The following is a 141,630-nucleotide window of genomic DNA, read 5'->3' as shown; positions in this document are numbered from 1 at the left end:
ACCCTCCACAGTCCAGAATCAATCACCAAACCACCATAGAAATGAAGAGAGGGAATAGAGCTTTCCAACGACATCTTATACGTCAAAATCCGTCACCGGATGAAGAAGTTATGGCCGGAAGAAGGTGAAGAGGTCGGAGAGGATGACAGAATCGGGGAGAGAGAAGAGAGAGAGCTCGGTAAGTTTCCGAAAATGGAAACTTACCACAGTAACTCGGCTATTTATAGAAACTTACCATAAATAGTAACTTTAGTATTTTGGCCATAACTTTCGCATACGAACTCCGATTTTTACGTACCACATATGCACGGACTCGGTTTAACGTCCTCTACAACTTTCATGAAGAATATTTTCTCAAATTTTGACCCGAACAAAAAGCCAACTTTTAAGGCCACTAAAAGCACTAAAACGATAGTAAAAGTGAAAGTAAAGATCGTTCACCGTCCAAGTGACTAGTAAACCGGTGAATTCGGGTTCGGGACGTCACAACACCAATCAGTAAAGCATTAAGTGGCTTGGGGCTCAACATCAGTGGGGTTGTTTGGCTTAGTTTTAGCAGCAGTATTGTTTGGCCCAGTCTTAGCGGCAGTGATTTTGGTATTGCCAACAATGGTCCAGAGCCCTCATTTCGCAAGAAATAGAACGGTACTTTGCCGGAGATTCTGCTCTTCCATGTCCCACATGTGTCTTAGTTTATGGGATGTCAGTGACCCTAAATCAACCAAACAATAAAAGAATCAGTAAAAATTGCAGAGAAAAACAAGATAGAACACACCTAGTGAAGAGAGAGAAGAGAAAGAAAAGTCAAAGAGCTAAAAAAAATTTGGGTTTGCTGAGACATGAACAAAGAAGAAATAGAAAGAAGAGAGTTTGTTCTCATCATCATCAAGTTTGATCCCCTTTGATTCAGTCGAAGAAGAAGAAGACGAAGCAGCCTGAGTTTTGTTGTCTGTTGAGCTGGGAGAAGTCGGAAGATCCATAATTTTGATTGTGTATGAGATTTGTATAGGAGACTAGAGTATGCAAGATTTAGATCTGTACAAGATAGAAAAGAAGGTTCGTATATATTGAATTTTGTGTGTGGGTTTGCACAAAGGTTGAGCCTAATCGGAAGACTTGACTGGTCGGACCCGAATTGGGTGAAATCTAGGATAGAATAGAGCTAGGGTTAATTTTGGTATTTTGCCTTTCATGTAGGTCCTACAAGAGCTGAGTTGGCATGCCACCTCAAGAATTTAACTGCTCAAGTTGACGGAGACATGACAGAATGACCTATGAGATGATAAATGTTAGTACATGGGTGTTTTTGATGAAATTAGAAGTTCAGGTACTTAACTGATTTTTGACTCAAAGCACAGGGTAGTAACTAGTATTTAGCCCATAAAATAATATATAAAGAAACAACAATCCCTGCAGATGTTTAGTTCAGAAGATTACGAATAAAACCAAGCAATTCAATACTAGAAATAAACTAGATCACCACACTGGTTATCATATAATATTGTTTGCTCATCTCCAACTACCATAAAACAATATCGAAACCATTTCCAAAATAATATGTTCACATGTAACGTCCCGTACCTCAATTTACCAGTTTACTAGTCATTTGGATGGTAAACGACAACTATTTTAACTTTTACTTTCGTTTCCGTACTTTTAGTGGCCCTAAAAGTTGACTTTTTGTTCGGGTCAAAATTTGAGAAAATGTTCTTCATGAAAGTTGTAGAGGACGTTAAACCGAGCGCGTGCATATATGGTACGTAAAAATCGCAGTTCGTATGCAAAAGTTATAAGTGAAATATGAAAGTTACTGTTTATGGTGGATTGGTATAAATTTGAAAAGTTACTGTGGCCGGGTAACTTTTCTTTCTTTTCTCTCTCCTTCCCCCGTGCTCTCTCTGTCTCTCTTCTACAACTCTCTCTCTCTCTCTCTTCTGCAACTCTCTCTTCCTCTACCTCTAGGCCACCAAATGGCGAGCTGCGAGCGTCAATAGACTCGTCTCCTCCTCCTTAACACGCATGTAGGAGTTGTTTACGGCGGTTTGGCCGGAAATATGGAGATCGAAGCCAATATTTTTACTGTAGCAAATCGGTCAACGCCGATTTCCGGCCACCTCCAGTCATAAACCCAGGTCCATTAGAAGCGCCTTGAGCCACTCTTCCTGCTTGCCAAGTTTCATAACCCAGATCGAAGCATGGAGGAAGAAAGCATAATTGGAAAATTTCACTGTACTTCGGTGTGCTTAATTGGTCGGCCACTTCAAGGTATTTTCTGACTTTGTCACAGTTGAGAAAGTTATTGGAAATGTTGAGATGATGCTGTGGATGAAATTTGGTGGCCGGAGGAGGAGTTGGCCGCCTCATGAACAGTGTTGCCGCATGAATAGTGCGACGGCTGAGTAGTGCTGTGTATGAACAGTGATTAAAATTATGTTTTTATTTAGTTAGTTAAATCACATAAATATTGTAGAGCTTGTTTGTGAAGTTTGGTGATTTTTGGAGAAACTTGGAATTAATTATGAATTTCTGAAGTTTAGGGTTTCGATTATCGAATTACGAGAATCCGACCGTCGGATATCTCACGGTTCTGCCTTGGAACCTTTAAATTAACGAATTGGTATTAGTGGTATAATTTGGGCTAAATCCGAGGAGAATTGGGAGGTGAAATTATGAGGAATTGATTTTAGGAATTGTATTAAATTATTGAAGAATTATTCACGGAATATAATTGTGTACAGGACGACGTACCGAGCTATTGCTCGATGACGGAACACGAATGCGTGATCGTCGGAATAGTACTGTGAGTGGACTTTTGTTTTAAATAGCGATGCATGCATTTATTTTCTTAAATAATGCTCTAGTGATTATTCATATTACTTTTTGAGGAAATGAATTAATTTTCGGAAATTGATTTCGAATTATATCATGGATTTGCTTTCAATAATGAGTTTCAAAGGTTGGTTTTGATTTATAATATTATTTGATGAATTCCTTATTTCCGAGGTAAATTTTTGGAATTAAGCATATCCCTAATCACCGAGTTAAGCTCCTGGAAGATTTTTAAGATGAGTTTCAATGGAGTTGGATATTCTCAATTGTTTATTGACTTTTGATTTTGTCATCGGGAATGCCTAATTAAGGATTTTGGATTTGGTTGGCTTCTTGGAGATTTTGAGAGATTTTTGGAAATGGGATTTACCTATACTAATTTCCGGTTTTGGTTACGGATTTGAGAATATTTGGGCGTGTGGGACACGCCGTCGATTTATTCCTATTTCTCACTTATCCATTTTGAGATTGAGAGTAATCTTGGCGTGCGGGGTCACGTCGTTGAATACATGGTTTCTATCTCGTGAGAAATGTGGGGAAGCTACATGGATTTACTGGTTTTCGATGATTTTTCCTCACCATACGCGGGTTATGTGATTAGGTCTCCTCCTCACTGACTTTGTGTTGGTGAGTGGCAGTTGAGGTAGCTTGTTCTCCTCCTCACCTACTTTGTGTTGGTGAGTGGCAGTAGAGGTGATTTATTCTCCTCCTCACGTGGGTGGCAGTCGAGGTTATTTGGTCTCCTCCTCGCACAATCTATGTGTGAGTGGAAGTTGAGGTTATTAGTTCTCCTCCTCGCACAATCTATGTGTGAGTGGCAGTTGAGGGTAGGTAGAGCCTGGGAGGCTCCATTTCCCGTATGGTGATATCTCTTCCCCATATCCTATCATTTCTCGACTAGCGGGGCCTAGTCTGATTTCCGTGTAACCAGCGGGGCTGGTCTTATCCTGTTGAGTATCAGAGTTTCGATCTTTCCTCTCAGTTATTTGTGACTAGCGGGGCTAGTCGGTTTTTCTTGAGCGGAGCTTCTCGTGATTTGTTTTCTAAATCGTTGCATGCATCGAGAGTTTTTTAAGAAAATAAATGTGGGAAAATATAAAATCCATTTAGTTTAAAAATTGTTTATTTTTGTCCACTCACGCTAACGTATTTTATGTACTTTCCCCTGGGCCCTTCGGTTTCAAATGCCCAGTTTGCAGGCGAATTGGTTGAGGTCGGGCGTACACCGGTTGAGGCATAGTCAACAGCATGGCTTCCGCATCTTCCTTTGAATTAGGTTTTCCTCTTATACCTTTCTGTTAGAATTGCTCTGATTACCTATGGGATTTATGCTATTCGAGTTGAGATGTGTGTTTTGGGAATTGGAGACTGATGTTGATTTGGGGAGCAGGATGGCTCCAGGAGCATAAGGATGAATTGATTGAGAAGTGTAAATGTTTTGTACAGGTTTGGGTAGCCCATTTTAGGGGAAGTTCCACCAAATTTTGGTAGAATTTCTTCTAAGGTGGGCCCCGCAGGGTCACTTCGGATTTCAGGGTGAAATCCGGGGCGGGTCCTGTCATCACATCTCAAAAGCATCATCAAAATCGTACACACTTCAATCAAAGCTCAAGCGGACAAAACCATCTTTTCTTTCCAATTTCATTTATTTCCCTCAACATCACATCACACAACAAAAGTGAACAAAATGCCCAATTCCACCAAGATCGACACACACACACACAGATATATATATATATATATATATATATCACGTAAATATATATATATATACACACACCCACGTGGTCATTCACTCAAGGATGCCACTAATACCAACTATAGTTTTACAAACTACACCACTCAAAAAATCATTTTTATATCAAAATATTGTTTCAACTTACCCATGAACCGTTGACGATCAAGTTCATATATTTCAAAACAATTATTTATTTTGCTAAATACGATTTTACATGCTAACAATTAAATCCACTAAATTAAAACATAACTAATTTAACCACTGAAACACCGTGAGATTTACTCACCTCAAAATCTCGCTGTGTCTTCTCTTACAGACAAATGATGTGCTCATATTTTCCTATATTTCTATGCCTCTTAATCTTGATATTTTTGTTTAGTTCTCCTTATTTATGATTCATTTACATGTTTTAGTGTTTTTGTAGGTTTGTTCCATAGAAAGAAGAAAAGAAGCTAAAATAAGCTAACTAGGATTGAAAGACGCCCAGGTCCCAGAATCTGCCTGTACAGAACACCCAACTTCGCCGAATTACTGGGATTCTCGAGAGCACAATGTAGACTCTTAAGGAGCGGAGACGACTCATCCATCTTCCCCTTCCATTCTATCTATGTTTTTACTATGTTTTATTTAGTTATATTTTGCTAAACCTTTTTCTAGGGTTAAGATGATGCCCTATCATGATTGTTTATGTACTTTGATATTTTGTTGATGGATTGATAGTTTCCTTATGATGAATTATTAGTCACTATTTGAATTGATGCTTTATGTTTAAGTTCTTTGATTGATCACCTTAGGGCTTTGCATCTAGTAATTAGAAGATGAATTTGAGGCGTACCTGCAATATAATTCAAATTAGCTTATTGTGATTAAGAGTTGTGAATTACATTATTGTCATACCTGAAGTAATGGTTTGCATGATTCTCTTGTTTTCTACAACGTAATGAGCCCTATGTGTTAAATTTATGCCATACATGGATAAACTACATGTTAGTATATACGACCTCTGCCATTTCTGGAGAGAATCATACACTTAAGGAAAACTATGGTCTAAATGCCGTAACTGGACTTAGATACGGGAATTGTCATCAAAAGAAATAAAAGAATTTGTTAATTACATCGAAACATAAATAGGATTGTTAGTGGTTGATTCCGAAACCCTAAGTTTTATCATTATTTGTTTGTTTCTTTAATTCTCAAATTATTTGTTTATTGGAAAACCCAAAAATCAATATCTTCCTTTGCTTGATTGTTTATGTGATTTTGTGTTTGGATTAATTAGGTTAGGATTTAAATTGATTATCAATCCTCAGTTGGAACGACCTCGTACTTGCACACTATACTAACGACGATTAGTGCGCTTGCAAGTTTTAATTAAAATTTCACAACAACAAAATACGTACAAAACACACTCCGTCGAGCACCTAAGTAAAATAAAGTCTCAACTTAGTACACGATTAAAAACCAAAGTGGTTATGGTTCGAACTGAGCACTTGAACAAAAAACTGAAGATTTCATCAATCAAGACAAACTTCATCCGGAGACCTCCTAAGGTCTCGGAACACTTCTAGTATCAATTTATTAAAATTATACGACGATCTAACGGTTAGATCCTCACGGATCTCAAACTGAGAAAATCAAAACTACGTTAAACGTAGCATGCTTCAAATGGTCACAACGTGACCCCATAATATATCAACATGCTCGTATCGACGAGTAGGATACAACAACGAAAACAGAAACCCAAAAACTGGCCAAACGGGCCGCCATGTGCCGTCAGTAGTGGCTGCGCGTGGGCTTCACGCACTGTTGGAAACCCCCAAATTGGGCAATGAAACCTATGCCAGAATGTTTATAACAACAAGTTTAACAACATCTTCAACTAGCATAAAGTCAGAATCTAAGCCATTTGGCCGGAATTTACCTAAAAAGGAAAAGGGCCGATCCAAACCTTAGAATTTCAAATCTTCGATTCGACCTCCACACTTCAAATTGCTTCAAGACGCTTGGAGGGATTGATGTACGCCTCATAAGCTTCAAAATCCCTCAAGAATTGCAGCCGGAGGTGGCCGGAAAAGTGAGAAATCACGACCACTTCGCAACAGCTCCTCCACTGCCTTGCTAAACCTTTTACGGCTCAAATCGAGCCACCAAACCACCACAGAGTTGAAGAGGGGGGAAGAGAGCTTTCCAATGACACTGGTGCCGCCCAAATTCGCTGTTGGAAGGTGTAGTTATGGCCAGAAAACTGAAATCGGTCAGTTTTGGCGGCTGGGAAGGAAATCTTGTTCGGGTTTCCTGATTTGGAAAAATTAGGGTTTTCTGATTTTTTTTTCTATTTTTTTCTATTTATACAAAATTTTCAAAACTGGAAACTTCTTCCGTCAACGATAACTTTTTTATTTCGCATTCTTCACGTCCTCGAACTCGTATCGACGCGTTCTACAACTTTCGTAAAGGAAGTTTTAGGAGAAACTCAATGAATAAAAAATCAATCCTTTAACCCCTCGAAAATAAAACGTTTCGAGCAATTATTCTTTCGAAACACTTCCTCTCCACTATCGAAACACGAAATAGTACTAACACTATATTAATTCCCAGAAATTCTAAGAAATTTATAACAAATTTTTTGGGTATTACATTAGCTCTTATGTTTCTATTCTTAGCTGTTAGTTATAGTTTCAATCATCACAATCTTCTTGAATATTTGTTTGTTACTGTGCTCAATTGGTCATTTAATTTAGAATCAATTTGAATTTCAATCTTTGTTGGAACAACCTCGTGCTTGCACTAACTATACTACAATCAATTTGTGCGCTTGCGAGTAATCATTTTAAATCACAACTCTAGGTCTCCTAATCTGTATTTGATTAGGATACCTTGTATTCTAAGATATTGTACATGTAATCCTCTATATAAAGAGGACTTATTATCAATGAAAACATCTCAGTATTCTCTCAAATTTCCTTTTCCTTAAACAAAATGATAGTTTTTTTTTTAAATTTTTTTTTTTTTACAATTCCTCATAAAACTAGAAAAATTTTGAAAAAGAAATCTAATAACTTTCTTCAAAAAACTCATTTTTTTTTCAAATATGTATATGTAATATGATGAAAATAACCCTCTCTGTACAAACTTTTTAATGACACAATAAATGTCGTTAGGCGGGAATGAGTTATGTGAAAAACAGATATTAAAGTGAATGAGTTAAATGATATTTTTGAAAATTCAGTGAGTTAAGTGTCGAACGATTATATCTCAGTGACTATTGTTGATTTTCTCTGATTCTCTCTTTAGATGCACTTCTTCTTTGATATACATTTGTTCTGTTCAGGATTATAGTTGACTAAATATAATCTTAAATAGGGTCAAGTGCTTCTAAAACTCAATGAAGATAAATCTTGTTTTATTTTGCTAATTTTTTTATTCTAAATAATTTTTAAAGCTTCTTTTAGTCTACTAAAATCAATCCAAAAATAGTGTTTACAAGGCGAGATGCTTTTTGTTAGCATAGATTAATCTGCACTATCATTGTCTGAATAGAGTAGTCAATTCTTTTACAATATTTTTATCTATGAATCAGAGTCATACAATTGATATGAACTCTTTACTCTAAAAAAAAAATTCAAAAAGAAATGGAGCAAAATGTGGAAGTTTTTTATGCCAATTTTAAAGCCAATCTCAACTAGAAGTATGGGGAGTGTGGTTAACCAATGAAAGGGAGGACTGAACTCTCTAAAAAAGTAAAGATAAAATAAAAAATAAATAAATAGTAGAAATTCAAGAAAAATCCTGTTTTGATAAAAAATAAAGGAAAAAGAAAATGAAAATCCTCCTCTCAGACCAAAAGAAAAAAAAAAAAAAAAAAAAACCTCCTCTTCTCGTTACCTCAAAAAGCAACTCTCTAAAATTCTAATACAGCTAAAACACGAAGAGTCTCCAGTCTCAAGAAAATCAAATAAAAATCTTCCCTTTCTCTCTCCAAGAAATTTCCAAAACCCTAGGGCTTCACCGTCCGGTTGCCTGTAAGATCCACCCAGCCATGGCTGACGAGCCCTCAGTGGCACCAACGCAACCGCCTTCTCCTTCATCCTCCAATTCGCCCCTCGGAAACTCTGTGATCCCCATAGTGAACAAGCTCCAGGACATCTTCGCGCAGCTCGGTTCCCAATCCACCATCGAGCTCCCTCAGGTCGCCGTCGTCGGCAGCCAGAGTAGCGGCAAGTCCAGTGTGCTCGAGGCCCTTGTAGGCCGCGACTTCTTGCCCCGTGGCTCTGAAATCTGCACGCGCCGCCCTCTCGTGCTCCAGCTCTTACAGACTAAGCGCAACGCCGATGGCACCGATGAGGAGTACGGCGAGTTCCTTCACGTGCCTGGAAAGCGCTTCTACGATTTCTCAGATATTAGAAGGGAAATTCAGGTACTGTTTCCAATCCCGGAGTATCTTTCTGATTACTCACTCAGTGCAGAGTTTGATGCAATGTGATTTGAATTTGAATAATTTGGTTTCTGAGGAAGTATAGAGAAGGATGCATATTTTAATACTTAACACAAATTGAATATATGGAGGATTTGAACAGTATGAGCTTGATTTCTCTGAGCATATTATTCACTTGTGTTAGAACTGCCGCCACCACAGCCTAAGGTTTTGGATGGTTAAATGTAGTATCTGAATTCTGTTTGCGTATTCAATTCTGTTTTGGGATGTTTACTTCCTTTTGTCACTTCTGCTGCTTTCGTTGTGACTTCTGCTACTTTATACTTGGACATTTAGGGGAAAGATTTGCTAACAGAATTCCTCGTAAAATTTTGTAAAAATTGAACTCACTTTTCTCTAGACAACCAAATCCAGTGAAACTGGATTGGCATTTCTTGCTGTTTTTTTATTTATTTTTTTTAATCACATTTTCTCGTAGATAACAGACAAGTGTAAAGAAGTATAAATATCCAATAATAACTAAGCTACAAGTTATATATGTGTCAATGTACATGAGTCCATTATTCCCTTCTTAATGAATTCCTTATTGATGCAGGCTGAGACTGAGAGGGAAGCAGGTGGAAACAAAGGTGTCACAGACAAGCAGATTCGTTTGAAGATATTTTCTCCAAATGTTCTTGATATCACACTGGTAGATCTACCTGGAATTACAAAGGTTCCCGTTGGTGACCAGCCCTCTGATATTGAAGCACGGATTAGGACAATGATCATGTCTTACATCAAAATTCCAAGTTGTTTAATTCTAGCTGTCACAGCAGCAAATTCGGATTTAGCAAATTCAGATGCTCTTCAGATTGCAGGGAATGCTGATCCTGATGGTAAAATCTGCAACTTTGATACTGTTATTCCAGGTTGAATTGGTAATTTATATTTATGTGACTCACATTAGTGAATTTCTTATGACAGGTCTCCGAACAATAGGAGTAGTCACAAAGGTGCAAATTTTTCTAATATTGTATTTCTTTGATGGTTTTAATTTGCAAAATATTTTTTTTTCCTAATAAATTATTTGTTTATTTCAATGATCTCAGCTGGATATTATGGATAGAGGTACTGATGCTCGTAATCTTTTGCTCGGAAAAGTTATCCCTCTACGACTAGGCTACATAGGTGTTGTGAATCGTAGTCAAGAGGTAACCCATCTTAAACTCTATAAAAGGTGCTTCTTCCTCTGCTGTATGTCTGATGATGGTGATAAACTAAGTGATTCTTTACTAGAAACGAACATGCTTTTGGTTAGAAGTTGATCCTTATCTTGTGCTCTCCTCCTTTTTGTAACTTCTATAATCATGTCTGGTACTTATTTCTGTTTGGTCTTACCTTTTCTTACAAATATTATGTCAAGCAGCTGCTAATGGAAAACTGCTTTTCTTCCCTTTTCATTTTTTTTTTTTTGCCAAATAATATGCAGTCTATTTTTTAAGGCTGCTAATGGAAAACTATATATGCCTTTCTTTTTAACATTGTTTTACTTCTTTCACGTTATGGGTTCATGTTAGAGTAATTAGTTTGGCGAACACTTTTGTACGTGATTTGCTGTATTTCCTTATAGTAGTGGTTCTCATATTAGGATATATGTTTTCTACATTCTGATAAGGCCACTCAATTTTATCCTTGAAACAGGATATTATATTGAACCGGAGTATCAAAGATGCACTCGTAGCTGAGGAAAAGTTTTTCCGCAGCCGCCCGGTATGAGCATTTCCCGTGAATTAGTATACATATCTTAGCTTGGATTAAACAAATAATTTATCATAAATTTGTCTATGCTGTCATATAGGTATATAATGGTCTAGCTGATCGCTGCGGCATCCCTCAGTTGGCAAAGAAGTTGAATCAGGTACAATATCTGTGAACTGCATCCTAATGCAGTAAATGCTTATAAATATTTCTCTTGTAGTTGAACTGTTTTAGTACTGCTGTTACTATACATGTACTACACACACGTTTCGGGTGTGCTTAGATTGTTGGGATGACCTGGTATTCCCTTGCTATGATGATGTTTCTACTGCTCCACATAGCTGTGAAGTTGATCCTTCTAATTATTTGCAGATTCTAGTGCAACATATCAAGGCAGTACTCCCGGGGCTAAAATCACGCATAAGCTCCGCACTAGTTTCTGTTGCCAAGGAACATGCCAGTTATGGGGAAATCACAGAATCAAAGGTGTGCTTATTTAGTGTGAAAATTATCCCCGATTTATATGGTCAATGTTATTGGACAAACAATTTGCGTTTAGTATCTAGAGTTTGTCCCGTGGACAATCGATGATCACATGACTAAAATGAAGTCCATTGAAAAACACTAAATACAATACATGCATTTGTAGCTTGCTATATTTTGACGAGTTAGTATTTAGTTGTAAACAGGGATGTGCTCCTATAACTGTTGTGAGTAGCTTTTTCCTATTATGCCTCAACAAGAGTTAGAAGTTTCTTACACTCGCAAACAATAATCAATTACTAAAGATCTGATTGTCTTTTTTGTTATATGATGATTTCTTTATATTTGACTAGTGTATTTCTAAATTTTTGTCACCAATAGGCTGGTCAGGGAGCTCTTCTCCTTAACATTCTTTCAAAGTACTCAGAAGGTAAATTGGGCTTACCAGTTTTCTTTTCCTATTATATATTTTACCTGTATTCTGTGGCTTTGTGTATTTGCATAAGCTAAGTAATGTTATCATGGGTTTCTTCTTGAAAACAGCATTTTCTACAATGGTCGAGGGTAAAAATGAAGAAATGTCAACAACTGAGCTGTCTGGCGGAGCACGAATTCACTATATCTTCCAGAATATCTTTGTGAAAAGTTTAGAGGTTTGAACACTGATAACAACAGCTGTCTTCCTGGGAGTGATCTTACCTAATGTTATTTGTGTGACATTTTTTTGTTTCCTTTGTGATCCATAATGCAACAGTTTAGGGTGTACTTTTTTATACTACAATATAATTAGCAGTTGCTTGAAGAAGTCTTTAAGAATTGTTTGTTATGTCTTCATTTTCGCCGTTAGATTACAGTACACTATTATCTATTATCAATTATTTACCAAGAGATCTGTACTTTACCCTCTGCCATGATAGGCTACTAACCAATTCGACTTCTGGGAGAACTGCAGATTGCAGTGCTGCAATTTTTCTGTTCTTTACTCCATCAATAAAATGGATTTCTTTTTTGTGTGAAAACAAATGCATATTTTCCCCACACTGGTGTGTCTGTCTGCATGGATATATTCAATTTCATGCAGATGTCTTCATTTATTTATTTTTAATTTTTTTTTTGCTACTCTTTCCAGCAGTTTCATTGCACCTATATGCATGAAAAAATTAAAGGTTTAATCAATGGTTTACATGGTTCTGTATAAGTTCTTATTGATGAAAATAGCAACCTTTTTTTACTTGGGTACATATAGTTGAAGTTGCCTGTTCTTTAAATTTAGAGTGCAAGACGTTGATCTTGCTTGTAAGTCTGTCTTGTGTTTAAACCTAACTCAAAAAAGTAGCTAGAGAACTCATGTGGAGAAATAGTGAATGATTAGATGTAAAACTTAAATTACTGTTCTCCCCTAGATCCCCTACAGACTTTAATTATGTTATTTCTTTGTGAGATTCATTTGTAGGCTTTTATAGTCCCTGCGCATCGTTATATGACGTGTTGGTTTGGTCTGTACAGGAGGTGGATCCCTGTGAGGACCTAACAGATGATGACATTAGAACTGCCATTCAAAATGCGACGGGTCCTAAATCTGCGTTATTTGTACCAGAGGTAGATCTTAGTTGTACTCTTTTGTTTTATTCTTTCACTTTTAACAGACGGACTAAACTTTTTCACATAATCATGTGATTTCTTTTTTCCATTCAAGACGTTAGTCATGTTTTCTCTCTCTTGATAATATACCTGGCATTTGATCTTTCATGTACATAGGTGCCTTTTGAAAATCTGGTCAGGAGGCAAATAGCTCGTTTGTTAGATCCCAGCCTTCAATGTGCCAGGTTCATATATGATGAGCTGATGAAGGTAAGAAACATGTTGCTTTTATTATCTGTTTTGTCACTCTGCACATATTTTCAATTTAATATGACATCTGAATGAAATTTTTCTTTGTTCAGATTAGCCATCGCTGCCTCGTAAATGAATTGCAGCGATTCCCTGTTTTGAGAAAGCGGATGGATGAAGTTATAGGGAACTTCTTACGAGAAGGCCTTGAACCCTCTGAGACAATGATTGGACATATTATTGAGATGGAGGTATGAGGACGAAGATACTCTTGCACTATTTTTGCGTTATGCAATAAACATTAATAAAAAACAAATCTGCATTCCTTTCTACCAACCATGGAATCAGGATTCAGGAGCAATTTTCCAACTGCTCTTTCTCTCACATCTTTTTTCATTAAATGTGATTCACCATCATTATTAGAGTTGATGAAGTTACTCTTTATGAACCCCACTGAGTCTCTCTCTCTCTCTCTCTCTGTATGTTTTTCTGGGTTGTTTTTTTTTTTATCTTTATTTATTATCATCTATTGGTCTGTGCTATTTTGCATCTTTGTTTTTATTTTTTATTTTTTTTAGGTAAATCCAATGCATGCCCAGTAGGGGCAGTGGCCCCATCAAGTACTTGCATCTTTTTACATACCAAGTGGATCCCAACATAATTTTTTACCAAGGATTCTCCACTTAGCTCACTATTACAAAAGGTATCGATAAAAAATTAGTTAGAGACGAGATAATTTCAGCCCACTACCATGAAAGAATTGAATTAGAAAAATAATTGTAAACAAAAAATCACTTCTTTGCATAGTAATCAGAGTTTGAAATTCGTATTAAATATTTTTTGCTCCCTCCCACAAGATAACCCCAATTCCCATGCCATACTATTCTGGCGTTAGTTGGGAGTGGTGTTGGGCCAGCTTTGTCCCTATGTTTTTGTGTTGCGTCTGGCTTGCCTGCTTTATTAATGTCACTGAGCTCACTATTACAAAAGGTATCGATAAAAGACAAAAGATAATTTCAGCTCACTATCATGAAAGAATTGAATCAGAAAAATAATTGAACAAAAAATTAGAATTAGACTTCTTTGCATAGTAATCAGAGTTTGAAACTCGTATTAAATATTTATTGCTCCCCCCACAAGATAATCGTAATTCCCATGCCATACTGTTCTGGCGTTAGTTAGGAGTGGTTTTAGGCCAGCTTAGTCCCTATGTTATTGTGTTGTGTCTAGATTGCTTGCTTTATCAATGCCACTTGATGCTCCTCAAAAAAGAAAAAAGTGGAGAGATTAGCATGTACAGAGGATAGGTGTTTATGACTTGATTTTTGTAATAATTTTTTGTCTGGGTGCAAGTGGAAATTTAACCAAGCTCCTTGTTGCATGCTATTTCAGTAGTCTGTTTGCATACATATATTTTATGACTCATCAACTCCCTGCTTGTACTATAGTAAAACATCTGTTTTCGTCTCATATATTTGAATCTTATTCATTCTGCAGATGGACTACATAAACACTTCACATGCTAATTTTATTGGTGGAAGTAAGGCCGTTGAGAGTGCATTGCAACAGGTGAAGTCCTCTCGGATTCCTCTGCCTCTTGGCAGGCAAAAGGTATATAGGCATGCCACTGAATTATTGTGCAATCATATAGTCGTTTTAACATGATTTCATTTTATTCTTTTTATATCTTTTTCCTTTTTCAACTAGGATGGTGTAGACTCTGACAAGGCACCATCATCTGAAAGAAGTTTGAAGTCCAGAGCAATTCTTGGCAGACAAGTGAATGGGATTTTGCCTGACCAGGTATGCAAAAGTTGTCTCTTTGCAAGAGCAACTCCTGCACTTGTAATTTAATCTTGCAGTTACCACTAAAGGTTAAAGAACAAAAAGTAGAATGTTGCTACTGATATTAACCTAGTCCTTTTCATGCTAATGATTCTTTTATTTTATTTTATTAAATGACTGACAGGGTGTTCGTCCTGTAGTAGATAGTGAAAAAGTTCCACCTGCTGGTAATTTATTTTTCCAACTGAACATCATATTCTTTTGCAATCTTTACTAACATTTTCATACTACAGAATTCTGAGTCAACTATATCTATATGATAAGCACACACACATATCTGTGTCAGTGGCTGGAAATTCACCTGCTCAGTAACTTAGCAAGGAAATTACGCTCAACCCACCTTTGGATATAGATTCAATGGTGGAAAAGAAAACAACTCGAGCTTAAAAATAATTCTTTCCACTGTTGGATCTAGATCCAAAGGTTATTGAGCATAATATCCCTACTCATCCTGTATGTGTGCATGGTGCATGCATGTGTATTAGTGCATGATTGCATGTAGGAACTGACAAACTCATCTGAACCTTATATGTATTTTATTTTGTCACGTCTTGCAATGTGATTAGGAGGCCCAAGTGTATCAACTTGGGGAATTTCATCTATTTTTGGAGGGAGTGATAACCGTACGCCTGCTAAAGAGACCTTAATAAACAAGCCGTATAATGAACCTATCCACCACATGGAACAAGCCATCTCTATGATCCATTTAAGAGAGGTATTTTCTTGTTCAATATTTACTTGGGTTGTGTGCTTTTTTATCCAATATTATTGAAAGTATCTTATATTATTTCGTTAACATATGTATGTTTCTGTTTAGCCCCCAACTGTCCTGAAGCCCACAGAAAACCACTCAGAGCAGGAGACAATTGAAATTGCTGTCACAAAACTTCTGTTAAGATCATACTATGACATTGTTAGGAAGAATATAGAGGACTCTGTACCAAAAGCAATAATGCACTTCTTGGTAATATTGACTTCCCTGGACGCACCTGTTTATTTTCTGTTTATTTCACCCTCTTGTTTCTTTTTCTTTTCATATCCTATATTTCTAATTTGAATGATTTGATGTATATTCAATATGTATATTAAAAAAAAAAAAACTATTGTATTGCCTTTGAGGTAAGAGTGGTGTAATTAATTTATATTTAAGGAGCAGTTCAAATCTTGCTTAAGTTATGAAACTCATTCCTTCCCTTGCTATCTCTTAATTCTGAGGGCTTCCTCTTTATTCCTTTATACATTACAAATAATGTACTTCATCAATGTTGTACCCAGGATCTGTTTTGAGCCCTGAGAATAATTTTTTATTTTTTTTGAGCATCATTACCTTCCAAGTCTACCTTGCATGTTCTTCTATTTGTTTGTATATGAAAGTAATGGATACAGTACTTATTTGTTGTTGTTCTTTTGTATGTTTTTCTTATTAGTCTTTCTTTTACCTTGCAAGTTCTTCTATTTGTTTGTAAATGAAAGTAATGGATATAGTACTTGTTTGTTGTTGTTTTTTTGTATGTTTATTTTTTTAAGTCTTTCTTTTATGTAATGTTTTGTGTATATAGTACTGATTTACTGTTGTGCAATAAAAAAGTCTTGCTGTTATAATTGAACTAAGAATTTCTGTATGTTCTCTTTTACGTATTATAACTATTGTCTGTGATCGACATGCATTCAGGTCAATCATACTAAGCGTGAGCTGCACAATGTCTTCATTAAGAAGCTTTACAGGTGACAAAATAGCTGGATTGGCATTTGCAAATTTTGCATCCAGGATCTTTTGTTTATTGGTTTTCCTGTCATGATTGCTGATGTGCTTGCTATTTATGCTTGCAAACAGAGAAAACTTGTTTGAAGAGATGCTGCAGGAACCTGATGAAGTATCAATGAAGAGAAAGCGCACCCGGGAGACCCTTCGAGTTCTGCAACAGGCTTTCCGGGTAGGGTATTCATAAAATTTTTGAGGCTTTGGATTTTTAAAGATAAATGATGAAGTTCGTGTTATTACACAACTTTACCTAGATTTAGTGATATTAGTGGCTCCGCATGTATTTTTGTGCACACAATTGATGTCATAAACATAGGCCTGTTTCATATATGTTCAAGTTTCATGCCTTTGACAAATGGAGCTGAAACTTGTTCAGCTGGCAAGATATTTACATTTGAATTCTGAACTCTCATCAAACTTATTGGTTTGGTTACACCAAATGTGTAAATTGACACTAGGTTAATTGGGACTTGAATATAAGAATGGATGGTAACTGAATTTCCATTGGCTTTCAATTTGCACTATTTGCAATTACAGTACTTATTTTTCTTTTTTATTTGGTGCTAGACATTGGATGAGCTGCCTTTGGAAGCAGAAACAGTTGAGAAAGGTTTTACCATGGGTGCTGATACAACAGGGTTGCCAAAGATCCATGGATTGCATACATCATCGATGTACTCCACAGGCAGTCCGAATGACTCTTACTCTTCACCTAAGAACCCAAAGCCCAGAAAGTCATCTCACTCTGGAGAGCTCAACTCACCGTTTTATGCAAATGCAGATTCTAATGGAAGTGGGCGCATGTACATGCCTGGTCTATATCCAACTGTTGATCTATAAGCCGATAAAGTTGTGCTCCAAGTCTTTCAAAAAGTGTCGAAGCATTATATTCATTTTGATTGCTCTGTCCAACTGAGGGGATAGGAATTCACCTTCTGCAGCCCAGCTTTTTGCAAGTGATTTGTGCAAATAGGGTATCTGGCATTGCTTTTTCCCCTGCATATTTTTTTCATTGTCCTTATAAATAGCATAGGTTGATAAGTATTTCTTTTACGGGGCTCCGAGAACAATATCAAGGAGGAGATGGACCATCCTTCTCTTTACCCTCTTAATTTTTTGTCAGAATCAGGTGATTCTCAGATATGCATATATGTCTACTTTTAATTTGAGATTGTCCACAACCTGGGGTAATGAAAATGTGCAGGTTGCAACCATGTATCAAATGTAACCAGTATCGAGTGTACCGTAAATGTTAATTTGATGGATATGCATCTTTTTTCAAGTGATCAATGCATAATGAATATGGTTATCCTGGAATGATGCCCTCCACAAGTTGAAGGCATATACTGCCGGATGAACAAGCATTCTCTACGTATACGAAAAATTGAAATTTCATCTCAAAAGTTGTCATAGTGATTAACTTCAAAGCATATACTCTTAACAATAGACAAAAATGCAGATAAACCCTGAATACTATGCAGGTTGCTGAATTGGGGAAAAGGTAAACTGTCATGGGAATGCTAATTTTTACGAAGACTGTCCGTTTGTTTGATAATTTGATTTAGTTGACTAAGCAAATGATTTCCAAATGGTTTTTTGTTGAGACAATATTTGAAGCGCAATTTAAAAAATATATTTGTTTAGATTATAAAACTAGAATGTGTAGTGCATGTTAATGACGGTAGATGTATGAGTTCCTAAAGCAAGGATTAATGTTGGTGGGTAGCTTGAGCCCGAAGGCAATGATCTCTCATTGGGCAACGATTACTCCACCACCGTGAGAAATCAATCTTGATCAAGTCACAACCCTAGGCACCAAAGGCGTTGTTAATCATGTTTTTCATTTAGATCCAAAATCCTCAGCATTTGGAATTTTTTTTTTTCGTTTTACTTTAAGCCTAGTTTGTCATAGGACACCCACAACTCTGGAGGCCTCAATCCATTCAAGTTCTACACTGCAAATATACAACGCAAATTGATCTGCATATTCCTAGAGCTACATAATTAGCAAAGTTGAAATCTATAATAAAGAGTGTAGTGTCGATGAGTGTAATTTTTTTTCCTTTTTCTTTTTTCGACCTTCTTGCCTCAAACGGCTACATAAACACCACTCCCATTCTTATTTATTTATTTTTTAAGTAGGGCAAATACGACTGCCCTCAAGCCTTGTTCATTAATGAAACCACACAATTGGAAAGTACAATAAATATCAAGAGAATATTCCGAGATAATAACATGAGTCTCAATTAAATATATGTATTTTAAAATAGTGCTATGCTGGCTACTCCATTTGCTTTATAATTGTGGTGACACACTGGAAAGATATTGCTCGCGTGGAGCCATAATTTACTATTAATTATTAGCTTTCCAACTATGTTGCCACCAGAAAATCGATCAATTCGGTAGTACTTAGTTTCATCCTGCTACTTGGAGGTTGCGACCATTTGACAAAGTAAGGAACTCGCTGCCTAGCTAGAGCAGACAAGGCACATAAGATGCACAAACGGGAACAAAGCCCACCTAGTTCTATCAAATAATGACAACAATTTATTGATGGCATAAAGCCACTAACTACCAAAAAGTAAAAACTAACATAAACATGAAATGAAAGGAAAAGCATAAAATGCCAAATGATAGGGTCCAGTAGGCAGTAGCCCACTAACCTAGAAAAAGGCAATCATCCAAACACCATCACACCACCCAAGGTCCAACGTCTTTGGAACACAACCGTCACCCCACATCCAACGCACCACCATCGAAGGCCACTCCCTACCTATCTGAGTTTGCTCCCCCATCCCAGGCCTGACGTAAGATCCATAGCTACCAACCTCGCTCCGATCTAGATCTACATGCAAAACAAAAATGAGCCCCGCGACACCGTCGCTAGTACTCGATCCATCTCTTTCCAAACTTGGATCTGCCTCAAGATCCAACACCTGTGCACCACCTCCACCACAATCGGACCCCAGAGTCACAATATCACCCTGTGACCCTCCGCAAGAGTTGCTAAAATACGACAACCCAGACGGCACTCCACTCCGCCCTCCTCCTCTTCTGATCCAGACAGACCACGCCATTAATCTAAGTAGCTCTCCCATCAATCCAGAGCCACACCCTTGGCAAGAGTTGTGAGCAAACCTCCAGTCCTCATTGTCAAAGAAACCTAAGCCTAGATCGCTACCACGAACCCACCGAGCAAGCCGAATGACGGTGTACTAACAATGCTCCTCTCACGATCACGTTCCTAGGACGCGTCGTCGAACGAAGTGGAGAAACAAGAGGAAAACTTAGGTGCGAATAGAGAAAGCGTTTTTTTTTCTCTTTCTCCCATTCTTATTATGTATACTGTACTTGCATAAGCATTTTCCAAGCATAATTAGCTATAAATGGGCCACGCTCATACTACCACCAGCGGTACCAACAACCATCAACGGTATGACCTACGAAAACACAGCCAAACAAGCTATAACCGGAGCCCCGGCTCACCTCCAGATCACCACTGACGCGCCACCACGGGCCGCACCAAGATCACCTTGCTGAAGCATCAGAAGCTGGGAACTGAAGCATATCAGTCCCATATCAAAAACAAGAAAGAGGTCAACCTCTTCCCCACCTATAAAAGGTCCACTCCTTTCTCTTTATTAATTACGCATTTACTACTTAGCTACTGTTATTCTGTCAACATAAATGCATTGACTAACTTAGGCATCGGAGAAGAGAAGACCGCCAACCGCGGTCTCCCTCTGACGCCCTCTATATTTTATTTGATAGATAGCAGAAGCCATAAGAGCATTATAAGTAGCGGTCTGCCCACCGGACTAGCGTTAACTAAGATTTGGCCACCACTAAATCTTAGACATTAACATATACCAAATCGAATTCAATAAACACAAGCTTTAACACATACTCTGTCACGACCCGATTTTTAAACAACATTAAAAATCAATATAATCCCAGAATTATACATGAGTGAATGGTTCAGCAATCAATACAGAATACCTAGAAAACTTTGTTCTTTTAAACTAAGTACATACTGATGCCCTAAACCCACTCTGTCAATATAGACTCGCTTTGCAGAGTCAAATATTACATAAGTTTATGAATTAAATAGTCACAAGAAAATAATAAGTAAATGATCCTCAGAGCTTACTACAAGTGGAAGTCTTAACAACGATAAAGTCACAAAATTGGCTTCCTACCGTAAAGCTACAACTATTGGAACCCAGCTTCAGCCACCATTACCCTGACTTGCAGGATTAACCTCCACCGAGTTGTCACACAACAAACTTGGTAAGCTTATGAGAGTTGTATGAGTAAACTCAAATACAACAACCGAAACAACACACACCAATCACAAGAAAACCCACTCGTTCCAATTAAGGAAACAACTCACACAAATCACGGGAAAACCCACCTGTTCCAGTTAAGGAAACAACTCACGCAAATCTCGAGTAAAACCCACCCATTCCAGTTAAGGAAACAACTCATGCAGGCAACTCACACTTGATTTCTTTCAAAACTTCCCATCCTTTTCTCATAAGGAAACACATGTCACATCGTGAAAAAATCATATTAATTGAAACCCCGACAGTTAAATATGAAACTCCCGTCCATCATGGACAATAAAAGAAAGAATGTACTCAAGACTCTCTTTCAAAAACTCATACTCATGAGTCCCAAGTAACCTCACTGTTATCCCTATGATATACCTCGGCGGACTGACTAGAGCTCTAATTGATCGTAACTATACCCCGGCCAAGGACATGGTTTCGATAACCCACCCCCGGTCACATTCTTGACCCTCGATCACAATTTGTGATCCCCGTTCCTTGACCCTCAGGTCTTTGGATCCCCGGTATAAATACCAAAATATTTAAAAGAGTCGCATTGGACCCAAAATGTTACACAATCTCGATCACCAACTGTGACCTCCTGATACAAAGACCAAAACATTAATCAAGTCGCACTGGACCCAAAATGTTACCTGAATCTAAAATAAAAGATTCCCCGTCATTGATCCCTATCAATTACTCCTGGTACAACAACCCAACATTTAAATAAGTTGCCCAAGACCTAAAAATGTTTCACAAATCCCAACACTTTCAAAACAATAGAAATCAACACTTCCCAAAATGTATTGTTTCTTGAAAAGCCACACCCCAAAACAATATAATGAACCCATTCACAAATACTATTTATATCACAATAAAACCACCCACACACATATATTTCACGTAAATACACACACACACGTAGTCATTCACTCAGGAATGCCTACTAATACCAACTATAGTTTGCAATTAGATAAATAACTCCCAAAACGATAAGGTAACTTTGTTCGTAAATGGACATTGTGTGAGATTACTCACCTCTGAATCCCATTGCGTCTTCTATACATAATATAGTAACACAACTACAAAATATCCTTCCAAGAATACTTCGTCAAGTACCTAATCACATATGGTCACATCTCAGTACTCAAAACATAAAGTGATTAAAGTTCGAATCCCCCAATCGAACTAAAACCTGAAAGTAACGCCAATCAAGGCGGAACTTCATCCGAGACCACCCAAAGTCTACGGAATACGTCTACTATCGATATGAAAAAACTACACATCCATCAAAAGGATGGATCCTCACATATCGATAACCGAGACAATCGAACACGGTAAAAACCCTAACAAATTCATACGATCTCCAAAAATTACGTATTATATATCAAAATATTCTATCGACGAGTAGATGATATAAAACCAGAAACTGCCCATGACATGGCTGGAAACGCTGCCATGCACCGCCATATGCTGTGGCACACAGCCGTCGGGAAAACTTAAAACCACAACAATCCAACCGTCCAAAATGGATTTCATACTACGAGGATCAACTTGAATACCTGAGGTTTTGGCCAATTCGGCCTAGATTGGTCGGAATCAAACTCACAAGCTCAAATCCACTGTTCACCTCGAGTTGACTATGTTCAAATGCGAATCGCCCAAAACGAAGGAGGAAGCTCTCATGAGAAGAACAAGACCGGTTTGAAGCATTGTCGTAGTCGGAGTTGAGATTTTCGGTCAGGTCCGATCGTTCCTAGCTTCGCTGCCTTGATCCACTGTGCATGGTGTGAATCACTGCCAGAGACCACCGTAGAGAGGACTAGAATGAAGAGGCGAATCGATCTGTTCTAGCACAGTCATTGGAGATCGCCGGAGAACGAAACAGTGGCCGGGTTAAAAATTCAGGTACGAGTCGGTTTTACCGGAAAAGAGAGAGAAAATAAATTCTGGAAATTTCTCGAATTTTTCCCAAAAAGGAAGGTTTCAGATTTTGTGAAGTTATTTCCGGAATTTCCTTATTTATACCAAAATTTCCAAAGATGGAAATAACTTCCGCTGACCATAACTTTCTCAAATGAACTCCGATTTTCGCGTTCCACATATCCACGAATTCATATCGACACGCTCTATGACTTTCCTGAAGGAAGTTTTCAATAGGGTTGGGCATGGGCTGGGTCCGACTAAAATTTGACTGGGCCTGGCCCCGGCCCGTTTCTTATTGTTTGGGCCCAAAGCCCGTTTTGGCACCAATAGGGACTGGCCCGTTTCATTTCGGGCCGGGCTTCTGGGCTTTCTGGCCCAAATACATGTAATCTACATTTGCTGTCGACAATGAAACAACAACCTTCCCATCAGCCTCTCCACAACTCACAAGCATATTTGCAGTCACTAATCAGCCTCATTTTCTTAGCAGATAGTCAAAATGCAAAAACCAGTGAAATACAATTGCTCATTGCTCTCAAATTGTAATGAACTGAACAAAAACCCAAATCCCAGTTTAGCTACAAACCAAATAAGCACAAAAATGAAATCAAATTTATCAATAAACTGAGGAACCCATGAAGCTAAAACGAGGAACCCATCAATAAACTGAGGAACCTGAGAGCGGTAGACCTGAAGAATAATGGGCTCCTATTCTCTGGCTTCGAATTGACTATGATATGGCAGAAAGATCTGTGAGGGAGAAAGAAGGAGGCAGCCTCTCGCAGTCTTGGGCGGCTGGGCCTCTCGGCGTCTCAGCATCACGGCATCTTGAATCAAAGCCACCAGTTACAGATCTCAAATCTTGAATCAAAGCCATCAGAGGTCAATGTTGGAGATGGAGAGTGATGGCGCAGCGTAGACGAGGTCAATGGTGGAGGAAGGATATGGCGGAGGCGGAGGCGTTGGGTTCAGATCGGGTTTGGGAAGAAGGATTGAAGGAGGCCTCTCTACTCTCTAGGTTCCGATCGGGTTTGTGAAGAAATGGTTGAGATTGTTTAGGTTTAGTCGTTTAGGACTTTAGGTATTTGAGTGAGGAGTATAATTCAGTGTATTTGATCCTATGGTAGAGATTTTGAGCCTTATATTAGGACCAATAATACATGGACATTTGTCTATTTTAACTAAGACGGGCCCAAACGGGCTTTTCTAACTTTGAAAGTCAAGGCCCGGCCTGAACCGTTTTGGTGACGAAAAAAATAGGGCCCGGCCCGAACGGGTCGGGCTTTGACAGGCTGGTCCGAGTTTGCGGGTTTTCGGGCTTAAACGCCCAGCCCTAGTTTTCAGAGAAACTCAACGAATAAAAAGTCAACCTATTGACCCCTCGAAAATAAAACGTTTAGAGTAATTATTCGTCCGAAATACTTCCATCCTATCCTGGAACCACAAAATCGCCTAACAATCAACTTTATAATTTCAGGAAAATCATCAGAAAATAATAACGAAATTCTGGGGTATTACATACTCACTCCCCCTTTTTCTGGTAAGCATCAAATTCAAATCATATTTGGATTTCTTTTTCATTTTGGGGTTATTTTTCACTTTCTTGTTCAAATTGGTTTTATTATTATGCATGACTTTATCAGTCATTTTTAGATTTAACTTGAATTCATGTATATGAATGAACCAAAACTCTACATTAGACAAAATTAGAAAACCCTTCGTCCTCGGTTTCTTCTCTGCCGAGTTAAGAGTCGATGGCGATTTCTATAGCCTTTTATGGGGGATTTTGCTTAGGCTTTGGCCTAGATCGGAGGCATCTTGCCTCTGTTTTTACATTTTGTTATTTCCCCTTCTGTTTAGTATGAGTGTTTATTGGTTCCTCTTCTTTCTAGCCCTTTTTTTCCCAAATCTTTTCTCTTTTCTTTCTCAGATCAATTCGTCAATGTGCTCTGCCGTCTCTGGTTGTTCTAATCTTATGCCTTTTGCCATAGCTTGTATATTTTGTCCTTGGAGCACTGTTTTTAGTGAGGTTTTCCCACTAGTGCACATGAATCTGATTCCGGTGGTGCAACTGTTCATCGTTTTGGTGGTTGTCCCTTCGATCCCTTTAAGGATCTCATGTTCTTCTAGTGGCAGAAGATGATCTTTGATGTTGAGATGATTTGAGATTTGTGGTTCTTCTCTGTATTTCTGGACTAAAGTTGGTTAAGTGTTCTTTTCTTGGAACTGTCATCGGCGCCTCCTAAGGTCTCTCGAGCTCGTTGCATCGTGAAGCTTGGTGCTCCTCCTTCTGCGGCGGTGCAGAAGCTATTTTTTTGTTTTCATCCTTGCTGCTTTTTATTTAGGTGGTAATAAATTTGGGACTGCCTGGCCTTTGTTGTCATCTTTTGCTTCTATTTGTGTTTGGAAGCCCCAGTTGGGACTTTCTTGTCGTAATGTTTCTTGTTTAATATAAGTTCTTGTTCTATTGCTTAAAAAAAAAAAAACATTGAACTGTTGTAGAGAAACTGAAATTGAGAGGAAATCGCTGTGTCTTCTCAATGATAATAGGAGCCTCTTTATATAGAGGATTACAATGTATAGAATCTCAATCATACAAGGAAAGTAATCGTACATTGAATAGGAATCTAGATCATTCTAATTTAACCCTATTACCACTAGGTCAAGTAACCTAAAGTTTGGGCCAAACAAAAATTAGGGTTCACTTGAACACTCTCCCTTGTGTTGCTCAAACGCGGTGCTTCTCTCGTTGCCTCGTTAAAAACTTGTCGAGTAACAAAAACCTAGTGGGACAAAAATAACCTCGGTCGAAGGGGAAAAAGAGCACAACACATTCTTCACGTTTCGAGGTGAACATGTAGACATCTCCCCCTGATGTCTGCGTCTCCCCCTGATGACTATGATCATGGGAGTTCAGAAAATTTCCGCAAGCCAATTCTTGCCACATGTTTTTCGAACGTGGATTTGGGCAATGACTTAGTAAACAAGTCTGCCATATTATCCTCAGATCGAACCTAGTCCACTTTGGTATTTGAGGAGAGTCTGTTGTTGCTGATTATGCTTGGTGTTGTCGCTTTTGATGTAGCCTTGCTTCATTTGTTCAAAACGAACAGTATTATCCTAAATGCTCGTAGGCTCATCTTGTGGTAGACTTCAAACCACAATTATTTAAACATGTGTGATTATGGATCCAATCCATAAACATTCACGAGCCACTTCTTGAAGAGCAATAATCTCTGCATGGTTCGAAGACATAGCGACTATGGTCTCTTCTGAAGACCTCCAAGATATCACGGTCTTTTCCTATGGTTAACACTTAACCAGTTTGGGAGCGACCTTTGTGTGGGTCAGAGAGGTACCCAGCATCAGCAAAACCTTCCAAAACACTTATATCATTTTGGGATGGGGATAGAGAACGCAGGCCAGCGTTGGCGGCGTTTCTGGTGTGTGATGAGTCCGAATCCATCTTCTCTCTGTAGGGATAGAACAAGCCCATATCAATCGTACATCTCAAGTACTGAAAGATATCTTTTACACCAATCAAAATGGCGTCGCGTTGGCGCAGAGCTATACCTTAGCTAACAAGTTCACTGCAAACGAGATGTCTGGTCCTGTGCATTGAGCTAAGTACAATAATGCGCCTATTGTACTCAAGTAAGGCACTTCTGCCTCTAGCACATCTTCGTCATCATCCTTCAGACGAAGAGGATCATTTTCAGGATCGAGACTACGGACGATCATGGGGGTGCTTGAAGGTTTGACCTTGTCAAAATGCCTAAGCATCTATCGACACGATGCTCAAGTTCCAAACTGAGACATAATCGTGTTCTCCCATAATCCTTCATCTCATTTCTCTGTTTATTTCTAGCTTTTTCTTTCACATTAGTTTTTTTTTTTTTTTTTGTTGCTTCTCCCTTCTTAGATTATTTTTATTTCTTACTAACATGACATCTTCAATTCGCAGCTACCTTTATTATAGATTTTGTAAGAAGTTTTTGCTTACCTTTAATATAGAATCAATTATGGTGTTATAGGTAAGATTTGTCCTAGAATTTGATTAGACATTTTTATTTCACATTTACATGCCTTATTTAAAGGTAAGATTTCACAAGTTTAAAAAAAATCAAGTTTCTCTATATCTCTATATCTAAGGTTCTCTCATTATCTCACATTTTCTCTTTCATACATTTTATCTTTTAATTAGGTATAAGTTCTATATATCATATTTGTACCTTTTGATTAGATTGGGAATATATATATATATATTTTTTTTCCTGCTTCGTATGTCTAAGTAGATTAAATCTCTACGATACAACTTTAAATACCTATAATATAGATACAAATGAAGCAATAATGTTTGAATTTTTGTTCTAATGTTTTTCATCCTATAATGTAGGTATGTAAGTATTAGACCTACATCTTAGGTATATTGAGTTTATATGAATGCATGTAGTCTTCTTTGTCTAAAAATTATTTGTTGATGAATTGTAAATTTTTGAATTTGAATTTAAAATTGAGCTAAAATTGTGATCTAATTAGTGAATTTGAAATTATTTACCTTATTTGGTTCTAAGGGCAAATTAGACTATTAAAAAGGGCAAATGGACAGCAATTAACAAGAAAATATGCGCGGACTAGATCTAATTTTTATATAACAAAAAGGACTTGAATCGAATTAACTCTAAAAAAAAAAATCAAATGAATAATCTAACCTGAAAGCCTCTCTTTTTCAATTTCGTTCCCCTAAGGGACAGTTTTAAGGGATTGTGAGAAACAAATATATCTCAACCACATGTACTAAATTCAAAAGCTGAAATTATAACAACTTAAAACTGTGCATTTTTTTTTAAATGTCAGATTCATTTGTCTCTCATAGTCTTTTAAAAACTGTCCCTTAGATGAGCAGCCATTCTCTCTCTTAATTGCAATTTTCTCTTTATCTTTAACTACAATATATCTGAGTTTAAGAATTCCCTACCTCTAACAATCCCTTGTTAAACTACAAAAAATGACTAGCAGAGCTCTGCTAGGGTTGAGCGGCTGCTGCCTTTGTGTGAGGAGTTACAACACCTTCCCCCCTATTCAATGGAGATCTTTTACCTCATCTTCTGTGGTATCGGAGTCATGGAGTGGCGTTATTGTTGTCTCCTCTCTCATTTATAGAGCGTTGCAGTTTGCCGATTCGATCAGTGTAGGAAGTTATGGACTAACCATCCTCAGTGGTTGAGGTACATGATGGTGGGTCGTCGAGGCCACAGTGGTCGTGCCTCAAATTTGGTGAGTCTCTACTGCCTTTGTTGCGTTTGGCTGCACAGATTTGGAGTAGGTTGGATCAACAATGCAGATTTGATTGTTGTGGGATTGGCGTCGTGTTTTTCCGGCGAGGGACGGAGGCACAATGCTTGGGCCTTCTCCGGCGAGGGATGGCGACCCAAAGTTTGGGCTTTCTCTGGTGGAGAGGGGTACTGCTCCAGGATTTGTAGAGGGATCTGGCTTGAGTTTCTTCACAGCTGTTGGAAATCTCCTTCCGATTCGTTCTCTCTCAAGCAATGTCAGATTGGTGGTGCGAAGGATCGGACTGGTGGTGTGATTGTCTGGCTCAGTGGTGCGGCAGTTCGGCGTAGGAAAGGTTGACTCCAGATGCATGGGTGTCCACAGCTCTTCCAGATGGGTCTGCCTGAGAAAGCGCAAATGTTTGGATGCCCACAGCACTTCAACTTGGGCCAGGTCTTTGTTATGAATGCTTTGGCAGATTTTACTTTGGATTCAAACTAGATTTGGATCCAAATTTGGGACTCAGGTCGTACCTATATTTGAATCTTGGATATGAGGAAGTTGCTCATTTAGTGTTGGCATTGGTTCTGATTCTTAGGAGTTCGTCTACTAAAGTTTGAGTTTTTGACACTCTCAGTTACTTTTAAACTCTTGGTGAGCTAATCACCTGTCTTAGGTGGTCATATCAGTGGTTACGATTACTATTACATTTACATAGCTCTAGTGACATATGCAGTGGCGATGCCTTTCGGCATCAAGTCACATCTTGGTTACCTTTGATTTTAGATGTGCTTGTGTCTTGTGATGTTTTATTGCTTTTGCTCAATGCTATTGCATCGCCTCATGTACTCCTCAGTTCTATTTAATACAGCTTATCGTCTTTCCATTACAAAAAAGTAAAACATATTTAAACATAATATAAAAATAAAAGAAAAACTTAAAAAAAAAATTAAGAAAAAGGAAAAGAACAAACTTTGTAAACTCTTTTCTGTCATCAAAAAAAAAAAAAAAAAAAGGAAAAAGGGAAAGGAGCAGACTTACACCCCATAAACATGTGTTAAGAGACTAGTAATCATTTTGATAAAAATAAAATACATTTAAAAAAACCGATACTTTCTTCACTTCAAATAATTGGTTTTTTGAAACGGGATTTAGAACCCAACCTTTTTGGGATGCTCATCCCCACACCTAGACATATTATTAAAAGTACGAACAAAGTACACCAGGGAGGACATAATACCTAAGCCCTGTGATAAATTACATAGATCTCACTTCAACAACTTATCGGTGTAAACACACAGTGTGTGGTAACTGCTAATGGTTAAAAAAAAAAAAAGGGTAGAAAATATAATTACTAAATTTTATCTGTTCAATTCTAGATGGTTCCAATTTAGATGACTCAACCACAACGACGGCCAGGATCTGCTATGCAGTCAAACTATCAGACCAACCTACAAATACAAGCCGCACTTGATTTCAACCCATCACCATATAAAAGTACTAACGCTTCGAGAATTTTACGTACGGCTTCCAGACTCTTCCTCTAATTGTTCGTCTTCCCTCGTCTCTCTTCGCCGCTCCAAATCCTTAATTTTCTACCATGGCTCGCCGCAGCTCAGGAGGTCAGTCTCTTCATTCAGATCTCTCCTCCATTTTTTCTGTATATCAAACCTCCCTTCGGATTATTGTTTTGTATCTGGTTTCCGCCATCTTGGGATAATTTCTTGCGTCTTTGATTTACTGAGAACATGGGGAACTTTTCTCATACATAATTGTGCAGATTTTTTTTTCGTTTTTATCTGATTCGGGTTCGCGGTTTGAAATTCCAAGGGATTTGGAATTCTAGGGTTTGTGCATGTTTTATATTAAATTATCCCAGAAATATTTATTTTAGTTTTGAGAGTAGGGGATTGTGATTGATCGAATGAAAGGAAGAAAAAAAGGGGCTCTCTCTTCCATTATCCGACTCATCCCTTCTTGTGCTGAATCAATTGCTTTTCATTTCATTTATTGGTTCTAAATTGTTAATTTAGTAATTTAAATGCAGTTTTGATTTGTGCAAAGTGTGGATGCCTTCTGTTTTTTTTTTTCCCTCAATTGTTATAAGCTGAATTATGTGTTGATTTTAATACGATGTTCGATAAGTAATTGTGCTCCCTGTGAGGTTCGTAATGTTTAAACAAGATATTTGGTCCAGAGAGTTGGGGATGAAAACCTAGTTCTTTTGTTTTGTATAGCAGCTATAGCTTGTTTTGCTCAGAAATTGTGTGATCGGTTCCTGTTAAATGTAGCTTACGCAGCAGGCATGAATATGTGGTGGACATCTTCATGTCATGTCATATCAAGATGTCTTTATATTCTTATTTTTGGCTGGTGGATAGGCAATTTTCAATGTCTCCTAAAAGAAAGGCAAGGAAATAGTACTTTCATATCATCTAAACAGGCACTTGGTCCAATTGGTTAGGGATGTAAATCAGTATATAATGGTTTTGCTTTGTATATACTATATAGTTTGATTTGCCAAGAAAGTATACCTTGTTAAAAGTATGTGAGCATGACTGTGAGGTGGGTGTCATGCTACGTTTAAATGTATTCATAACTGGTGGATAGACAGCTTATATGTTCTTTTGACTCTCTTGTCCAGGTCGATCTGCTCGTCCAGCTCCTCGTCGTGCACCAGCCCCTGCACCAGGTATTTATACTGAAGACAGTTTACATTGTCATATGTTGCTTTTTACTACATTGGCCTGTTCATTAGTTTGTTTGTTTCTGCTGCAGTTCGCCAGGCTTCTGCTCCAGCTCCTGCTCAGAGTGGAAGCGGTGGGGGTATTGGATCAGTCATTGCTGAGGGTAATGAAAATGTTAATTTAGTTTTGGTGTAAGCTTTTTACAATAGAAGCTTGTTGGCTAACTTGGCTTATTCAAATGTTGTTGCAGGAATGGCTTTCGGCGGTGGAAGCGCCATTGCACACAGAGCTGTGGATGGTTTGTTTGGTCCTCGCACTATTCAACATGAAACTGTAGTCTCTGCTGCTCCAACACCTACTTCTAAGAGTATGGGTGGCTCTGATGCTTGCAGTGTTCACTCCAAGGCATTCCAAGATGTATGTCTACCACTATTTACTTCTACTTTTATTTTCCAGCATGCTTTATGCACAAAAAGATAAAATCCCTTCTCCTATTTTGTTTGGTAATGGGAATATCTATTTTTTGTTTGGTTTTGGAGCAACATAGTTCCTTTGTTAACTCTTCAGGCATGCTGCAAAGCACCATCTGGGATAGTATATCTTAAAGTAAAATGAAATGAGCGGTGGCTTGAGAAATAACTTTACGCGGCTTTTATTGCAGTGTGTCAACAACTTTGGAAGTGATATCAGCAAGTGCCAGTTCTACATGGATATGCTCTCTGAGTGCAAGAACAACTCTGGCATGCTGAGTGCCTAACTGCTGTCATGTTACCCCAATATGAGTACTTAGTAGATCATTTTTCTTAGGTGAATGCTTTCTTTTATATGGTGACGAATAATCTTTTCTGTGGCCATGAAGATTTTTTTTGTGGCAATGGATTTATGATAAATGGTTTTTTCTTATGGTACGAAACCTGCTGCATTATGTACGCCACTATAATATAGACCTAGGTTTGACTTTTATCTGGGTGCAATTGATGGCTCTCTCTCATTGCTTTCTTGCATTAAAATTGAAGAATTCTACGGGAATCAAAAGTTGAAAAAGTGAAAAACCATCCCCTAGGAATCGAAAATTCTTCTACCCACCTAGGTGGGTGGTCACCCAATGTGTTGTCAAGAGAAGAGATCTAGCTTCCTGAGGCGACTGTGCGATCTGAGCCATCAGATCAGTGGGTTGTTAACAAAGTAACTCACTGTCAGCGTTGTTAATTCAGGGAACGGGTAAATCAAACAAAAGAATTAGGGGAAATGATTATTTACCCAATTTTAGCTTAAAAAATTGCTCACTTACCTAAACACTCTAAAAGATTGCTCACTTACCCAAACACTCTAAGAGATTATTTCTCTAATACCCAATTAAGTATTTTTTTTAATTCTTTTTTATTTATTTTTGGGACAATTTTGCCCTCTCCTTCTTTGTCACTTAGTGAGAGAAGTCATCAGAGACCTTGTCGGACTCCAGTGACCAGTGGCCGGCCGGGGACTCCGGCGACGGGTGAGCGGAATCCGGCGATCGGTCACCGGAATCCCGAATCCGGTCGCCGGACTAGTTACCGGATTCTAGCGTCTGAATTTATTACCCCCTAATAATACCCAGTAACCATATTATTGCCTCCCAATACTCTTTTTATTGCCTCCTAATAATCATATTATTACCCCCCAATAATCTTTTTATTGCCTCCCAATAATCATATTATTGCCCCCAAGAATCATATTATTGCCCTCAAGTGAATTGCATAAACTCCCAAAACCAAAATGAATACACTACAAACACAATTGATCAATTTATATGTTCAATTGTACACGTAATTTTTTTTTTCCTTCCTCATTCTCGGAGCTCACAGTATACCCAAAAAAAAAAAAAAGTGCTCTAGCCTGGGCACCCACCGGAGTGTGAGGTTGGCTGGTTTCCTCTAGAAGTGCTTCCTCCAGTAGCAGCAAAGCCCCCATTTCCTCAACCCTAGCATCGCCGCCCCCGCCCACCCCACCACTTGCCGGAACGGCAACCCTAACGCCCCTCCTCCTCCTCAGCCGGACGACGACGACGAGCGTGCCAAGAAGCACAAGCTCATCCTCGGAATCAAACACCAACAACACAATTGCAAACCGACATTGTCGCCGTTCAATTCCGGCCCCTACGGCTCTGATTCCAATGCCAACGACGACGATCCAGACAAGATCAGATCCAATCATACGGTGATCATTGACCTCTGATTGATTGTTTTGATTTTTTGTTCTCTGTGTGAAAACCAGCACACTAGAGAGGGAGAGAGTCTGGGAGGAGAGAGAGTCTGATAGGAGAGAGAGAGAGAGAGAGAGAGAGAGAGAGAGAGAGAGAGAGAGAGAGAGAGAGAGAGAGAGAGAGAGAGAGAGAGAGAGAGAGAGAGAGAAACTGGAGGTGGAGATCGGCGAGAGAGAGAGATAGAGTCTGGGAGGAGAGAGAGTCTTAGAGATGAGTTTCAATTTAATTAATAGATTGGGCCAAAACTGTCAGTAGATGTTAGAGTGGGTAAATGAGATTAAAAAAACTCTTAGTGGAGTAAGTGGGCAATTTTTAAGTTGAAATTGGGTAAGTGGTCACTACCCCAAAAAATTAATCTATCTATGGTGAAATTGAAAGGCGATAGAAGCTAGGAAGGAACAAAGAGAGGTCCTGCAATCAAGGCTGTAATCCTCTTCTAGGGTCGCTTCGCCGGCCGCAAGGGCGTCACTGGAATCAAGAAATCGACGGTGAAGCTAGATCGTGTTTGATTTCAAATATGTGGGTTTAGGAATTAAATGGTCGATCGAATTTTATTGGTGAATAGATGGACAATTGTGTAGCAGAAGAATGTTGAAGAAGGGATTAAAGATTTTGAAATCCCAGGATCTGGAGTCTGGAAGGTTGAACATCAGACAAATTAAGCTAGTTTAAGTGGATAAACTAAAGACAATAATTATAAGTTACAGTGTCGGAGTCAATTCTGATTCATGAGCCGGAGATCTATCGGGTCGCGGTACTTTGGCGAACACACGACGCCGGATATAGAGTTTTGCTAAATTGGAAGGGAGACCCCATTGGCTTTGAATTTGATTTTGATTTGGATTATTTTAATTTTGCAATTTAATTTGGAAGACAATTTTTTTTTTTTTTTGGTGATGGAAAGATTTTTATTCAAACAAAAACTACATTACAAGGAAAAGACCCAAAAAAGGCCCAAAGGAAAAAAACCAACAGACAAAAACAAAATAGGCAAAACAGCCCTACAAGCTTCAACCATAGTGCAGATCCACCAGAAGAGAGATGACATAGTGACGACGCCGCCACCAGCCAACCCCAAAGGTGACACAGAAACGTCACTAGTTCGGCCGGTGTACACACTAGGGAAATCTTCACTAGGTTTGGCACTATCGTCTGGGACCCATCGGGACTCCTAGGTACTATGCCATGGGCCGGGTTAATGACCCACCATGGCGGGGCTCATATGGGATGTCACCCCGGGCACCCAAGACCCGGGGCGTGGCTAGCACAACCCATCTGATTGCACAACAGATTAGGCATCAAGAGAACAGCCTGCGTCCCACATCGAAGATAGGGGAAACTCCTTTCCCATGCTAGGGTATTAAAGCATCAGTACAACCACCTTTCATGGGTAATAACTCCTTTATCCACTATTTACTCAATCCACTTGTATATCAGTTTCTCACTCAGGCATCGGAGAGGCGTAAACCGTCAGGTACGATTTACCCCTCTAACGCTGTGTTCTTGGTTTAGGATTTAGGAGGTGGATCGGTACCCCAGGCGGTATAGCATTCTGTGTGAGGTACCCGGAGAAAGCCACCAGAAACATTGGCGTGCCAGATAGGGGCCTGAATCATGACCTAGCCGGAAGAGACGGCAGGTGAGGGTAGAAGTGTAGCCTGGGGCACTGATATTCTCTTCGGGTACTTCATCAGCGGGGACACCGAGTGTTGGAGGAGAAGTGCACGGTCTCGGATCCTTGGACCAGCAGAACATAGATGACCCGCCAGTCATCCAGGACCAAGTAGCCCCGGTATCAGAACTGGAGTCTATGCGAGCAGAGATCGCAGCCTTCCGGGAACAAGCCAGGATTGATCGGGAACAACAAAGAATCGATAGGGAAACAAATCTCCTTCTACAACAGAGATTGTAGGAGCTGGAAGATGAAAACACCGCGCTGGCCCGAGCACCGGACTGAAGGCACCAGCATAATGAGGCACTCACCCAAGCCCTAGCTAGGGCATCCCAGGTAGCAATAGATGTAAATGCTGCCCCAGTAACAGGAGGCACAGCAATAGATGTAAATGCTGCCCCAGTAACAGGAGGCACCGGCCTCGCTCCAACCCCGTCTAGGGGAAGCGGTCACCGGCTGATCCAGGTACCTGTAGACTTGTTCCCGGAAAGCATGAGACATTTACCACCACCACCATTACCACAGCTAGCTCAAAGTGACCCACCGGTAACTGATTCAAACATGGCGTTACTCTTACAAATGAGCAACTCCTTGCATGCCCTACAGGCAAGGGTAGAGGCAGTAGAGAATAGGGACACCTGGCGATCCCTGACCACTTACGAGGACCGTCCGGGTCCTTTTACCCAACAGGTTAGAGGCGCCATCCGAACAAACATATCAAAGCCACTGAAGATTGACTATAGTGGAATTGGGGACCCGTACTAGCACCTACAGGCTTTCCGCTCACAAACAAAAGCCAAAGGATACACGGATGAGGCGTGTTGTAATATGTTCCAGGAGACATTATCAGGGGAAGCTTTGAGTTGGTTCTACGAGCTGCCGGCCGGTTCTGTAGGGAACTTCAAGGAGCTCGCAGACAAGTTCGTAGCTCGATTCATCTTACGTACTGATGGGATGCATACCCCAAAGGGACTGCTAAAGATTCAATAGGGAGAGAATAAAACTTTGAAGTCTTTCGTTAACCGATGGCAGGCGGCTACCGCTAAGTGTCGGGACCTTAACAAGGAACTGGCTGAGCTGGCTTTCAGGAGGGGCCTAAGGCGTGGAGAATTTCTCTACGGGATTAACCATCACCCCCCGGCTAGCTACGACGAGCTGATGGCTATGACCATTAGGCACGCTCAAGCCGAATTCGAAAAGTACGGAGATAACGTCAGCCTAGAGCTAAGGGTCTCCACCCCTGCCCCGGTGGTCAGGGACGAACCACAAAAAAGGGAGTGGGCCCATAATCAGGAACGATCACCCTATAACTCAAGCAAGAGAAGCAAAGAGTCATCATCCAGGTCTAGCGGTTATGTGACCCCTCAACCTCGCCGGGAAGAAAGGGCACAACAGGCCATGTGAACACCACCACCACCCCCAGTATGGGGTATTTACTATCCTAAACGCTTCGTATGAAACTATCTGGAACAAGAACAAAGAGGAGATACCCGGACCACCACCAAGGAAGTTCCCGAAGAGTAAACTTACCCAGTAGGATACCGGAAGGTTCTATATGTACCATGAAGATGCTGGGCACAATACCAACCTCTGCGTGGCTCTAAAGAATACGATCGAATGGCTAATATAGAAAGGCAGGCTTCAGCGGTACCTACCCGCTAAAGAGATAGGAGTTATCGATGTATACGGCTAGATCTTCACAATCCATGGTGGAGGCCCGAAGGATTTACCTCCCCAGAGGAGGAAGCAAAATTTCAGATTCGGCCACCCAGAAGTGTTCAATTTCCACAAAGCCCTGCAACAAGACAGCGACACTGCGTGGAAATCCGTCACAATCCTGCAGGAGAAGGAAGCTGATCTAAAGATGCCCCATGATGATCCCTTCCTGATCACGCTCCAAATGGACCACTACATAATGTCCTGGGTACTCATAGATACCGGAGCCTCTGTTAGCGTATTAATGAAGGGCTCATTATCTTGTGATAGCTTGGCCCTTCCTCTGTTAGCGTATTATTTAGCGATGCCTGCAAAGCTTTGAACCGAGGAAGGGCCAAGCTATCACAAGATAATGAGCCCTTCATTAGCTTTTAAGGAGATATCGTCCAACCACTAGGATCAGATTACCTATTGACCACGATAGGGGAGAGTCCAAACTGTTCAACCATCAAAACAGAGTTCATTGTCGTCGACTGTGCCTCGTCCTATAATGCTATCTTGGGTCGACCGGCACTCTGGCGTTTGAAGACATTCATCGCAGGCCATATGCTAATGATGAAAGTGCCAACTCCAGTGGGAATTGCGACCAACGGGGTGATCAGGCTGTGGCAAGGCAATGCTATTCTTTGACAGTATCTCAAGGCAAGGGTAAGTCAGAAATGTTGCCTGTGGCCACCGACCCCCTCATAGATAGGTACGAAGATCCCAGAGATGACACCAACTCTGACGAAGAAAGGCCCAGGGCCGTGGAAGACATCGAAAAGGTGGTGCTATTCGAGCAGTTCCCGGACAAGATTGTCAAGATAGGTACCAAATTAGCTCCAGCTATTAGGGAAAACCTAATCTCGTTCCTCCGCTCTAACGCATCCGCTCTTGCCTGGTCATACGAGGACATGCTTGGTATACCAACTGATATAGCCATGCACAACCTTAGCATTGTTCCTTACTCGGCACCGGTAAGGCAAAAGCGAAGAGCCTTCACACATGATAAGTACCGGGCTATCCAGATTGAAGTAAAGAAGCTGATGGCCATCAACTTTGTCAGGGAAGTAACGTATCCCCGGTGGTTAGCAAACGTGGTCATGGTACCAAAGAAGTCACCGGGTTCATGGCGCATGTGTGTAGACTACACGAATCTCAACCGGGCATGCCCTAAGGATAGCTTCCCGCTCCCACGAATTGATCAACTAATCGACTCCACTGCTGGGTACCGGTTACTCAGTTTCATGGAGGCGTTCAGTGGGTACAACCAAATTCGAATGAACCAGGCAGACGAGGAACACACTGCCTTTACCACTGACAAAGGTCTTTATTGCTACCAGGTCATGCCGTTCGGATTGAAGAATGCAGGGGCCACTTATCAACGACTTGTCAACTCCATGTTTGAACAAGTCATCGGTACTATCATGGAGGTATACGTGGACGATATACTGGTAAAAAGCTTAACCTCAGAGGACCACATAACCAACTTATCAATTGTCTTTGCCATCATATTACGCAACGGTATGCAGCTTAACCCACAGAAGTGTATTTTCAGGGTTGAGGTAGGGAAGTTCCTCGGGTACATCATTAGCCACAGGGGAATTGAGGAGAACTCAGAGAAGGTGCAGGCTATATTAGACATGATATCCCCCAATTACCGGAACGATGTCCAGTCCTTGACAGGTAAGGTAGCCGCCCTGTCAAGGTTCATTTCAAGACTCATTGACAAATGCACTCCTTTCTTCAAATTACTGAAAACCCAACACGTCGAAGTAATAGCTTGGTCCACAGAGCACGAGGCTGCTTTTCTCAGCCTCAAGGCATACCTGGCAGTTGTACCTCTGCTGTACAAGCCCATACCCGGAGAGATGTTATACATATATTTAGCGGCATCTTCGACCGCTGTAAGCTCTGCTCTGATCAGGCCCAGTGTACTACACTTGAAAAGGTTACACTGGTGCTGAATCCAGGTACCTGGACATTGAAAAGATAGCATTGGCCCTCCTGATATCGGCTCAGAAGCTAAGACACTACTTTCAGGCACACTCAATTACTGTTTTCACTAACCACCCATTGAGCAGGTTTTGCAGAGGCCAGAGACATCGGGAAGATTAATTAAATGGGCCATCGAATTGGGGGAGTTCGACATCAAGTACCAACCCCGGACAACTATTAAGGGCCAAGCAGCGGCATATTTTATTTCTGAACTGATCCCTCCCTCATGATCCACCCCTAGGATCTGAACTGCCAGCCTCGGACCCACCCCAACCGAGCACTTGGCGATTGTATGTCGATGGCACATCCAACAAAAAGACAAGTGGCGCCGATATCTTACTAATCAGCTCGGACGATCAAGTCTACGAGTACGCCCTCAAGTTTGCCTTCAAGGCATCCAAAATGCAGCAGAATACGAGGCACTCATAGTAGGCCTACAGATCGCCCGGGAACTAGGCGTCCAGCACCTTAGTATCTTCATCGATTTTCAGTTAGTTGTGAACCAGGTCAGCGGTAACTTCGAGGCGAAAGAGCCCCACATGTCTTCTTACCAGGCCCTAGCCCGAGCACTGGTGCAAAGATTTACCTCTTACATTATCACCCAAATACCAAGGGCAGAGAATGACAAGGCAGACGCCCTTGCCAAGATTGTGGCAACTTCTCCAAATCCTACCTACGGAGCCACCAAGGTTGAAATACTAGAAAAGCCTAGCACTTCTAAAACAGTGTCAGAAATATTCACGGTGGACCACACCGCCTCCTGGATGGACCCAATTTTGAAGTACATGGTCGACGGTCTAGCCCCGGATGATAAGGTTGAAGCCAGGAGACTCCAGTTAAGGTCAGCTCGATACACTATCATGAATGGAAAGTTATACAGGAGAGGTCATTGCTTCCCTAACCTGAAGTGCATGACACCAGAGGACGGCCACAAAATAATGAAGGACATACACGCTGGTGTATGCGGTAACCATGCAGGGGCCCGGTCTCTTGCACACAAGACCTTGAGGGCAGGATACTTCTGGCCAACCATGTCAACCCTAGCCCAAACAATATTGAGTTCTTGCCACAAATGCTAAATGTATGCAAACATCCCAAGGGCACCGCCCATTTCTCTCTCCATACTTCTTGCACCTTGGCCATTATGCCAATGGAGCCTGGATCTGATCGGTAAGCTTCCCACAACATTGGGACAATTCAAATACGCCATTGTAGCCGTTGACTACCAAACAAAATGGGTAGAAGCAGAACCACTTGTCGCTATCACGACGGAGAAAGTGAAAAACTTCCTGTGGAAAAACATCTACTGCAGGTTCGGAGTCCCGGACACCATGGTCACCGACAATGGCACCCAGTTTGACAACGATGAGCTAAGGGCTTACACTGAGAACCTGGGTACTAGAATCCTCTATGCATCCCTAGCTCACCCCCAGACCAATGGTCAAGTCGAGGCTGTCAACAAGATAATTACGAAGATACTGAAGAAGAAACTCGATGAAGCCAAGGGTCTATGGGCTTCTAAGCTCCCGGAAGTGCTATGGGCTATCAGGACCACGACGACTGAGGCTACCGGAGAGACCCTTTCTGCATGGCTTTTGGGTCTGAGGCGGTCCTCCCCATTGAAACGCAAATCCAGAGTTCCAGGATCGAATACTTCGATGCGGGTACCAACGCTGAGGGCTTACAGCTCGATGCTGATTTGCTCGAAGAATGAAGGGATGTGGCACACATGCATAATTTGGCAAACAAGAGGAGAATAGCTCATTATTACGATGCCAAGGTAAAATCCCGAACATTGAAATTAGGGGACTGGGTCATGAAGCAGGTTTACCCAGAGCCCTGGGGACTGAATCCTTCATGGACAGGCCCCTACGAGATAGTCGAAGAGGTTGGTCCCACGACCTTCTACATTCGAGACATGGACGGGGTGGTATCACGGCACCCGTTGAATACACAACGCCTTCATTACTATTACAAGTAGCTCCCGGAGCATCTTGTCCTAGCTTTTGCTTTTTGACCACATCTATGGCAAGCTACCCATCGGGTACTCATACTGTATTAACCACCATGTGGTACTTGAATGGAAAAATGAATTATTCAGACCATTTCTTGCATTTTTTACCTGTCATTGGGCGATCCCGGAAAAATAGCTGTCGCCAAAATTACTCTATTCCAGTAATAAGTAACGTAAGCACAAACGCTTAAAACAAGGTATAAAATTCTAGAAATTGTAATTCCTTTCAAATTCCCATTCAAGTTGCAAAAATCACCATTCACAAAAATTAACCTGGACTACCAGGCAAAGGAATTAAAAATAAACCCTGGTTACCGGCTATTCAAGCCACCGGCACATCCCTGGGATGCAGCCTCCTGTTCTCTCTTCTTTTTTTTTTTCAAGAAGCTCCCGCCTGAACTTCGCGTCATCCATATACCCGGCCGCCACCCACTCTTTGTACTTCATGATAACAGCTTTGTCTTGGGCAGCGAGGAGCATGTCAAGAAGCTCTTGCGAGCCCTTGTACTCAGCAACAGCCTCTTGCCTCTCAACAAGAAGACGCTCCTCCAGGTTCTCTGCTCTCGCTTTCCAGGACGTAGCAGACTCGGCAGCTTCCTTCTCGGAGTCCCGGGCACTCTTCACCTCATCCCTCGCCTCGGACAGCTCACCTTCTAGCTCCATGATCCGCTGCTTCGCTGCCTCCAGCTCGGTCACCATCGGAGTTAAAGGACTCGATCTTCTTCTTCAAAGAGTCCCGCTCCTTCTCCAGCTTGGCCTTCTCCCCGTGGAGATACTTCACTTGCCCGGAGAGACTGCTGACCTCCTCCTTCAAGTGCGTATCTTCCTCGCTGGCATCAATCGCGTACACGTTGAAAAGTGCCAAAGCATTAGGATTTCCAAAGTTATTGGATTCTTGTGGAGACCATGTATTCCTTGACGGTGAAGCCCTCTTTTCTTCTTGTACCAAAATCTTCTTCTTCTTCTTCTTCATCTGCTCATTGTTGGGTTGGGTCTTCTTCTTCTACGGTTAGTTTCCCAATAAAGACCAAAAGCAGGGGCAGCAGAATCAGTTTGAGAATTGCGGCTTACGATTCTTCCAAGAACAACGATGGGCTCAACTCCGGTGATTCCAAACCTCCCAACGGCACTGTGGTACTCTCTTTCCATTATTGATTCATACTGTGTGCTTTATGGGTGATGGTGATATAGCTTAGCTAGTACTAAAACCATTATATGATGGGTTTCATTTCACTACTACTTAATCATGAATGCCAAGAACATCAAAATTTGAGCTTTGATAATGTGCAGTTGATCTATATTGTTGAATTCAACAGCCAAAGAGCAGGAGGGATATAGTATTGGAGTATGTAAAAAATGTGCAGCCTGAATTTATGGAGCTGTTTGTAAAGAGAGCACCCCTGCAGGTATTTATTTATTTATGTCTTTTTGGCAAGCAGCTGCGCGATTTTAATGTTGATGAGGAGGATAACTTACTTGCTGGTGCAAGGATTGAGAGTATCGTTTTTTTATTTCAAATCCATTACTCTTCTCATGTAGGTGGTTGATGCAATGCGCCAAACTGTGACAAACATGATTGGAACACTACCCCCACAATTTTTTACAGTCACAGTGTCCACAGTAAGGATATAACTTATACTTTTAGATGATGCAAATTTTAAGTTCATGTTTCTATAGTTGCTGAACATTCAGTGGGATGAATGGTTGACTTCTGTTTCAGGTTGCCTAAAATCTTGCACAACTTATGTACAGTATCATGATGACTGGATATATGTTTCAAAATGCACAGTACAGGTTGGAACTGCAGCAAAGTTTAGAGCCAGTTGCTCTTCCCGAAGGGCAAGAGAAAAAGGTTTTTTTTTTTTTTTCTGTTTCATTTCTTGTTATGAACTTCCTTTGGTCGCTGAGTAAACCTTTTGCTATATCATCATTTGCTGAAGAAAGAAGTTATGGTGGCACCACTTGACATTACCCCTCCATGAAAGAGTGCTTCAAGAAGGCTTTGTCTTACAGTGAAATCGTTATTGTATCAGTCTATGATAATGTATTCAATGATCAGACCCTTTGTTTTGCAACTGACATGGAAAATGTCTTTGCATTATATTGAATTTTTGTATAGACCTGATCCTAGAAGCATTGTCTCCTAAGTTATATGTTTGCCTTGTGGCATTCAAAGCTGTTCACTGTTAGGTAGTGATTCTCATCAAGGCTGCTGCTTTCTCATAAAACAATTTTGTTTTTATCATTTAGGTTTGTACACCCACTCATTCATCAGTGTATATACATATTTTATAATCATTCATATGGTTTATTTGTCATTTCTGTTTTACTTCTTGAGATGTTTCTATGTAGAATCTTTAAATGGTGCTAATTTGACCCTGTGACTTTTATAGGATGCACCAGAGTATGCACCTGGTACACAGAAGTCGAATGTGTCAGGGGAAGTTATTAGGTGGAATAATGTTTCTGGCCCTGAGAAAATAGATGCTAAGAAGTACATAGAGTTACTTGAAGCAGAGATTGAGGAATTGAATAATGAAGTTGGTTGGAAATCTGCAAATGGACAAAATGAATTGTTGGAGTATCTCAAGTCTCTCGAGCCCCAAAATTTAAAGGTAAACACCTTCCCTTTTGTTCATGTGAATTGCCTTTTATGTTGTCTAGATTTTAGGTTCATGGCTAGGCAATGATGCATCAGCTAGATCATATCCACTGTGGAAGGGAAATAACCAGCATTAATTTTATTAGTACTAACTATTATTCTTTGAGGTAGACTTTTTTGTTTTGGAAACTTGGAATGCACCTACTAGTCAGATGGGTTATATGCATATATCCCCAGGAGATGATAGCTGAATGATGTGATCTTTATTTTTGTTATGAATTTGTATTGCTTCCATATACATTTATTTATGAGGTGCCATAAGTCTCTTCCTGACCTTTGTTTAAATGTGTTAAAATTTGTAGGAGTTGACTAGTACTGCTGGAGACGATGTTGTGGTTGCAATGGATACATTCATCAAGCGGCTTTTGGCTGTTTCAGATCCTAGCCAAATGAAGGTATGCCTTTCTGTTGAGCTCTCTATTTAGTCTCTGGTTTATGGTCCATTGCATCCTTCCTGCAATCTATTGTTCTCCAATCATTTTTGTAAAAGTCATTATCTGCATCAACAATTGGTTAAATAGGTGCTTGGGGCAGAGTCTGAGCTTAAACTAATTATATCATACTCTTTCTTTATATCTAATAGCTTCCACTGTGGGGGCAGTGGGGTTGGACTGAACAGTCTGTAAACCAGAATTAACAGTTCTGTATCCCGGAGCAAAGTCATATGAGTTGAACCCCATATTGGAATATTTTTCTTTGTTTTAGGATAGTAGGTTGACCTATTTTTACAAAATTCACTCGAGTTACTTCAGTTGCATATAACCTTATTTTATACAGGCTAGTGTAACATCAACAACTGCAGCAGAACTTGCACAGCTGCTTTATTGGCTAATGGTAGTCGGATATAGTCTTCGCAACATTGAAGTTCGTTTTGATATGGAGCACTTGGGAATCCTCCAAAGCTCGCAGAATTGCCTCCAGGTGAAAATGTTTAAGTGCTGTGTGTGGAATTGCAAATAATGGAAAGTTATAACGGGAAGGCTCAAGTAGGCTGATGGGTTGTTTCGAGCTGCTACAATAGAATATGTGCCCTTTTAGAAGACACGTGTTGAGACGGGAGTTAGACGGATGAGTATGCAGTAGAAGGGTAGTTTCATACAGTTGGATCTTATTAGTCATTTCAAATTATCAATTAAATGAAATACCATTTTGACTTCTAATCTTTGGTCTGTCATTTTAAATTCCAATTTATTGTCTCATTTGTATGAAATACCATTTTGACTTCTAATCTTTGGTTGGTCATTTTAACTTCCAATTTATTGTCTCATTTGTAGGATTGGGACAGCAAACATTAGTTGTTTTACTTGGTAATTTGTTCAAGTAACAATATTTCTTTTAGTCTCTACGATAATTTTGATCTCAAGGAAGAGGAAACATTTGTTTCCAACTGTGAGATCATGAGGCGAGTAAGAAATGTCAGGCTTCCCGACTTGGCCAAGAAAGGCGGTCAAAGAAAACATGAAACAGTTCCTCTACCTGTCATCAATGGTAATCCCTCGAATATTAAACATGGCTCCTGAATAATCAGTAATAAGCCCCCCTAACAGAAGTAAAATGACCGGAAAAATAGCAGTAGTCCCATAGTCTCATGGTTTGATTTAACACCAAAGCATGCATCCATCTCATAATGCACACTATCTTTTTACAAGAAACCTACTGCTAACAAATCCAAGGGTAAATCCCATTATCCCTACCGAGCCAAGAATTCTGTACAACCAAAAATTGCCTAAATATTGTGTTCCTTTCTGCTCGGTTCACCTAGTTTTCTCAAAGTGTAGCCTAAAAATAAATCTAAGAAATCAGTGATTTTGTTTTGTTTGACTTTAGACCTTCCTGGTTAGTGCTATTTATCTAAAATTGGTTAGTTGCAGTGTGGCCTCATCAAGGGCTGATAGGTGCCTTTTGCGGTCGAGGAGCTTTTTCTGATTGTAGTACAACAATGGATCACCCTTGCCATGCGACAATCAGTGTTCCCCCTATTAGGTAGCTCCTATCCTGGCAGTATAGTTAGTTGAGAGTCTTTTTGCCCACGGGCTTTGATCAGGCAACCAAGAAATTGGGAAGCCAAGCACCGCGCACCATCTTAAATTCAGTAGGGCAACAGCCAAGTCCTCTTTAGAATCTTTAAAATGCAGGATTATACGGGATTCAGCTCCCTCGTCTTCAGCAAAGATATAGTCGTCCTCAAATTTTGTCTTTTCTGAACAGCTTCCATCTTCGTCACATATTATACGCATACTCAAAACCTGCAATGCTTCCATGGCTGTGCTATAAAAACCACAGTTCGTATATGCAGTGAAAACAGAAGAGCACGTCCCCGAATCAGGCCGGATTTTTTCTTGGTGCATCCACTCAACAAGAAACTCAACTACATCAATCAGTTCCTGACATCCATTTCAAAGACGCAAAAGAAAATATTACTCACAAACTCAGCAAATAAAGATAATTTAAATCAAGAACCAGCAACAGGGACACATGATATACCTTTTCACAGGCTTTTCGAAGAATGGTATTGAAAACTAAAGTATCAAGTTTATTCCCTTCTGAGCTGGCTTGATCCAAAAGATTCAGTGCTTCATCAATGATATCATCTTCCAACAAAGTCTGAAACAAAGTAGGCTCCCAACATAAAAACAGATACCAATAAAGAAGCATGAATGCCTCAAATAGAATAAAATTACCTTTATGAGAGCAGTGTAAGTTATTGTTAGAGGGTAAAAGCCATCTCGCAACATCATAGAAACCAATGCACAAGCAGATCTATAACATCTGAGAATTTTACAACACTTAATCATTATAGTATAAGTTGCAGCATCTGCCGGGACACCACATGACTTCATGTTTTTAAACATCTTAATTGCCATTTGGCTCTGCATGTAAACAGAAATACAATAGCATGGTACTAGTCAAAACTCCATTATAATTGCAAAAGAAAGGGAAAAAATGGTGTTTGAACACTTACTTCCTCACTCTCAACAAGTGAATGCAACACCGTATTATAGATAGGTGTTCCCAGATAAATGTGATTACGACAAAAAAGATTCTCCGCCACATGTAAATAATGGATCAGCTCTCTCGTCATCCCTTCTGCTCCAAGGGCTTTCAGCTGGGAAAATAAGGAAATAAAAATGAAAGAATGCCATAGATATTCATAGTGCATAGAAGTTCACTAGGTAAAATGCTTCTTGATCACCACAGAACTACAATACAGGATACATGGACACAAACTCAAATCTCAAGGGCAAAATTTAAGTATCTGCTTCGAAATTCAATTATATTTAATTCTCCAAAGTAAAAGGAGCACATGAGGCCAGGAGTTACCAAGTTATTCATTGACACAAAACTGTGCTGAATGCCATAGTTCGCCATATCCATTTCTATAGCTTTAATCCGTTTAGCAGCATCTACCTGTGACAACATGTTGCCCTCTTCATATGGGGCATTCACGTTACCAAACAAGGAAAACAGCTGCTCATATGTCCATATATTTGGCGTGACTTGTAGATGTTTCATTTTAGCTAGCAACCGCACGGCATTTTCAGGTTGATCCTGCACAGTTCATGCAACAATATTTGACTTGATGGGAGAATTATTAACCAACAGGAAAACAGCTTTAAATTGATGGAGAATGTAAAATGAGCAGAAAACAGATGAAACTTTTATAAGGAAATAATAAAACAAATAAAAAAATCTTCATGATATTTCTATCTTGCTGCCCTCTGCTAGCATAAACACCATGCTACAAAACTTTCATTATTGGAGCAAATTAAAATAATTAATCATCACACCAAGAACATAGAAGCATAACTCCTATAAACTTCTTCCTAACATAACTAAATTTGTCTTAAACCACAGCACAACTAACTATATCGGATATATTATTCAAAAGAATTAGGGACAAAGGTTCAAATGTTGAATGCTCAGGACCCGCCATCATGACCACTAGTGCAAGGGAATCCAATTTCATTTTTATAAAGTTTTAGTTCAGAAGCTACAGGAAAGAAAATAGTTCTGATAAGAGAATTTGGATCTATAGCATATCAGCTCACCCTAATGTCACATGCTGCAAGAAAAGCATTAAAAGCATGTGGATGTGAATACACAGATATTTGATCCAGCAGAGTCTCAGCTAAACCCAATTCTAATGCCTTGCTACAACCTATTGAAAGGGTTGCAAGAGTGCGATCATATGGCTTCAAATTTCTCTGCTGCATACTTTTCAACTGCAGAAGAATAACAAATGCAAATATTGAAATTAAAGAAAAACGAACTAAGAAGTACATGGCCCAAAGGCAAAATCTGTGCTTTTTTTTTTTTTTTTTTTGAGAAAACAAATTCAGTTAAATTAATATAACTTACAATTTCCATCCCACTGCTGAAACCTCTTTCTGGAACAATTGCTCTGATTAAGCCATCATACACATGGCTATTTATTTGAAACCCCAATTTTTGCATCTACATAAAAATGGGCCCCTTTAGTATTAGATGACATCTGAACCAAGTATATACCTAATAAAAGAAGGGAAAGATACAGAACCACATGATTATAGTAGATGATTGAAATCCATCAAGAAAAGAGTCATCATGATCAAAAGAAAGATAAATGGTATGAGTGTTTCCAGTAACAATAATCTTAACTTCTAAGCATAAATATACAATTACATAGTTCTCCATATGAGAAAAATAACTATAACATAACCTTTGCATATGATATTACAGGTTGAATATGGAGAATTGTACCATTTTTATATGAGATTATATTGCAGAACATACACAACATAAAAAGAGATGTTACTATACCTGTAGGACTAACTGCTCAGCCAGGCCACCATTTCTTAATTCTGCACAAGCATATATCAAGTTCGTGAACGAACATCTCAAAAGCTCCATAACAGGAGTACTTATATCAATATTAAAACCATCCGCTGGAACACTCTTAGTTTCTCCAATACCCAAGCCAAAACTAGTGCATTGATCCGCACTAACAACATGGCCATCCAAATTCTCGCAGTATCTGGAAGGGACAGACTGTTCATTCTCCTCCAAATTAAGTTTCTTCAAGCCTAATTCGCAGTTCAAAGGTATAGGAATGTCCAATCTTGAAGAATACAACTTTCCCTTAATAGATTTATTAACAGAAGCCTTTCCGCTGATGACTAAAGCCACCATATATTGCAATGTCTTGCATGCAGATTTTAAATCTCCCAACTTACTAAAGGACAAAAGAAACTTTTGCAGAGGGATAATGCTCAGACTGTAGTGTTTGATATAGTCCTTCCAAAGTTCACGGGCTACAGACAGGTTTTGTTGCCAAACTGCAAGCTAAAAAGAACAAACAGATTATCATTTGACAGAACTGAACTTAGAATAATTTGGTTCCAGAGTCAATATTTCTAGAGATTTATGATTAAAGTGTACATGGACAGCTAGTCATATCACTATCGTGAAGGAAAACATAACAGAGCCTACAGTTATTCAGAAGCATCACCACTGGGAACAAACAATACGAAGAACATGAGTTTTTTTTGTTTATCTCCCACTCCTAAAATTGATGTGAAAAATAACTTTTTAAGGTTAAATCTAGACATTGCAGAAATTCAAAAGAAGCATCACCCAAAAAAAAAATTCATAATAAAAACAATCATCTCAAAAGCATCACATAAGCATCACCAAAAAAAAAAATCATAATTAAAACGATCTTTCTCAAATATCTAAATCAAGCATTATTTCCACTCATCCATTGGAAACTCATATACTATGAGTGGGGTCTGCCTTAGAAATTGAAACTGATCTTTTGATCCCTTTACAAAACATTGAAGCATTCTAAAACAAACCATTTGAATCCACAAATCAGGAGACAAATTTACCAATCAAAATCATTTTCCAGGTTAGTTTTCTTAGGGAGATCATAGCAAAAATGAAGCCCAAACATTTTCTAACTGAAAAAAAAAAAAAACGCACACACACACAAACTGCTATGTCGAAACAGGAAAAAAAATGACATCTAAACAGCACAATTCAAAATGTTTTCGTACACACACCTTGAGAAGCAGTGCATATGTAACTTCATTCTTCCCCACCTTTTGTCGCTCCATCAATTCCAAACACTGATTGGCATAAACCATACTTTGCATTTTGGTACAAGCTTTCAAAAAAGTGTTGTAGACATGTAGAACCGGATAGATACCATGACTTTGTTTAAGAAAATTTATCAATTTTAATGCCTGATCAAAGAAAAACAAGAAAACACGAGAATATTTAGTTGATCATAGCAAAGGTTGACAATGATAGCTGGTCAAATATGGTAGCACCGATAGTTCGATAACTATGATATTAGAGTATTCATACAAGATAACTTTACTATTACCAACTGACTAGGCTAGCTAGATAATGCTGTCCAATTTTATAGTATAAATCATACCTCCTCCAAGTATCCTCCATTACATAGAGCTTCCACCATAAGCGCGGAGCAAAGGCTATTCAGACTAATCTCTTTCTCATCCATTATTGTCCAAGCTTCCATGACAAACTGCATCAAAAGTAAACAACTTCCATGAATGTTACAAACCAAGTAATATACAATTGAAGACTGTGGAAAACCTGGGGAGCTAAATCCTCATAATGTTATAACTGAGAAAAATCAAGATGCAGGATGGAACAATTACAAACAGCGAGTTGGATTTCATAAAGTTATATCATGATGCTACCGGTACATAAACATAAACATATACATATATACATATATCTATCCAGAAATATTATATATATTCATAATATGCTGAGTTTTCTGCTGACACTCTTCACATGTACATTAAACAATATCAACACTCCTTAAATGCATTTATTATCATTTTCTCAGCTAAAAACACATGTTTGAGATTCTATCTATACATGTCAAACGCCTAGATTAAATGGTGTGCAAATAAACAAACAAATGACAGAACAAGACATCCAGCCTAGACGACCGAGCACATATGTCAACTAATTCCTCTTTTTCTCAGCTTACCAAAGGATCAGGTGACATGGCACAGTACTTTAGAATATGCAAGAAATCATCAGCTCCTTTAACGTCATTTCCCTGGCCTAGACTCAAAAGAAGATTGGAGGCTTCGCCTCTTTTACCCAATTTCAGAGCCTTAACAATTTGTATCTGCAAATTCATCGTAGTTGATTCTGCTCCATTCCATAAAACATCTCGACCTGCATTCATAAAATTGCACTCAAATTCAGGAAATAGACTTGCACAGTGATCATCTGCATTTTTGAGCTCATCCGAAAGCAGCTAAGTTCTTCCGTACAAGTATATTTGACTACGGAAAACATAAGCCCAGCAATTTCCACTGTAATACACCCTTACGCACACGAAAAACATGCATTTGTGTATCTAGTTACAATGGCATAGATGAGCTATGAAAGATTACCAGTTGAAATAGTAAGAGTTCGAGAATAGTCCAGTCTCTCAGCAACAATTCTTCGTCCCTACAATAACAACACTAATAACAAATCAGAACTCAGAAAATAAATACGATACGGAAATAAAATTCATAAAATTCATATATAGTATACTCTCTCTCAAAAAACACAGATGAATAAAGGCATACATGGTGGAGGTGTGAAAAAGATTCTGCAATGGAGCGCAATGGAATCCTGGCTCTGTAAAACAAGGAGAGAAATGTGAACAAGATGGAGGTAGTGAGGCGAAATTGATATATGTGTTTGTTGGAGTTGAATATACTTACAGAGGTCTGTGCATGGTTTTGGAACTTCCTCAACTTCTTTAGGGTTTAAGCATTTCGAAGATAGAGAAATTTTCTCCAGAAAATCTCAAAACTCCCGCTGTGATTTGATTCAGAGCGCAGTATCAGTTAGGGTTGGGCATGGGACGGTACGGGCAGAAAATGTGGTAATCCCGATCCCGGGCCCGGAAAAAAAATACGGTACGGTTATGGCACTTTTTGAGAATTGATCCCGAACATCCCGAACCCGAACGGTACCGGGCCGGGACCGGGCCCAATCCGGGACATCCCGAACGAAAAAAGAAAAAAAAAAAAAAAATTCCTGCAATTTCTCAGTTTTGCATTTCTACTTTTCCATTAAAGCAAGCTGCAACTCAAAGCTTGTTCACTGCATATAATAAACATAAGAACAATTCCAGTGTCACAGCTTGTTCATTGCATATAATAAACATGACATGAACTTGTATTTACAACCAGTCAGACACAGGATTTGCAACTCACAACTTGTATACTCACAACCTGTGCAAGTACAACAGCAGAAACAAAGGCAATTAGGAATCTACATTTAAAAGCACAACTCTACATTACCGCCTCAACATTGAAGCATCTGAGTTCTTGCTTAACTCACTCTCCAACTCTAAAAATCCAATTGTTAAGCGTATGTATCAAAATTTCACAAAACCCACTGACCCAGGTCATTTTCCCCTCCAAAACTCGATCTTCACGAACTCAACTGTAATCTCACAAACCCAATCGAACAAATTGAACTCCTAATCGGCTAATCATACACATGTAATCTCACAATCAGTGGCGGAACCAGGATCTAGAAATGGGTTAGGCTAATTTTAAGTACATAAAAATTTTGCGAACTTCTAACTTTTTTTAGGTTTAGGACCCAGTGGGAGGCTCTTCCTTACGCCTTTATTTTTATCATTCCAACCTTCATAATCAAAAGATTTTTGTATTGCTTGAATTTTCAGTGATCCGTCATTTAAATCAATACCTATAATATTATATATGCACCGATATTAGAATAATAAGCACATTTCACTACAAACACAAATATACACACTAACAGACATTTCATTATATACATTCCAAGCACAAGTGCAAAACAACAAATGATTAGATGAAGAAAGCAATTTCATTGGACTAAACATAATTATCCAATTACCATACCAAACATAGTCATGATCCAATTTAGTGATTGACCAAAACACAATTCCTTTTGACAGTTTGACCCCTTTCTATCTTTCTCAATTCTGACTCTTTCATATAATTGATAATCAAACAAGCTACAAGCCAAGCATATAAATGATATAATCAAACAATGAAATAACCAACAAGCCACATAATCAAACAGCAAAGCAATTTCATATTTTCATTGAAATGAAGACTCACACACTGACAGACGCACGCGGCATCACCCCGGCATGTCCACACTCCACACCACCACACCTCCAGCTCCTCAATTTCAAGCAAAAACACAGCTACACAGAGGTAAGATACTAAATTTCAAGCAAAACCCATCAATTTTAATATGAAATTCGAAGTGGGTTCATGAAATTTCAGATGAGAGTCATGAGACTTGAGAGAGAGAGAGACTGAGGACTGAGCCCTGAGGACTGAGGAGTGAAGAACGAAGGCTTGTTGAGGAGTGAAGGACGACCTGACGAAGTCGAGGAGGACGAAGCCGCACTCGCACAGTCGGTCACCGAGTGTGTGTGTGTATATATATATATATATTTTTTCCTATGGGCTTGGGGGATATACCCATACTTGAGGCATTTTCAGCCCAAATCTCATCTGGTCTATAGCCCAAGTAGCCTACTACACAATTCCAACAAATCAAAATTGCAAAACCATCGGCAATGAAATCGATGTTTGTCTATAAAGCTAAGAAGCACCGATACGGGTACGAGTATCCGAATACGATACGGTCGGATCCGTCGATACGGCAAATCTTAAATGTAATTGGATACGGGTACGTGAAGGATCTGTCAAATAAATATATATATATATATATATATATATATATATATATATAATTAGAAAAGTAACATGTTATGACATTTAGAGGCAGCAAGTAACATGTTTACTGACCATTGCAACTATCATTTTGTACTTATCCTCTTCCTAACATGTTAGTCATGTTACGGAATGAGTGGCAAGTGGCAACAATTAATGAATCAGCAGCATTGAAAAGTCTAAATTAATTGAATGTATATAGGCCAGGGGTTCCATGCTTTTGTTCACTTTCCGGATTAAATGTTGCAATCTGCAAATTACTAGAAGCTTGCAAATCACTTTCCCGTATCCTTCAATCATCAAACCCATGAAACCCATATCCTTCAATCATCAAACCCATGAAACCCATATCCTTATCCTTCTATCATCAAACAATCAAACCATAAAACCCATGAAAGTGATGAAACCGTCAGAAGCAGAGAAGAGAAGAGAACGTACCTGAAGCGTGTCTAACTGAAGCTCCAAGCTCCAATCTCCAAGCGGATCGAAGAAGAGGAGAACTGGAGAAGTTTGATTGATCTTAGCTGCAACTTGCGAAGACGAGGAGAAGAGAAGAGAACGACCGAAGCGGAAGAGAACGACGCTGAGAGTGAGAGTAGGTCGCGATGTTTTGTGTTTTTTTTAATGGTTAAAAGTCAATATTACCCCGCATATCCAAGTTATTTACATCATTACGTATCTGGATAGGATACGCAAGTATCCAAATTCGGATCTGCGTATCCGCTCGTATCCGACCGTATCGTACCCATTTTCGGACCCGATACGGGATACGAGGCCAAAATCACGTATCCGTGCTTTGTAGCTATAAAGTATAAATTGCAAAACTGTAAGTAGGAATCCATGGCTTACATTTGCAGTCTTATGTGTTTGTAGCAAGACTCGAAACCACAGCGAAGCTGACGACGGAGAAACCACTTCCCCGAGCTGACGACTAGATCAGGAAGGCAGTCTCGGTGACCAGGAAGGCAGGAACTTTGGGAAATTGGGAATGGGTCGGTGTCTCGGTGATGCTTATGAGCTGAATTGATGGAGCCTGGAGGAGTGGAGGTGAATTGCAGAATTGGGAACCCTCAGTCGGTGAAGTGGTGAAGGAGAGGTGGAGACTCGAGAGGAATGAGTTGCAGATTAGGTCAAAGTGTCAGACCGACTGAAAAATAAGGAAACAAAATAAGTTGTAATACATCGGGACGGGCCGGGCCTTTGAGGGATTCCTTCGAGCCAAACCGAAGCCCGTCCCGTTTTAAGGGGACGGGCCCAAACAGTAAAATATGAAGTTTCAAAACCGTCCCGTCCCGGTAGTTTTCGGTACGGGCCCGGGTCGGGTTCGGTTTTCCGGTTTCAAGTGCCCACCCCTAGTATTAGTCCATCAGTACCTAAGGAACGAAACTCGAATTTGGGCCTTAGGATGTTGGGTCACGAATCCAGTGAAGGCCCAAGCTTGCGGAACTCCAATACTCCATAATACTGTATTGTTCTTTTCTATCTCTTTTTTTTTTCTTCTTTTTTCTCAATATTCTCACCAAACTTATTGTATGTCGTCATTTGGTTCAGTGATATAAATATAATTATCTTTTGTGGAAAAAATTATTATGTTCCATTCATACGTAAGAGATGAGTTCTAATTAAGATGACTGGCTATTATATAATAAGAATAAAAAACTTATTGCCCGTCACTTTGTTGTTATAAAAATATTGTTGTTACAACTCAGAGTGTTGAATAATATCTCAAAAATTCGATCCTCTCTTGCCTATTATTGAAAAAATGAAAAAAAATTAGTCAACTCTTTAACATAAAGAGTGATTTTATCCGGAGGAAAATAATAAAATAAGAATCTAAAGACCAAAATTTCAATATGTTACAACTCGCGATGTTGAATAATATCTCAAAAATTTGAACCTCTCTTGCCAATAATTGAAAGAAAAAAAATGTCAAACTCTTTCACTTGAAAACGGAACGAGGAAAGAAATAAAATAAACCTTCTAGAGTCCAAAGACCCAAGTTTAATACCCATTTTGGTCGTCCATCAAAGCAAACACTAAATTAATCAAAAATATCGAGAAAAAACCCATTGATAAGAGTTCTGATGAAGTCAATACCAAATATATATAAAAAAATGTCAAACTCTCTCACATGAAGAGAGATTGCTATAAAGAAAAGGTCCAAAATCAGGAGTGTATATTTTCTTAATAGTCAAATGTATACGCTCATTATGACAGGACCCGCCCCGGATTTCACCATGAAATCCGAAGAGGCCCTGCGGGGCCCACTTTAGAAGAAATTCTATCAAAAATTTGACAGAATTTCCCCTAAAAATGGACAACCCAAAACCTGTAGAAAAACATCCGCATTTCTAAATCATCCATCCTTATTCTCCTGGAGCCATCCTGCTCCCTATATCACAACATTTCACATCTCTCATTTCATAAACAATTCTGAATTTAAGAATATTAATCTCATAGGTTATCAGAGCAATCTAATATACATGCGTATAAGAGAATAGAAAACAAGATAAATAACCGATGCTTTTATAATGCGGAAGCTATGACAGCTATGCCTCAACCCCAAGTATGCTCGACCTCAAGCTAAACTGGCCTGCAAACTGGGCATTTAAAACCGAAGGGCCCAGGGGAAAACATTTAAAATCCGTTAGAGTGAGTGGACAAAAAAATAAGTACTTTCAAATGTATAAGTAAAACTTAATGTTTTCCCAAGTTATTCTCTAAAATCTTGCATGCAGTAACAATCTTGAAAACACTCTTAATCATCCTCTTTACTAAAATCTCAATCACGTAACAAGAACATCTTGAAACCTCTTAAAATCTCATCCTCGATCCTTATAAAAACATCATTTTCATGAGGCTCGTTTGATGACTAGAAAGGACTGTTGTCTAGTCATCTCATGCCATCTAGGAGGGACTGTCACCCAGATGACGCATCGGAAGGGACTGCCAACCGGAATAGGAGGCGGTGGATAGAAGGGACTGCCGACTAGCCACAAGTAGTAGACGGGACTGCCGACTAGCCACAAGTAGTAGACGGGACTGCCGACTAACCACATGTAGTACACGGGACTGCCGACTAACTACCTCATGTCATCTGGAATGGACTGCCAACCAGGTGACGCATCGGATGGGACTGCCAACCGGGCCGTAGTCTGGAAGGGACTGCCAACCAGACTATTACCTAGAAGGGACTGCCAACTTGGTAAGATACGCATGCGCCAAAACTGGCCTCCTTAATAAACTGAATAGCCTCCTCAAGAAACTGAAAATAACCTCAAAATCTCAATAAATCCTCGAAAGCCTCCTCGAAAGCATAAAATCAAATACTCTGTATATCAATAAATGCTTTCGGAAAGAAAACTCAATCTAACTTCAAAGCTGATAAGTACGGAGCTCAAAGCTCAATAAATTTCGATAAATCAATCATGCTCAAATATTCGATGAAACATTCGTACTCATGAATCCTCTTAAAAACCGATATTCGAAATCCAAAATTCTCATAATAATTTCTGAATCAGTCACTTCCCGAAAATCATTCCTCAACTCATTAACTCATGAATGACTATCTCAAAAATCTACTAAAAGCCCTCGGGAAGGAATTTCAATACTAATCTCGTAATTCATAAATAAATCTCGATAGACTAAATCTCATAAAACCATAAAACTCAGTAATTCAAATTATAAATTAAATCTCAATCGGAAAATGCTAATATACTGCATGCACAATTAATTTAAAATAAATGTCCACTCACAGTACTATTTAGGCGACCATGCATACGAGTTCCTTAGTCGAGCAATAGCTCGGTACGTCGCCATGTATACAATTATAATTCGTGAATAACAATCCGGAATTTAAATACGATTCCCACATCAAATCCTCATAAATTAACATTTCTATTTCTTCTCTGATTTAATCCAAACTTCACCATTAACACCAATTCCTCGATTTACAAATTCCACAACGAAAACGAGGGAAATCCGACAGCCGGATTTCCCACAATGCAATCACAAAACTCAAAACTTCATAAAATCACAAACAATTCCAAATGCCTCCAAAAATCACCAAACTTCACATACAAGCTCTACAACATTTCTACAATTTAATGGGCTAAAAACTGAAATTAAAACACTGCCCTACACGCCTCCACGCTCCACCAACAGTGGCAGCGCGTGGGCCTCACGCGCCGGCGGCCACCACCTCCGATGGCCACCCAATTTTGGCAGCACCACCTACTCAACAGACCCAACATTTTTCACAACGACAACAAGTTCCAATTTGGCCGGTGAAATTTTTCCAAAAAAACCAAGAACCCTAGAAATTGCAAATCGTTAATTCGACATCCACACTGTAAATTGAAATGAAAGACCTTAGGGGAAATGATCATTGACAAAAACCGAACCTTCGACGCCGGTTTGGTGGCGGGAGACGGTCGGAATCGCCGGAAATCGATGAAAATCCCGTTCTGCTACAGTAAACTTCACAGCTCCAAATCGAGCTCTTTGATGCGCCCTTAGCAAGCGCCTAATTTAACCCTGAAAATATCGTTAGTAGTATAAGTAAGTAGGGATCGTTCTATTCCGGAGATTGAGGGTACACCTGTCATTGTCAAACAATTAAACAATTAAAATTAAAACAAAGTATAACATTCGCAAAGATATTCACAACTATAAACATTTTACACGAAAAGGGGGGATTTTGTTTTTGGTTTTTTCGAAAATAAAACTAAGTTAACAAAACAATTAAAATGCAAAAACATAAACATACGAATGAAATGAGAGAACAAAGATCAAAACCATCACTATGATTAAAATCGATTCAATTTCTAACATTGTTCATCAAAATCATGAGAAAGGAGTTGATCATGTGAAACGTTCGAAAGCAAACAATTTCCCATATTTTACTTTTCAATGCTAATTAACCTAAGCGAAAGCACCTAGATTAATCCTATCAAACATGCAATCAAACCCTAGAAAGCTAGTCAATCATGTCATGTTTAACGCATTACACATAGAGAAAGGCTATCAACTCAAGTGTACAACTTAGTATGGAAAAGTCCACCTAATTGCAATCCTCGTTAATTAAATTCGATCTTTGTACAAAACCTTTGCTACTTTGATTCAAGTTTACACAAAACGAAAAGTCGATTTCATGTTCTTAAACCTAGCACCAATTATATCGAAACCCTAAGTGTTTGCAACCACATAAGATTAAAATACAAAAGTTATCTATAACGCAAATTTAATTAAACAAACCCACATAAGCAACTCTCGAAGAACAATAATATGAATCTGAAAATTCTCAATTAATCATAAAAATTCCAGAAATTAATATTTGTTCAAACACATATGTCAACTAGTTCATAACCAACGAAATTCAAAGCAAAGGTTGCAAAGGAGAATCGGATTACACCGTGAGGTGGAGATGGTGATGAACTGATACGCTCAAAAGCAAGCGCATAATTTAACCCTGAAATGTCATTAGTAGTATATAATAAATAGGGATCGTTCTATTCCAGGGATTGAGGGTACACCTGTCAATGTAGGACAAACAAACAATTAAAAATAAAACAAAGTATAATATTCACAAAGATATTCACAAGTATAAACACTTTACACGAAAAAGGGGGATTTTGTTTTTGATTTTTCGAAAATAAAACTAAATTAACAAAACAATTAAAATGCAAAAACATAAAAGTACAAATGGAATGAGAGAACAAAGATCAAAACTGAAATATATGATTAAAATCGATTCAAGTTCTAACATTGTTCATCAAGGTCATGCAAGAGGAGTTGATCATGTGAAACGTTAAAAGCAAACAATTTCCCATATTTTACTTTTCAATGCTAATTAATCTAAGTGAAAGCACAAAGACTAATCCTATCAAACATGCATTCAAGCCCTAGAAAGCTAGTCAATCACAACATGTTCAACGCAATAAGCACCTAGAAAGGCTATCAACTCAAGTGTGCAACTTAGTATGAAAAAGTCCACCTAATTGCAATCCTCTTTGATTAAATTCGGTTTTTTGCACAAAACCTTTACTACTTATTGATTCAAGAACACAAAACCAAAAAGTTGATTCATGTTCTCAAATTCGTAGCACCAATCATATAAAAACCCTAAAGGTTTCGAACCATTTAAGATTAATATACAAATGATTTCTATCATGCAAATCTAATCAAACACTCACACAAAAGCAACCATAAATCGCAATATATGAATCTGAAAATATCAATTAATCATAAAAATTCCAGAAATAATACTTTGTTCATACATATATGTCAACTAAGGCAAAACCAACGAAATACAAAGCAAAGGTTACAAAGGAGAATCGGATTACACCGTGGATGAAGATGAGATGAACGATTTTATGTGGTCTCTTGAATTTCGAAAGCAATCTTCAAGGTGGAGGATGGATGATGCTCACGGCTTGTCTTCTTCTTCCTTGGCCTTGCTTTAACTTCGTGGTTGCCCTAGAGGATGGAAGAACTCACGGCTCTCTAAGAAACTTTTCTGATTTTTTTCTCAAGTGTAGAACGTAAAGAATGGGAACCACTGACGTTGAGAAAAGAGGGGAATATATAGGGGACGGCCTCTTGGTCTCCAAGCCGTCTAAAACCCTAAGAATTCTCACGGCATGTGCTTGATAACTCCACATAATTTCCTCCAATGCTTGCTTGCCATATAAGCCCTATGAGGTGGTCCAACCAATCACAAAATTCCAATATTAATTCCCTAAATAATCTTGCCGAAATATATAGAGATATTTTCTGATTTTATGCTTTTAAATTCGGCCAAAACTCTTTAGGGAATGTAGGAATGTATCTAGACTTCTTTTGAGCTTTTCTTGGTCTCCACCTTTTTCTCTTTCCTTTTATTTCTCCCTAGAATATCTCTTGGCGTCATCTTTGCTAGGGTTTCACGTTATTCCTCCTTTATCTCATAGCTTTGGACGGCAAATCCCCAAGATAATCTCCAAGTGTATTTTCCTTCCATAACAATTACCCTAGAAAATCTCAACCGAAATTCTCTTTGATAATTTCTGATTTTCACGCCACTTCCTTGTTTCTCTCTTGACTTTGGACGACAAACATCTCTAGGGTTTCTTCATTGCGTCACAAACCCTAATTGCATGGGCTTTTGTGGGCCTTTGATCCATTTGCCGAAAATCCACTTCATTCTTGAGAGTTCATGGGCCTCCATGCGTCACCTTTATGCCATGTCATCATCTAGAGTCTTCAAGAAGCTTCCCTCATGCCATGTACTTCATTAATTCGATCTCCACTCTTGGTTGACTCAAGAGTCTTGTTTTGGCAAGCTTTCCTTTTCTGGACAGGGTTTCCTGGTTGGACCAGGAAAACTTCTTTTCTTCATTTCTGCTCATTTCTGTGGCTCATTTTTTCTCATTTTTGCTCCCCTTGACTTTCGCAGGTTCCTCTTTCCATTTATGAGTCCATTTCCACTTTTTAGCTCGGAGGTCCTGAAAATAGAAACTAATAAGAAAAATAGAAACTTTCCTAAAATGAAAAATGGCAGCTTTCCTAAACTGAAAATGGGAAACTTTCTAAAAAATGAAAAATAGAAACTACCGAAAATGGAAACTTACTACAAATAGGAACTTTCTCAATCGAAGAATGGAAACTTTCCTAAACAGAGTTTTACTAAGGAAATGACGCAAGAAATGTAGGAAAAAGCAAGTAAAACGTAGCATTAAAATGCTCCTATCAGATTCCCCCACACTTAGCTTTTGCTAGTCCCTTAGCAAAATCACACTAAGACACAACGAAATTTAAAGACTCTAATCATACAAAGACTCTAATGCCTTTCAACTTTTTGTCTCAGCAATCTCTTACTTTTATAACACCAAGATTAGCATTCAACCAAGAATCAATGGTTAAGCATTCGAGGGTTAATTAAAACACATAATCTTCATACACACAAGTAGGACTTGGTTGGAACAATGGTGATGGTTTCTGTTAAGCATGTTTCAAACAAGTTTGATTCAAATCTCACAAAGTATATCCACTCTTTCTTCTCTCATATCATGGCAATGCTTAAAAGCTTATACACTCAAGTATATGTGAAAGATAGCAAGTATGTCACATAATTCAAGAAACGAAAGCACATGTATAATTTTCTTTAAAGATCTCATGAAGGATACAAACTACTTGCACAGATGGACCCAAGCCATAGGTTCAACTCTTGTAACTCATCTCCACATCAAGGGCAGTCCCATCTTAAGGATCAAGAAGGTCTCCTCAAGGGTTGTAATGGGGCTAAGGCTCAAGGTTTAAAGAAATGAAAGGTAAGGATTTATCAAAGTGTCCTAAAAACCTAGCAGAGCACATGTAGATGTAGAGACCTTAAGAAATCCACCAAGGCATTGCAAAAACGTCACTTTCCCTAGAGGTAACATAAAAGGGCCAAATGTCTTCATGTTGGGCCCAATCTTTATTATAAACTTCCCTTGAACTATAGTGGAATGGACAAAGGCCAAATTTTTCTATAGTGGACCTTCATTTCAAAGCAGACTCCAAAATCACTAAGTATGGGGGACTAAATTCCATAAATATTTCTTTCTTTTCTTTTCTAGCCGTACACAATTTTTTTTTTTCTTTTCATTTTTCACGGCTTTCACATATTTTTTTTTTCTTTATGGACAAGTCTACCCCCACACTTGAACTTTCACCTCTTCTCAATTTTCATCCTTAGCACTAAACCCACGTAGTATGTCTCAAAAGATAGCTCCACTAAGTTCTTAGAACAAAGGGTAGGGTTGTAACTATACTAAGCTTCATGGTTAAGGATTTTAAGGGTGATGAATGAAAAGGCTTAATGTAGGCTCAAAAGGGGTTTATCTAGGGGAGTCCCACGACGGGCACAATTGGGGACACAAGTTCATTTGGCAATGGTGGTAATTCCTAGGTTGCCTCTATCCCTTCCAGAATCAGGGCCATGTATTGATATAACGTTTCAACAAGCACAAGAGTGAATTCTAGCATTCTCTAGTCCATCAAACTTAATCTATGGCAAGTAGTCAATCAAGATGAAAGGATAATGAGATCATCAAAACATCGCCAAGAAATTAAGAATATATTTTTCATTTCACTCCAAGAAAAAGGGACATGGGTTCAAATATCTCACATGGGTTTATATGAATCAAAACTCATCCTAACATGCTCATATTCTGTACCAAAGTTTCGAAATCCATATCCACTACAAGGCACATATTTTTCATATATCTCAATTAACCAAAGAATACCGTGTTTAAATCATCTCAATTTTGTGATCCTCTCTTAGTCATGATTTCAGAGATATAGAATCATCCTAGACAGTTGAAAGGGCATCCTAAGACTCAAAACAAAAGCAACGAAAATTTTTAAATTTTTTTTTTTTTTGTATTTTTCAATATATGACTCAAGACAAAAGTGTAAATCCCTTCCCCCACACTTAAATATTGCATTGTCCTCAATGTAATCAAGAAAAAAGAAAAAAAAATGCAATGAGACACTTAAGCATATAGGGATGGAATTTACGAAAATAACTCTAAAACAAAGAAGAATTTGAGAAGTAAAAGGGAAAGAGAAAGCAAATCTGCGTTGACGACTCCTCCACAGCTACTTCGGAATTGGGTTGCCTCCCAAGCAACGCTTAATGTTTATAGTCTTTCAGCCTAGACTTGTACCTCCATTTAATCCTCAGGGTGTGGAACGTTTTGGAGGGGTACAGCCTCCACTTCATGTTCCACAAAGGCCTCATAGTAAGGCTTCAAGCGATGGCCATTCACCTTGAACTCGTTACCTGTTTGTTCACTCTTTATCTGCACAGCTCCATGGGAGAACACATTAGTGATAACAAAAGGCCCAATCCAACGAGAACGAAGTTTACCTGGGAAGAGTTTGAGACGAGAATGGAAGAGAAGAACTTTTTGGCCCACAACAAAAGTCTTCCTTCGAATCATTTTATCATGGAATGCCTTAGTCTTATCCTTGTAAATCTTAGCACTTTCGAAGGCATCATTCCTAATCTCCTCTAACTCTTGCAATTGCAACTTCCTATGAAGCCCAGCTACATCAATATCCATGTTGAACTGCTTCACAGCCCACCAAGCTCTATGCTCTAACTCCACAGGTAAATGGCAAGGTTTGCCATAGACAATTCGATATGGTGACATACCTATGGGAGTTTTGTATGCAGTTCTGTAGGCCCACAAAGCATCCTCTAAACGCAAGGACCAGTCTTTCCTGTTGGGGTTCACAGTCTTCTCCAATATCCCCTTGATCTGACGATTAGAGACCTCAGCCTGCCCACTAGTTTGGGGGTGATAAGGTGTAGAGACCTTATGTTTGACATCATACTTCCTCAACAAAGCCTCAATCGTTCGATTACAGAAATGGGATCCACCATCACTAATTAGGACTCTAGGCATTCCAAACCTGCTAAAGATGTTAGACTTGATAAAATCTGCAACAACCTTAGAGTCATTAGTTCTAGTAGCCTTTGCTTCCACCCATTTGGAAACATAGTCCACTGCAAGTAGGATATAAAGAAACCCAAAAGATGAAGGGAAAGGTCCCATGAAATCTATACCCCAGACATCAAATATTTCGACAGTTATGATATTGGACAATGGCATTTGATCTCTAGGACCTAGATTTCTTGTTCTTTGGCATTTATCACAAGTTAAACAATGGGCATGTGCATCCCTAAACAATGTTGGCCAATAGAACCCAGACTCTAGCACCTTAAATGCAGTCTTCTTAGACCCAAAGTGACCCCCACATGCTTTAGAATGGCAAAAAGAAAGTATGGCATTTTGTTCATGTTCAGGCACACATCTCCTAATCAGTTGATCAGGGCAATATTTCCATAGATAAGGTTCATCCCAAACATATTGCTTAACAATTTTCTTAAGCCTATCCTTATGAGCACGTGACATGGTATCATGAATCTTTCTAGACACAATATAATTCACAATATCAGCATACCATGGTTCACTTATCTGAAGTCCAAAAAGCTGCTCATCTGGAAATGTCTCTACCAGAGGAAGATGATCTTCTGCATGCACCAAACGACTCAAGTGGTCAGCTACCACGTTTTCACTACCCTTCTTGTCCTTGATTTCCACGTCAAATTCTTGCAAGAGTAGGATCCATCTGATGAGCCTTGGCTTCGCCTCCTTCTTGGTCATCAAGTATTTCAAAGCTGCATGGTCAGTATAGATAATAACCTTGGTACCAAGTAAATAAGACCGAAACTTCTCAAGGGCGAAGACAACTGCAAGGAGCTCTTTCTCTGTGGTTGAATAATTCATCTGTGCATCATTCAGAGTCCTTGAGGCGTAGTAGATCTCATAGGGTCGTTTGTCCTTCCTTTGCCCCAAAACAGCTCCAACTGCATAGTCAGAGGCATCACACATCAATTCAAAGGGCAAGGATCAATCCGGAGGTAACATGATGGGTGCAGATGTCAACAACTCCTTAAGCTTGTCAAAAGCTTCTTGACACTCCTTGTCAAAGTGAAACGTCACATCTTTCTGGAGTAGTTGGCATAAAGGTCTGGAAATCTTGGAGAAATCTTTGATAAACCTCCTATAAAAACCTGCATGGCCAAGGAAAGAACGAATCTCTCTCACAGAAGTGGGAGAGGGTAAGTGACGCACAATATCCACCTTGGCTTTATCAACCTCTATACCCCTAGCAGAGACAATATGTCCTAGAACTATTCCTTGCTTAACCATAAAATGGCATTTTTCCCAATTAAGTACAAGGTTAGTTTCCATGCAATGTTTCAGAATTATCTCCAGATTACTAAGACAATCATCAAAATCCTTTCCAAAAACTGAAAAGTCATCCATGAATACCTCTATGATTTTCTCAATATAATCTGAAAAGATACTTACCATACACCTCTGAAAGGTACCTGGAGCGTTGCAAAGTCCAAAGGGCATACGTCGATAGGCAAACGTCCCAAAGGGGCAAGTGAAGGTTGTCTTCTCTTGATCTTCATTGGCTATGGCAATTTGATTGTAGCCTGAGTAGCCATCCAAGAAGCAGTAATAGTCATGTCCAGCTAGGCGCTCGAGCATCTGATCAATGAATGGCAAAGGAAAGTGATCTTTCCTTGTGGTTGCGTTGAGCCTCCTATAGTCAATGCATACTCTGTGGCCTGTGACTGTCCTTTGGGGCACCAGTTCGTTCTCAGCATTCTTCACCACAGTGATCCCAGATTTCTTGGGCACGACCTGAACTGGGGAGACCCACCTGGAGTCTGAAATGGGGTAGATCACCCCACAATCAAGGAGCTTGATAACCTCCTTCTTCACAACTTCCATCATTGGAGGGTTGAGACGACGTTGAGCCTCTCTAGTGGGTTTAGACCCCTCCTCTAGAAGTATCCTATGGACGCAAGTTGTAGGGCTGATTCCCTTGATGTCCGCCAATGTCCATCCTATGGAGGTCTTGTGTTGCTTCAGCATTTCCACCAACTTCTCTTCTTGTGGAGTCGTCAGTGCAGAGGACACAATTACTGGTAAGGTCTCCTTGTCCCCTAAGTAGACATACTTCAAATGGTCCGGAAGAGGTTTTAGCTCAAGTTCTGGGGCCTGGACCACTGAAGGTAAAGTCTTGTTAGGAGATAACTGAATGGACAAGGGGGAGATAGACTTACCTATATAGGGGGATGCCTCAAGGAAGGAGACGTTTTCAATGATCTTTCCATCACAAGTGTCTTTCAATTCCTCCTCTGAGATGGTGACGCCACCTTTTGTGTAACCTATTCCTTGTGCAAGTGTCGTGGCTAGGGTATCCTCATTCATGACATCAAACATTTTTTGTGCCAGATCATCCAAAATGTCAATAGAATAACAATCACTTTCATCAAGAGGATACCTCATGGCTTCAAAAATGTTGAAGCCTATAACGTCACCATCAAACTCCATTGTGAGAGAGCCTGCATACACATCAATCTTCGTCCTAGCTGTCCTTAAGAAAGGACGTCCCAAAAGCAATGGAGTGGAACTCACAGGGGAGTCCTCCATTTCTAACACATAAAAATCAGCTGGGAAGATAAGATGGTTCACCTGTACAAGCACATCCTCCAACAAACCTCTAGGGTATGCATTGGATCTGTCAGCTAACTGAATGATAACATTGTCGGATTTAAGTTCCCCTAGACCTAGGGTTTCATAAACAGAATAGGGCATAACATTAACAGATGCACCTAGGTCTAGCATGGCATTCTTAAATCTCGAGTTACCAATAGTACAAGGAATAGTAAAGCTTCCAGGATCCTTACACTTTGGAGGAATTTTCCTCTGAATCAAGGCAGAGACATTCTCACTTACCTTTACCACCTCCTTTTCACGATTTACTCTCCTAGTAGTGCAAAGCTCTTTGAGGAACTTGGCATACTTAGGGACTTGCTTGATGGCCTCTAGGAGGGGTAAGTTCACTTGCACCTTCTTGAAAGTTTCCAAGATAGCTTGGTCACTCTCATCCTTCTTAGATTGGGCAAACCTGCGTGGGAAGGGCATGCAAGAAGAAGAAGGGTTAGCAATAACCGAATTTGATAAGTTAGAGTTACTACCTTGAATTTCCGGTTTTGCCTTTAATGGTGAGGACGCCTTGGTCTCTTCCTTGGACGTTGCAGGGTCCTTCTCAATACCCAACTTGGTGGGTTCTTGGTCTTCCTCAATTTCTATGCTCACTTGGGCCTTCATTGACCCCTGTGGTTGATCCATGAACACTCTTCCACTCCTTGTAGTAACAACTGATGCATTCTCCACATTAGGGTTAGGTATTGTGTTACTAGGGAGCTTTCCAGTTTCGTGGATCTTGCTCATGAAATCCACAACTTGACCCATCTGCTTCTTGAGCTCTGCAATGTCCTTGGTGTGGGTCTGTTGTCCTTGAATCAAAGCCTGTGTAGAGTTTGTCAAGGCTTGAGTAGAACTATTCAAGACTTCCAACGTTTTGTCATAGTGAGACATTGAAGGTCCTGAGTTCTGTTGAGGAGGAGGCATGTAAGGCCTTTGAAAAGATGATCCTTGGAATGAAGGCCCTTGAGGACGTTGGAAGTTCCCACCAAGAGGATTCTGAACGTTTTCATTGTTGGTCCACTTGAAGTTGGGATGGTCCCTCCATCCTGGGTTGTAAGTATTCGAATAAGGGTCATGCCTAGGACGTTGAGATCCTCCCTGATATCCTCCTTGATATCCTCCAATAGTATTCGCAGATTCCCATCCTCCATTTTCATTAAGTTGGGGGCACTGATCTGTAACATGCCCTTGCATAGAGCATACCCCACAAGCCATTGTTGCACTTGGTCCCTTGGAACTTACCACTTGGTTCATGAGAAGAGTAAGCTTATTCAGTTGGTCTTCAATGGCAGTGTTCTTGCTCATCTCATGCACCCTACGAGTAGAGTGTCCTACCCCCTCATATTGTTGGGAGTTTAGGGCACGATTAGCTATAAGTTCCTTCCCAACCGCAGGTGACTTATCCACAAAAGCTCCTCCAGCTGCAGCATCAAGCATTTGCCTTTCCAAGGGTAGGAGTCCTTCGTAGAAGCATGTAAGTAGGGTCTCATCCTTCATCTGATGTTGAGGACATTGTGCAAGTAGGGAGTTGAACCTCTCATAGTAGGCAGCATAGGACTCATCATGGGCTTGCTCTATTCCACTAAGCTTCTTCCTAAGTGCGATGACCTTTGAAGCTGGGAAGTATTTCTCCAAGAAGGCCTTCCTCATTGTTTCCCATGATGTGATACGTCCAGCAGGAAGCTCATATAGCCAATCTTTGGCTCTATCAGCTAAGGAGAATGGAAATGCCTTCATCTTCAGAATGTTTTCATCTGCTCCTTGTGGTTGCATGTTAGCACAAACAGACTGAAACTCTCTGATATGCTTGTTGGCGTCCTCTATATTGAGGCCATGGAACATAGGGAGCTTGTGCAACAATCCACTCTTAAGCTCAAACTCTGCTTGTCTTCCTGCTGCAGGGGCAGGGTATACTATGCCTGAAGGAGGTCCTCCTTCAACAGTTGTGGTGGAGAGTTCCCTAATAGATGCCATTCTCTCTTCCTTGACTTCTTCAGGTGGTGGTGAAGGTGGTGGTGTAGAGTTGGACGAAACCACAGGTGAAGGTGAACGTGAAGGAGGAGATGGACTCGGTGTAGGTGATGTAGACTTCTCAGAAGAGTAAATCCGCTTCCCTTGCTCGTTAAATGTGTACTCTTTGTATGTTGAAGGGGAAGGGCTTGTGTACTCAAGAAGTGAAGGATTCTTCAAACGAGCGAGCCTTGCTTCAATTTCCTTTATTGTAGAGGGTCTAAAAGGCTCGGTCATTCATAGAATTCCTGAACAACATTAACAGTTAGAGAAATTAGTAGACTACATAGTGAAGTAAATACAAGTTAATGATTTATACATAAATGTTACTATTCATGAGTCACTATTCACGAATTTATACAAGTATAAAGAGGAGTATAAATTACAAACTATCCACAAACTTCACAAATATATATTACATGAGACGTTTATACAAGTATAAAATGTACAAAACAACACAATTTACAAGTGGAGGTTATGTTCAAGTGTATTATTATCTTTACAAATAAAGTTAATATCTCAGTTGATTACAAGTTGTAAGTCGAGCCCAATAGAAACCACTACTATTGGTGAGATACGATCTAGGGATAGTCGCCTAGACATAAGTTGCTTTCCTTTGTTTCAGAAGGCTAGATGGCCAGATTAAGAGGTAAGTGAAAGGGAGGACTCATTTTGGTGACACTACGGAGGCTACTCCCTCATTGAGGTTTAGGCCCCTATTGGCTACTCCCACATTGTGGTTTACGCACGGTCTATAGTGTCTCTGAGATCCAATTTGAACCCATCACCCAGGGTCTCAACCTAAGACACCATCTATATGCCCCTTACTCAGCTTGGAAATAACTCATGTGTTAGACAGTTCTCCAAATGTTAATAAAAGCTGCCCTCAACTTCAAAAGACCTTAGAAAGGCACTAATGAAGGGTTAAGGCCAATATTAACAAAAGGGCCCTTATCTACTCATACGATTTTACACACTTATAACAATTAAGGACTTAACAATATTTACAATTAATTCTTTTCTTTTGTTTACAAGATTAGACACAATTTGTACAATACTTTCACACAAGAACAAAACAAAACGTCACACTTTGTACAACTTCTTTTTTTTTTTTTTTCTTTTTCTTTTTACGAACTTAAGTACAAAAATTTCTATTCTTTCCTTTTCTTTACAATTATTTTCAACACTTAGGTACGGGAACAGGGAGTCTCGATGTGCAATGGGACTGAAACAGCTACCCTTTTCAAGACTATGTTTAATCCAATATACCTTAGTGAATCACAATATTTTCATTTGTTATATATATCATTGATTTCAAATTCAATTCCAAGTGGTAAATCAAGTGGACATGCGGCCCAAGTATAGTCGTCTAGACACAAAGTCCCTCCTACATTCGTTGGGCAACCTTACTGAAATGGCCAGGTAGGGGAGGGCGACCACGAGAGGTAGAATCCATTTTGGCATGAGCTACTCCCACATTGTGGTTTAGGCCCATTTGCACGCACTTCTGGATTCAAGAACCTGTCATGAGCGTTGTCCCCTCCCTAGACACCATCCCACAGAGGCTATACTTACTTGGATGAAAAAGATCCTAAGTGTGAAGACAGTTCAATGAATGTTAATAAAGGCCGCCCTCAACCTTATGGGACCTGGACTAGGTACCAATAAGGGGTTTAGGCCAATATTAATAAACACGACTTCACCTATTCCTTCTTTAATTTACAACTCACAATTAGAATTCGTATTCAATAATATAAATAACAACCTAAGTAATTAACTAACTAATTTTCGACAATTACAAAATAATTAACAAGTAAAATCTTTTTTTTTTTTTCGGTCACAATATAAACAAAACACATATTATTCACAAAGTGACAAATGATTTTTCAATCCCCAGCAACGGCGCCAAAAATTGATACTCTCAAAAGCAAGCGCATAATTTAACCCTGAAATGTCATTAGTAGTATATAATAAATAGGGATCGTTCTATTCCGGGGATTGAGGGTACACCTGTCAATGTAGGACAAACAAACAATTAAAAATAAAACAAAGTATAATATTCACAAAGATATTCACAAGTATAAACACTTTACACGAAAAAGGGGGATTTTGTTTTTGATTTTTCGAAAATAAAACTAAATTAACAAAACAATTAAAATGCAAAAACATAAAAGTACAAATGGAATGAGAGAACAAAGATCAAAACTGAAATATATGATTAAAATCGATTCAAGTTCTAACATTGTTCATCAAGGTCATGCAAGAGGAGTTGATCATGTGAAACGTTAAAAGCAAACAATTTCCCATATTTTACTTTTCAATGCTAATTAATCTAAGTGAAAGCACAAAGACTAATCCTATCAAACATGCATTCAAGCCCTAGAAAGCTAGTCAATCACAACATGTTCAACGCAATAAGCACCTAGAAAGGCTATCAACTCAAGTGTGCAACTTAGTATGAAAAAGTCCACCTAATTGCAATCCTCTTTGATTAAATTCAGTTTTTTGCACAAAACCTTTACTACTTATTGATTCAAGAACACAAAACCAAAAAGTTGATTCATGTTCTCAAATTCGTAGCACCAATCATATAAAAACCCTAAAGGTTTCGAACCATTTAAGATTAATATACAAATGATTTCTATCATGCAAATCTAATCAAACACTCACACAAAAGCAACCATAAATCGCAATATATGAATCTGAAAATATCAATTAATCATAAAAATTCCAGAAATAATACTTTGTTCATACATATATGTCAACTAAGGCAAAACCAACGAAATACAAAGCAAAGGTTACAAAGGAGAATCAGATTACACCGTGGATGAAGATGAGATGAACGATTTTATGTGGTCTCTTGAATTTCGAAAGCAATCTTCAAGGTGGAGGATGGATGATGCTCACGGCTTGTCTTCTTCTTCCTTGGCCTTGCTTTAACTTCGTGGTTGCCCTAGAGGATGGAAGAACTCACGGCTCTCTAAGAAACTTTTCTGATTTTTTTCTCAAGTGTAGAACGTAAAGAATGGGAACCACTGACGTTGAGAAAAGAGGGGAATATATAGGGGACGGCCTCTTGGTCTCCAAGCCGTCTAAAACCCTAAGAATTCTCACGGCATGTGCTTGATAACTCCACATAATTTCCTCCAATGCTTGCTTGCCATATAAGCCCTATGAGGTGGTCCAACCAATCACAAAATTCCAATATTAATTCCCTAAATAATCTTGCCGAAATATATAGAGATATTTTCTGATTTTATGCTTTTAAATTCGGCCAAAACTCTTTAGGGAATGTAGGAATGTATCTAGACTTCTTTTGAGCTTTTCTTGGTCTCCACCTTTTTCTCTTTCCTTTTATTTCTCCCTAGAATATCTCTTGGCGTCATCTTTGCTAGGGTTTCACGTTATTCCTCCTTTATCTCATAGCTTTGGACGGCAAATCCCCAAGATAATCTCCAAGTGTATTTTCCTTCCATAACAATTACCCTAGAAAATCTCAACCGAAATTCTCTTTGATAATTTCTGATTTTCACGCCACTTCCTTGTTTCTCTCTTGACTTTGGACGGCAAACATCTCTAGGGTTTCTTCATTGCGTCACAAACCCTAATTGCATGGGCTTTTGTGGGCCTTTGATCCATTTGCCGAAAATCCACTTCATTCTTGAGAGTTCATGGGCCTCCATGCGTCACCTTTATGCCATGTCATCATCTAGAGTCTTCAAGAAGCTTCCCTCATGCCATGTACTTCATTAATTCGATCTCCACTCTTGGTTGACTCAAGAGTCTTGTTTTGGCAAGCTTTCCTTTTCTGGACAGGGTTTCCTGGTTGGACCAGGAAAACTTCTTTTCTTCATTTCTGCTCATTTCTGTGGCTCATTTTTTCTCATTTTTGCTCCCCTTGACTTTCGCAGGTTCCTCTTTCCATTTATGAGTCCATTTCCACTTTTTAGCTCGGAGGTCCTGAAAATAGAAACTAATAAGAAAAATAGAAACTTTCCTAAAATGAAAAATGGCAGCTTTCCTAAACTGAAAATGGGAAACTTTCTAAAAAATGAAAAATAGAAACTACCGAAAATGGAAACTTACTACAAATAGGAACTTTCCCAATCGAAGAATGGAAACTTTCCTAAACAGAGTTTTACTAAGGAAATGACGCAAGAAATGTAGGAAAAAGCAAGTAAAACGTCGCATTAAAATGCTCCTATCATGAACGATTGATGTGGTGGTCTCTTGAATCTCGAAAGCAAGCTTCAAGGTTGGAGATGGATGATGGATGCTCACGGCTGTGCTTCTTCTCCCTTGGCCTTGCTTGAACTCGTGGAGATGACTAGAGGATGGAGAAACTCACGGCTATGCTAAGAAGATTTTCTGATTTTTTTTCTAAAGTGTAAATTGTCAAAAGAGAGGAACCCTTGACGTCTAGAGGAAGTGAGTATATATAGGGAACGGCATACTTGGTCACCAAGCCGTGTAAACCTCATGGAATTAATCTGAAAATTCCACATAATTTCCTCCAATAATATCTTGCCAAATAAGCCCTATGAGGTGGTCCAACCAATCACAAAATTCCATTTAATTCCCTAATAATCTTGGCCGAAATACCATGGATATATTCTGATTTTATACTTTAAATTCGGCCAAAACTCCTTTAGGGAATATAGGAATGTATCTAGACTTCTTTTGAGCTTTTCTTGGTCTCCACCTTTTTCTCTTTCCTTTTATTTCTCCCTTAAATCTTTCTTGGCGTCAATCACCCTGGGGTTTCTTGATTTTCACGTTGATTACCTCTTTATCTCTCTCCCTTTGCACGGCAAACACATAAAATTTCTCCTCCAAGAATATTTCTTTCCATAAAAATCTCCCAAGAAAATCTCCAAGACATATCCTTCCTTGCATGGCGTCAATCACCTTTATCTTGGTTGATTTTGACGCCACTCCTTGTTTCTCTCATTACACATCACGGCAAGACACATAAGGCATCCCAAAAATATCTCATAACGTCACAAAACCCTAGCTCCCTTGGGCTTTTATCCATTTTTGCCGAAAATTCAATGTCTCTTGAGAATTCTTGGGCCTCCATGCGCCACCTTTATGCCATGTCATCATCTAGAGTCTTCAAGAAGCTTCTCTCATGCCATGTCACTTCATTAATTCGATCTCCACTCTTGGTTGGCTCAAGAGTCTTGTTTTGGCAAGCTTTCCTTTCTGGACAGGGTTTCCTGGTTGGACCAGGAAAGCTTCATTTCTTCATTTCTGCTCATTTGTGCTTCCCTTTGTACTTCACCTTGTCTCACTCCAATGTTGGCTAGCTTTTCTTTCCATTTGTGAGCTCATTTCAGCTCATTTGTGACAAGGACCTGAAAATAGAAACTGGTAAGAAAAATAGAAACTTTCCTAAAATGAAAAATGGCAACTTTCTTAAATTGAAATGGGAAACTTTCTAAAAATGAAAAATAGAAACTACAAAATAGAAACTTTCTACAAATAGGAACTTTCCCAATCGAAGAATGGAAACTTTCCTAAACAGAGTTTTATTAAGGAAATAACGCAGAAAATGTAGGGAAATGCAGTTAAAACGTCGCATTAAAATGCTCCTATCACTCTTCCGGCCAAATTGCTGCAAAACACCACCACAGACGTGACCAGGGTGAGGAGGCGAGCCAGCTGATGTGCAGATTCCATCGTGGGGTGGTCGGAGGAGGAAGAAATCGGAGGAGGAAGAATCGGGCCGAAGAGGAAGAAAAAGGTCGGGGGAGAGCAGAGAGAAAAGGCAGGTAGGTTTCCAAAAATGGAAACTTACCACAGTAACTTTGCTATTTATAGAAACTTACCACATGAACAGTAACTTTAGTATTTCGCTTATAACTTTCGCATACGAACTCCGATTTTTACGTACCACATATGCACGCGCTCGGTTTAACGTCCTCTACAACTTCCACGAAGGAAATTTCCTCAAATTTTGACCCGAACAAAAAGTCAACTTTTAGGACCCCCTAAAAGCATTGAAACGACAGTAAAAGTGAAAGTAAAAGTTGTTTACCATCCAATTGACTAGTAACCCGGTGAATTCGGGTTTGGGACGTCACAATCTCCCCACCTTATATAAATTTCGTCCTCGAAATTCCATACTGTTGAAGTAGAGATGGGCGCACACGCCAATCCATAGTAAACAGTCACGAAGATGAATAGCACATCAATCGTACGGCCGTGGCGATGATAAGGCACAGAAAAGATGTGCAAGTCTGCTCAAATCATGTAGAAATTACCTTCAAAACTGATCCAAAACTTGACCAATTAGAACATGGAGATCAACCCTTAGAAGAAACAATCCTCTAGCTGAAATCTAATCGATTATTGTGATCTGAATAATTCTCACAGCATTCTTACTAAATTCAGTGTATTAGGAGGTAGATTTACTTCCACTCATTACTGACCGTCCTTAACAACTAAGGGAGAACATCGTCAAAGCATTATGTTTGAAGCAACCTGTAAATGGTTCAACTATGTGAGCAGAAACACCTACTAAAATTCTCAGAATAAAGACTCAAGGCTAAATCAAGGTCGGTTACTTGAACGAACTACACCTTGAAACTGCATAACGAAAATCAAATCTTCTTTGGATTAAGTTTTCCCTTTGCAATCTTAAGTCAACGACTGGAGTAGCTGATAATCTCGACAATCTCGATTACACAAGCAACCAAAAACATATACTTAGAACCCCAAATGTATCAATGTTCCAAGTTGGATACCCTTGTCTTACCTAACTATGTAGTAGTACATACTCACAAGTACACAACTTCGACGTCAAGAAATTTAGGTCAAATAATAGTTCAGATGACTCATGGTATCAATATCACAAACTATTCAGTTTGAATAGTAGCATTCATACTCTTTTTCATACAACTCGTACAGTGAAGATCCACTTTGTTCACCAACAACATGATGATAATACATTTACCCACACTTAATACAATTTCAATTCGTACACGGGTTATGGAAAGTCCAACAGTTAATAAAACACCACAAGATGCTCACTGATAACCCACATGTCTAAAACAACCAATTTCCTTAGCAACCACAAAAACCACACTTCCTCTTTGTCTATTTGTGCTTGGATTTTATATCGAATTTCGGGCACGTAGAGATCCCATAGTTGTCAAGAATATCAAAGAGTAGCCTCGAACCAACCTATAAGTTCTTTATCATGAAGGTTATAGGGTCACTACACTTTCTTTGCGCTACTTTGATACCCAATTAAAACATTGATCAAAGCCTTGAGATGACATCTAAGTCAACCAGAGAAACTTCTTTGATACATACCCTTCTGGCCATAAGGCGACACATTTCGCATACCTGTTCATGTTCAAAATTTCTGTACCAGACTGCTAGCAAAGTCGTCCATTCTTTCTTCTCCACGTTTCCAAACCATAATATTCCAATAATCAACGTCAAACTTGCAAGTATTTGAGTATAGCGAACTCTCCTGGCATGGCTCAAAGCCGGTATCCCCAAGCGACACTGTCATCGCTAAACAGAGGATAAAGTAGCTGAAGATCCACCCTCTAACAACACTTATTCAATAATATTCCAGCTACAACAACAATTTCAAAAACTAATCTGCGCTAACTAAGATTGCACCAAAATTTCTCAATCCTCACCTCGCTAAGCATAAATCCAACAACACAACTCAGCCATAGTCGCTCAACAGTTAGTACTTCAAGTGTCGGTTGAAACCCTTGATAAAACTCAAGTCCAAACAAACAATTTCCAAACTCAACTCCAACATTTTGCCAAGTCATCGTACCTATAAACCCGTGATGGTGACCGAATATCAATCGTACCAACAGCTTCCTATACTTCTCCAATCAAGGGCTACCATACGATAGAAAGATCGATCAAAGTGAAAACTAAATTTCAAACTGTTTAACCCATTACCACCAATAACGGTACCAAGGTAGTAAAATTCACTTAATTCCTTCAAAGCAATCTGTTAGTATATGTATGCAACTCAAGCAACCACCAATTTTTCCTAGATGACAAACACCGTTCACAGAGTCTTTCCTCGAACATCAACCTTGATGCAAAACAGATACCCGTCTAACCTCTCTTATCATACAAAGCGGTACTAGAATATGAAATTAATCCAACCACATGGCGATCCAATTCCTCCATTTAATTATCGTAGAAATACGCCACTACACAGACACACCGCATTACATTGTACCCACATATAACAAGAATTCTGGTCAAACCTTAATTAGAAATATTTCCGGAGCCAACTGGGAAACTTATTTCCTCAATACTACTCCCCTAACTACTCTTACAAAATCACAATCCAACTGTTTAGCAAAAACTTCACCAAGAATCTATCACAATTGATTTTCAAGGCTCCACAATTCATAACTCGAATCATACTCTGTATCACAAGTAATTCCACTTGCACCATTATGAATACCCAACGAAATCACTACCGCTATCCACCAAACTTTGGGTACAACCATATCAGCCAAAACGGATAACCAATTAAGTACACGCATAGGCACAATCTCATAGACAAAAGTTGTTTCTAATCTTCTAAATAAAATACTGGCAAATATCGTAACTCGATTGTAAAGCTCTATGCGTCCAACTAAATACTCAAGTTTCAAACATAAAACTATATCAAACTTAAATTCTGTCTATCTCCTTACTCAATACGATCCACAACTTCAAAAGGATCAATTATAAGTCAATGTGTCAAAAATCAATTTCTTCCAATCCGAACAAAACAAAATCCAAATATCATGGTTAGGTCAAAGACCCAAGATAACCAGTCATGATTTCCAAGTAATCTCCAACAACTATCATTGATATCATAAATGTCACTTACATGCCATATCACATCACGTAACACATCTCCTGAAACTTGGTTCAATGTCAGAACCACTAATATTACTAGTTCCATTTCCATCAACAATTCTGATTCTAAAGCAATTTATAGCAAACTGAGACAACCCAAATCTATGCCCACTCAACTCTAACAATCAAACACGAAATCGAACTCCAGTCTTGCACCTTAAACCTTACCCAAGCAAACTTGTTGGCATCGAGGGAGAGATAACCACCATATTCCCTCGGATCGCATTTCGTAGCATAACTCAACCCTGTAAGGTAATCTAACATCACCATCACCATGAAAAGGTGTAAGACACTTAAACAATCTGATATGCAGATAAATCCCTATGAGGTCGGCGTATAAGAGGCATAGCACCTGAAGGAAAATCAACTAACCACGTACCTTACACACTTGATGAATACTTCAGCACCGAAGAGTAAACGATGGAGAACCGCTGCAGTCGGGCCATCACTCGGGAGGTATTGAGTAACATCAAGCATATAAGATAACTAAATCGAAACAAGTCTACAGAATCTCACAACCTAGTGCTCTGATACCAACTGACAGGACCTGCCCCGGATTTCACCCTGAAATCCGAAGAGGCCCTGCGGGGCCCACTTTAGAAGAAATTCTACCAAAAATTTGACAGAATTTCCCCTAAAAATGGACAACCCAAAACCTGTAGAAAAACATCCGCACTTCTAAATCATCCATCCTTATTCTCCTGGAGCCATCCTGCTCCCTATATCACAACATTTCACATCTCTCATTTCATAAACAATTCTGAATTTAAGAATATTAATCTCATAGGTTATCAGAGCAATCTAATATACAGGCGTACAAGAGAATAGAAAACAAGATAAATAACCGATGCTTTTATAATGCGGAAGCTATGACAGCTATGCCTCAACCCCAAGTACGCTCGACCTCAAACTAAACTGGCCTGCAAACTGGGCATTTAAAACCGAAGGGCTCAGGGGAAAACATTTAAAATCCGTTAGAGTGAATGGACAAAAAAATAAGTACTTTCAAATGTATAAGTAAAACTTAATGCTTTCCCAAGTTATTCTCTAAAATCTTGCATGCAGTAACAATCTTGAAAATACTCTTAATCATCCTCTTTACTAAAATCTCAATCACGTAACAAGAACATCTTGAAACCTCTTAAAATCTCATCCTCGATCCTTATAAAAACATCATTTTCATGAGGCTCGTTTGATGACTAGAAAGGACTGTTGTCTAGTCATCTCATGCCATCTAGGAGGGACTGCCACCCAGATGACGCATCGAAAGGGACTGCCAACCGGAATAGGAGGCGGTGGATAGAAGGGAATGCCAACTAGCCACAAGTAGTAGACGGGACTGCCGACTAACCACATGTAGTAGACGGGACTGCCGACTAACTACCTCATGTCATCTGAAAGGGACTGCCAACCAGGTGACGCATCGGATGGGACTGCCAACCGGGCTGTAGTCTGGAAGGGACTGCCAACCAGACTATTACCTAGAAGGGACTGCCAACTAGGTAAGATACGCATGCGCTAAAACTGGCCTCCTTAATAAACTGAATAGCCTCCTCAAGAAACTGAAAATAACCTCAAAATCTCAATAAATCCTCGAAAGCCTCCTCGAAAGCATAAAATCAAATACTCTGTATATCAATAAATGCTTTCGGAAAGAAAACTCAATCTAACTTCAAAGCTGATAAGTACGGAGCTCAAAGCTCAATAAATTTTGATAAATCAATCATGCTCAAATATGCGATGAAACATTCGTACTCATGAATCCTCTTAAAAACCGATATTCGAAATCTAAAATTCTCATAATAATTTATGAATCAGTCACTTCCCGAAAATCATTCCTCAACTCAATAACTCATGAATGACTATCTCAAAAATCTACTAAAAGCCCTCGGGAAGGAATTTCAATACTAATCTCGTAATTCATAAATAAATCTCGATAGACTAAATCTCATAAAATCATAAAACTCAATAATTCAAATTATAAATTAAATCTCAATCGGAAAATGCTAATATACTGCATGCACAATTAATTTAAAATAAATGTCCACTCACAGTACTATTTAGGCGACCATGCATACGAGTTCCTTCGTCGAGCAATAGCTCGGTACATCGCCCTATATACAATTATAATTCGTGAATAACAATCCGGAATTTAAATACGATTCCCACATCAAATCCTCATAAATTAACATTTCTATTTCTTCTCTGATTTAATCCAAACTTCACCATTAACACCAATTCCTCGATTTACAAATTCCACAACGAAAACGTGGGAAATCCGACAGCCGGATTTCCCACAATGCAATCACAAAACTCAAAACTTCATAAAATCACAAACAATTCCAAATGCCTCCAAAAATCACCAAACTTCACATACAAGCTCTACAACATTTCTACAATTTAATGGGCTAAAAACTGAAATTAAAACACTGCCCTACACGCCTCCATGCGCCACCAACAGTGGCAGCGCGTGGGCCTCACGCGCCGGCGGCCACCACCTCCGATGGCCACCCAATTTTGGCAGCACCACCTACTCAACAGACCCAACATTTTTCACAACTACAACAAGTTCCAATTTTACCTTGAAGGACTCCAATTTGGCCGGTGAAATTTTTCCAAAAAAACCAAGAACCCTAGAAATTGCAAATCGTTAATTCGACCTCCACACTGTAAATTGAAATGAAAGACCTTAGGGGAAATGATCATTGACAAAAACCGAACCTTCGACGCCGGTTTGGTGGCCGAAGACGGCCGGAATCGCCGGAAATCGATGAAAATCCCGTTCTGCTACAGTAAACTTCACAGCTCCAAATCGAGCTCTTCCGGCCAAATTGCTGCAAAACACCACCACAGACGTGACCAGGGTGAGGAGGCGAGCTAGCTGATGTGCAGATTCCATCATGGGGTGGCCGGAGGAGGAAGAAATCGGAGGAGGAAGAATCGGGCCGAAGAGGAAGAAAAAGGTCGGGGGAGAACAGAGAGAAAAGGCCGGTAGGTTTCCAAAAATGGAAACTTACCACAGTAACTTTGCTATTTATAGAAACTTACCACATGAACAGTAACTTTAGTATTTCGCTTATAACTTTCGCATACGAACTCCGATTTTTACGTACCACATATGCACGCGCTCAGTTTAACGTCCTCTACAACTTCCACGAAGGAAATTTCCTCAAATTTTGACCCGAACAAAAAGTCAACTTTTAGGACCCCCTAAAAGCATTGAAACGACAGTAAAAGTGAATGTAAAAGTTGTTTACCATCCAAATGACTAGTAACCCGGTGAATTCGGGTTTGGGACGTCACACATTAAGTGGCTAGCCTTTTCCTTACATGATAATGCCAGATTATAACATCATCATAATTCACTTGGGTTGTGCATACTTCAAAACTATTTCACTACTGAAAAGGGGTTTAAGGAAAATGAAATAACAGTTATCAAGCAAACAGCTCTAGCTCAAAAGGCGACTTATCAAAATTTATTCGATTATAAATTTTTAATAGATAAAAATCAGACAACTCCCCTTCATGAAGCATGAACTTGGCAACATCCTGAGGTCCTGGACTCTGTTTTCCTTCTTCCACTTGCATATTTATCCCTCTTCCACTTATTACCAAAAATCTAGGAGCCATACTACAATGCTATGATAACGATTGACTCTTTCCAGGTTCTCTTCCCTCTTTGCGATTTGAGGGTAAGGCGATGCTCATAAAGGCAGATCAATTTAATCTAATCTGAGTTTACTACCCGAACAAATTAAATGGTAACAGCATCTTGATACAAAATAATAATAATAATAATAATAAGCATCTTGATACAAAATAATAATAATAATAATAATAATAATAATAATAATAATAATGGATAAGAAACTGTCTCTGAGTTTGGAGATTCAGATACAAAAAAAAAAAAAACAATGCAAATCATCATGATCGAGGAATATATAAGTATTCACAGCGATAATAAGAAATTATCATATGAAATTCAACCCCATCCCATATTTTTGCAAGATAAAAATCAGAGAAGAGTAATACACACAAACCCAATAAATCAGAGCAATTGAAACATGAACAAATCAAAATCAAAAATCCAAAACAAAGCCAGAGATGAATTCGTTTGTTCAAAACTGATAATATAGAACCACAAAGAATTCGTTTTGAGCGAGAGAGAGAGAGAGAGAGGGAAAGAACGAACCGAACTGTCCACGGAAGAATCGGCAAAAACAGAAACCCCACAACAAAAGCCCGTGCCCGACAAAATCGACCGTAAAATTTCAATAAAGAAGTTACCTTTTATCAATTGAACCGAACTCTCTCCCGCTCTCTGTTTTCTCTCTTCCGAGCTCTGACTGATAGCGAAAATCAAACAGATAAAACCACAGAGTCTGTGTCGAGGAAAAAAAAAAAAAAAAAGGGAGAGGATGGCAAACTGTAATTCAGCAAAGTAGCAAGAGCAAAGACGCCAATTCATCACCTGGCAGGGTCGTAGATGTAAAGAACAATTAAGGCCAAAATCGTCATTTCACTGTTAAATGAAGAGTATGAACAGTCAACCGGCTATAGATGTATGTATAATGTATAATGACCTAGAATCGTATTTAGCTCACCGCATACGTCAGTTCCAACTGATCAGTTGACTCCGTTCCAACCTAGAATCATCCCTCACTTTCTTAATATATACACCACTTCGCAATTGCTATATCTTCATCATCAGTTTACTTCCCAGAGTCTCACTGATCCCTTCAACTCTCGTACTAAAACTACTATAATTTATCAGAGATCAAGAAATGGTGGCATCTTCAGAGCACGAACACCCCAAGAAGGCCCTTGGATGGGCTGCCAGAGACACATCTGGTGTCCTCTCTCCTTTCAAGTTCTCAAGAAGGTGTGCTATTACATGTTTTGTCTACTTCAATTGCCATAACCAGTTCCCGGTTCCCACTTGTTTATTTCAATGAAAACTTGGTTTCTTAAACAAAACTGAACTGCAATGATTGCAGGGAAACCGGAGAGAAAGACGTGACGTTTAAAGTTTTGTTCTGCGGTATATGCCATTCCGACCTTCACATGGTTAAGAACGAATGGGGCGTCTCTACCTATCCTCTTGTTCCCGGGTACGTCAAATGGCCCGAATCGATCACACTGCCTTTTAAAATCACTTTGAACTCATTAATAGCTTTTTCGAATAAAATTATTTTTTGATGATCAGCTTTTTTTTCGAAATCACTTCGTAGTGCTTTAGCAGTTTAGCTTCTAAACTAAAACAGTTTGAGTAATAATATCATAATACATATTTTGGGTGTTTCAGACATGAGATTGTGGGTAAAGTGACAGAAGTGGGGAGCAAAGTCCAAAAGTTTAAAGTTGGAGACAAAGTTGGTGTTGGGTGCTTGGTAGGCTCATGCAAATCTTGCGACAGCTGTGCTAACGATTTGGAAAATTACTGCCCTAAATCAGTACAGACTTACGGCGCCAAGTACCTTGACGGAACCACCACATACGGCGGTTACTCTGACATCATGGTAGCGAATGAGGACTTTGTAATCCGTATTCCAGACAACCTGCCTCTTGATGGTGCTGCTCCTCTCCTCTGTGCCGGAATTACAACATATAGTCCCATGAGATATTTCGGACTTGACAAACCCGGCATGCATGTGGGGGTGGTTGGCCTTGGCGGTTTAGGTCACGTGGCGGTGAAGTTTGCCAAGGCTTTGGGGGTTAAGGTTACAGTGATCAGTACCTCCCCTAATAAGAAAGATGAAGCTATTAAACATCTCGGTGCTGATTCTTTCTTGGTCAGTCGTGACCAAGATCAGATGCAGGTAATAAATACTTTAATCAAGAAATTATTGTGCTTAATCTTTTTAAATTATTATTAGCTGCAATGACCCAACCCAAACTCCCATGGTATTAATTTCTGTCCACATTCACTAATGTGACTCATTATCATAATGTACGTACGAACTCCTTGTTTTCACCCCATTTATACAGCCTGTACTCTAACTATTGTAAATTTCATGTAAATTTATGATTTTTTCTTTCAAGAATGCGTGTTGTGACCTAATCACCTAATTTTGTTCTGCTGAATTTTTAGGCTACCACGGGAACATTGGATGGTATCATCGACACAGTTTCTGCAGCCCACCGTCTCCCACCTCTGATTAGTTTATTGAAGGTTAATGGAAAGCTTGTGATGGTTGGAGCGCCAGAGAAGCCTCTTGAGCTCCCAGTTTTTTCCTTGCTAATGGGTCGGACTTTATCCTTGTGATTCTGCATTTTAATTGAATGATCGATTAACTTATGTGTTAAATTGTTAATGTATAATAACTCACTTTGCAATTACAGGAAGGAAGATTTTAGCCGGTAGTAATATCGGAGGTATCAAGGAGACACAAGAGATGATAGATTTGGCAGCCAAACACAACATAACGGCCGACGTCGAAGTTATCCCCATCGATCATTTGAACACTGCCATGGAGCGTCTTGCCAAAGGAGACGTTAGATACCGGTTTGTCATCGATATCGGAAACACATTAAAGTCGGCCACTTAAATTTGCATTTCCAAAACTTCAAGGACAAGAGGCATGACAACGGAAACATGTACTTGTTTTTGCATGTAGTCTTTAGTTCTTCTCTTTTTGTACTCCATGTGTTTTGTTTAGGTCCCATCTCATTATGAGAAAAATGTGGTACCGTCGATATTGAATAAATGAAAGAACTGGAACGATGGTTTCACATGACAATATCTTGTGGTGTTGCCTGGTCCCCGTTTCTCGTTTCCTTTATAGACTTTTCTTCCCAGAGACCTTCCTTTTCATCGCATGGCTGACCGCTCCACTCTCATTTTCGTGGCCAAGACAAATAAGTACTCTCAAATTTCTCCGTCGGTTGGTTAATGTCAAATAATGCAGAAAGGTTCCCAACTAGCAGGAACTGGATAACACAAGGTGGATCATTCAAGAGATCTACATTTCAACCAACTCATTCGTAATTGTCGCTTTCTCACCCTTGATGGTGATTTTTCCACGTCTGTGTCAATACCTATCTGCGTCCTTTTTATCTTTGCCTCATACCCCCGGGTCTTTGTTAGGTATAAAGAAAGCATCATATCATGTGTTTTTTTTTTTTGGGGGGGTGGTGGGTTGAGACCCTCCTAAGGACCAAATTGATCTGCGTCTCTAAGTATACTTTGGCCTCTTATACAGGCTTACACAACTCTTCCAAATCACTCAACTAGATCCGGCCTCTTATACTAGCTTACATAATTATGCCTCTTAGCCTCTTGATGATACATTGTTTCCTTACAGAAAAGAGAAAAAAAAATTTCTCAATAACTCTGCTCTGCTCTATGCTCTATGAACCAAAAATGCGAACTAATTTTTCACAACTCTTTAGTTTTTCTTTACCATATTAGTTTCATAAGGGGTTATATGGTAGTGTGATGTTTATCTTATATTTATTTTACATCTAATCAAATCAAAATTATAATTTAACTGAATTAAATTTTATTGCATTGACAACAAAGATACTTTATTCATTTTATAGTATTTTTATATAATTAAAGAAAAAATTCATGAATGGTACCTGAAGTTAAGGCCAATACAAATTTCTGTACATGAAGTTACAAAATATAAACTTTAGTACACCAAATTACAACTCCAACCCAATATATGTACACGACGTCAATAACTCTGTTACTATGTGTGTCAAGTGTCGTAATTTGAGGGGCACCCATCTCTCTCTCTCTCTTACTATGGGCACCCATCGCTCTCTCCCCCCTCCAATCCTGATCGCACCTTCAATTCCAACCATTACCATCAATCCACACCCCTTCAATTCTCTGATAGAGAGGGTCTCTCTCTTGCTGTGAAAGTGAAAATGCCGGCCAACATAAACTCAAACTTCACACAAAACGAAGAAGAACAAGAACAAAGCCCAATAACCAACCAACCAACCAAAGATTCCAAAGACCTCCCTCAGTACCTTCACCACTATCCAAGGTACGCTCTGTAGACCCCCGTATTTTATTATTATTATTATTATTGTTTCTTTTAATTTGTCGTAACGTATGAAATTACGTATTCGTGAGGTTCAAAAGTATTTGAGCTTAGGTTAAGACTTTGAGGCCATTTAAAGGATTAAGAAATTTAGAGAAAAATCCAATTTGGGACTTGGAGATTATTTTTAAAGTTTCGAGGGAAAATTTTCCTGAAAGGATTCGGTGAAGTATCGAAGAAATAAGGATGATTGAAGATGTAATTTTCGGATTGGGCTTGAGAAAATTAAGAGAAAAAGAAAGTAGGAGCAGCCCAAGCCCATTGGCCCAAAAGGAGGGGCAAATTCAACTTTTCACAAATAAATTAGGGAGAGGTATTTAAGCATCTCATTCACCCCAAAACCCTAGCCTCTTCCTCATTTTCTCCTTTTCCTCTCTCTCTCTACCCGAGATCTTCTCTCTCTTCCCCCCTCGCCGGAAATCGCCGCCGCCGTACCGCCGACGCACCGCCGTCGGTCGCCGCCGTCGCCGGAATCCGGATTTCAACCAAAATTTCTAGATTTTCTTCTCTTCATCCCATCTTTCCATTTCTCCAACCAAAATCAAGAAATTTGGCCATCCAACCCTCCAAAAACCCTAGAACCCGAAGCTAATTTGGGGGTTTTTGTGATTTCTTCTTTCCAAGCTTAAATCAAGGTAATATCCATCCTAATCTAGCCTCTATTCATCAGATCTACATCTATTTCTTCCTAAATCTGAGTTTTTGATTTGGATTTGTGATTTTGTTTGCATGAATCCGGTTTCTCCTTAAACCATGAAGCTAGGCTATGGGTTTGGCAAGGATTTTTGGTAAGGATCTATCCATGCAACCTTGTTTTCGAGTTTTTTGGTTGAGATGTTGATGTTGGACGGATTTGTAGGTGAGGATTTGTAGGTGAAGAAGGCCAAGGAGAAGGAATAGGACGTGACTTTTGAAGAAGAAAGGGTAAGGAATGGGTTTTGGACAAACCCTAGAATTTTTGAAATTTATTTGGTTGATTTTGATTATGTTCAGCTATTGTTGTTGTTGGAAAAATTGTGAAAAATAGAGATTTGAGGATGGTTTAATTAGTAGGATTTTATTAGCATAATTTTCATAGTGTTGCAATTTTTTGGTTGAAGATTTGGTGATTATTGTTGTGTAGTTTTGGCCAAAAGAAAAAGAAAAGGAAGAAGAAAAGAAATGGATTTGTTTTTGGAAGAAAGGGAAAATAAAGAAAATGGTAAAAATTGGATTAAATGAGGATTTACTGTGGTAAAGTGGTCAAAAGTGAAGAAGGTGAAAGTAAAGGTAAATTCGGTAAAAAGGAGGTAAAAGGTAAAAGTAAAAGTGTGGAGGTAAAAGTCATGGTAAAAGTGAAAAGGTGAAAAAGGAGAAGTAAATGGGCAAAAATAAAAGTAAAACTTTATTTATAATTATTTATTCATTTATTTTTAATAAATAAGAATTATTTACTTATTTATTTTTAATAAATAATAAATAATGGTAAATAAAGGATTATTTGGTCAAAAGTCAGAAGTCAAATGTCAAAGTCAACTCCGAGAGTTGACCATAGTTGACCGACCTCGTAAAACGTGAGGATCGACTCAACTTTGATCGCCCGGATTGGCGAAAGTTTTGCGGAGCAATAAGGACGTTTTCCTTTTTAAGAAAGAAGTTAGTTTCCCAAATTGGTAAAGGTTGAAAGAAATAATTAATGGCCTCATTGAAATAAAAAGGAATTAGTGTACGCGGTTACTTTTGGTTGATCATGATGTTTACCTGGATAATTACTTACAAACTAAGTAATGGTTCAGGAAACACGATCGTTAAGGAAGCTTAAGCGGAAAGCATCAGAGTGTGGAGTACGCCAGCATTTTCCAGGTAGGGTGAGCTGTCCCTTTCTTATTAGAGGCTTTTCGATATATGTGGATTGCTCTAGTATAATATTATGTTGCCTGCAAGTATTTTTGGTTGTTCATTAGTCGATGCCTCGTGATACATGTGTTTTCAGAACTGATGATTGTTGATTGCGAAAACCAAGGCTAGACTTGCATGTTGAGATACTGTACCCTTTGTATGTTTGTGTTTGTGACCTGAAAGTGAATGGGACCTAGACGCGTAGATTCCTAGGAATCCCACGGTGTCGATAACCGTGAACCTCCGGAGGGGGCTGTGCTTCTATGTTTGTCGAGGAAACGTGAGTACAGACAGTGAATCAGTCATAGGAGACTCAGAGCCAGGAAATGGACACTTTCGCTACTTATAGCCCTAAAGACTATAGAGTAGTTGGCCAGTTCTCGAAGGATGACGAACCAGGTCGGTCACTGATTTATTTTAGTTTAGCCGGCAGGTAAGTATCTCGGAGCTCCAAGTTGTGTGAAGCATGCTACATATGATTTCCTGAAACGAAACAATTGTGATTGTTTTTGTTTGCATTTGTTTTACTCGATTTTACAAATGCGCGCAATCTATATTCTAATAGTTATGTTTAACCTATTAGTTTTCAAACCTAACTAAGGTTGGGTCGGCCCCTATTGGGCTAGCGAGGACGAAATGCTCACCCCTACATTTCAGGTTATAACGAGGTCATTCCGGACGATTTGGATTAGAGGTGGGTCGTTGGCCAAGTTTGTGTGTTGCTGTTCCTGTTGCTTGAAGTTCTTCCCTTGTGGTATTCCATCGTTTTACTCGTTTTTCATTCCATGTTGAACTCTGTGAGGTCCGCCTACCTGGAAGCGCGCCTCACCCCTTTGTTTTATTGTTATTGTTGAACTCCTTTCATTTCGGTTATGATGTAAGCCCCAAGGCACCACAATGCACTTGCCCACTTTATTTTTAAGCATTTCCAGACTTGTTCTTTTGAGTGTTGGGTTGTTGATTTAAAATCCTTTCTAAATTTAGTTTTCTTGGTCTCCTATTTTTCTAAAATTTGTATTTTCAAAAGGCCTTATAGTATTAAGTTGGTAGGTCTACGGTATGTCTACGACGTATCGAGCTCCTATTGGCTTAATATTACGGCGTTGTGGTAGACCCATTCGGGTCGCCACACGCTCCTTCCTCACCGCACCAACTACCACTAATGCAGAGAAGAGAAAAAAAATTATGCTTCTACTAATGAAAAATCCATTTGCAAAGGAGAGAAAAGATGGTAAAGACCTTGCCTAACATATTTGTATGCTCGCCATAATTGAGAGTCTAATACATAAAAGCCTGCACCAAATCCCTAAAGAAGGGCTTAACCCAAACCACTATTAGTTTCAATGCTATGACTCGATCGAACATCAAAATTTCACAAGGTTAGATTATATCCCATCCATTTTTTTTTTTTTGAGTTGAAGGAGGTCAGACATTTTTATTCAATATGGAAGAAGCAATATTACACAGTGACCCGCCCCTGTGGGGCCGTCAGAAAGAGACACCGCTAAACGCAATATCACACAACCTATTGAGTGAAGCTCAGGGGTGAGTAAACTAATAAGAAACTGATAATAAAATTTTTCTACAGAATCCATCAGTAGACTCGCTGACAACCTCATACCAATAATCCCGTCAGTTCCTCGCGGGTACTGATCCTAATAAAAAATTAGGTATCTAGACAAAAACCGTCCTGGATCTCAAATTGTTCTAAAAAAGCCACCGGGATCCCAAATCCAGATCCAAAACTGAAAAGGCCCACATTGACCACATGCTGCAGCCCTAGGCATTCCATTAAGTCCCAAACCCAAATCAGAAAACCAAAGCAAAGCCCAACAGCACCTAGGGTTAACCCTGGCAACCAAGACAACAGAACTGTTGACTTTGCCGCCCTTGACACCTGCACTCAAGCTGCGCCGACATTGGAAACTGCCAAAATCCCGAAAGAAGACAAAGCGCCGCCCCACCGTGCCTCCATCCAACCGATGACGAGGGACCAAAAGATTGAGCCCAACGTCGTCAACCTGGAAAACAGACGAGCAAAACGGAATTGGAATCACAAGTTGACTTTGCCCCCATACCAGTAGACGCTAGTTAGCCGGAAAACAACCATGAAGGGACTTGAACAAAATTAGACCAGACCCGTGCAAAACCCAACCGGTCAAACACAGCTGCCATGCTTGAACCAGATCCGCCTGCATCTCAGATTCTTTGAGCCGCGCACGCCGTGGCCTAGACGAGCCACCAAAACTTGATGGCACCCCTGAGATTGCACAGTCCTGCACCGCACAAGGAAATCGCTCCAGAAAAGACCAGGTCCCCAGTCCTATGAGCCATGATGGCGCAGGAGAAACCTGCGAAAGAGAAGACGCGGCAAAACCCTGCCTTGATTTGGGCGATCCCAAAAGGGACGCCGTAGTTGTACTCCATACATGACGGAGAGAGGTACAGAGAGGTTAAACCCAAAGGTGGCGCTCTCCCAACCCTAGCAGAGCTCTGCTAGGTCGAGACATTCGGTTTAATTTTGCTTTTAATCTAAAAATAATTATATCCCATCCATAATGCCCACTGAAACACAAATAAAATATCAAGTAAATAGAAAAAGAAAACAAATTTAACGAGAAGCACCCCAATTGGGATTGGACAATTATGATACTACAGACATCCAAAAGATGAACACAGAAAATTGTGACCTAACTAATGATGCTAGATCAATAAGTACTATGTACGAAAGAAGTTTCATCTCTTTTCTCAATCGCAGTAAAGTCTGATCACCAAGTCAGCACCCTAATTTTCTCAGTCCACTACCACCACCGCCACACTCCGCCACCCTACCCCCCACAGCTCTTCCCAAAATCCCTCTCCTCCTTCAATTTCCTAAGTCCCCACAGCTCCGCCCACCAATCACCGACCGCCACCTCTCGATTCCGACCTGTCACGTCATCGCCTGTACCTCGATTCCGGTTCGGATTATCGGGACCGGTCCAGGAACTATTGAAGAGTGGGAGGAGATATGCCAGCGTGTGAGACTCAAAGATCGGGTCTTGAGAGGCCCCAATCGGAGGAAACTTTGTACGATCCTTTCGAATTGGTACTATATTTATATTCCTTTAGCCCAAAATGGTACTGTCTTACAAAATAGCCCAACAAAGACCAGAAAACACAAGGAAGAACCCATCTGCAGAATCCAGGTTATACTATTACTAGTTGCGAAAGCATGGTCACGGACTCACGGTCAACAACCAAATTCTATTTTCTATTTTTCATCATACTCCTACCGAAATTCTGTTGACCGCTGACGTCAGTTTAATCTCTTGAATTACTTTTATTTTTTATTTGCTCACCCAATACGTCATCATCTCTTCGACATTCTATTTTCGGATTTTCCTCACCCAATATGTCATCATCTCTTCGACATTCTATTTTCGAATTTTCCTCACCCAATACGTCACCCCAGCCCAAACCTAAAATCTCCTCCCTCTACATTTAAATGCTATTTAACTCCATTGAAGCTAGCTCATACTTCCACATCTGTCTGTCTCTCACCTTTTACTACTCGAACGGCATTAAGCATTTAAGCCTCAACACCAAAACCATCAGTTAAGAATCTGCAACAACGAAAATAGTGATGTCTAACGAGCAAGAACACCCCAGGAAGGCATTTGGATGGGCTGCAAGAGATTCATCTGGTGTTCTCTCTCCCTTCAGTTTCTCCAGAAGGTAGATTGTCAAGAAGTACAACACTTCTCCGTTCTTCCTCTTCAGATTAAACCATATATAGTACATGTTTGTTTTATAGTTCTAAAGTTCAACCGCATTGATTGCATGCAGGGAAACCGGAGAGAAAGACGTGACATTCAAAGTGTTGTACTGTGGGATTTGCCATTCGGACCTTCACATGGTCAAGAATGAATGGGGCTTCTCTACCTATCCTCTGGTTCCCGGGTACGTTCGACCTTTTCCTGCACACTCTTTACTAGTAAAGGTGTTTACCATTTTATTTATATTAATGCTTGAACCCTGGCCTCTTCGATCAGTAATCTAATATATATATGAACACAATTTGGCAATGCAGGCATGAGATTGTCGGTGAAGTGACGGAAGTAGGGAGCAATGTACAAAAATTCAAAGTTGGAGACAAAGTCGGTGTTGGATGCATAGTGGGAGCTTGCCGATCTTGTGATAGTTGTACCGACCATCTTGAGAACTACTGCCCCAAACAAATACTCACGTACAGTGCCAAGTACTATGACGGAACCACCACCTATGGCGGTTACTCTGACATTATGGTTGCAGATGAACACTTCGTACTCCGTATCCCGGACAACCTACCCCTTGATTGTGCTGCTCCTCTCCTATGTGCCGGAATCACAACCTACAGCCCGTTGAGATATTTTGGACTTGACAAGCCCGGCATGCATGTGGGCGTGGTTGGCGTAGGTGGTTTAGGCCACGTCGCAGTGAAGTTTGCCAAGGCAATGGGAGTGAAGGTTACAGTGATCAGTACGTCCCCTAATAAGGAGGAGGAAGCAGTTAAACACTTAGGAGCTGATTCGTTTTTGGTTAGTCGTGACCAAGAAAAAATGCAGGTAATTATTTGAACAAGTTACACCTTTTACATCTTTTAAGTGGATTATTCAATGAACAAGTTACTTAATGTTTGTTTCATTGATTAATTTGTAGGCTGCCATTGGTACCATGGATGGGATCATTGACACAGTTTCTGCACAACATCCTCTCTTGCCTTTGATTGGTTTGTTGAAGTCTCATGGAAAGCTTGTTATGGTTGGTGCACCAGAAAAGCCTCTTGAACTTCCGGTTTTTCCTTTACTCATGGGTAAGCATGTAACTACGAGTAGTTGGCTTTACGTGTTATCTTTTGCATTTTAGGGTTATTAATAGAGCTTAATGTTCGATTTAACAGGAAGGAAGATGGTAGCTGGTAGCGGCATTGGAGGTATGAAGGAGACACAAGAGATGATCGATTTTGCAGCCAAGCACAACATAACAGCAGACATCGAGGTTATCCCAATTGACTACTTGAACACTGCCATGGAGCGCCTTGCCAAAGCAGACGTCAGATACCGTTTTGTCATTGACATTGGAAACACACTGAAGGCTACCTCTTAAATTCTCCAACCCAGGCTGTATCAATGAAGAAATAAGAACAAACTGATCTGGTGTCATAATCATTGTTGTTCTTTCTCCAGAGTATTTTAAGTTGTTCAAAACATTATAAGCAGAATGTAATGTGATGATTCGAAATAAATGATTACATGAATAATGTACTGCCTTCTTTAATGATTCATTTATATAATGTTACTGCCTTCTTTTGTAATGTTTTTTTGCCATATAATCACTTCTAAGTGTGTTGCTATATCTCTAATCCCTACTGCTAATGCAAATTCATCAAAAACAAAAATTAAGAACTGAAAACTAGTATCTGGTACAAACAGAAATGATCAAATGAAGTTATCTGCAGCGATGGCTGACTTTTAGATTTAACTCTAAAGACTGAATTTCTCCACTATGACAGTGTCAGGAACTAAAAATCAAGATATCCAGTTTTAGAGGACCCAGAACAACTACCAGAAGTGCCATATGAACTCCCACTAGAACCATCGATAGGGGCCTGGTTTAGACATTCTAAAACCAAAAACCTCCGCTTTTGCAGCTTTATTGAGAAAGTTGTTGCATCAAGAATGACAGGAACCTGTGCAGGAGAAATCATGAAAAACATTTTAAAAACATAAGCAAAACAGAGTAAACACTCAAAATTACTCGCATTGTGCCAATTTAAAGTTTTTTTCAACTAGACCAACTTCAATAAACATGTGGTAACCATACAATGAAATGTGTACAGCATTAACTACTCAAAAGGTAGCAGAAATAGTGGCATATCGGTAACTGTACTGACAGAAAAATGTAATAGTATTAAAGAGCCTCTAAGGATGACTGAGTGAATGGGTCGGTAATGTAGTTGCATATTTGCAAATTCGTATCAAGTAGCCTAGCAAATATGATAACCTTTGTACTAACTTCATGCACATAAAAGGAAAGACAGCAAACTTGATTCAATCAGTGTTAGATTTGGGTGAAGCAAACTTTTGCACTACCTGTGTGTTAATTTGCGCTATTTTCTGCACATTAAGAAGGCCAACCATGTCCTGGTAACCAGTAAGGAGTGTTGCCAATTCCTTGTCCTCATCTGAATTAATCATTCGCTATAGGTTAGTATTGACAGAACAAAAAAGGGGTAAGAGTGCAAAGAACAATGTGAGAGCTGATATAAACCTGGAATTGCTTTAACTGACAGCAAGGTGTCTGCCATGTGCTGCCATCTTGTAGAGGAGGATGATGAAAGAAGACTAGGTGGAAATGTCACAACAGCAACTGCATTTGAAGATCGTAGCATGCTTTTTAGAGATCTAAGGAAGGAAAGCATGTCCCATTCCTGCAATGCAACTGTATTAACTGTATTATGCTTGATTCAGTAATACAATATATGATTTAAGTAAGGAAAAGACATACACAACCCATATGAATCACCAAAACAGCAGAGAAGAAATAAGAGACAGCTACAAAGCAAAGACTCAGAATAACAGTTGAAGACCAACTAACAATTGCCACTCACCAGGCTGGAATATCCACACTGTGGAGCACAGAATGATTGAATAGCAATACGACCAACACAAGAAATGTTGCTGTCACTTCTGTAGAATAGTCAGAAGAAGGTTAAAAACATGATAGCAGATACAAAAATAGAATTAAAGGATAAACAAAAAGAACACTAACCATTAGAACATTGCCACCTAAAGTTCTACTTCAGCAAGGATTAATAATATTCATTACCCAAGTATTACACAGACTTATGAATTATGACAACTCTTAACAACTCAACATGAGATATGAAGTATTTGACAAGAACCATTATAAGCATCAATCCCATTTGTTAAAATCAAAACCTTACAAGCATAGTTTTTAGACAAATTAACCATTTAATATTTAAATTCACCAAATGTTAGCCTTCATAATGAACTAAAGAGCTAGCTTGACGTTCAGAAAAACCAACGGATTTGTATATATTTTTACCAACCAGACATGATAAATGTAAATTTTTAGGCAGGTAAGAAATAAGACTAGAATACTATACCTTGGAAATTGTGATAAAAATGTAGCACAACGATCATAAAGTGTGACAAGATTTGGAGAATCAAGAATGCTAGCACAATCTATTCGCTTGCCTGTAAGAAACTGCCTCTCCAAGGGCTTCCGCAAGTCGAAGTTGTTGCTGAACTCATGTTTCCCATCTGGACAATGAAAGCATAAAAAATTGCTCTCAAACTCCAAACCAGCTATGTGCTAATGAGACTAGTTTTATAAGAATCAAGACCATTGAAAACTTACTTTGACTATCAAAACCCTGCTGATTTTCACCAAAATACTTCTTGTATTGCCAAGCTATCCTCAACCCTTTCTCCTGAAAAATATTTGAGAACATAGTATCACATGTATTAATGTTCAGTTGCTGACCCTGTAAACCCACTTACTGAACTCGAAGAAGAGGAAAACCTGATCAGGGTCTCGATGACTAGACTTTTCATCTTTGGGTACCGCTGGACTAGGCAAAGTACCAAGAAACTGTCTTGGGTCCTTGGCTGGGCTTGCATAGAGAAGGGGTTGGTTGTGAACGAGTCCTTGAGACATGAAATTCCTAAGTAAAAGCATATGATGAGGTGCTTCTGCATCTTCCATCACCATTACTAGGCTTCCTAGAGCAAAACCACCACCTAAAATTTCTGCAGATTAAACATAATCAAATCAAACTGCTATACATTGCACAAAAAATACACATAAATAATGATATTTCCAATACTTTATTAGTTAGAAGATTACTGTCAAGGTCTGGAATCCCAGATGAAACAAACATTGTGCCATTGGGTCCATGCTTGAGTCCTGGGATTTGAGGCGAGCTTGCACCCGAAAAACTGCGAGAGAAGCTACTCGTCCTAGTCTTGGTTGCAGCCATGGCTGCCAAAACACTCTCCAAACTCTCAGTCAGTGCTTCCAATCAAAGCCTGGAGCTCTTTACTGATTAACAGATACCCTGCAGCCAATTTGCAGTTGACAAAATTTACAATTGCTCTCATCCAATAACACAAGTAAATATCAGTGGCGGATCCAGGATTGAAACCTTAGGGGGGGGCTTGGATTTCTTAAATGAAGAAAGAAAAAAGAATTATGAAGAATCTCGGCGGTGCAAGAGAATTTCATTAATTAAAAAACAAGGGAAGCAGCTGCCCCAAGAGCCAAGTAAACAAATTTCAGAGACTATAATCTTCAAGTTAGCACTTTTCCTCACCAATTTCGGAGAAAAATTCCAGATCTACCAACGATACCCGAAAAACAAATTAATTAAGCAACACCAAGTTTGAAACTCTTGAGCAGAAAATATATTTGAACTTCTTTTTTGACAGAGAACATATAGAAACCGAGAATACCAACCTTGGAATACAATCCCTAAACTCCCATACCTCTGTCTCTAGGAGTTTACAAAACTTGGTCTTCACGACTTGAATATATGCAACTTTTGAGCTCCAACTACACAAAGAACAACAATTCAAATTTTCAATAGCTAAAGACAAATAAAGAAAAAAGAAACAGCAATTGTGAACAAAACAAACCAAATATAGAGAACTCAGAACCACTTTACTCTTGACACGTTCTTCTGTTGTTTTTAAAGAAGGCACACTTGATCAAACTAAACCCAAGAACCCATCTATTCAAAAACATCATGCAACCGTTTTTTTCAAACATGTGTGATAGAAAAGAAAAACAAACAAATATTCACACAAAGAATACAAACATCTGAGAGCTTCCTCCCCAAATCAAAACCCAATAACCCCTTGATAAGTTTTTGTTAAATTAGAACTTTAGCTACTTGCAAAAACAACAATTGAAAAAAAAAAAAAAAAAAAAAAAAGGTAGCTAATCATACGCAGAAAATAGTGGTACCTTTTGTATATACTAATGCATAAGCTGCAAGAATACTAATGCATATATTCTTTTGTAATTGACCATATCCAGTCTGCATATACTAATGCATAAGTGGAATGAGTATGCTTTAAAAATATAATCAGGAGGCATTGTATTTAGGGATGGCTAAAGCAAGAGAGACTGAAAGGGCTGGATGATCATACAAAAGCCATTTAATCCAAAAACCAACATAATCAAATCCAATAGGTTCTCTGAAGTAAGTAATCACCATGCACAGAAAAAGAATACAGATTCAAAAATATAATCAACCACCTTTGAAGAAGTCGTACAACCACATTTATAGTAAACTCAATAAGATGCAATGGGTATGGAAAAGCATGATTGGGCAAAAGGAAACTTGAGTAAATAATTTGTGAAACTATTTGCCTAGTATCATAATTGTGTCAAAGAAATCTACATTCCATAACTCAGGACAAAGGCATCAGATGCACTCTGGATAAATATGGTTATCAAAGCAAAGGACATTAATCTTATCTAGGCCAAAAGTTGTATCAATTTCAGCCTTAACACACAAAAAGAGCCAAGCTAGTAAAAGTTGCACCCTTTCCTGCAACCCTATGCCGATGCAAAGTGCAAGGAATTCTTAAGTCATAAAAACCTTGATCTTCTACTTCCAAGTTTCAAGTAAAGATGGGAGAGGAAAAAAAAGAAAAAGGAAAAACACATAATTCAAGCAGAACAGTAGATAATAAGAGACCACTTTGAAGTAGAACAGTAGATCATCTCATCTCATTTCAACAATTAACAATAACACACTATCTCATCTCATTAACAATAAATTTAGAAACTCAATTAACATTAACAATAACAGTAGATCATCTCATATCAAACCTTGCAGAACCTCTGCCAACAATGAAGAAAAGATCCAACTAAAAAAACAGCGCAAAATCCCACCTTTAAACTACCTAATTGAAGGTCAGCAGCGATCGAAAAAGGCAAAGAAAATAATATTGAAATGGTAAAAATGCAGCTCTTTTTTCTGCCCCTTGGTTTGAGATAGGCTTTCACTAAGTCATATCGAAAAGAGCTAAACTGAGAAACAATTTCAATCAGTAAAATTCAGTCTAATGAAGCAGGCTGAGCTTCATAATCCAATTAATCGTCCAGATTTGAAAGTGGTAAAGAAACAAAGCTTGTAAAAAATAAATACTCATGTGAATTCAAAATCAACAATAACAAAAAGCCCAATAAAAAAACCGCAGCAGATAAAAAGTAAGAAAAACTATAGAAGAGAAAAAGTTTAAATCTTGAATCTTCATCGTTGCTTAAGAGACTGAAAGCACAAATTGATGATGCAGTCAAATCAACTGATACTGTAGCAATACAGATCAATTGAATACCAAAAACAGTCACAGAATCCGATACAACTCGCATAAAGAAATGAACTTGAGGCACAATTCAAAGCAATCAAAGGAACCCAGAAACAGAAAAGGCTGAAGTACCTCAACAGTGATTAGAATCAGAAGCTACAGACGACAATCTGACAAAAGCAAGACCCGATCGTTATGCCTATCCAACACTGAGAAAAGCAAGGACGAAAAGCGACTTACTGTTGCTGGCCCCAACTTCTCCGTCTACCCAAAACCAATCCAGTCACCAAGATTAAAAGAAAAGAACAGATGCTAAAGTTCGAATAGAAGTCCGATGCAAAGAGCAGAAGATGATTGGAAAGATCTCTGATGCTGAAGATTGAACAGGAGTCTGATGATGATGCTGGAGAAGTCTGACGCAATAGAACGGCGAAGCACCGGTTTAGGCTACAGGCAAATGGCAGACGCGCAAACAGAGTGAAGGGCAAAAAGGTCCAGGACTATTCATTCATTTTGTCGCTTGCGAAATAAACAGGAAAAGTGTAGTTTGCCGTTAATATATTTAGTGGGATTTCTTGCTCAGTACATAATCAAACCCTTTGAGATCATATAACAGGTATTAGCATCAGCATGTTCTACAATTATATGTAAATTTTTTGCTAGTACAGACCTTAGCACAACAGCTCATTAATCTTCCCCTACAAAAAGGGGGAAGCTAGCTGGTTCTTCATATAAACATATTTTGGATGGTACAATGATGAGCAAGACCTTCTAGTGTACTCAAGTCTTTTTTCTCCCTTTTCAGACGCTAATGCACTCATGCAATGCATTGAGAGTATCATATATTGATGAACATTGTGGCCTGGGGGATATATATATATTTTTTCTCTGATTTGGAAATTCATTAAAGAAAGGCAAAAGCCACGAAGGGTTTAGGGCCTGGAGGATATATTGTTGTTTGGTTTTAGTTTTTTTTTTACTGTAATTTCTTCTTGTTCTTCCTTTGTGGCCTGGCGGATTTAAGAAGAAACACTCAACTTAGTAGCATCTTCTTTTTTTCATTTGGAGTGATTGTTTGATGTAAGAGTTTTTCATTTTGATGATTAGTTTTGTTTTTTTCTTTACTACAGGTTTTTGGATGGAAGACTAGACTTTTATCAAAAAGATGAAGTATTGGTGTGAATGCGAGATGAATATGAAGATAGAACTATGCTATTGAATTTTGATAATGAGCATCGAAGTTGGCTCGAAATCAATTATCTTCTTTTTTTATCTCTCGCAGGCGGCATATAAGAGTTTTGTATATGACATATAATTATGTAAAGATACATTAATGCTATATGTCTTCTATCTTGTTCTTTGGTGTGAAAGTGTTTGTTTAAGAGTTGCAGGGAAAAAAATCTAATGGATTCTTATTTGCAACGAAGTTGGAAGATTCTAAGATATATGTGTAGATGTTTGAAGGGTACTAATGCATTCTAATAGAAGATTCTAAGTAAATATATAGATGTTTGATAGAGAGAGAAAAGAAAAAGAAAACAATATTTCAACAGAGGGGCATTTCAGGAAGTAAAAAGATAGTAGATGGGAGATAATATTAAAAAAGTTGAAGGGAGTGTAAATTTTAATTTTGAGAGTGTAGATTTCAGTTCCCTTTAAGAAATGGACTGTATTTGACCCCTTCTTAGACTCATCATTAATGGGCCATGTACACTTTCAAACAAATACAAGTTTTGCATTTCGGTCCAAATTTTCACAGGCCCAATTTTTTTAAGTTTTTACTATCTCTCCTATCCTCCTGTTTCTTGACGAGTTGACTCGGAGTCCCCCTTATCCCCAAATTACCAATGACTTACCCAACGCGTAGAAAGACAGACGACGACTCTTGACGAGTTGACTGGTAGACTGCGATCTGTGTTTGTCTAATAGAACGAGACGAGCAGTTCGCGTTCATAATCGATCGTTTCTCTAGCTTTGATCTTGTTGGTGTTTCTCTAATAATGGCCGCTTCTTCATCTTCACCTTCTTCTGGTGGTCATTGCAAGTATCATGTCTTCCTCAGTTTTCGAGGGGAGGATACCCGCAAAAACTTCGTTTGCCATCTCTACAGAGCTCTAGAACAGAAAGCAATCCACACCTTCATCGATTCTGAAGAGCTCGAAAAAGGCAACAAAATTTCCGAGTTACTCAACGCTGTTGACGAATCGAGGATTTCGGTTGTAGTTTTATCTTGTCAGTATGCCACTTCCACATGGTGCTTAAAAGAGCTCGTCAAAATCATGGAATGCATGGATAAGAAGCAGCAGATTGTGGTGCCCATTTTCTATGGGGTAGATCCCTCCCATATTCGAAAATTGAAGAAGAAGTTTGGGAAAGCTTTTGCCAAACATGAACAAAATCCTAACCTCGACAAGGAAGCACTGGAGACCTGGAAAACTGCACTAAAAAGAGTCTCGGATGTATCTGGCTGGCACTCGCGAGAGTGCAAGTGAGTATTCTATATGCTGCTGTTTATTTCTTTACTTGAATTCTTGCAAGTTTTTCACTTTCAAAATTTCAACTTGGTTATTCTTTACAACTATGCAGTATAGATTATAAATAACTCAAATCTACCCAGTTTGTGTCTTCGTGATGTGCTAGCTAGTTAACTTCTTCATTTTTTTAATTTTTTTTTGGTGGTCTGAATATGTGCCAGTTAACTTGGCAATTCCTTAACCTTATTGGATTTAATTGTTTTTTGTCAATCTATTTAGTTGACATTTTTATGGCAGCGGACATGGATCAATGTTGTATAAGACGGGATGTCTTGCTCTGACTATTTACAAACACTCTTTTCAAATTTTCCAGGGATGACATCGAGCTTATTGAGAATATTGTAGGAGACGTATTCAAAAAATTGAATAAATTCCCTGGACTTTCCAGTCAACCAGACAATTTGGTTGGAATGGATCATCACATTAAGGAAGTGAATAAGCGATTGTGTCGTGGGAAGAATGATGTTGGTGTTGTTGGAATATGGGGTATGGGTGGTCTAGGCAAAACAACCATAGCTAGAGCTGTTTATGACAAAATCGCTCATCAATTTGAACACAAATGTTTTTTTTATAATGTGAAAGGACGTTTTCTGGAGAAGGATGAAGCACAAATGCGGGGAGAACTTCTGTCTATGATCTTGAAGAGAAATATGCACAGTGTAGACATTTTCAATGAAGGTTCCAATGCAATACTGGGTAGGTTAGGTAAGAAAAAAGTTCTAGTTGTTCTTGATGATGTGGAAACGTTTTTCCAAATTGAAGCCTTACTTGGAGATTTTTATTCATTTGGTGCTGGAAGTAGAATCCTTGTAACAACTAGAGATAAGGAATCACTAGCTGGAGTTTATGAGACATATGAGCCCATGTGTTTAGATCATAATGAATCTCGTGAACTCTTTATGAAGTATGCCTTCAAAAAAAACCAACTCAGTCAAGAGTATAGTGATCTCTTAGAGCGAGCCATAGAACATGCTCGGGGTCTTCCTTTAGCACTTAAAGTCTTGGGAGCTTCTCTTTGTGACAAAAATATACACCAGTGGAAACAGCGGTTAGAGAAAATCAAGGAAATCCCGCCAAGGAAGATTCTGGATGTGCTTAGAACAAGCCTTGAGGGACTAGACCATCAAGAGAAAGCCATATTTCTAGATATTGCATGTCTCTTTAGAGGATGGAGAAAAAAATTTGTCACAGAATTATTAGAAAGTTTGGGCTTCTGTGCCCTCGATGGATTAAGCGTTCTAGAGGACAGAGCACTCATAACTGATAGATTTTCGAGACTCGACATGCATGATTTACTACAAGAAATGGGTAGAGAAATTGTCCGCCTAGAATCTCCTTCAGATCCTGGGAAGCGCAGTAGGTTGTGGAGTTGTGATGATGTTAGTCGTGTATTGACTCAAAATACGGTGAGATATTCAATCATGATCATTTTCTAGCTCTTTTCCATGTCATATGTGTACATAATGTTTGGTAAAAGATTCAACTTTGACGAAAATCAAATTCATGGGAATGTTGTATTAACTTTCTGATAATGTTCTAGATTTTGCACTAGCATATAATTTGCTATTGGTTATGCAGGGGACGGATGCAGTTGAATGCTTAATCCTAGACTTGTCGAACTCAACAGTCAACCTATGCATACAGACTGGAGCTTTTATTAGAATGACGAAGCTAAGACTGCTCATGATTTATTATTCATTCTTCAATGCATCTGAATACGATTATTTCGATCTCGATTATTTCAATCTCGATTATTTCGACGCCGATTATGACGACTATTACTGTCACAAATATGATTACGGTGACTATGACTGTGACGGTGACATTGGCAGTGAATACTATTTTCCAACTATTAGACGCTGTGATCGTTTATGTCCTGTTGGTGGTAAACAACTCTGGACGGAGGACTTGGAGTATCTTTCTCAAGAATTGAGGTTTCTAGTATGGCATGGATGCCCACTAAAGTCTTTGCCATCAACCTTTAACCCAACGAATCTTGTTCAACTTGACATGCGTGGTAGTCACATTCAACAACTTTGGGAAGGAATCAAGGTACAATTATCTACGTATCTTTTTCTTGTTTGAAAATTATAAAGTTCTATATGCCCCATGTATGAAGACATGTTTTCCCCGTTTTTTTAATGCAGCCCCTGCCAAATCTGAAAGTCATCATGTTAAGTCACTGTCAATACCTTATCAAAATCCCTGACTTAACTGAGGCGATAAATCTTCAGAGATTATTTTTTGATGGCTGTTCAAGTTTAATTGAGTTTGAGTTTCATTCATCCATTTATGCTCTTCAAAACCTCCATGTCTTGGATCTAAAGGGGTGCAAGCAACTTAAGATTCTGCCAAGCTGCATTCATATGAAATCTCTATGGATCCTTTGTCTTTCTGGTTGTTCAAATCTTGAAACGTTTCCAGAGATTTTAGAGGTTATGACAAAGCTAAAATGGCTTTATTTAGATGGGACTGCAATTAAAGAACTTTCGTCATCTATTAACAATCTCACTGGGCTTCGTGTTTTAAATCTCAAGAATTGCACAGAACTTAAGACTCTACCAACCAGCATTCATATGTGTTCTCTTCAGACCCTTTCCCTTAATGGCTGCTCAAATCTTGAAATTTTTCCGGAGATTTCAGGAATCATGAACCGGCTATTTGAGCTTCTTTTAGATGAGACTGCAATTAAAGGACTTCCCTCATCAATTAATCTGCTTCCAGAGATTAGAAAGTTAAGTATGAGGAACTGCAAAAGCCTTGTCTTTCTTCCTGACAGTATCTGTAATTTGGCATACCTTACACATTTGGATCTGCAGGGTTGCACAGAACTTAAGACTCTACCAACCAGCAATCATATGCGTTCTCTTCAGGCCCTTTTCCTTGATGGCTGCTCAAATCTTGGAAAGTTTCCAGAGATTTCAGGAATCATGAAGGAGGTATCAGAGCTTCTTTTAGATGAGACTGCAATTAAAGGACTTCCCTCATCAATTAATCTGCTTCCGAAGATTAGAAAGTTGAGTATGAGGAACTGCAAAAGCCTTGTCTTTCTTCCCGACAGTATCTGTAATTTGGCATACCTTACACATTTGGATCTGCAGGATTGCACAGAACTTAAGACTCTACCAACCAGCATTCATATGCGTTCTCTTCAGACCCTTTTCCTTGATGGCTGCTCAAATCTTGAAAAGTTTCCAGAGATTTCAGGACTCATGAAGGAGGTATCAGAGCTTCTTTTAGATGAGACTGCAATTAAAGGACTTCCCTCATCAATTAATCTGCTTCCAAAGATTAGAAAGTTGAGTATGAGGAACTGCGAAAGCCTTGTCTTTCTTCCCGACAGTATCTGTAATTTGGCATACCTTACACATTTGGATCTGCAGGGTTGCACAGAACTTAAGACTCTACCAACCAGCATTCATATGCGTTCTCTTCAGACCCTTTTCCTTGATGGCTGCTCAAATCTTGAAAAGTTTCCAGAGATTTCAGGACTCATGAAGGAGGTATCAGAGCTTCTTTTAGATGAGACTGCAATTAAAGGACTTCCCTCATCAATTTATCTGCTTCCAAAGATTAGAAAGTTGAGTATGAGGAACTGCGAAAGCCTTGTCTTTCTTCCCGACAGTATCTGTAATTTGGCATACCTTACACATTTGGATCTGCAGGGTTGCACAGAACTTAAGACTCTACCAACCAGCATTCATATGCGTTCTCTTCAGGCCCTTTTCCTTGATGGCTGCTCAAATCTTGAAAAGTTTCCAGAGATTTCAGGACTCATGAAGGAGGTATCAGAGCTTCTTTTAGATGAGACTGCAATTAAAGGACTGCCCTCATCAATTACTCTGCTTTCAGGGATTGGAAAGTTGAGTATGAGGAACTGCAAAAGCCTTGAATCTCTTCCCGACAGTATATGTAATTGGGCGCTAACACATCTGGATCTCACAGGTTGCACAGAACTTAAGACTCTACCAACCAGCATTGATATGAGTTGTCTTGAGACCCTTAAGCTCGATGGCTGCTCAAGTCTTGATAAGTTTCCAGAGATTTCAGGAATCATGAAGGAGCAACCCAAGCTTCCTTTAGATGAGACCGCAATTAAAGGACTGCCCTCATCAATCAAAGAACACTGTAGTTACTCTGCTCTGCGACATCTTGGTTTAAGTGACTGCAATCTGTTGGAGTTATCAGATGGTATTACTCATTTGTCTTCATTGAGAACATTAAAGTTGTGCAGAACCAACTTGGAGAGCTTACCTGTGACAATGAATCGACTTTGTTGTTTAACGCATCTTGAACTGGAAGCTTGCAAGAGGCTGAAATCAATACCAGAACTTTCATCGAGTATAAATTACATAGATGCACATGAGTGCACAGCTTTGGAAACAGTTTCAAAGCTAAAGCCTCTGCCCCGTGGGAATAATTTCTTTACATTTTCTAATTGCCTCCAGCTGGTACAAACAAATCTATTCAGAGATATTGTGGAAAAATATGCGGATTTTCAGGTCCCTCTCTCACCCTCTCCCTCTCTATGATAAACACAAGGTGAACCAAATAAAATTGACTGTCGTTTTCAATGTGTAGGATAACTACCGGCAACCTCTTCGGTTGAATATGTGTTTTCCTGGAAGTGAAGTTCCCGATTGGTTCACCCATCAGAGTGGGGGATTTTCAGTACGTGTGCCGCTACTGGCAAATTGGTTGGACCGCAGCTTTTTGGGATTCGCCATCTGCGCTGTTCTAAAATACCAGGAAGTTCATCATTATCCATCTCCTTTATCGGCTACTTGTTTATGTACCTTCAAAGGAAGAAGTGATGATTGTAGTTTCAGTTTTGATTTGCTCGATTCGGTGTTCAGAATTGATAGAATCCTTCAGACAGATCACATGTTCCAGGGATATGTGTCGTGGTCTGAATGTCACTTGATCCCAGAAGGAAAGCGGGTCAATGAAACCTACACTGAGGCCACATTTCAGATAGAAAGTGAATTTACAACAGAACAACACCGCATCACAAGCTGTGGAGTTCATTTCGTTTATGCCCCAAGTGTATGTGGACAGTTGTGGGACTGGAGTTGTCCTCTATCGACACCTGTGAAATGAGAAACGAAGAAACACAGAGGGTGGAAATCACTGAAATTTCGATGGAGGTAGAGTCGTTGGAGTCAGGGGAAGGGATAGACACCTCCCACACACTGCAGCTGTTACTAGAACAACCGAAAGAGAGAGAAGGAGAGAAAGATACAATGGAGATGACGAAGCATGAGGAGGGGTGCTCGGGTTCCTTGTGCTGCTGCCTGCTTGTTGTTGGATGGTTGCATTATGTTAATGGAACGAGTAGCACAAGTCGCAATGTCATCGTAGTTACCGGAAGCTGATGCCTCGGGGGAATGGGGAATCCTCAAATTAACTCTCTAGGTAGGTAATGCTCAATACTACTGTGACAAACCTTTTGTTTTGTCTTTTCCTGTTTTTGCTTGGTAGTCAAGTCAGTAGACTCAATACTCTGTGCTAGACTGACACTGTTAAAGAAGCAAACATAACAGACTCAATAGTCAATACCAAATTTTAGAAGCTAGAGTGAAGCAATGAATAATGGTCCAAGTCTGGGTTGTATTCTTGTTTTTCGGAGGTAGTCGGACTTTGGATCTGGTACAGTCATATACTAGTGTTTGTGGGGGGTTTGTGATTGCTGGGCAATGTTTATGATTTAAGCCTTTTATTTGTGCCTGTTGGACTATGCCTATGTATTTTTGTCATTCTGTTGGGTCCTCTGGCTTGTGCTTGTATATATCTGGAGTCTTTGGGACAATGGTAATTCAGGTTGTAAGATAATTTTGATTGCAGCTAGCTAGCTAGCCAGGTCACATGAACTTGGAAGAACTGGAGCTGCAGGATGAATGTCGTTTTTTGTCAATGAAGCTACCGCACAAGGCGTTTTTGGAAGGTCTTTCAGAAAGGTACATTTATATAACTGATTCAAGTGTCTGGAACTTTTAATGGTAGTTTAGTGATTGCATTTCACTGACAAATATTTAGATTTTATTTTGAAGGAAGGCTCTTGACCCAGGTTTCGTTTACGTCATTCAGCCGAGCTCGAGGTGTTGGCCACTCCAGGGAACTTGAACTATAGCATGATTTCTGTCAAGTTTCCGGAGAAGACATGTTTTGGTTTACCGTTTACAGTTGATGGAAGTGTCACTGATGTTGGCTTTTCAAGTTACCATGCCATAGTTTCGCCATTCCAGGGTGGTTATGTGAAAGTTGAGCAGTGGATTTCTGAACTTCTCCATAGTTTCGCCATAGTCTGCGATTTTTTTGACATGAATGAATCTCAAATGGATGGTTTTATTGCTTTTGATGAACAAACAAATTTTCTGTTAACAACCTTTAATTTTAAGCTCACACAAACCATATTTTCCCAGTGGTGGTTAATTATCCCCTCTCCATGATCATCTAGCTTGTCTGATGACTAGAACAGAAGCAAACCAATGTCATGTGTAGTGAGATGAAATGTGAAATTCACATGAAGATCAAATCTGATTCTTGATCAGAACAAGTTCATAGCTGCTCAGAATTCAGGAATCCCCCGACTTTACAGTTCTTGGTGCGAGTCTTTGAAAAATGGGCTGATTGGACCTTCTTGGACTCATCGTTAATGGGCCATATACAAGTCCAAATATGAGTACTTCCGCTTAATTGGATCATGGGTCGTTAGAATATTTGGGCCTTAAAATATTCGAAAAGAGAACTAGAGAAGCACCCATCTCGTTGTGATTGGATTTCCTGGGTCCATTTCTGACCATAAGTCAAAACAAGTCCAACGAGAACTTGCAGTATTAGGCTCTTGTATGCAATTACAAGATGAAATTACGAAAATGTTCACCTGGTCAGTTATTGACCAAGAAAATAATGTTCAACCACCCTTGGATGTAAATCTAATGGCAGAGAGAATTATTATTAAATTGAGGTGTTTTGTTTTCCACCCTTAGATGTAAATCTAAGGGTTATTGAGCATAAATTCTTTGGTCAGCAACTAACCAGGTGAACACTACTGGGATGAAATTATATTATACTATATATTAAAGGAGGGTGCGGGATTTACTGTTCATAAACGGCTTAGTAACAGTACCGGCTCGAGCCGAGCCGATAATTGAAATTACAATTTTGTCCTTTTTTAAATAATTTACAGCCTTGCCATCTGCCCTAAATATAAAAATTCTTCTCCAGTTTGCGGCCAATTTTTTTCTTTCCTTTTCTCTCGCTCAGTCGCTCTCCTTACTCTCCTCGCTCTGAACTGTACGGAGCTTTCAAATTTCAATTGGTTTTTGGAGAAATCTTAGAAGCTACAGGCTACAACTTGAAGGCACCAATTAAACAACATAGTTTGCAATTCAGCGATTACATTTCAATTGATGGGAAGTTGTAAACCTAATCGACAAGAGAAGGAAGAAGATGTATTTGGGTTTTAATCTGAGAAGGAAGAAGATGAATTTGGGTAATCGGTTTGCAATTCCTTTTCTTTTCTTTTTTTTTTTTCCCTCAGTTACGTCTAATCGATTGAATCGGATGGTTGGTTTTTGTGGTTTAATTTACAATGCTTTTTCACGTCTTCAGATATCCTAGAATGGTGCTCTAATTGATTTCCCAGGTTTCAAACTCTGTGCATGTATAAGTTTTTGTGCGGTTTTGGGTTTTTTTTTTTTGTCCAAATCTCTGTTGCTTCTAATAGCTTCTGTGCTTCGCGGTCTTGGTTATAAATGATTTTGATTTGTTCGTTTTAGGTATTTTAGTCGCCTGGTTAAAGCTTTGAAGTTAGGTTCCGGAGCCTTTGGGTCCGATAGAGGAATTTGAGTTGCAATCTTCTTCAGGTTAGACCTTTTTTTATTTCCAAGAAAATAAGTTCTTTGAAATTTTTAGCTGGTTTTGAAATTGGCATTCAACAATTTATGTTCTTAAATTGTTCTTTAGTTGCTGATATTGCTTGGTTCTATGTTTTGGGGTTTACTCTTGAGTTTGTGAAGGGTAAAGATTGACTCTTTTCTCATGTAAATTGAGGGGACTGATGGGAATTTAAAGAAATGGGGTTTATGTTGTTAGTTAAAACGGGATGTGTAAGTTTGGGTCTATTCTCATGTCAATTGAGAGGCTTGAAGGGAATTTGAAGAGATAGAACAGGTATACGTTCTATTGTGATTTCTGAATTTGGTTTGATTTCTGTTGTGATGTTCTTTTAAATGATTATCTCTAAAAATTAACTGTTCTCATCTCATACAATAGATGACAGAGCTTCAAACTCTTATTTGGTTGGAGGGCAATATCGACAGAAAGAGTCCTCTGCAAATTTCAACTACCCCACAAGATTATGGTATGAATCTTCTAATATTGACATTGAGAATTGTGAGAGATGTGTGGGTTCCTTACTAGAGGAATGTTATGAAATTAGTGCGTTGCCATTTTTTTTTCCTTTTCTACAGAAAAATCCTTAATGAACAAATCAGGAGTACATTATCTGCATATACATGATTAATTATCTCCTATGCTAACGTACAATGTTTCTTCAACTAACAGGCCACTAATTACGGATTTACAGTGATCATGATTTGACTGTGTGTAAAAACTCAAGAGGAAGTTGATGAAGACAGGATCAGTAAAATGCCAGATGATGTTCTCTGCTTTCAGGTCAAGATAGGTTGCTATTCTGTACATATTCTTAAACACCTTTGTGGGGAGGAGACCTCACGTATTCCAAATGATGAAGAACCCAGTTGTGATGGTGTAAGCAGACTTGCAAACCATACATTCAGCCATATGGTGAGAAATGGACTAGAATCTAAACTCTGAAACTTATTTTTGACACACTCAGTAGGAGAGGTTTGGTTTTGAAGTTCATTGAGCTTTTTTGTTGTATAGTATTAAAAAAACAAAAAGAACTTTTTCCTCCGAGTTTGACGAGTCTTTTTTCTATGCTTCTTATTACTCGCTTACTCTGCTTTGCACTAGCTGATCGTTCGTGTATATGGGGCTTATTAGTTCTTAACTCAACATGTCTTATTAAGTTTTAAGGGACAATCTGTTTTCTCAAATTAGCATGACAGATTAAAAAGTAAAATCTACATCCTAAATTTGAAACTTCTGACTATCAATAGCTACAACCTTCCTTCAGTTGACACCTATAGTTATTTGATCTATAACTTCTTATGTTGTACTGAGATTTGGTATATCAGTGAGAGATTCTATCTTTGTGAAGGACAGTGTCATTGACCTACATGTAGTTATTATTTACAGTAATAAGCAGTTACATAAACTTTTTTTTTTTAATAGAAATCAGTGTGTTAAATTCTTCCCTTCTGTGATGGTATAGAGTATAAGTTTGCTCTTGCTCCTATATGTTTCTGTCTGGTGAAATGTTTTTGAATTGCTTCGAGGTATAGAAATGATGCGATAACTCATGAAACCTGTGTATGATTCCAAAGCAACTTTCAACTGTATAAAAATCTCAAGTTGTTTTAAATTTGGGAAAACTACAAACTTCCTTCTGCCACAAAATTACAGTAGAGATCGAAAGTTATTGTGAAATGGTTTTTTTTATTTTTCCGCTGTGTTTACTTTGCACGTGAAGGGATTCGCTGCCATTTTATATTTTGCAGGGCAAGCATTACCCCCGGAGCTGTATTGATCGTTATGGCTGGAAGATTCAAGGGCAATAGGGTTGTCTTTTTGAAGCATCATTCTTCTTGCTTGCTTTTGGTCACTGTTAAGTTATTGTTTTTCTTAACTATGTGAGAAATTGTTTTTACTTTTGGTTACCAGTAGTGTTACATGTAGTTTGCTATGTTTGAGTGTTATGTAATGTTTGCAAATGTAGTATTATTAAGCTGACCACCCGCAGCATTGCGCGGGCCGCAATACCTAGTTCTGGACTAATTGATGGCTTCTTCTTCTACAAAATCCGGCGGTCCCTGGAAGTATGATGTGTTCCACAGTTCTAGAGGAGAAGACACCCGCAAGATCTTCGTCGGCCATCTTTACAGAGCTCTGCAACAGAAAGCAATCAACGCCTTCATCGATTCTGAAGGGCTCAGTCAAGGCAACAAGATTTCAGAGCTACTCACATATATTGAGGACTCGAGGCTTTCGGTTGTACTACCTGAATTTCAAATGTTTTGAATCAACTAAGCTCTATGATGTTCATTTTTCTTGAATTTCTATTCAAGGTTTGTGTGCTATAACTTATGATCCCCTTCTCTTAATCAAATTGGACTTTTTTGGTTTAGTCTTATGTATTTAGTTTTTTGTGGTAGCATACATGCATTAATCTTGGAAACTGTAAGTTTAGATACTTGACTCTGATAAGATTACTACAAATTATCAGCTTAGTTGTCATCACATTTTAGTTTAGTTCTATGTCACTATATGTTCTTAGTACCTGTTTCCACTCTTTAATTTACAAACACAGTTACGCGGATTTCTAACTTTTCAGGGATGATGGCAAGCTTATTGAGGAAATTGTTGAAAATACTCTGAAAGAACTGATCAACACATCGTTGAGTAAAGCCAATGGCTTGGTTGGAATGGATTCCCACATTGCAGAAATGAATTCAAGATTATGTCTTCAGGTGAATGATGTTCGGGTTGTTGGAATATGGGGTATGGGTGGTTTAGGAAAAACAACCATTGCTAGAGCTGTTTACGACGAAATTTCTTGCCAATTCGAACACTCTTGCTTTCTTGATAATGTCAAGGAAGCTTTTATAAGTAAGCGTGAAGTACAAATGCAGGTTGATCTTATATTCAGATTGTTGAAGGAAAAGGTGCAGAGTGTAGATTTGGACAGAGGTCGGAAGATGATAATGGAAAGGCTAGGTATGAAAAAAGTCATAGTTGTTCTTGATGATGTGGAAACTTTTGCCCAAAGTGAAGCCTTGCTTGGAAAACTACATGCATTTGGTGAAGGAAGTAGAGTCATTGTAACAACTAAAAATAAGCAATCGCTAAGTGGGGTTAATGAGACATATAAGCCCACGTATTTAAGCGATGTTGAAGCTCTTGAGCTATTTACGAAATATGCCTTCAGAACAAATCAACCCAATGGAGACTACGATCATCTCTTAAGGCGTGCCATAGAATATGCTCAAGGTTTGCCTTTAGCACTTAAAGTCTTGGGGGGCATTTCTTGATAATAAAAATGTATGTGAATGGGAAGCTGTGCTAGAGAAATTGAAGAAAATCCCACATACAGAAATTCAGGATGTGCTTAGAACAAGCTTCGATGGACTAGACCATACAGAGAAAGAAATATTTCTAGATATTGCATGTCTCTTTAGGAAATGAAACAAAGATTCTGTCACAGAATTTCTAGATAGTTGTGGCTTCTTTCCCCGCAATGGATTAAGGGTTCTAGTTGACAGAGCACTCATAAATATATCAAAAGTCGATGATCTCACCATGCACGATTTACTACAAGAAATGGGTAGAGAGATTGTCCGCCTAGAATCTCCAAAAAAAACCTGGAAAACGCAGTAGGTTGTGGAGTTATGATGATGTTAGTCGTGTATTGACTCAAAATACGGTGAGATATTCAATCATGATCATTTTCTAGCTTGTTTCCATTTTATATGTGTACATAATGTTTGGTAAAAGATTCAACTTTGACGAAAATCAAATTCACGGGAATGTTGTATTAACTTTCTGATAATGTTCTAGATATTTTTCACTAGCATATAATTTGCTATTGGTTATGCAGGCGACGGATGCAGTTGAATGCTTAATCCTAGACTTGTCGAACTCAAAAGTTGACCTATGCATACGTACTGGAGCATTTGTTGGAATGACGAAGCTAAGACTACTGATAATTTATTATTCGTTCTTCAATATATATGATTCCTTCGACTATGACTATGACTATGACTGTGACTGTGAGTCTGTGACTGTGACTGTGACTATGATGAAGGCTATTTTGAATACGTTAAAAGCAGTGAGGATTTTGGGAAGGATGTGTGTTGGAATGAGGATTTTTGTCCCGTTGATGGCTGTAAACAACTCTGGAGGGGGGACTTGGAGTGTCTTTCTCATGAATTGAGGTTTCTCTTATGGCACGGATGCCCGCTAAAGTCTTTGCCATCAACCTTTATCCCGAAGAATCTTGTTAGACTTGACATGGGTTGTAGTTACATTAAACAACTTTGGGATGGAATCCAGGTACAATCATCTATGCATATTTTTCTTGTTTCAAAACTATTAATTTCTATATACCCCATATATGAAACATGTTTTCCTGGTGTTTTACATGCAGGCCCTGCAAAATTTGAAAATCATCAAGTTAAGTCACTGTCAATACCTTGTCGAAATCCCTGACTTAATTGAGGCGATAAATCTTCAGAAACTATTTCTTGATGGCTGTTCAAGTTTATTTGAGGTTCATTCATCCATTTCTGCTCTTCAAAACCTTCATTTCTTGGATCTAAAGGGGTGCAAGCAACTTAAGATTCTGCCAAGCTGCATTCATATGAAATCTCTACGGATCCTTCGTCTTTCTAGCTGTTCAAATCTCGAAAAGTTTCCAGAGATTTCAGAGGTTATGGTGAAGCTAAAATGGCTTTATTTAGATGGGACTGCAATTAAAGAACTGCCCTCATCTATTAACAATCTCACTGGAATTGTTACTTTAGATCTGAAAGGTTGCACAGAACTTAAGACTCTACCAACTGGCATTCAGATGAGTTCTCTTCAGACCCTTGTCCTCGTTGGCTGCTCAAATCTTGAAAAGTTTCCGGAGATTTCAGGAATCATGAAGGAGCTGCTAGAGCTTCGTTTAGATGAGACAGCAATTGAAGGACTACCCTCATCGATTGATCGGCTTCTGGGGATTAAAAAATTAAGCATGCGGAACTGCAAAAGCCTTAAACTTCTTCCTGACATTATCTGTAATTTGGCGGACCTTACACATCTGGATCTGTCTGGGTGCTCAGTACTTCATAAGTTGCCTGAGAAATTGGGGGACTTAGAATCCTTGACGTGCCTTGAAGTACTGGGAAGTGGCATAAAGCATTTCCCATTCTCTGTCTGCTCAAACAAGAAGTTAGTGAGATATTCATTTCATGAATGTGAAGAAATGTTGGAACCATTTTCATCATCGTCATCACTAATCAGATATTATAGTTTCTCTTGTCTGGTTCATCTTGATTTAAGTGACTGCAATCTGTTGGAATTTTCAGATGCTGTTGCGCATTTGCCATCATTGAAAACTTTAAAGCTATGCAGAAACAATTTGGAATGCTTACCTGCAACAATGAATCAACTTGGTTGTTTAACACATCTTGAAGTCAAAGCTTGTAGGAGACTGAAATCAATACCTGAGCTTTCAAGTATTAGTTACATAAATGCGCAGTATTGCGCAGCTCTGGAAACAGTTTCAACACCAAAGACTGATTGTAGAAATCTTGACTTCAGATTTTCTAACTGCTTCCGGCTGTTACAAGTAAATCTGTTTATAGATATTGTTGAAACACATTTTGTTTACCAGGTTCCTCTCTCTCTCTCTCTCTCTCTCTCTCTCTCTCTCTCTACACACACACACACACACACACACACAAACACAAGGTTCTTTGTCACATACACATAGACAAACATGCAAAACAAAGTTAATCCAAATTTGATTACTTATTTACTTGTTTTCTCTGTATAGGATTATCATCTTCGACCTCTTTCATGCAATACGTGTTTTCCTGAAAGTGAAATTCCCAATTGGTTCAGCCATCAGTCCAGGGCTTCTTCAATCACTGTCCAGCTACCACCGAATTGGTTTGATAAGTTGTTTTTGGGATTGGCGCTATGTGCTGTTAGTTGCTTCAATGAGGCTGATCCAAGTTATGCACCTCATGTAGCTGCTCTATGTTACTGTACCTTCAAAGGAAATCAAGGTGACCACAATTTCAGTTTTATTTGCAAGATTGCGGATTCCTGGAGTCAGATCACTTGTTCATGGAATACGTACCATGGTCTAAATTTAGCTTGGCTGAAAAAGGAGAGCCGGTGAATGAACGCTATTACTTTGAGGCCACATTTAAGATTGTAGTAGAAAGTACATGTAATTCCGGGTCAGAACGCCATTGCATGACGAGTTACGGACTTCGTTTCTTTCATGATAATTATATGGAAGGGCAAAGAGAAAGCATGGCTCAGCCCACAAATCATATTGAAGGACTTGGAGCACCTTTCTATCCTGACTGGTTGGAAGTAAGAAAGAGTGAAACAGAGTGGGAGGCAGGGTCATTGGAGTCGGATGAAGAGAGAGGCACGTGCCAAACATTGGAGCTGTTACCAGAGAAACAGACCAAGAGTAAAGAAGAGGAGGAGATAATGGTGGTGGCGGAGCAGGGGGAGGGGTGCCAAGTGTTAGGTTCGGTATGCTGCTGCTTGTCATTGTCTGGATGCATTATGGCTTTGAGAAAGAGAAGGAAACAGAGTCACGAGTCCCTGATGATGGGGACATATCAGAGTTGGGCAGTCACAGTGGTCTGGTGGTGCCAAATTCACAGAGTGAGGGCAAAGAAGAGGAAAAATTGATTGGGGAGGAGTCATTGGAGAGGGTTGTTTGGGCCACGGTGCAGCTGCTTTTACTGGCTGGGTGAAGTATGGTGTGGAAATAGAGAAGTAGCAGAAGCAGATGACTTTGGCTTGCATAAAAGGAAGAAAGATAAATTAAAGAGGTGGCAGTAGTGATCCAAGGTTTGTTTCTCAGCAAAAGCTCATACATTTCTGTGCTGTCTTTGTTGCTCATTGAGACCTTCATGTAATTAGTTTTGTTACTCATCTTTTACTATTTTTGCAACTCAGAACTCACCAATACTTATAAAAGAAATACTCGTTGCTATGCATGAATTCCTCTTATCAAATTTGTGGTATGTTCACATGATTTATCCCTCTATCAAATTTAAGTATGCAAACCTTTCAGGGGAGATGCATGTGTTTGGGTCATCTGGAAAGGCAGAACAACTGAAGGAAAGTATGCCTCAGTGATTTCATTCCCTCTTCAAAAGAATGCCCCTTGTACTGGTACTAACATTAAAGCTGTAAACACCAGGGTAAGTGACTATTAATTTGGTTGCAGATTTGCAATAGGTTTTGAATACTTAGAAATAGCACTGGTGATAATTCTTGAAGACTGATTCAAGTGTGAAACTTGAAATGGTAATTTGTGATTGCATTCCCTTGACAGGTATTTAGCTTTTATTGTGAATTCTTGCATGTGTGAGACACAAGTTTGGTACCATACTGTTTGCCTTGATGGATAATTTTTGTAATATATGCTTGTTGCTTTTGTACAATTTTGTTCTATCTGTAGTTATTTATTGTTCGGTATGAATTTCAGCACTTGATGTTACTATCATGAGAATTTTTTTTCAGAATATCACCATGATTATGCCTCAGTAGTTTATATCTGAGTGCTTGAACTAATTGAAAGTGAGGAGATCATATAAAGTTGGCAACAAATTTGGGGAGATGGAAAATGTATGCTTCTCTATTATAAGATTCTGTAGTCAATGGCATTGGACAGAACGAACTAACTTGCCCTCTTATTCACTCACAGCTCAATAACCCTCATCTTCTCTCTAATGAACTGTCTCTCTGCACAGATAAGATAAGAGGAAAGCAGAGAAGGAAAAGGGAGTCTGGCAACATATCAATGGTCCAATGTTATCAAAGGTGAGTTGCCTAGCTAGCTAGTTAGCTCAGTCCTCTTCTAATTTCTTAGGTACTAGTTTTAATTATTCGTTGCAAATACACAGGTGATCATATCTTACAATCAGTGATGACATTTAACCTCATCTTTCCATCACAGAAAGGGAGAATCAAATCAAGATGAGTAATTGATGCTAGCTAGCAATGGCATTTGGGTAGCTAGAACATGTACCTGTCATCCTAACCATTTTCTCTTCTAAAAGCAACTGCGCAGCTGCAATACTACTCTGCTGCCTCAAGTTGGTTCAGAGAAGTCTTGATGATGATATATGTTGTCGTGCACTGCAGTCTGAAATGACAAACATTGACATGTGAATCTGCAAGCATTTTATGTCATGAATGTTATTGGCATTGAAAGAAGAAAAACACAAAACCCAGTGTAGTCTGGACAAGTCTGCAAGGTTGAAATGTACTGTAAATTAGTTAATTACTTCTCTAGGATTCTGAATGCATTGCCCTTGTGGCTTTTGTTCTTGGTTTTGAACTTTGTATTGGTAAAGCTATGTATGGAGTTCTGCAGAGTTCAAATACAAAAAGATAGAATCTTTCTGAAAGCTCAGGATGGCGTATTAATCAAATCTTAGAATCTTAAAGTAATCCCACCACTAACACCTACAGTCCAGGCCCATCTCTTGACCAATCTACACGGTTGATGAGGACGTAGTAATCAACTGAACCACAGTGCATATTGCTTTCACGATTTGGCAATCGGCGGCCTACGCTATTTTTGCGTTTGTTCCTCGAACTCGAATCCATTTGCTTGATAATTTCTTTTCGGCTGCTCAGTGTTTAGTTGAGATTATGCTGATTGACTGTGTTTGGATTTATTTTCTGTTTGGTTGCACAACAGAATAATGAATAGTGGGAATTACTGGGACTTGTATACTGACAATGCCCTCGTCAATTCGACTTTAGCAACAGGGAGAGTTATATCTCTACTTCTTTATCTAGACATACATTCATTGCCTCTAATTTCTTTCGGATTTGGGGGTTCATTGCATTTGCTGATGTGCTGGTTTTTACATTTTGGTGTTCTGTGCTCATTTAGAAGCTATGCAGATATGTTTTATGCCATTTTTGCTGCTGTTGTCCAATTTATTATAACTTTGTAACTCTTTGGAGTCATTGAAGTCTACAACTCCGTTATATAAGCTCATATCTTTTAGCTATTACCAATCTAAGAGTTCCTTTAACTAAGAACTCTTTCTGCAACTTGGTCATGCATTCATGAATAGCTTTGGTTCTTAATTGTTATTGATCTAGGTTATTGTATGAAACATGTGTACTACGAGTCTCTAAAGTCTTCTGCTTTTGAAGAAGCAATCTTTCTGGAATGAGCCATGAAATTGAAGCACGCTCATCTAGGCTCTTCTGCTTGTGACCATAATATTTGAGTTAGCGGTCAGCATTAGGAAACAAGCAAACTAACCTTAATTGTCTACTGAAACTGTAGAATCCGCGTTCATTAATTCGCTAGAACAACTTCATAGTTACTCGCCACTGATGTTCTCTATATAATATTATTTTGTGTGTTTGAGACAGATGTTGTAGGAGAATGGAATTGTGTGTTATCATTGATAATAGGAGCCCTTTAAATAGGGAGTTACAAGGTACCCAAAAAGGTAATAGAATCTGATTACAATTGAATACCTATAACACATTCCTATTACAATTCTAAACCCTAGTTTGTAGAGGCACACATTATGTTGATATCCTTCAACACTCCCCCTTGTGCCGCTCAAACTTGGTGATGACGCTTTGATTGTTGACTCGTTAAAAACCTTGCCACAAAAACCTTGTGGGACAAAAATAACCCTGGTCGAAGGACAAAAAGAGCACAACACGTCCTTCACTCTTCGAGATCGAACATGTAGACATCATGCCTCCCCCTGATGTCAATATCTCCCCCTGATTGCTACAATCATGGGAGTTCGGATAACTTTCTCAATCCGATGCTCTTCACATGTTTCTCAAAGGTGGATTTTGGTAACGACTTAGTAAATAAGTCCGCTACATTATCCTCTGATCGGATTTGGTTAACTTCAATATTTAGAAATGCTTGTTGTCATTTTGATGGAGGGGAGGAGAAGCACGGAAGGTGGCATTTTGCCTTGTGGGGTCCGATCCCACACTTCCGTCATCTTTTTTCTCTGTAGGGATAGAACAAGCTCATATCAATTGTACCTCTCAAATATCGAAAGATTGTCTTTATACCAATCTAATGGAGTTGCGTTGGCGCGGGGCTATATCTAGCCAACAAGTTCATAATAATTGAGGTGTCCGGTCTTGTCTTGTGCTAAGTACAATAATGCGCCTATTGTACATAAATAAGCACTTCTGCTATTAACACGTCTTCGTCATCATCCCTGGGACGAAACGGATCCCTTTTAGGGCCAAGACTACGGACGACCATGGTGCATCTTTGACTTTATCAAAACTGTCTCTTAACACGGTATACAAGTTCTGAATTTAGACAAAACCGTGTTCTCCCAAGGTCATTCCTCTCAAACTCGGATTTCAGGTGTTCAGCGGTTTCCCTTAACTCTCAAGGGTTCCAATTATGTTTATCAACATAAACCGCGACAATTGCAAATCCGGAACTTGTCATGGAAACGCGTGGGCATAGTTCATCATATCCCTTCCCAATCAAGTAGTCATTTTAGTGAGCATTTCAACCTCGTTGCAAATGCGCTCCGTGGTCTAGAGCCACTTGACTTGGGTAAATAAAGTCCACAAGAACCTTCATTATATTCCGTATCTAGATCCTCATAGAGATACGTAGTGACCACATTCGTAAGCTGCATGTTCAGTTATTTGGAAACTACCAAACTGACAAGGTAGTGGAGTGCAATGACATCCATTACGAGAGAATATATCTTCTTGTAGTCGATTCCAGGGCGTTGTGAGAAACCTTGTGCCATAAGGTGAGATTACCATATCTTTTTCTCATCACGCTATCTAACGAAGACCTATTAATGTCAATAGGTTTTATGTTAGGAGGTGTTGGCATCTCAGGCCCGAAATCCTTCCTCTTCGTTAGTGAATCCAATTCAACCTGGATCGCATCTTTCCATTTAAGCCAATTTTCTCTACGTTGGCATTCTTCAACGGAGTAAGGTTCGATGTCATTGGTCTCAATAATTCCACGTCCTCATGTACACTAGTGTAGTTTATAGAGATCTCTATATTCTCAGGAATTGGTTCTAACATTGAGGCGTCCCCCATCGATGTCTCTTGGACATAACCACAATCCAAAATATTCTCATGAGACTGATTTTGAGTATCAATGATCAATGGATCAAGTTGTGCCAAACTCGCTCTCTTCTTAGGGCGAGAATCCATCGAACCTATGGGTCTCATACTCTCTCTAGCGGAACCCATGGCTTATGACGCCATTATGCCACCTTTGTGGCGTCACCATACCACCATCCATGGTAGTGGTGCAGTACCTATCTTCTCTGGGTGGCACCATGTCCTCTTGTGGGGACATCAATTCTTGCAGGCATGTTTGCAGCAGGTATATGTGATCTCGTCACTTTTAGGGGATCAAGATGAGACATAGTGGGGACAGACCACGACAATTCATGTCGTTTCTGTTGAAGGTTGACATTCTAATCTCCCCCTAACGACGGGAAGACTGTCTCATCAAAGTGACAATCCGCAAATCCAGCAAAAAAGATATCACCTGTCAAGGGTTCTACATAGCGAACTTATAGTTGGAGACTCATGTCCAACACAAATATATATATATATATATATATATATATATATATATATATGCATTCGTTGCAATGATTCATGTTGATGCGCTGTGGTGGCGCAATTGGCACATGAACCTGATTACACGCATTTCTATGCATGTAATTGTATCTAAAATACTAGAAATAAGCTAATCCTTGAGCCAATTATAATGTAATTAATCCAATTTTATTTATCTTGTAGCAAATAAGTGGAGTTGTGGAAACATGAAGAAATTGGCGCGAAAATATAGCGAAATTGGAGCAAAATGGAGTTTCCAACAAAATGACGAAATTGTCAATGCGGGTCAACCATGATCATCGCCATTAGGGAGTGGACTCCAATTGTCTCCGATAATATATGCGAAAGTGCATTGAGAAGAAAGAAAAGAGAAGAAAGAAAAATAGAAGATGAAACAACAAAAGAAAAGGAATATATATATATATATATATATATATATATATATATACTATTATTAAGAGAAGAGGGTTTGTTAGCCAAAGTGGACGTGAAAATACTCAAATACCCTCACACCATAAGTTATAATAAATTAATATTTAATAAATTAGGGATATAAATGTAATTAACAAAATAACAGAAAAGTAAAAACAAAAAACAAAAAATTTCTTCTGCAGATAACTACCCCTACCCACTATCTGCATTACCCTTACTTCCCCTACCCACTATCTGCAGATATCTAACACTATTTACAAATATTAATTTTTTGTGAAAAAAATTCTTGCACATGCAGAGCATGTGATTGCAGACTAGTATATAATAATAATAATAATAATTGAGTTTGCTGACGTCAGCATCAGAAATCCCCCCCCCCTCTCCCACGTGCACCATTCATTTATTTCCTTCCCTTTTTCATTTTATTTTTTTCTTTTTCCTTTCCTTTCCTTCCTATCAAGTTTTGACACGTGTCACCTCCATCTCTCTTCTTGCAGCCCTACACCACTGAGAGCCCCTCATGGATTCGAATAATCCTCTTCTTCAAAAAGAGAGCCGCAGACCCCAGATCCATTTTTTCTATCTTCTTTCTTCTCTACAGCAAAAACACACACCCACCTCCATTTTATCATTTTTCTTCCCATTTTCTCTCACCCATCACCTCACACTCTCTCCTTTTCCCTTCTTCATTTTTAAATTTCAATATTTGGGATTGGACACTCAAGGTTTCAAGGAAATCATCATCAAGAGCACACATCCATTTTTGGTAGTTGAGTGAAGAAATTACTTGGTTCATACTAGCCCATAGCTAGAAGTGACCAAGCTAACTCTCCTCTCTTTTCCTTATTATCTCTTTCATAATTTTTCTATGCTTTTGGTGATGTATTTGATAATGGGTTGTGAGTAGTTCAATTTTGGGAGTTAGGGTTGTGAAGCCCTAACTCATCTTGTATAAATATTGATGCTTTAATTTTAATAAATGCAATTTTCATTGTGTATGCTTTAAATCCGAATTTATTGGTCCTTAGAAGCATGTTTCTAGGCTTTGTCACCCTTTGAAATTATGTTGTGGGCAATTGTGATGAATAGATTGATAAATTGACAACTTATTGGTCTTGTTGCATCTAGGATTTAAGTGTGGTAACCATTAGCTAACTTAATTGTAGCTAAGCTTGCTTGGGTCTCTATTATCTTGCACTCTAGGCCTCTAATTTTAGATATTGCGGCCTTAACCGGCGTAATGCCTAAGTTAGAGAGTTGATTGTGGCCCTAACCGGCATAATCGATACACCGAAAGGATAATTGGTTTAGTAGCCTTGACCGGTACTAAATACGGGACTTAACACATATAGGAAATGCATGCATTTGTGAAATTGACATTGATATTTGCAAGAGAGTTAGTGTGAATCACCCGACACTCCCATGTTTCCATTAATTTGAAAATCTAAATTTAATTTCTTGCTTGATAATTAGTTGTTTGTTTTTATTTTAATTTGCATTTAATTTAGTTAATTCTCAATTCAAAACTCCCCAACAAAATTCTACCTTCCATTGTGCATAACTCATTTGGGCTACAAGTTAGTGGCTTTGATTAGGCTTAGTGTGAGCTAAGCCGAGCATTGTCGAGGCTTGGTGCTTCGTGAATATTATTTTGCTTTATTTTATTTTTATTTTTGATTGTATGCTTTTAAGTTACTCTAGCGTCAATTACCTCGGTTAGGTCCAACGCTTAATCCCCTAGGTACGATAATCAAGGTTCAAGTACTTCCCTTACTTGACAACGATTCGTACGCTTGCGAGAGTTTATGAATCAAGTCAGAACCGCACACTCAAATATGCATAAGTACGAGATATTAGACTCGAACCCAGTCACTAGCTGTAACACAAATAAAAGTTGAGTGGTATTAGCATAGCTGCATGCGATATTGCATAACCCAAGCGGAAATATTGGTGCGCATTACCAATGTCCGGGCTACCATCGTAGTCGTTTAATGGTGACTTTTCCGCGAGATCAATTGGGTGTGTATATGGGAATATGATACTTGATATCAATACCCAATGATATGCAATAGTCATCGAAAATTTTTGATGTAAACTCTCTAACATTTTCAAGTCGAATTGACTGAATAGGATGATCCAAGTAGTAAACCCGTAGCCATATGATTTGGGCTAGGAGTTCATCTTAAGCAGCATTACGAGTGGACGATAGTGCGACACGTGACCAGCGTGTCCACATATCAACCAACAGCATAAAACATCTAAGCAGTCAGCAAGTTGGTTGAGTCGATCCACAGAATCCCCTTGGATTCTTTGTAAGAATGAAATTATTCCTTTAGTGTCCTTTTCATAGGATGGTCGTGATCCTTAAAAAACAGGCTTTACAGAACGAAAGATTGGCCTTATAATCAACCAATGAAGGTTTTGGTTGAGCCAGAATATCACAATTTACTTTGAGAAGTAGAGAGAGGAGCCAAATCTCCATACATGGCGTCAATGCCATGTATTGGCCACATGGGGTAGGTGGTGCTGGCCATGTGTGGCCAGTCTTGCACAATCATGGCTCCATGAAGCGCATGTGCAGCTCCTCGAACCAATTCTTGGTTCTTACTTCTTTTCGTTCTGAAAATTGATGTCCGTGTGAAGTCTTTAATACACGGATCATCATGTCACGACCTGGGTGTCCCAAACGGTCATGCCAAAGCCTATATGTGTCAGAATCTCATAAATCATCTCTCATGACATGGTTGGATTCAATGACTTGAATAGTGATTGCATACATCCCACTAGAGCGACACATAAGTTTCTCTAATACTCGTTCATGTCGGTAGTCATTAGAGGTGATGCAAAGGAACTCTTGTCCATTCTCACAATGTGTTTCCACATGAAAATCATTGGCTCTTATATCTTTCAAATAATAAGTTCGAATTAAGGTATGTCCAGGATATTAAGTAAAAGAATGGACACTTTATTAATAGCCAATGATTACATCAAAGTTTCTTTAACCAAAGTCTAATCCAAAATGAAATCAAACTTAGACAGAATGTAGTCACTCAATCCGTTCGGTTACTCCAATCAAATATGACCAGGAAAGTAGGAAGAGATGTCGGTGGAGCGAGACTCTCTTAAGTACCACTAATCTTAATTACTTTCCTAGACATCATACTTAATTAGGTGAGCCTAGAGAAAAAGAGTTAATACAAAATGTCATTACTGCCATTACATAATTCTCCCGCCCGGTGCTGCGGGTTTTCTGTATCACTTCAATATATGCACTTACATATCATACTTTCACTGCCACTATACAAAAACTGCACTAAAGAATATTAGATTATGCTCAATTTTGAATCTCTTCATATTGGCTTTTGCAATCAGTGATCTGTTAAGTATAGATTCCTGAGCAGCCTCTGCAGCTCGGGAGGAATTCTTTTGTCTTTAATTGCCCTATGCCCACCCAGTCCCTTCATTTTGATTGGTTGACAAAGATTAAAAAATGAAACAAAATGAAACAAAGTGGAACAAAGTTTAAGATAAGCATTTTTTAATCTTTGTCAACCAATCAAAATGAAGGGACAGGATGGGAATAGGGCAATTGGGACAAAGGATTTGAAGCCCTGCAGCTCCTAATTCCATCCCCAAATTTGAAATTGTTTTATCGAGTGTTATGCATTTTGTAATATTCATAAGATGGCCTTGACCCCAGATCTTTAAGACCAGAGGCAGATAGTGAGGCCTGAATAAAGCACATAAAACAATCAACTCTAATTGCTTCCCACTTATTAAAGCAGTGTATGAAACAAAACTTGAATCCCCTAAAACACAACATATCTAGAATGTACCGGATTTAGTAATGCATATTGAATCGATAAACATTTTTCTCACTGAACATTCACAAATACAACCATAGAAATGGTATCATAGTTCTCCCACATTCGATATCTCGGCACAGATTACAGTTCTCTACTTTCCACGACTCCAAATTTCAACCAAAAACTTGATATCATACGCATCCAAAATTCTCATCTCACACCTATCAAGTTCATGAAATTTCAATAAAAGGCAATTTTGCTCTTCGCATCAACACAACACCCCAGTAATTCTACTAAAACAGCCTAAGTTATACAGAATTGACTTGAATCAAAACTAAATTGGATTTCAATTTGAAATTGCAGCTGCTATTCCTCCTCAACATGGCCAAACGATGACAGTCACTAATTGGAATTCCATGTGTTTTAAGTTATTTTATATTTTCTCCCATGCAATTTATAGTTCTCGATGAACATTGAACTTGAAGTGGTCTTCACAGAACAGGTGTTCACCTATGCATTATGAATCGAACTAAATGAACCAAGTTGAATTTTTGATTGAACTAAATGCACCAAGACCATCAAATCAAATTGAACTCAATGCACCAAGTTGAATTTTTGATTGGGTTTTTCAAGTTCGGATCACACAAATCGAATCATGCTTGATTGAGTTCAATTATTTGCTCTTAAATCTCAGCTACCCAGTACTTCAAAACCCACCGAGCTTTCAACTCAAACGGAGAAAAAGAAAAAACAAATTCTGAAATCCAATTCTCGCATATACCCAGCATACATGGCAAACCAAACCTTCAATCAAGAACTGAAATTTCAGGCAAAAAGTCATTACCACAACAAGTTCATTAATTTCAGGCAAACCAAACCTTCAATCAAGAACTGAAATTTCAACCAAACAAATTCTTCTTCCTCTTCCCATTCCTGTTCTTCCTCTCTTTCGGATCATCCTTCACTCCCTCGTTCTCTCTCTCGTAGAATAGTTAGAAAACCTCTCTCTCTCTCTCTCTCTCTCACAATCCGTGGCAATCACTTTCTGAAAGTCGAATGGCAGCGACGAAATTAAGAAACAAACAGGGGTAAATGAGTAAATCAATATGGCCGGTACTGTTCACGGGGAGATAGCGCTTTAGTATAGGTAACTAGGCATTGACCCCCGCGCAATGCTGCGGGTACGTTATATTTCAAACTACAGCAATTACAAACGTTCAAATATTATATAAGTAACTAAAGTATCTTTTACAGATTCCAGAATTTGGTATGCTATCTAGATATGCACATATTTCAAAAAATTAGATACGCTAACCAAAGTAGGTTGTTATACACATATTGCAAAAAATGGTTAGATTTAGGAAAAATGTTGTGTGTTTGTAGTTGGAACCAACTATTTTACATTAACTCCTCTGACGTGTCTTCAGTTGGTTCATGTCTGCTGCATCTCTCTCATTTGGAACTCAGAAATAATCATATTAAGATGAAAGTAGAGTGGAAGATTGAATGCATATGCAAATTGCTGATTTGAAATCTTAGATTGATATGTAAGAATGAATGCGGTGAAAGCTTATGAAAGACGGTCAGAAGGACAACCATATTTAAACCAGCCTTAGCATAAACACAGATAATTAATGTTTTTAAGAGAAGTTGGACCTCTATATTTCTTTTTAGCTAGCTAGAGCTAATCATCGAATTAGTCATGCAACAACTCCCCACCTTTCCCTTCCTACAATGATCACTATGACAACCAACTACTACCCCACCAAAAGCTGGATATTATCTCATCTGCAGATTCTCAATATCCCATTTAACATCTTTGACAGCCACAAACTCCCTCTTTCCAACTCCTTTCAAGTGCTTGACCACTCACCTCAATGTATAACAACAAAAATCCCTCCCAAAATGTTGGCTTAGCACCTAGTTGACTTCCAACCCCCGTAATGCCACCTTATTTATTCAGAATGAGAATCACTTACCTCCTCTAGGCTATGCTGATAACCATATGTGAAGAAAAAACTCGTAATTGGATCCTCATGGACCCTGCAAATGAGTCCCAAGATGTAAAATGAAATGCATATTACCTATATCAGTAAAACCAGAACAGGGCTTGCCAAAGATACCACCTTCCTTCACAAAGGTAGCACCTTTACTATCCTACAACATTCATTATCTCCTATATCATCTCTAGTATTCAACAACGAGATTCAATCGACCAACAAACAAACACAATTTCTTCATATGTAATTAATCACTAATCGATATGAAAGCCAAATCGATGCAGACCTAATTATAGTGCATCTATAGAATTTCAGACAAAACAATACAGCAAGTAAACAACATTAATCCACACACACCTAAAATTAATATCTTAATGATTCTTCAATTGTCATTGCTTCGGATTTCGTACTAAAAATATTTTTTTTTTTTAAAAAAAAAACACTATAACTCATAAAAATAGTTAACTTTTAGTTAACTGATTATATCAAATTTTTGTTCTCCGTTTGGACTCTGTGAATTCCTCAAAGTATTTGATTTTTAATCTTCACCATGCTTTATTTATTTTATGATTCCTTTCCGTAACTACATGAATGATCTTGGTTTTCTGTTTGTTCATGTCATACAAATGTCTACAAAGCATAAGAACTATCTACATTGCTGGAAGAAAAAGACTTCTGGAAGCACTCCATTTCCTGAAGCCTTTTGGTTGTGCTTTTTGTTTATGGAACTGTCCAACTGCCACATGGTTGCTAGGACTACTTTAATACATGGATGCAGGACTACTTTAATACATGGATCCAGGCATTGAAATATATCTCTCTAAGCACCGACATTTCCTTACTTTAATGAAAACTCTTCCACAGTATCAAACTAATGCATTTGGGAGACAGACAAATCTAAATCCCATTAAAAAACTAAAAAGAAGGAAAAGTGAAGTTGCAAATCGCAATGTATCAAAAGGAGAATGAATATTATTATCCAAAGAAAGGAGAATGAATAAAGCTCTACTTTGCCCAGAACAGGCCATGTTTCCGGTAGTCAATTCCCGAATAAGAGCAAGAATCAAAGCATGCTTCTTTTAACCACTATATGTATAAACCCAACGAAACACAAAATTCCTAAAACCCCTAATTTTCTCAACTCATCGAACCCAGAAATTGTGACACACAAAATGCAGATCCAACTTCAACAAAGCATAAAATGACGGCCCATTTCAGCCACATGCACATTTGCAACGCCACCACTGCACCAACCCGCAGCCACATTGGCTTAGGACCTGCGCCACCAACAACACCACGAATCCACAGCCATTTTGCAGGGAAAAGACTCCACCTCAAATTAATGTCTTACTTCTCTCTGTTTCTTATTCACTTATGATACATCACACGACCAATTACTAATAGGCTTCTGTCTCGATTTGGGATAGGCTGACGTTGTGGCTGGATGGTTTCCAAGACATACACGTGCCACACACACAGTGTTGGGTTAAAAAATGCACAAAGTGTAAAATGTCACCCAACGTAATTTCACTCGTATTCATTAACAGAATAGAGTTTTAATCATTTCGGGTTCTACCCATTCAAGACAGAATGTGTCTCTTAATTACAATCCCCTGTTACAAGGGAAACACCCTTTGATTCCATTTATAAAGAAACCAGTGTGTGGTTGTTTGTTTTTGCGGCTGCACCCGAATTTTGGAATGGGTTGCCTACGTACCCGGGAAGGGATCAAGCCACTCGTAGTTCAAGAGTTCCAATAGGTGAACGACCCATTGGAAGGCTTGGATTTTGGAATAGGAAAAGTGTTTAGGATGCGGTTGCATCTAGATTATTTGATTCCAGATTGCCTACATACCCTTGCGGGATCAAACCACATGTAGTTCCGGCATTTTGTGATTTAAATGGGTAGATGACCCATTTTATTTTTTGATTTGTGTTTGGGTTATTTGTCAGAGTTTAAAGCCCTTGAATTTGTTTTTGGGTAATTTGGGAATGATGTGATTTTTTCTGGTGTTTGGGTGAATTTGACTAGTGGAGTCAGGGATTCGGATTGGCTGAATTTGACTGGTGGAGTCAGGGATTCGATTTGAATTTGTGGTTGTATCTAGTGGGTCGCTAGATTGCCTACATACCCTGTGAAGGGATCAAACCATTGTAAATCTGAAATTTTGTGGCTTTCAGCTTTCTTGGTTTTGTACCAAAAGGATTTTCATTTTGGGTTTCGAAACATATTTCCACGAAACCGATGTTTGGGTGTTTTTTTAACTTGGACACCCATTGTGTTGAGCCTCGCCGAACTTTTTGAATGGGCCCAAGTTTGGAATGGGCTTTGCATGCAAGTCGTTTCCTTGGTCTACATCCATCAAGGGCTTTTAGAAGCTCAAAATAATATGGAGGCCCAACTGCTTTCCTTCTTTTCCTTTCTCCATTTTTCTCTTCTCTTCACTTCTTGTTTTTCATCGCCCCGATTCAGAACCCAGGCGAAGACAAGTTTTGGTGCTGGGATTTATGCCCAATCGATCTGAAGATGCAACTTGGAGATGGAAGCAGCTATGTCTTCTGCGAGACAAGACTTCTCCACCTTTGAAGCTTGCTCTTGGCTTTATTGCTTCTCACTATGAAGAGTTAGGTAAGGAACCTCTTCACTTTTTCCCTGCTTTTGTCTTCATAACTCAAAGACCCTAATTTCCACAACATTTCTATTGTGCCTCAGAGTGATTTCGAAGGAGTACCCACTACTTACGAGCTTATTTCTTCACCTTGGGTGTTCAATTCGGCTGCCGCATTCTATCGAACTGGTGTCGTGTTATCATTCTGTAGTAGCAAAGTTAATTATCCTTCTTTCTAGCTCATGCATGTTATTTGAAGAAGAATATGTCTTTTGCTTTGGGACTTGATTCACTGAAACTCTTCGCTCCAGTTTTAACAGTAGGTATATTAGATAGAGAACCACTTGGCCTTCTATCGTGGCCTGTTAATCACTGCCTTGGAACCCCAGTATTGTTTTTGCTTTGATGCTTTTGGTTTAAATGTAAAAGCCTCCTCTTTTATCTGTAAAGAAACAAAACTGGCTTATATTAATTTTGCTTCTTTTGTCTTTTCTTCTTTGTGGTATAATCACACTCCAGCACACTTGCACAAAGGGGAAGGCATAATTAATTAACATTCATCCCTGGAAGACCACAAACGTGATCTTTCTTATTTTGCTTTCTCATGTTGGCACCTCTTCACTACTTTTAATTTTGTTTTCTTTTGTTGGCCACCCTCTGACACCAAGCACATATTCATTAAAAATTCCTTCAATCTTCAACACTAGCACCGCATTTATTCTTTTCTTTTTGTGCTTTGTCAACTACTGGAAACATTTTGTTCACAGAACACAATGCTTTTGATTCTTTGTGAGCATGAAAACATTGTATCCCATTCTTCGTGAACATGACACTATTGCTTCCGACTTATATTGCTTACTGCTGCAACTTCAAGGACTCTTTGTTGATTTGTGCAGGTACAAAGCAAGGACATCAGCTGCAGTCAAAGTTCCAGAGTTTCAAATTGAAGGTGAGCCTCTGTTTATTTAGACTCTGTTTATTTTTGTGTTAATTTGAGTCGGTGCTTTTTGGGAAGAAAACATGGAATTTCGGACAGGCCATTTGGCCTTGGTGATTGACAAGGATGGGGGATGGTTATGGCCTTATTGTTGTTTGACAGCTGATTTGGTGAAGCCCCGTAGCTAGTCAAGGTGCAATATAATCGTTGTCATGCACAGTTTTAATCAATTGGAAAATTCTCCTTGTGAAGACTTGGAAAGGTGGCTTTTTCATATGCTTCTTTGTCCTCTTCCTTGATTAAACTTGATTGAACCTTCATAATTAATAGCACCGCCAAGCTGCTTTTTCTTTAGCTTTTCTATGGTGGCAAGTTCAAGCCTTTATCATCTTTGTCTTGTGCATATATTAACATAATCTCCATGTGTGGTCTGCAATACCCTGACTGCAAAGTAAGCAAACAAAAGCTTAATTTTTCATCATATTATTTAGCAAGACAAAACCTTTTGTTTGTCGTCCATCAATTGTTCTCGGTTTCTTTACTCTCTGTTTCATCTTTGCAGCAACACTTCTTGTTGGTTCTTGACAACTTTTAATTTTTTAATTCATTTGTTGCACTTTGTTTGGAATCAGGCATATGAGGCTGGAGCAAATTTGGAGCCAAGCATCTTTGACACGTTGCTGGGAACTTGAGAGTAAGCATCATGCTATTGGAACTTGAGAGAGAGCAAGAACGCCGCTGGGATTTTAAGAGAACAAGGACTGCGTCGGTGGTATTTGGAGGGCCAACAAGAGAAAAGGGATTTGAAAGAGCAAGGCCTGCATCACTGGGATTGATTTAAGAGAGCAAAGCCTTCTGCCCGGATTTGAGTTCATCGGGACGCTGCCCGGCATGAGTCCATCGGGACGCTGCCCGGCATGGTTCATCGGGACGCTGCCCGGCATGGTCATCGGAGACGCTGCTCCAGCATGGTTCAAAGAGGAGGTGGAGCTTGTGAACATTCAAGAGAAGGTGGAGCATGGAAGGGAGGGAATCTCAACCTTTGTGGTGTCTTGGATATCTCTCCGAACTTCGTCTTCCAAGCTGCTTCTTGCCTTCACTGCTTTTCCACGCTGCTATTCTCCTTCTTTTTTTCCACGCTGATGTGCCTTGCCTCCTCCTGTTGTCCTCTCCACGTTGCGGCCCTCCCTCTTTTTATTTTCATGTGGTGATTATATACTGTACCTGAGATGAGTTTGGCTTGTATACAACACAGAGGGTTTTAGAGTTCAACTTGAAGTGAACTTGTTGGACATTTTATCTCCTTTTTCTTTTGACGTGAAGACTGCAGCTTCTTTTTCAATTGCTTGTCTAGACTTTGAAACAAGCTAGAAGTCAGCAGCTTAATTGTTTCTTTTGTTTAAAGCTTTACTAGCTGTCAAACTCGTCCGCTATTTTTCTTGAAATAAGAGGCTTTTAATATTACATAAATTAAAGCACTCTTATTTTCTTTCAGTGGACGAAACTTTAATGTAATTGGGTATGTATTTTTTTCATTTCAAAACACAGTCAAAAACCTGGGCCAGAGTCAGGCTGCCAAAAAAGATAGAAGGAAATGGAAGACATCTGGTATAAAGAAAAGGTCCAAAATCAGGAGCGTATATTTTCTTAATAGTCAAATGTATATGCTCATTAAGTGGCTAGCCTTTTCCTTACATGATAATGCCAGATTATAACATCATCATAATTCACTTGGGTTGTGCATACTTCAAAACTATTTCACTACTGAAAAGGGGTTTAAGGAAAATGAAATAACAGTTATCAAGCAAACAGCTCTAGCTCAAAAGGCGACTTATCAAAATTTATTCGATTATAATAGATAAAAATCAGACCACTCCCCTACATGAAGCATGAACTTGGCAACATCCTGAGGTTCTGGACTCAGTTTTCCTTCTTCCACTTGCATATTTATCCCTCTTCCACTTATTACCAAAAATCTAGGAGCCATACTACAATGCTATGATAACGATTGACTCTTTCCAGGTTCTCTTCCCTCTTTGCGATTTGAGGGTAACGCGATGCTCATATAGGCAGATCAATTTAATCTAATCTGAGTTTACTACCCGAACAAATTAAATGGTAACAGCATCTTGATACAAAATAATAATAATAATAATAATAATAATAATGGATAAGAAACTGTCTCTGAGTTTGGAGATTCAGATACAAAAAAAAAAAATCATGATCGAGGAATATATAAGTATTCACAGCGATAATAAGAAATTATCATATGAAATTCAACCCCATCCCATAGTTTTCCAAGATAAAAATCAGAGAAGAGTAATACACACAAACCCAATAAATCAGAGCAATTGAAACATGAACAAATCAAAATAAAAAATCAAAAACAAAGCCAGAGATGAATTCGTTTGTTCAAAACTGATAATATAGAACCACAAAGAATTCGTTTTGAGCGAGAGAGAGAAAGAGAGGAAAAGAACGAACCGAACTGTCCACGGAAGAATCGGCAAAAACAGAAACCCCACAACAAAAGCCCGTGCCCGAAAAAATCGACCGTAAAATTTCAATAAAGAAGTTACCTTTTCAATTGACCGTAAAATTTCAATTGAACCGAACTCTCTCCCTCTCTCTGTTTTCTCTCTTCCGAGCTCAGACTGATAGCGAAAATCAAACCGATAAAACCAGCAGTCCCCTGAGTCTGTGTCAAGAAAAAAAAAAAAAAAAAAGGGGAGAGGATGGCAAACTGTAATTCAGCAAAGTAACAAGAGCAAAGACGCCAATTCATCACCTGGCAGGGTCGTAGATGTAAAGAACAATTAAGGCCAAAATCGTCATTTCACTGTTAGTATGAACAGTCACCGGCTTTAGATGTATGTATAATGACGTGCCATTTTTAGCTCACGCCATACGTCAGTTCCAACCTAGAATCGGATTATTAGCTCACCCCATACGTCAGTTGAGTCCGTTCCAACCTAGAATCATCTCTCACTTTCTTAATATATACCCACTTCGCAATTGCTATATCTTCATCATCAGTTTACTTTCCCAGAGTCTCACTGATCCCTTCAACTCTCGTACTAAAACTACTATAATTTATCAGAGATCAAGAAATGGCATCTTCAGAGCACGAACACCCCAAGAAGGCCCTTGGATGGGCTGCCAGAGACACATCTGGTGTCCTCTCTCCTTTCAAGTTCTCAAGAAGGTGTGCTATTACATGTTTTGTCTACTTCAATTGCCATAACCAGTTCCCGGTTCCCACTTGTTTATTTCAATGAAAACTTGGTTTCTTAAACAAAACTGAAATGATTGCAGGGAAACCGGAGAGAAAGACGTGACGTTCAAAGTTTTGTTCTGCGGTATATGCCATTCCGACCTTCACATGGTTAAGAACGAATGGGGCGTCTCTACCTATCCTCTTGTTCCCGGGTACGTAAAATGGCCCGAATCGATCACACTGCTTTTTTAAATCACTTTGATGAACTAATTAATAGCTTTTTCGAATAAAATTATTTTTTGATGATCAGCTTTTTTTTCGAAATCACTTCGTAGTGCTTTAGCAGTTTAGCTTCTAAACTAAAACAGTTTGAGTAATAATATCATAATACATATTTTGGGTGTTTCAGACATGAAATTGTGGGTAAAGTGACAGAAGTGGGGAGCAAAGTCCAAAAGTTTAAAGTTGGAGACAAAGTTGGTGTTGGGTGCTTGGTAGGCTCATGCAAATCTTGCGACAGCTGTGCTAACGATTTGGAAAATTACTGCCCTAAATCAGTACAGACTTACGGCGCCAAGTACCTTGACGGAACCACCACATACGGCGGTTACTCTGACATCATGGTAGCGAATGAGGACTTTGTAATCCGTATTCCAGACAACCTGCCTCTTGATGGTGCTGCTCCTCTCCTCTGTGCCGGAATTACAACATACAGTCCCATGAGATATTTCGGACTTGACAAACCCGGCATGCATGTGGGGGTGGTTGGCCTTGGCGGTTTAGGTCACGTGGCGGTGAAGTTTGCCAAGGCTTTGGGGGTTAAGGTTACAGTGATCAGTACCTCCCCTAATAAGAAAGATGAAGCTATTAAACATCTCGGTGCTGATTCTTTCTTGGTCAGTCGTGACCAAGATCAGATGCAGGTAATAAATACTTTAATCAAGAAATTATTGTGCTTAATCTTTCTAAATTATTATTAGCTGCAATGACCCAACCCAAACTCCCATGGTATTTCTCTCCACATTCACTAATGTGACTCATTATCATAATGTACGATCTCCTTGTTTTCACCCCCATTTATACAGCCTGTACTCTAACTACTGTGAATTTCATGTAAATTTATGATTTTTTCTTTCAAGAATGCGTATTGTGACCTAATCACCTAATTTTGTTCTGCTGATTTTTTAGGCTGCCATGGGAACATTGGATGGTATCATCGACACAGTTTCTGCAGCCCACCCTCTCCCACCTCTGATTAGTTTATTGAAGGTTAATGGAAAGCTTGTGATGGTTGGAGCGCCAGAGAAGCCTCTTGAGCTCCCAGTTTTTTCCTTGCTAATGGGTCGGACTTTATCCTTGTGATTCTGCATTTTAATTGGATGATCGATTAACTTATGTGTTAATGTATAATAACTCACTTTGCAATTACAGGAAGGAAGATTGTAGCCGGTAGTAATATCGGAGGTATCAAGGAGACACAAGAGATGATAGATTTGGCAGCCAAACACAACATAACGGCCGACATCGAAGTTATACCCATCGATTATTTGAACACTGCCATGGAGCGTCTTGCCAAAGGAGATGTTAGATACCGGTTTGTCATCGATATCGGAAACACATTAAAGTCGGCCACTTAAATTTGCATTTCCAAAACTTCAAGGACCAGAGGCATGACAATGGAAACATGTACTTGTTTTTGCATGTAGTCTTTAGTTTTTCTCTTTTTGTACTCCATCTGTTTTGTTTAGGTTCCATCTCATTATGAGAAAAATGCGGTACCGTCGATATTGAATAAATGAAAGAACTGGAACGATGGTTTCACATGACAATATTTTGTGGTGTTGCCTGGTCCCCGTTTCTCGTTTCCTTTATAGACTTTTCTTCCCAGAGACCTTCCTTTTCATCGCATGGCGACCGCTCCACTCTCATTTTCGTGGCCAAGACAAATATGTACTCTCAAATTTCTCCGTCGGTTGGTTAATGTCAAATAATGCAGAAAGGTTCCCAACTAGCAGGAACTGGATAACACAAGATGGATCATTCAAGAGATCTACATTTCAACCAACTCATTCTTAATTGTCGCTTTCTCACCCTTGATGGTGATTTTTCCACGTCTGTGTCAATACCTTTCTCCGTCCTTTTTATCTTTGCCTCATACCCCCGGGGGTATTTGTTAGGTATAAAGAAAGCATCATATCATGTTTTTTTTTTGGGGTGGTGTGGGTTGACATCCTAAGGACCAAATTGATCTGCGTCTCTAAGTAGACTTTGGCCTCTTATACAGGCTTACACAACTCTTCCAAATCACTCAACTAGATCCAGCCTCTTATACTAGCTTACATAATTATGCCTCTTAGCCTCTTGATGATACATTGTTTCCTTACAGAAAAGAGAAAAAAATTTCTCAATAACTCTGCTCTGCTCTATGAACCAAAAATGCGAACTAATTTTTCACAACTCTTTAGTTTTTCTTTAACATATTAGTGTCATAGGGGGGTTATATGGTAGTGTGATGTTTATCGTAAAATAAATCTAATCAAATCAAAATTATAATTTAACTGAGTTAAATTTTATTGCATTGACAACAAAGATACCTTATTCATTTTATAGTATTTATATATAATTAAAGAAAAAATTCATGAATGGTACCTTAAGTTAAGGCCACTACGAATATCTGTACATGAAGTTACAAAATATAAACTTTAGTACACCAAATTACAACTCCAACCCAATATATGTACACGACGTCAATAACTCCGTTACTATGTGTGTCAAGTGTCGTAATTTGAGGGGCACCCATCTCTCTCTCTCTCTTACTATGGGCACCCATCGCTTTCTCCCCCCTTCCAATCATGATCGCGCCTTCAATTCCAACCATTACCATCAATCCACACCCCTTCAATTCTCTGATAGAGGTGGTCTCACTCTTGCTGTGAAAGTGAAAATGTCGGCCAAGATAAACTCAAACTTCACACAAAACGAAGAAGAACAAGAACAAAGCCCAATAACCAACCAAAGATTCCAAAGACCTCCCTCAGTACCTTCACCACTATCCAAGGTACACTCCTTCCTCACCGCACCAACTACCACTAATGCAGAGAAGAGAAAAAATATTATGCTTCTACTAATGAAAAATCCGTTTGCAGAGGAGAGAAAAGATGGTAAAGACCTTGCCTAACATATTTGTATGCTTGCCATAATCGTGAGTCTAATACATAAAAGCCTGCACCAAATCCCTAAAGAACGGCTTAACCCAAACCACTATTAGTTTCGATGCTATGACTCGATCGAACATCAAAATTTCACAAGGTTAGAATTATATCCCATCCATAATGCCCACTGATCGAAACACAAATAAAATATCAAGTAAATAGAAAAAGAAAACAAATTTAACGAGGACCAGTTGTATGGCCTCAAAATTGGGATTGGACAATTATGATACTACAGACATCCAAAAGATGAACACAGAAAATTGTGACCTAACTAATGATGCTAGATCAATAAGTACTATGTACGAAATAAGTTTCATCTCTTTTCTTCTCAATCGCAGTAAAGTCTGATCACCAAGTCAGCACCCTAATTTTCCAAAATACCCTCACCGCCACCCTACCCCCCACAGCTCTTCCCAAAATCCCTCTCCTCCTCCAATTTCCTAAGTCCCCACAGCTCCGCGCACCAATCACCGTCCGCCACCTCTCGATTCCGACCTGTCACGTCATCGCCTGTACCTCGATTCCGGTTCGGATTATCGGGACCGGTCCAGGAACTATTGAAGAGTGGGAGGAGATATGCCAGCGTATGAGTCTCAAAGATGGGGTCTTGAGAGGTGCCAATCGGAGGAAACTTTGTACGATCCTTTCGAATTGATACTATATTTATATTCGTTTAGCCCAAAATGGTACTGTCTTACAAAATAGCCCAACAAAGACCAGAAAACACAAGGAAGGACCCATCTGCAGAATCCAGGTTATACTAGTTGCGAAAGCATGGTCACGGTCAACAACCAAATTCTATTTTCTATTTTTCATCATACTCCTACCATTCTGTTGACCGCTGACGTCAGTTTAATCTCTTGAATTTCTTTTATTTTTTATTTGCTCACCCAATACGTCATCATCTCTTCGACATTCTATTTTCGGATTTTCCTCACCCAATACGTCATCATCTCTTCGACATTAGAATTTTCCTCACCCAGTACGTCACCCCAGCCCAAACCTAAAATCTCCTCCCTCTCTACATATATATAGCATTTAACTCCATTGAAGCTAGCTCATACTTCCACATCTGTCTGTCTCTCACCTTTTACTACTCGAACGGCATTAAGCCTGCCTCAACACCAAAACCATCAGTTAAGAATCTGCAACAACGAAAATAGTGATGTATAACGAGCAAGAACACCCCAGGAAGGCATTTGGATGGGCTGCAAGAGATTCATCTGGTGTTCTCTCTCCCTTCAGTTTCTCCAGAAGGTAGATTGTCAAGAAGTACAACACTTCTCCGTTCTTCCTCTTCAGATTAAACCATATATAGTACATGTTTGTTTTATATATAGTTCTAAAGTTCAACCGCATTGATTGCATGCAGGGAAACCGGAGAGAAAGACGTGACATTCAAAGTGTTGTACTGTGGGATTTGCCATTCGGACCTTCACATGGTCAAGAATGAATGGGGCTTCTCTACCTATCCTCTGGTTCCCGGGTACGTTCGACCTTTTCCTGCACACTCTTTACTAGTAAAAGGTGTTTACCATTTTATTTATATTAATGCTTGAACCCTGGCCTCTTCAGTAATCTAATATATATATGAACACAATTTGGCAATGCAGGCATGAGATTGTCGGTGAAGTGACGGAAGTAGGGAGCAATGTACAAAAATTCAAAGTTGGAGACAAAGTCGGTGTTGGATGCATAGTGGGAGCTTGCCGATCTTGTGATAGTTGTACCGACCATCTTGAGAACTACTGCCCCAAACAAATACTCACGTACAGTGCCAAGTACTATGACGGAACCACCACCTATGGCGGTTACTCTGACATTATGGTTGCAGATGAACACTTCGTACTCCGTATCCCGGACAACCTACCCCTTGATTGTGCTGCTCCTCTCCTATGTGCCGGAATCACAACCTACAGCCCGTTGAGATATTTTGGACTTGACAAGCCGGGCATGCATGTGGGCGTGGTTGGCCTAGGTGGTTTAGGCCACGTCGCAGTGAAGTTTGCCAAGGCAATGGGAGTGAAGGTTACAGTGATCAGTACGTCCCCTAATAAGAAGGAGGAAGCAGTTAAACACCTAGGAGCTGATTCGTTTTTGGTTAGTCGTGACCAAGATAAAATGCAGGTAATTATTTGAACAAGTTACACCTTTTACGTCTTTTAAGTGGATTATTCAATGAACAAGTTACTTAATGTTTGTTTCATTGATTAATTTGTAGGCTGCCATTGGTACCATGGATGGGATCATTGACACAGTTTCTGCACAACATCCTCTCTTGCCTTTGATTGGTTTGTTGAAGTCTCATGGAAAGCTTGTTATGGTTGGTGCACCAGAAAAGCCTCTTGAGCTTCCGGTTTTTCCTTTACTCATGGGTAAGCATGTAACTACGAGTAGTTGGCTTTACCTGTTATCTATTGCATTTTAGGGTTATTAACAGAGCTTAATGTTCGATTTAACAGGAAGGAAGATGGTAGCTGGTAGCGGCATTGGAGGTATGAAGGAGACACAAGAGATGATCGATTTTGCAGCCAAGCACAACATAACAGCAGACATCGAGGTTATCCCAATTGACTACTTGAACACTGCCATGGAGCGCCTTGCCAAAGCAGACGTCAGATACCGTTTTGTCATTGACATTGGAAACACACTGAAGGCTAGCTCTTAAATTCTCCAACCCAGACTGTATCAATGAAGAAATAAGAACAGAAGCCGAGACTGATCTGGTGTCATAATCATTGTTGTTCTTTCTCCAGAGTATTTTTAGTTGTTCACAACATTATAAGCAGAATGTAATGTGATGATTCAAAATAAATGATTACATGAATAATGTACTGCCTTCTTTAATGATTTGATATAAATGATTCATTTATATAATGTTACTGCCTTCTTTTGTAATGTTGTTTTGCCATATAATCACTTCTAAGTGTTTTGCTATATCTCTAATCCCTACTGCTAATGCAAATTCATCAAAAACAAAAATTAAGAACCGAAAACTAGTATCTGGTACAAACAGAAATGAAGTTATCTGCAACGATGGCTGACTTTCTGAATTTCTCCACTATGACAGTGTCAGGAACTAAAAATCAAGATATCCAGTTTTAGAGGACCCAGAACAACTACCAGAAGTGCCATATGAACTCCCACTAGAACCATTGATAGGGGCCTGGTTTAGACATTCTAAAACCAAAAACCTCCGCTTTTGCAGCTTTATTGAGAAAGTTGTTGCCTCAAGAACGACAGGAACCTGTGCAGGTGAAATTAAGAAAAACATTTAAAAAACATAAGCAAAACAGAGTAAACACTCAAAATTACTTGCATTGTGCCAATTTAAAGTTTTTTTCAACTAGACCAACTTCAATAAACATGTGGTAACCATACAATGAAATGTGTACAGCATTAACTACTCAAAAGGTAGCAGAACTAGTGGCATATCGGTAACTGTACTGACAGAAAAATGTAATAGTATTAAAGAGCCTCTAAGGATGACTGAGTGAATGGGTCGGTAATGTAGTTACATATTTGCAAATTCGTATCAAGTAGCCTAGCAAATATGATAACCTTTGTACTAACTTCATGCACATAAAAGGAACGACAGCAAACTTGATTCAATCAGTGTTAGATTTGGGTGAAGCAAACTTTTGCACTACCTGTGTGTTAATTTGCGCTACTTTCTGCACATTAAGAAGGCCAACCATGTCCTGGTAACCAGTAAGGAGCGTTGCCAATTCCTTGTCCTCATCTGAATTAATCATTCGCTATAGGTTAGTAATGGCAGAACAAAAAAAGGGTAAGAGTGCAAAGAACAATGTGAGAGCTGATATAAACCTGGAATTGCTTTAACTGACAGCAAGGTGTCTGCCATGTGCTGCCATCTTGTAGAGGAGGATGATGAAAGAAGACTAGGCGGAAATGTCACAACAGCAACTGCATTTGAAGATCGTAGCATGCTTTTTAGAGATCTAAGGAAGGAAAGCATGTCCCATTCCTGCAATGCAACAGTATTAACTGTATTATGCTTAATTCAGTAATACAATATATTGATTTGAGTAAGGAAAAGACATACACAACCCATATGAATCACCAAAACAGCAGAGAAAATAAATAAGAGGCAGCAACAAAGCAAAGACTCAGAATAACAGTTGAAGACCAACTAACAATTGCCACTCACCAGGCTGGAATATCCACACTGTGGAGCACAGAATGATTGAATGGCAATACGACCAACACAAGAAATGTTGCTGTCACTTCTGTAGAATAGTCAGAAGAAGGTTAAAAACATGATAGCAGATACAAAAATAGAATTAACCATTAGAACATTGCCACCTAAAGTTCTACTTAAGCAAGGATTAATAATATTCATTACCCAAGTATTACAGAGACTTATGAATTATGACAACTCTTAACAACTCAACATGAGATATGAAGTATTTGACAAGAACCATTATAAGCATCAATCCCATTTGTTAAAATCAAAACCTTACAAACATAGTTTTTAGACAAATTAACCATTTAATATTTAAATTCACCAAATGTTAGCCTTCATAATGAACTAAAGAGCTAGCTTGACGTTCAGAAAAACCAACGGATTTGCTTATATTTTTACTAACCAGACATGATAAATGTAAACTTTTAGGCAGGTAAGAAATAAGACTAGAATACTATACCTTGGAAATTGTGATAAAAATGTAGCACAACGATCATAAAGTGTGACAAGATTTGGAGAATCAAGAATGCTAGCACAATCTATTCGCTTGCCCGTAAGAAACTGCCTCTCCAAGGGCTTCCGCAAGTCGAAGTTGTTGCTGAACTCATGTTTCCCATCTGGACAATGAAAGCATAAAAAATTGCTCTCAAACTCCAAACCAGCTATGTGCTAATGAGACTAGTTTTATAAGAATCAAGACCATTGAAAACTTACTTTGACTATCAAAACCCTGCTGATTTTCACCAAAATACTTCTTGTATTGCCAAGCTATCCTCAACCCTTTCTCCTGAAAAATATTTGAGAATATAGTATCACATGTATTAATGTTCAGTTGCTGACCCTATAAACCCACTTACTGAACTCGAAGAAGAGGAAAACCTGATCAGGGTCTCGATGACTAGACTTTTCATCTTTGGGTACCGCTGGACTAGGCAAAGTACCAAGAAACTGTCTTGGGTCCTTGGCTGGGCTTGCATAGAGAAGGGGTTGGTTGTGAACGAGTCCTTGAGACATGAAATTCCTAAGTAAAAGCATATGATGAGGTGCTTCTGCATCTTCCATCACCATTACTAGGCTTCCTAGAGCAAAACCACCACCTAAAATTTCTGCAGATTAAACATAATCAAATCAAACTGCTATACATTGCACAAAAAATACACATAAATAATGATATTTCCAATACTTTATTAGTTAGAAGATTACTGTCAAGGTCTGGAATCCCAGATGAAACAAACATTGTGCCATTGGGTCCATGCTTGAGTCCTGGGATTTGAGGTGAGCTTGCACCCGAAAAACTGCGAGAGAAGCTACTCGTCCTAGTCTTGGTCACAGCCATGGCTGCCAAAACACTCTCCAAACTCTCAATCAGTGCTTCCAACCAAAGCCTGGAGCTCTTTCCTCATTAACAGATACCCTGCAGCCAATTTGCAGTTGACAAAATTTACAATTGCCCTCATCCAATAACACAAGTAAATATCAGTGGCGGATCCAGGATTGAAATCTTAGGGGGGCTTGGATTTCTTAAACGAAAAAAGAAAAAAAAAATTATGGAGAATCTCGATGGTGCGAGAGAATTTCATTAATTAAAAAACAAGGGAAGCAATATGCCCTATCAAGAGCAATTGAATATTCTAGCCATGGATTATCCTTGAACCAAAACTGAAATTTACGTTGTTGACTCCCTTGTTCGGTGAATGGAAATGTTAACTCGGGTTGAAATGAACCCAACAAGACATAGGCTTTTCGAATACTATCACGCTCATTCACTGGATATTTCCATATGCACAACATAATCCAGGATCACGTTCAAGAGCATTGATATTATTTTGTGGTTCAGGAATGGAAGGTGGAGGTTCAACATCAATATTTGGTTCAGGACTAGAAGGTGGAGGTTCAACATCAATATTTGGAGAGGATATGGAAGGTTCAGAAACCACATTTG

At 39.0% G+C, this 141,630-nt stretch overlaps 10 protein-coding genes, 2 long non-coding RNA genes and 2 pseudogenes across 34 annotated transcripts in view; 10 read left to right on the top strand and 4 right to left on the bottom strand.

Moving 5' to 3' along the window:
* The first annotated feature begins 8,471 nt into the window (after positions 1–8,471).
* LOC112170402 (dynamin-related protein 3A) lies at positions 8,472–17,972 on the top strand. Its single transcript, XM_024307668.2, has 20 exons — positions 8,472–8,984; positions 9,598–9,880; positions 9,969–9,997; positions 10,094–10,195; positions 10,686–10,754; positions 10,843–10,902; positions 11,115–11,228; positions 11,607–11,655; positions 11,769–11,878; positions 12,732–12,824; positions 12,984–13,076; positions 13,169–13,306; positions 14,553–14,666; positions 14,763–14,858; positions 15,025–15,067; positions 15,467–15,615; positions 15,718–15,864; positions 16,573–16,625; positions 16,735–16,834; positions 17,230–17,972. The coding sequence occupies exons 1-20, from the start codon at positions 8,607–8,609 to the stop codon at positions 17,500–17,502; spliced, it is 2,493 nt and encodes an 830-aa protein (XP_024163436.1). The 5' UTR covers positions 8,472–8,606; the 3' UTR covers positions 17,503–17,972.
* An 11,693-nt stretch (positions 17,973–29,665) lies between these two features.
* Positions 29,666–31,843, top strand: LOC112172849 (coiled-coil-helix-coiled-coil-helix domain-containing protein 10, mitochondrial). 2 transcript variants are annotated; one of them, XM_040509664.1, is made up of 5 exons: positions 29,666–29,815; positions 30,838–30,885; positions 30,972–31,043; positions 31,131–31,297; positions 31,448–31,588. In XM_040509664.1, exons 1-5 carry the CDS (start codon positions 29,794–29,796, stop codon positions 31,493–31,495), a joined length of 357 nt encoding a protein of 118 aa, XP_040365598.1. In that variant the 5' UTR covers positions 29,666–29,793; the 3' UTR covers positions 31,496–31,588. The 2 variants fall into 2 exon arrangements, with proteins under 2 accessions (XP_040365598.1, XP_024166113.1); XM_024310345.2 differs by having other exon boundaries at positions 29,667–29,815; positions 31,542–31,843.
* An 8,968-nt stretch (positions 31,844–40,811) lies between these two features.
* LOC112170115 lies at positions 40,812–44,395 on the top strand (annotated as a pseudogene).
* A 271-nt stretch (positions 44,396–44,666) lies between these two features.
* Positions 44,667–52,599, bottom strand: LOC112170107 (pentatricopeptide repeat-containing protein At1g76280). Of its 4 annotated transcripts, none has more exons than XM_024307268.2 (15): positions 52,301–52,599; positions 50,903–51,287; positions 50,765–50,816; positions 50,585–50,642; positions 50,170–50,363; positions 49,585–49,692; positions 49,205–49,387; positions 47,964–48,485; positions 47,523–47,618; positions 47,213–47,386; positions 46,485–46,712; positions 46,126–46,269; positions 45,845–46,033; positions 45,648–45,767; positions 44,667–45,547 (listed from the first exon to the last, which is right to left on the bottom strand). In XM_024307268.2, exons 2-15 carry the CDS (start codon positions 50,914–50,916, stop codon positions 45,143–45,145), a joined length of 2,487 nt encoding a protein of 828 aa, XP_024163036.1. In that variant the 5' UTR covers positions 50,917–51,287; positions 52,301–52,599; the 3' UTR covers positions 44,667–45,142. The 4 variants fall into 4 exon arrangements, with proteins under 4 accessions (XP_024163036.1, XP_024163037.1, XP_024163038.1 ...); XM_024307269.2 differs by having other exon boundaries at positions 50,903–50,999; XM_024307270.2 differs by having other exon boundaries at positions 50,585–50,656; positions 50,903–52,599.
* Positions 52,600–55,322: 2,723 nt separating this feature from the next.
* Positions 55,323–79,039, bottom strand: LOC121049673. Its single transcript, XR_005801028.1, has 2 exons — positions 78,991–79,039; positions 55,323–55,527 (listed from the first exon to the last, which is right to left on the bottom strand). It is a non-coding gene; the product is annotated as an uncharacterized LOC121049673 (long non-coding RNA).
* A 2,575-nt stretch (positions 79,040–81,614) lies between these two features.
* On the top strand, positions 81,615–83,691 carry LOC112170111 (probable mannitol dehydrogenase). Its single transcript, XM_024307279.2, has 5 exons — positions 81,615–81,820; positions 81,936–82,049; positions 82,244–82,757; positions 83,030–83,183; positions 83,281–83,691. Exons 1-5 carry the CDS (start codon positions 81,723–81,725, stop codon positions 83,484–83,486), a joined length of 1,086 nt encoding a protein of 361 aa, XP_024163047.1. The 5' UTR covers positions 81,615–81,722; the 3' UTR covers positions 83,487–83,691.
* A 1,762-nt stretch (positions 83,692–85,453) lies between these two features.
* Positions 85,454–92,139, top strand: LOC112170114 (probable mannitol dehydrogenase). The gene is made up of 9 exons (XM_024307282.2): positions 85,454–85,780; positions 85,852–85,916; positions 86,768–86,834; positions 87,528–87,624; positions 90,439–90,587; positions 90,699–90,812; positions 90,943–91,456; positions 91,551–91,704; positions 91,792–92,139. Exons 5-9 carry the CDS (start codon positions 90,496–90,498, stop codon positions 91,995–91,997), a joined length of 1,080 nt encoding a protein of 359 aa, XP_024163050.1. The 5' UTR covers positions 85,454–85,780; positions 85,852–85,916; positions 86,768–86,834; positions 87,528–87,624; positions 90,439–90,495; the 3' UTR covers positions 91,998–92,139.
* Positions 92,140–92,278: 139 nt separating this feature from the next.
* On the bottom strand, positions 92,279–97,766 carry LOC112170109 (elongator complex protein 4). Of its 5 annotated transcripts, none has more exons than XM_024307273.2 (11): positions 97,475–97,766; positions 97,367–97,404; positions 95,373–95,468; positions 94,764–94,974; positions 94,440–94,666; positions 94,275–94,347; positions 94,021–94,177; positions 93,502–93,580; positions 93,162–93,321; positions 92,984–93,075; positions 92,279–92,580 (listed from the first exon to the last, which is right to left on the bottom strand). In XM_024307273.2, the coding sequence occupies exons 4-11, from the start codon at positions 94,894–94,896 to the stop codon at positions 92,413–92,415; spliced, it is 1,089 nt and encodes a 362-aa protein (XP_024163041.1). In that variant the 5' UTR covers positions 94,897–94,974; positions 95,373–95,468; positions 97,367–97,404; positions 97,475–97,766; the 3' UTR covers positions 92,279–92,412. The 5 variants fall into 5 exon arrangements, with proteins under 5 accessions (XP_024163041.1, XP_024163042.1, XP_024163043.1 ...); XM_024307274.2 differs by having other exon boundaries at positions 95,402–95,468; XM_024307275.2 differs by lacking the exon at positions 97,367–97,404.
* A 1,318-nt stretch (positions 97,767–99,084) lies between these two features.
* On the top strand, positions 99,085–106,622 carry LOC112170106 (disease resistance protein RPV1). Of its 8 annotated transcripts, none has more exons than XM_040508914.1 (7): positions 99,085–99,722; positions 100,082–101,174; positions 101,347–101,820; positions 101,916–104,270; positions 104,350–105,187; positions 105,597–105,725; positions 105,805–106,622. In XM_040508914.1, the coding sequence occupies exons 1-5, from the start codon at positions 99,235–99,237 to the stop codon at positions 104,866–104,868; spliced, it is 4,929 nt and encodes a 1,642-aa protein (XP_040364848.1). In that variant the 5' UTR covers positions 99,085–99,234; the 3' UTR covers positions 104,869–105,187; positions 105,597–105,725; positions 105,805–106,622. The 8 variants fall into 8 exon arrangements, with proteins under 8 accessions (XP_040364848.1, XP_024163033.1, XP_040364847.1 ...); XM_024307265.2 differs by having other exon boundaries at positions 105,613–105,725; positions 105,823–106,619; XM_040508913.1 differs by having other exon boundaries at positions 105,613–105,725; positions 105,805–106,619.
* Positions 106,623–106,999: 377 nt separating this feature from the next.
* Positions 107,000–116,066, top strand: LOC112170118 (annotated as a pseudogene).
* An 11,848-nt stretch (positions 116,067–127,914) lies between these two features.
* Positions 127,915–130,456, top strand: LOC121050097. 2 transcript variants are annotated; one of them, XR_005801817.1, is made up of 5 exons: positions 127,915–128,135; positions 128,220–128,333; positions 129,012–129,064; positions 129,215–129,503; positions 129,685–130,456. It is a non-coding gene; the product is annotated as an uncharacterized LOC121050097 (long non-coding RNA). The 2 variants fall into 2 exon arrangements; XR_005801816.1 differs by lacking the exons at positions 127,915–128,135; positions 128,220–128,333; positions 129,012–129,064 and having other exon boundaries at positions 129,089–129,503.
* Positions 130,457–132,050: 1,594 nt separating this feature from the next.
* Positions 132,051–134,100, top strand: LOC112170112 (probable mannitol dehydrogenase). Its single transcript, XM_024307280.2, has 5 exons — positions 132,051–132,257; positions 132,368–132,481; positions 132,679–133,192; positions 133,458–133,611; positions 133,701–134,100. Exons 1-5 carry the CDS (start codon positions 132,163–132,165, stop codon positions 133,904–133,906), a joined length of 1,083 nt encoding a protein of 360 aa, XP_024163048.1. The 5' UTR covers positions 132,051–132,162; the 3' UTR covers positions 133,907–134,100.
* Positions 134,101–136,646: 2,546 nt separating this feature from the next.
* Positions 136,647–138,282, top strand: LOC112170113 (probable mannitol dehydrogenase). Its single transcript, XM_024307281.2, has 5 exons — positions 136,647–136,738; positions 136,854–136,967; positions 137,095–137,608; positions 137,703–137,856; positions 137,944–138,282. The coding sequence occupies exons 1-5, from the start codon at positions 136,647–136,649 to the stop codon at positions 138,147–138,149; spliced, it is 1,080 nt and encodes a 359-aa protein (XP_024163049.1). The 3' UTR covers positions 138,150–138,282.
* Positions 138,283–138,384: 102 nt separating this feature from the next.
* The window catches only part of LOC112170108 (elongator complex protein 4), a 5,853-nt gene continuing 2,607 nt past the window's right edge, over positions 138,385–141,630 (bottom strand). For 4 of the 7 annotated variants that reach the window (XM_024307272.2, XM_040508916.1, XM_040508919.1 and 1 more), the window contains 8 exons: positions 140,892–141,102; positions 140,568–140,794; positions 140,403–140,475; positions 140,149–140,305; positions 139,653–139,731; positions 139,310–139,469; positions 139,132–139,223; positions 138,385–138,728 (listed from right to left, as the gene is read on the bottom strand). In XM_024307272.2, coding sequence (XP_024163040.1) covers positions 138,561–138,728; positions 139,132–139,223; positions 139,310–139,469; positions 139,653–139,731; positions 140,149–140,305; positions 140,403–140,475; positions 140,568–140,794; positions 140,892–141,024 — 1,089 coding nt within the window. In that variant the 5' untranslated portion in view covers positions 141,025–141,102 and the 3' untranslated portion in view covers positions 138,385–138,560. Of the gene's footprint in view, positions 138,729–139,131; positions 139,224–139,309; positions 139,470–139,652; positions 139,732–140,148; positions 140,306–140,402; positions 140,476–140,567; positions 140,795–140,871; positions 141,103–141,358 lie in introns of those variants that run through there. The other 3 variants (XM_040508917.1, XM_040508918.1, XM_040508920.1) reach the window with 2 other exon arrangements.

This window comes from Rosa chinensis, chromosome 6 (genome assembly GCF_002994745.2).
Source record: "Rosa chinensis cultivar Old Blush chromosome 6, RchiOBHm-V2, whole genome shotgun sequence".
In the NCBI taxonomy this organism is placed as follows: Eukaryota; Viridiplantae; Streptophyta; class Magnoliopsida; order Rosales; family Rosaceae; genus Rosa; species Rosa chinensis.
This window is presented reverse-complemented; position numbering and strand designations above follow the sequence as displayed.

Bases quoted from the DNA above. Each gene is read 5' to 3' on its own strand.
- LOC112170402 (XM_024307668.2), top strand. From the start codon at position 8,607: ATGGCTGACGAGCCCTCAGTGGCACCAACGCAACCGCCTTCTCCTTCA. The intron at 13,077-13,168 runs GTAAGAAACATG...TTCTTTGTTCAG, and splicing joins TATATGATGAGCTGATGAAG to ATTAGCCATCGCTGCCTCGT. The intron at 15,865-16,572 runs GTAATATTGACT...ACATGCATTCAG, and splicing joins AAGCAATAATGCACTTCTTG to GTCAATCATACTAAGCGTGA.
- LOC112172849 (XM_024310345.2), top strand. From the start codon at position 29,794: ATGGCTCGCCGCAGCTCAGGAG. The intron at 30,886-30,971 runs GTATTTATACTG...TTTCTGCTGCAG, and splicing joins TGCACCAGCCCCTGCACCAG to TTCGCCAGGCTTCTGCTCCA. The intron at 31,044-31,130 runs GTAATGAAAATG...ATGTTGTTGCAG, and splicing joins TGGATCAGTCATTGCTGAGG to GAATGGCTTTCGGCGGTGGA.
- LOC112170107 (XM_024307268.2), bottom strand. The intron at 47,619-47,963 runs GTATAGTAACAT...ATTTTTATGTAG, and splicing joins CTGAGCAGTTAGTCCTACAG to ATGCAAAAATTGGGGTTTCA. The intron at 46,270-46,484 runs GTAACTCCTGGC...TTATTTTCCCAG, and splicing joins TTGTGTCAATGAATAACTTG to CTGAAAGCCCTTGGAGCAGA.
- LOC112170111 (XM_024307279.2), top strand. From the start codon at position 81,723: ATGGTGGCATCTTCAGAGCACGAACACCCCAAGAAGGCCCTTGGATGG. The intron at 82,050-82,243 runs GTACGTCAAATG...TGGGTGTTTCAG, and splicing joins ACCTATCCTCTTGTTCCCGG to ACATGAGATTGTGGGTAAAG. The intron at 82,758-83,029 runs GTAATAAATACT...CTGAATTTTTAG, and splicing joins GTGACCAAGATCAGATGCAG to GCTACCACGGGAACATTGGA.
- LOC112170114 (XM_024307282.2), top strand. From the start codon at position 90,496: ATGTCTAACGAGCAAGAACACCCCAGGAAGGCATTTGGATGGGCTGCA. The intron at 90,588-90,698 runs GTAGATTGTCAA...GATTGCATGCAG, and splicing joins CCCTTCAGTTTCTCCAGAAG to GGAAACCGGAGAGAAAGACG. The intron at 91,705-91,791 runs GTAAGCATGTAA...TCGATTTAACAG, and splicing joins GGTTTTTCCTTTACTCATGG to GAAGGAAGATGGTAGCTGGT.
- LOC112170109 (XM_024307273.2), bottom strand. From the start codon at position 94,896: ATGGCTGCAACCAAGACTAGGACGAGTAGCTTCTCTCGCAGTTTTTCG. The intron at 94,348-94,439 runs GTTTTCCTCTTC...AATATTTTTCAG, and splicing joins GTCATCGAGACCCTGATCAG to GAGAAAGGGTTGAGGATAGC. The intron at 94,178-94,274 runs GTAAGTTTTCAA...TTCATTGTCCAG, and splicing joins GCAGGGTTTTGATAGTCAAA to ATGGGAAACATGAGTTCAGC.
- LOC112170106 (XM_040508914.1), top strand. From the start codon at position 99,235: ATGGCCGCTTCTTCATCTTCACCTTCTTCTGGTGGTCATTGCAAGTAT. The intron at 99,723-100,081 runs GTGAGTATTCTA...CAAATTTTCCAG, and splicing joins TGGCACTCGCGAGAGTGCAA to GGATGACATCGAGCTTATTG. The intron at 101,821-101,915 runs GTACAATTATCT...TTTTTAATGCAG, and splicing joins AACTTTGGGAAGGAATCAAG to CCCCTGCCAAATCTGAAAGT.
- LOC112170112 (XM_024307280.2), top strand. From the start codon at position 132,163: ATGGCATCTTCAGAGCACGAACACCCCAAGAAGGCCCTTGGATGGGCT. The intron at 132,482-132,678 runs GTACGTAAAATG...TGGGTGTTTCAG, and splicing joins ACCTATCCTCTTGTTCCCGG to ACATGAAATTGTGGGTAAAG. The intron at 133,193-133,457 runs GTAATAAATACT...CTGATTTTTTAG, and splicing joins GTGACCAAGATCAGATGCAG to GCTGCCATGGGAACATTGGA.
- LOC112170113 (XM_024307281.2), top strand. From the start codon at position 136,647: ATGTATAACGAGCAAGAACACCCCAGGAAGGCATTTGGATGGGCTGCA. The intron at 136,739-136,853 runs GTAGATTGTCAA...GATTGCATGCAG, and splicing joins CCCTTCAGTTTCTCCAGAAG to GGAAACCGGAGAGAAAGACG. The intron at 137,609-137,702 runs GTAATTATTTGA...ATTAATTTGTAG, and splicing joins GTGACCAAGATAAAATGCAG to GCTGCCATTGGTACCATGGA.